A 111,931-nucleotide genomic window follows, 5' to 3' on the forward strand; every position below is an offset into this window, starting at 1 on the left:
TTTGTCTTTATTACGGATTTTTTTAGCTGGGCCTTCACGCCCTTGGGCGCCTTGTTAGTTTTCAAGAGAAGCAAATTTAATCTTTCTTCTACAAGATTACACTTTAATATAATGCCAATTATGCATGTAAGTTTTTATTTAATACTTTCTTTTTGCATATGTTTTGCATACTTTCTAAGGGAATTTCACCACGGCAATTCAGCCACCATAATTTTTGCATACAATTCAATATGGCGGATGGAAAGGCGAAAAGGTCTATTCTTGCAGCTTCCCAACATCCAAGCTCTCAAACATCACAAGCCGAAAGAAATTACTTTAGATTTCCCGTAGAAATTATGCGATGAACAATCCGGGGGTCAATGAGCCGACGATCGAACGCAATCGAATATCAATCGAATCTAAAAATTGCGGTAATATTCGATTGAGATTAGATTGCGTTCGACAATCGAATTTCAATCGGTCGATTGCGTTCGACAATCGAATTTCAATCGGTCGATTGCGTTCGATTTGGTTCGACTGGACCGATCGTCGATTCCGTTCGATTGAGATTGTCTGGGAATAATTTACCGTCAGCCGTCACCATAATTTTTGCATACAATTCAATATGGCGGACTATCTTAGAAATTTGTGAGGTGAGGTATTTTTGTTTTTTCTAAAGATTACGAGCTTGGATTCCCAGTCTAAGCCTACACCTAATAAACCCTTTAGGTGTTCCCCATAACTAACAAAATATCATGTTTCAAATGTTTCAATAATAATAAATTGTCACTGTTTTTTTTTAATGTTTGATGCGTCGCTCGTACTTTGTTTGACCTGTGCTGGCCTCAAGGCCTCAAGTGTTTTTAACTAAAAAATTGTTATTAAAGGATGTTCTGATCAGTGGTTTAAAATCTTTGAGTGGATAACCAGACATGACCAGACTAAACTGCTAAATATTCTAGTAATTTATTTTCTGTCAAGAACCTCTTTGTAAACATACGATCCTGGACACCGCCGTACATTCCAGACCCGATCAATCGAACTTGTCGAACCAATCGAACAATCGAACTAATCGAACTCCATCGAAAGATCAAAGTTTGATTAAAAAAATTAATCGAACCTAACCGAACACTCACAATTTTTGAAGCAATAGCAGTTCTATTAGTTTGGTCAGTAAAAAGTTCGATTAGTTCGATGATATTAAAATCCTCATATCTTCCCTCGCTTGCAAATACTTTGTCCTGCTGACACGCGATTGCCAATTTCGACAGTTCCAGGACTTAACAGCTTGATCTTGATGTTTATTGTACCCGGATATTTGTCTATCCGAAAAAAAAGTTTGTAGCCCCTCTGTTGCGATTTCTCGCGCGGCCGAGTGGCGGAATACTACGCCCGCCCCAACAAACCGCTCTTTCTGGCACTAAAAGGATACAGGAAAAGTCTGTAATCCGTTATCGGAAGTAATTTCCCGATTTACATTCCGAATTTGGCTTTGAAAAGAAGCTAATATACGGTGGCGGAGCAGCACAAACTTGTCGAACAAAATTGATTTATCGAACTGATCGAACCGAAACCTATTGATCGAACTTAATCGAACACTCACAATCTTTTAAAAAATCTTAGAGTTCGATTAATGTATTTAATCAAACTTTAATCGTTCGATGGAGTTCGATTAGTTCGGTTGTTCGATTGGTTCGACAAGTTCGATTGATCGGGTCTGGTACATTGCGCGGTGGAGTCCGGTGGGCGTCCAGTGGGTGTACGGTGGGTGGAGCCTAACCTATTTTTAACACCGTTCATGTCCCACCGTACACGAAAAATACCGCTGTACATTGTACGGTGGGAAGTGCGTACATCCATGCGTACATCCACCGGACAATCGTACGGTGGCAATTCCGTGTACGGTGGGATTCTGTACGGTGGTGTTGTACGGTGTTTTCAATCTAACCTAAAATACCACCGTACACCCACCGGACGCGCACCGGACTTCACCGCGCAATGTATGGCGGTGTCCAGGGTCGTGTAAACATTCAAACAACTTCCATTGAAATGATCTGCCGTACAGCTGTCAGCTTGGGAAATACTGTGTGTTTAAATTCAAGAAATGACTTGCAAGCCAGTGTGGAAACGATGCAAAGTCAACGTTGAATTGTTACTATTTGATTAAACCAGACGTCCGCGCTCGATAGGATCGATCATCGGAACGGCTCGATGACAGATCGATATGTGATCAATGGATTACTTAACGATCCAGATAGGAGATCGATGGAAGATTCAACCATTAAAAAGTCTTGAGTATCGATCCTTCGTTGATCCATTATCGAGCTAGTGTTTCAATCGAGTATACCGATTCGTCATCGATCATTAATCGATTCGTCATCGATTGTTAATCGATTTGTTATCGATCGTAAATCGAGTATGAGTCGATAGGGTCGATAAAATCGATAAAAGATCGATGATAGACTGTGAGGCTGGAACTTCGATTTTTGAGGATTACGATTTTACCAGCTTTTTAGCAATTTTTGCCTCGCTAACCCAAATCTCGTAACCTTTTTACCCTAAGGAAAGATCGTAATTAGAGTTTTTTAGCGTTCCGAAAAAAACGCATAGCAGAAATTTTTTCATCTTCACAGGATCCATTGTCAACAACAAAATACATCTTTTGGTCTATGGGTTTGTTTCTGACGTTTTTCCTTCAAAGAATATTGATCACTTTCCTTTCCTCCTTTTGCGCCCACGATAGAATGGTCCAAATACGGGGGTATTCCAAATGATAAACTATGTCGTTCTATAAGTGTTTATTTTCTGAGAGATACAAATAGTGTATTAAATATTGTTAACTTATTTATTTAAGTATTTTTGAGCGCAAATTTAGATATATGGTTAAATAAAAAACAAATGATAGCAGTTCTGTTTTTTCCTCAAACCCCCGGGAAAAGTTTTTTTGCCGACTGAGCTATTTTACAAATCTCGGAAAAGAATTCCCATAGTAATTCCGATACATAACCCGATTGGTTAATTTCAGAACGGCTTCAAGAAAGTCATAATGGCAGATAATTTTAAAAGTTTCTGAGGAAATGTGTGTAATTTATCGATGTTGATGGCTTGTTGATTCTTTAAAGAAAAAAAATAACAATCCTGGAATATCAAGGTTCCAGCTACACTGATAGATCGATAAATAATCGATAACTAATCATAAGCTTAAAAAAATCTTGAGTATCGATCCTCTATCAATCTCCTATCCGGATCGTTAAGTAATCCATCGATCACATATCGATCCGTCATCGAGCTGTTCCGATGATCGATCCTATCGAGCGGGACATCTGGATTAAAGTGAGGTGCACGCCAAAAGAAGTTCGGCTTGCAGAAAGGCGGGCGAAATTGCAGGGGGGTAAGCCCCTAGGACTAGGGTCTAGGACTGAGCCCTGGTGGGGGTTCAGGAATTGAATTGAATTGCTGGTATATATATACTTCTAAGAAAGAAATGTATACACAGTTAAATGAATCATGACCACGTTCATGACCATGAGCCATATTTTAGGAATTAATGAATTAAAAGCGCTTTATATGGTGCTCTCTCGAAAAGCTTTGACTTACGCCAATATCCTACTTTATATTCACTCCTTACGCCAATATTTTCGGCGTGTTGTTCACTAATTCCAGTCTGGCTCGCAAGTCATGGATGACGCATAATCCACAAACACAAAAGAAAGCAATAAAAGAACAACCATACCAATACCCTGGACAGTCCGTGGATTTCTTGTTTATATAAATATATACCCAGGGATTTTAACATTCATTTTGAAACTCAGTGCCCCGGACGCCCCAGTTCGCCCCAGTTCGCACATCGTACGTAAAGATAGAAAAATATGCGTTATTGCTGGCACTGTCTGATTTGCCGTATTGGCCCTGTGGCATGCCATACTGGCTGCACGGCGTACTCAAACGGTTGTGGTGTACATAGGTGATTGTGTGGTAAATTTGGATGGCTGCGCAACGTGGTACACAAGTCACATTAAGTTGGCGGGTTTCATGAGTTTTCTTGTGGGGTATATGAAGACTCCCCGGATGGGGAACATGAAGAAATAGAAGAAAAACTAAAAATTCACCCCCTAGAAAATATTTAGATTGTTGGACCTACCCCGGTGGGGTGGAGGTCCTATAAATTAACCCATGTTCGTTCGTTCGTTAGTTAGTGTGTTAGTTACCAGCTTTTCTCGAGATTGGCTCATTAGTTTTTTCTGATTTTTGGCACAAAGGTGCATGACCTTAAACCCTCGAATGTGACGGAGCCCGATTTTCGAAAAAAAAAATTTTGGGGTAAATTTGGGCCAAAAAACGGCTTAAAAACGGGTTTTTTGGACTTTGTGAAAAATTGGATCATTAATTTTTTCTGATTTTTAGCATGAAAGTAGGGTACAATTATAGTTAAAGGATGGCTCAAGCAGATTTTTTCAAAAAAATTTTTTTGGCTCAAAAATCGCATTTTTATCTATAAGAACCACTTTTAATAAGAATACATCAATGTTCTTAGCCATATTATTATTATTATTTTTATTAGTTTTTTACGATGAAAATGTCACGGTGGAGGGTAATGATTTGAGTTTTCTGTAAACACTTATTATTTTTTTGGCTGAAAAAACGAATCTTTATCTATAAGAATCATTATTTATGAGTCATAGATCAATATTATTAGCCAATTGTTTTTTTATTATTATTTTCTAACAGAAGAAAATGTCACGGTAGAGTGCGACGGTTTGAGTTTTCTGGAAACCTTATTTATTAAGCTGTGCATTTTTCTGATAGTTGTTTTTATAAAGAAAAGCGCTTAATAGCTTTTTTATTTCTTTTTCAAAAATCTTTTTCAATAGTGTTGATAGTTTCTCTCAATAGATATGCTTTCATTTTCTTTATTTTTTTGTATTTTGACCAGTTATGTCTTATGTGTTTCATTGTTTCAATGTTCACTGATTAGTTTGATAACTAGGTAGGTCCATAAAAGTATCGCTTGTTTTATTTTGTTCAATTGCAAACGCTCGTGAAAGCGCCAGATATTTATTATCCAATTTCTGGCAATATCGATTGTTTTATCTTGTCCAATCAAAAAATTGTTACGGAAACCACTTTTATTGCAGATTTCGATGTAAACATTGCATTACTTCTGTCAATGTGTATTATGTGTCAACATTTTATTGTTGGAATAGAAAAGAGAAAAGGTATAAGTCTAGCCTAGCCTCATTGTCAGCCATCAAAAACAAAACACACAGTATTTCCCAAGCTGTCTGTGCTACCATTTAAAAAATTAAAAAAACAACACCCATGGTATTATTTGGATTGAGCAGATTTAAAAAAAGCCTGTCCTCCCACAGAATGCCTGCAAACTCCCTAACAAGCACGGGTGAAAAAACTTTTATCTGTCAATTATTTTATCAAGCAAAGAGCACACCATTATGGCTTACAATAGTTCTGTGGATCCTCAGTTGATGGTATTCAATTATCATTACCTACCCCTTTATTTCCATGATTCTTCAACTTTTGCAAGAAAATGAAAAAATAGAAAAGTTGTATTTTTTACTGCTCTATTCACATACTGAATTTGAAAGATCTTCTATTGGCGTTTTTTGCAAACTTCAAAATACTGATTTCCGTCCGGCTTGCATGCAGCAGCTACGCTAGGTACAAAGTCCAAATATGTGTCTCCTGTAGATTTTTATGAAGAGTTAGAGCTATACTGTCCAGTGTTCGAAATAAGGTTTTTCCTTCTGATCGGTTATTTAAGTGCATCAGTCATGTTAAGTGTCACATAAGAAAGGATCCATTGAGGACTTTTTTTAAACATCTGTTTCCCGGGCACAGCCTTCCTGGAAAATTTAATCTGTTGGCCATAAGTTTTAAAAATCTTATTCCTAGAAATGAAGATCCGTTTCTCCTCAAAACCTAAATTTGTCATCTCAAAGTATCTTCCTTAGAAAATTTGGTCTGTTTCCACAATTTTCAGAATTAAAATTTTGATTTGTTCTCCCAAGCTTATAAGGAATAGGATATACACGTTTTTTTTTTTTTAAGAAACACACTTTTAAGAAACACGAGGCTCAGAATGCCTAAAAACTAAGAAAAATCTAAGAAACATGCTGAGGCTGAGAATGAGAAAATAACATTTTTAACACGGTTTTTTTAGAACCTTCCAATCTTTGCATGAAAAATAGGCTGATTATGTCAAAAAGTTTAGAAACATGTAAGAAACATTTAAGGCTCAAAAAACCGATTTCTTAAGAAACATTGAGGCTGCTTTGTAAAACTAGTTTCTTAAAAAAAAACAAACGTGTATATGTTTCCCTCTCCTAGAAATTTTCATCTGTTTCCCCAGGGGGGGGTCAGGATCTAGATACCAAACCCAGGGCTGGGGGGGGGGGTGGTGTCAATTATTTTTTTTCAAATTTCAAAAAGTCAAGTTGGTATCGATACCAAAATGAGGGGGTGGGTCCCCCTTTTTTTGAAAATAAGGGAATCTTTAAGTTGGTTTCTATACAAAAATGAGGGGGTGGGTCCTCTTTTTTTTATTTTTGCTGAATTTGAAATTGGTATCTGACTTAAAATGTTGTATAATGTAAGTAAAGTCTGTTCACGATAAGTGTACACTCAGGTGCACTCTTTTTTCTTTTACCTATAACATTTGAAGGAATTCTAGTGAGTGGAACAATTTGAAATTAAAGACTTTAAAAAAATTCTAAAAACAAAGAAAAAAATGAAGATCTTGTTATTCGCGAAAATTGAGTGTGATTATTTGCGTTCCTTGCCCTCGTGGGTCTCTTGGGTTACGTGGCTCATGCCCTCATGGGTTATGTGGGTCTCGTGCCCTCGTGGGTCTTGTGCGTCCAGAAAAAAATGTGGAACAATTTGAAATTAAAGACTTTAAAAAAATTCTAAAAACGAAGAAAAAAATGAAGATCTTGTTATTCGCGAAAATTGAGTGTGATTATTTGCGTTCCTTGCCCTCGTGGGTCTCTTGGGTTACGTGGCTCATGCCCTCGTGGGTTATGTGGGTCTCGTGGACCACCCACGTAATTTTTTTTTGGACCCACGTAATTTTTTTCTGGACCCACGAAATACCCATGGAATTTTTTTTTGGACCCACATAATTTTTTTTGGACCCACATAATTTTTTTTGGACCCACGAAGGCACGAGACCCACGGAGCACGAGACCCACATAACCCACGAGGGCACGAACCACGTAACCCCCGAGACCCTCAAGGGCACGAAAGGCATGCAAATAATCACACTTGGGAAAATTAGTCCACACGAAATAATTTGGAATTTTACAATCGCGAAAATAGAAGTTCGCAAAATGAAATAAATAAATCAAATTATTATATTACGAGTTCAACTCTTCATTTCAATTTTAAAAGCTTTTGAGTGACTTTGTCTGCCTTTGTTTAATTGAAAAACACAAAAATTAAAATAAAGAAGGCCATTTTCGCGAAATTTAATCCACACAAAAATTTTGAAGACCATTGATTCACCAAATTTAATCCATGCGAAATCTTTAAATTCTTGTCTCGCGAAAATTAGTACACGCAAAAATTTATCCACTTAAGGTAAGTGATTGACCCTAAGAAACAGCAGAAAACAGCGTTTTTAGACGTCAATCAGCTTACAACTTTGTTTGATATCTTTTGACTGAATGATTATTTTTGAGAATTTTTTTCATAGTGATGAGGTTCGATGATCAAGGATTCACCGCAGTGAAAATGATAGTTATAGCACTTTTCTACAAGATCCTCATTTTCATCTTCATTTTAGAATTTTTTTAAAGTCTAATATCTTTCCAATGATACCAAATTTTATTGAAGAATTGAAGAATTCCTTCAAAAATTATAGGTAAAAGAAAAAAGAGTGCACACTTATTATGAAAAGACTTTAGTATCCTATGCATATAAACTTCTTGCATTTTTACTGATTGCCAATTTAGGGGAGGAGGGGTGGGTCCCCCTTTTTCAGAAAAATCAGGATTTTCAAGTTCGTAGCGATACCAATTTATGGGGGTGGGTCCCCTCTTTTTCAGAAAATCAGGATTTTCATGTTGGTATCAATACCAATTTAGGGGGTGGGTACCCCCTTTTTTAGAAAATTGGGGTTTTCAAGTTGGTATTGATACCAATTAAGGGGTGGTGGTGTCTACTACTTTCAAATCTTGAAAAGTCAGGTTTTTGGGCCTTGGGTTGATATTCTGGACCCTGACCCCCCTGGTTTCCCTTGCTTTTTGTGATTGATATCTGTTTTCCTTCAGAAATTTCAATCTGTTTCTAATGGCAATGCAATAATCATCATTTTGGAAACAGATATCTGTTTCCCAATTTATTATGTCATCTTCTAGAAATAATGATCTGTTTCTCTCTGATGACGTCATCAGCTGGAGCGGGGAAACAGATAGTTTTAAGGAAAAGGTCTCTCCTAGAAAATCGGATCTGTTTCCCCATTTTTCAAAAAAAGCTCCCTCCTGGAAAAGGGAAACAAATATTCTGGGGAAATGGGCTCGTTGGCGGCTTCTGTACATACACTTACGAGCCATTTTCTGAGAAAAATAGGCAAAAATGACAAGGTCAGGAAGTGATATTTTGCTCAGAATAATGAAAAAAACATCCCCTGAACATTTTTTAGAAAAATTCCTTCCGGTTGCTGAGATATTGTCCATTGAAATTTCGATCTGGTCTGCAAAATGGAAGAGCTCCTTTGAAATGATTTTTAGCCCATTTTGAGCATAAAGAGGTCCCCATCTCTCCATTTCTTGGAAATATGGGATAAGCTCTACACAAAAGATCGGTGTCTGGAAGCGTTTTCGCCAAATTTCTGCCCTTTCTGAGATCAAATATCTTACTCAGGCCTCACTTCTACATGTACCAGTTAGGATTTTCTGATAAACAACTGAACTTACTTTCATTTCAACAAAAAAATTTCATGGGCCAACAATGTGTCATTTTTAAATTTTTTAAAGTACGAAATGTCCCACTTTCACGGCCCATAATGGCTGCTGCCCTCACTTTGACAAATTTTTTTCGGAAGAATTAGCTGCTATTACCCTTCCCCTTTCCATATCTGAAAAGAAATTCATGGGCCCTAGTCTCTTTGAGTCAGAATAAGCTATAAGATGAAAGTGATGTGATATCACTTTGCCTGGATCTCTCAGAAAATGGCTCTTAACATTTTAACATACACTGAAAATTTGTCGAAGAAGGTTACAAAGGAATAAGTTAAAGTAACAAAGAAATTAGAGAAGAAAGTCACGAAGGAATGAAATTCAAGTAACAAAGAAATTAGAGCAAAAAGTTACGAAGGATTAGAGCTCAAAGTAACAAAGCAGTTAGACAAGAATGTCACGAAGGAATAGAATTTGAAGTAACAAAGAAATTAGAGAAGAAAGTTACGAAGGAATAAGTAAAAGTAACAAATAAATTAGAGACAAAAGTCATGAAAGAATAGAGTTTGAAGTAACAAAGAAATTAGAGAAGAGAGTTACAGAGGAATAGAGTTCGAAGTAACAAAAAAGTTAAAGAAGCAAGTTACAAAGGAATAGGGGCTTTTAGGGGCGGTTCAGAACTAGGGGGGGGGCTTATCCTGTACCACTCCTTAACTTTTGATCTAGTCTTTTTGGATGAAATACATGATTCTTGTCATATAAGCTAACAGACAGTTTTGATGACGTCACTCATCATGCCCGAAAATTTCCTAATTGTTCTTCTAAATAGCTATTTAGTTTATAAATGCTTATTTCATCCTAAATAATCAATAAATTATCTAAACGATATAATTTGACATAAAAAATAAATTTGGATATAAATTGGAAATGTGTCAATTTTTATGACACTTTACTGTCATTTGGTCAAAAGTTTTAGGTGTGAAAAATTTTATGTTTTATTTTGAAGTTTAACAAAAGTTAGGACTTCACAGAAAATTTCATGTCAAAAGCTCTATTTCAGGAGTTATCAATATTTCCATAGTTTCACCACGGAACGGAAAAAGCCCCCCCCCCCTAGTTCGTATAGGGTTAAGTATGCACTTATTCTTCTTTTATTTGTGCCATTTTTAAAAGGCTAGAGGATCAAAGCTGGGTTATCTTGTAATGAATCTTTACCCTAAAAAAAGACCATCAGTAAACCAGTGAAAACGTTTTGTTTGATAAACATCTAGATCATTATTTTAAGTTTGTCCAGTAAGTGTGGTTTAGACATAAAAGAATAGACGGATTTATCTTTATTAATTGTCAAGATAAAAGGATTTTGTTGACTTAAAGTATTTATGAAATCTACACGTATACAGTTTAATATTAAGAAATCTTTTTATGGGAGAATTTCATGTCATTTCTGATTTATGGTTTATTGAAATTCGTTTACTTTAGAATTTGAATTTTAGATGAGCTCATTTTGTCTTGCTTTTGGAAAATATTTCAAAAAAACGGATCAGTTCTTTATCATGAAATCTTATTTAAAAGGAGATGAACCCAGATTTAATAAAGGTTGATTTACCTTGTAATGGCTACTGCTGGTTCTAATGATGCTGACTTTACTCAATGTTCTTTCCTTCAAAACAATATTGCCAATGTACCAGTGAAAAAGTCTTATGAGAATTGGAAGGATGAGCGTGTTCAGTATGGAATGTGCAGCCTTAACTCTACTGGAAGAATCAAAGTACACTATGTTACTGGAAAAAAGATTTACCTTCGTGAATTTAGGCTCCTTTACCTTCATCATTTGGCTATAAGGAAATTGCTGTATGATCCCTTTACAATGCGATGATTTGTTATTGCAAGTTGCCCAATGTATTTGACGAACCCACAACTATATTTGTACAAGAAAGTGATAAATTGCATTTGATGTTGCCAGACATTAATAACATGAATGTTTACATTAAGCACACTGAAAATCATGGTAAATTTCTTGTCATATCATCTCTTGTGAGGGTTGATTCAGACATTGACAGTGATTGGAGCAGCTCTGATAGTGATTCAGAACTCGAAAGTTTGATATTGGATTTAATCCAATACAACATAAAGAAATTTCAAACTACAGTCAAATTGCTGTGAGCAAGGATCTCCACGATTTTACTAGAAAATTTTTCTTGATTTCTATATAAGGTGTGTTTACTTGCTTAAAAACCATCCTGAAAATATGGGTGTATTTAAGTTTTTGGGCGAGCCTTTTTTTACATGCCCTATCAATAATACAGATTCAAGTGTTCACTATGTATTACAATTACACCATTCAATTTTTGTTGCAATTTATATGAACAAAACCGTCAAAGTCTTCAATGCCACATCAGATGGAAACATTGTTTTAAAAAGATTCAGACCTCCGGAATCCTTTGATTGGATTGTCACAGTACCATTCAGCTTATCGAAACATTTAAAAAAGTATCATCTTGTTGCCAAAGAAAACCTGACCAATAAATTCACGTTGATTGATCTAAAAACAGGCGATATAGTGCTCAGTTATCAGTCAACTACAGAAAACCATGGTACACTTTATCTTAACTGGAATATGCATGAAGCAGCATTAGTATGCTGAGTTTTTAGAGGTCAAAACCATTGGATTTCATGATATCAGTTTGAAACACTTTGCAAGGTTAACTTGTCTCCAGTCATTCAGTAAAGATCATTTGAATACTCAACTTTCAATGTCAATACAAGACTATCTAAGGAATTAAGGAATTAAAGGAATTTTATATTTTATTTTTAAGGAATTAAAAGAATTACCTCCAGTGGAATCTCCAGGTGAAGTGAGGCATTTCCACCACAGGCTTTTGAATATCAAGGAGATGCTGCAACAGACCTTGAAAATGAGAGTGAACTACACCACCAGATTTGTTTGAATATAAAGATGAAACTACACCAGAATTAGTTGAACCAGAGGAAGCTGAACCAGAACCACCAGAAGCTATTGATATCTAGAACAAACAGTGTAGTCACAAACAACATCGAATCTGCAGAAAAAGTAATTCCTTTGCAATCAAGTTGAGGACACGAAATGCAATCAGTTGCAACTTTTTTGTCCGTAGACAGTAATGAAGAATTTGAAAAAACTTGTCAATGAAGTGCTCAAGTGCTCTGTAGACTTGACAAAATTCTGACCAATTGAGTTATAAGATTATGTATAAAGGATGATATTATCAAATTTGCTAAATTTTATTCTCAGAAAATCTTATTTTTTTCCAATCCACCATTATTGTTTTGCTTGATATATTTCAACAGATATCTGTTTCCCAATTTATTATGTCATCTCCTAGAAATATTGATCTGTTTCTCTCTGATGACGTCATCAGCTGGAGTGGGGAAACAGATAGCTTTAAGGAAAAGGTCTTTCCTAGAAAATCGGATCTGTTTCCCCATTTTTCAAAAAACGCTCTCTCCTGAAAAAGGCAAACAGATATATTTCGGGGAAATGGGCTTGTTGGCTGCTTCTGAACCCTTCTGAGATCTTTTTCTCGCTTCGCTCGCATTAAATACGCCGTCCAGTTTTCGACTATTTGAGAAAATGTCATGCTAAAGAGGAGTGAAATGTAGAAATGACAATTCTTCAGGAAAAAGCGGGAAAGTCACAAAGAATAATGCAACTTTGTTTTTATCAGATTTAAAAAGATAAATAATAAGTCAATTCTAAATTGCTTTTTTTAAACCCTTGTCATAACTTTTCGCGTGTAAAATGACGTACACAGTTTTTAACAGTAAGAGATGGACTAATTTCTTCTCTTGCTTTTTATCGCCCTTTGAATTCTGTTATTGTTCGACAAACTTTAATTTTTATGTTTTGATTTACATTTGAAATGTTCTTTTCTATAAAAGAAACTTGTTTTGTTTTGAAAAGAATTCGAATGTCATTAATAACGATCGTTAACAGGTTAAATACCGGGTGACCCACGAAAAAGTTCAGACGTTTCTCGACGTCTTGAGGCCGAACAAATGTCCCAAAGTGCTTGGAGTTTAGATATTTAGAAAGTAGATATCCTGAATTTTGACTTTAAAAGCTCATAAGTAGAGAACAAGTTGGTCAAATTTAAAAAGTGATAGCTCAAATTTTAAGTTAGGTTATCTACTTTCTAAATATCAAAACTCCAAGCACTTTGGGACATTTGTTCGACCTCGAGATGTTGGGAAACGTCTGAACTTTTTCGTGGGTCACCCGGTACATTCGAAAACATTTCAAACAAAAGAAAAGAGAAAAACAGGATCGGGGAAAGCTGGGGAGAAATTAAAATTACTAAATGTAGATGGGCCTTAAATTTCAAAACAAAGGCTGAATAAAGTCTAAACCGAGGCTAGGCTCTATCCGATCTGTCAATCAAAACAAACTTATCGAGAACAAAACATTGCTTGCGAAATCGAAAGGCGCGAATCCAATAGAACAAATTTGTGGAGCAAGAGACTAAAAGTCATAATTTTAAAACACAAACAAAGCGAAAACGAAAGTGGTGACACACAGACACACAAAGCACCGCTATTAATATATAGATTGTTTTGATTTGTGAATTTTGATGCCGTTTATAGAATTTCACTTATAAATAGTTTAATTTTAAGAACATCAAGATTCTACAATTCTCGTTCTGTTTAAGTTATTAAGAATGACACATGAATTGAACATCAAGTCAAGATTTCAAGACCAACAACCATTATTTTGAAATTGACAGTTGAGTAGATTCAAGTAATAGAGCTTATAAAATATATCACGATATACCATTTGTTAATGATTTAAAAGTGCTTTCAGTTTGCTGCTCCGTTATTTCTTATTCATACACACTTGAGCGTTCTTCATTTTTATCAAAGATTTCCTTTTTAAAGAGTTGATTATTTACTTACCATCAGTTCCCTATTCTAGTTGTGATTTTGTATATAAGTATTTGACTATTTTGTTTATTAATGTTTTGTACTGAATCTTTAGTTTATGGTTAAAGTATGAATATTTTAAGATTTGTACATTTATCTCAGAAATTTCTGTCCTCAGAGAACTAATACCCTTTTTTTATATACTTTTTTTTAGGTTGACTTTCAATGAAATAGATTTTTAGGTAAATCGTTAGACCTTTTGTCAAAGCTCATATTATGTTAGAGTTCCTGAACTTATTGATCTCCAAGCAGATCTTTTGTACATTGCTATGTGTACAAGTATGTAAAGCATTCTGTTGCTCTGCAATAGGCTTTAACACCTTTCAGATGAGACCCAGTCTATGATTGTATGAAAAATTGCTTATATGCATTTGTTAACAGCTGTGGCATTAACCTTGGGAGATCCTTATTTAGAAAAAGGGTAGAGCAGTCAGGATCTTTTCAGAGAAAAGCACTTTCTGTACTTGAATTTCCAATAAAATTCCAATAAAATTCATTTAAAAAAAGTTTTCTCTAACATTTTATCCCATTAATTTTCTTTATATTTCCATTATTTTCTTTATTTTACAGGGGGGGGGGGCACGCAGTTACTACAAGACATGATGTGTAGTAAGTGCTTTTTCAACACTTTTTTTCAGGACCACCACCCTTTGCAGTTACTACACCTCGGTAGTAACTGTTTTCAGAAAAGATTTCCAGGTACCACCCCTGTTTTTGAGTGATATCATCAAAAACAGGCTCGAAATTACCCTAAATTGCGATTATTTTTCAACCTAAAGCCATTTTTGTGCTAGATTTTCTTTTAATTTACTTGGTTAACAGCTGTTGAGAACATTTTAATTATAATTAGGGAAAGCATAATTTCAAAGTTTGGTCTGAGAAAAATTTCAATTTTTTTTTCGTCCATATATAACAAAAATATTTTTTTTAACAAAGAATTTTTTCACAAAAAAATTCATTTTTTGTGAAAAATGTTGAAAGTTCTTTAAAAAGAATTAAAATATAAGCACTTACTACACCAAAAGTGCTAGTTTTAGTGTTTGGCACCACCCCCAAACAGCAGTTACTACACTGTGTAGTAACTGTTTTTATAACTTCTGAATACAGTACCACCACGGTAGTAAGTGTCATACTGTCTTGTAGTAACTGCGTGCCCCCCCCTGTTATTTTATGCACATTCAGCTGATGACTCGAATTACGAGATGATAAGAAATACCATATTAATTCTAGATCTGGTGTAAGAAAATGTTAATGTTTTTCTTGTTTCTACTTTATTTTCAGTTAATGAATAGAAAATGATTTTGATACAACTAGCAAATCGAATTTATGAGCATTTTACACAACTGGTGTCAAGACTTTGGGAAAATCGGAGAAATCCAAAGCTAACAATACCCATTGTGATTGCATTACTTTCCATATCTTATTCCACTGGAATATTAGAAGTGTTTTTATCATGGGTGTTATTCATTTTAGTGGTCATTTTCAGTATACTTTCTGGGTTGGCAGTTGTTTTATGTCGTGGGAACTACAGAGAACCACCTGCACCAGTAATAGAACCTAACCTGAAAAAGATAAACGAGTTGATGCAGAATCTTACAAAAAGTTACAATAAGCATTATTTTAAACAGCGTTTGGTTGTCTCTAAAGAACTTGATAAAACGTTACAAAGTGTCATTGATTTTATTGTTCGTGATTTTTGCTTGTCTTGGTTTCGAGATATCGGTAAAGATGAAACTGCTTTTGTGGAGATCATCAATAAAGAGATATGGATCGTTATTGAGAATCTCCTACACCGGTTGAATGATGTTGATAAAATGAATCTACTTTGTAATGACATGATACAGTTGTTATATGACCATTTTCACGTGTTAAGACTATCAAATGCAACGTTGTTTCCTGGACAAACTAGCCCATTTCTTCTGCATCCATGTCTGAAGGATAAGACATCAGAAATCAAATACTTAAGGACGTGTGCCGAAGCTTTACTCTTCACCTTACTACCAGAAAGTGATTCTAATTGCGCTATTGCTCGATACATTATCAGAGAAATCATTGCTGGGTCCATTTTCTTGGCAACTGCAGAATCGATCTGCGATCCAGACTACATTAACCAGACTTTAGTTTTGTATTTGGAAGATCGTGAGAAGATCACTGAGACAAGGAAACAGAAGTATGCGTACGCAGAGACGTATGAGGAGTTCATCAAGATGATCAATACTGCTACTGATATCGAAACATTAAAACAAATCAGGTAAGTTACAATGTTAAACGTTTTTCCGTCTCAACGAAGTATATATGAAGTATTTATTCATGTTCATTTTCTTTTCAGATATCATACAATAGCTGAGATTATGCAAGCCACAGTCATTCACAATACGAAAGACCAACAAACACAAGACGGTTCTAAGAAAAAAGAAAAAATGAGTAAGAAAGAAGCTCTGAGAGAAAGAAACCTCAAGCGCTATATCAACCAGTGCCGAGTTTCTAAGCTACAATGTGAGAAGCGTATACGCATGCTGGGTGGAATGGACTACAGGCGCTATGGACTGGGCCACGGCCAACCTCTCGGAGAAACAGGAGAAGGACAAAAGAAACCTTTGAAGCGTTCCAAGTCTTCAAAAGTGCTAGCGTTTGGTGATATCTTGGACAACAGCTTGGCCAGAAGTTATTTCATGATGTTCTTGGAGCGAACTAACAACAAAAATCTGTTGAGGTAACAGCATTGTTCAACAAAGATTTTCGGCCTACTTGTTATATTTTCATTAAAATCTGTTTATTTACTCGCGTGTACTTTGGAAATTGCGATGTGATGCAAGGCATTGAATTTTGTAGTATTTCTTATCCGATTGAATTAAATCGAACCTATCCTAATGCATAGACAAGAGGAGTAACACAGCATAGAAATAATCAATTACTTTTCAATGCTTAGGTAATCTTTCATTATTTCATCGTCTTTGTTATTAGTTTCTGGATAGGCGTCGAAAAATTGAGAATGATGGATCCAGTCGATTTGGTCAGTAATGCTTTGGATATTTTCCAAGAATATGTGACACCATCAGCTATTCATGTCATCAAGTTTGATACCCATCTTGTGCGGGGAATGGAAGAATTTATTTATGGTGAGTGCTTTCCATCAGTTTACTACGTTCACTATTATATGGTGATGATATCACGTAAACTAATGGTGAGATTTCTGATATGGGGTCTAAACCCTTGTACCCTCTAGGGTACTATACCTATTTGACTTGGCATGATAATATGATTGATAAAAAAAGTATTCTAGGATCTTTTTTCTAGCCTCTTTAAATCTAGTTATTCTCTGATTGATAACTCGATCAATTGTTTTCAGGGAAGAACGATGAACCGAAATGTTTTTACGATGCACAACAAATAGTGTACAACATTATGGAAAGTAAATTCTACGCAGACTTTGTGGTCAGTCACGATTACACACAATTTGTATGCCAGTCAGAATCGGCCATGGATGAAATCAGAGCTCATCTAACACAAGAAGATGAAGATCAACTTCCTTCCTTTGATTGGAGTGATGGTTTCAACTTTAAAGAAAGGGTATTTTGGATTGTTGATAGAATAAAATCATATTATAAAACGAATAGATCACCATGTCGGGTCTTTTTACGCCGACTCTTAATTTGTAACCACCCAATTTTGGGTTTTCACCAATTAATTCAAAATTTTACCCATTTTAAACCGGCCTTAATTCCGCCACAGGCTAAAAAATGAACGGTAATAAGGTTCGGCGTGAAAAGTCTCGATATGGTATTTGATGATAGTGGTCTTAGAATCCACTCACTAGGCTTATAAAACTTCTTTATGATTAGTGATGAAATTCGAAAGTTCAGTCGTAAACGTAAACCTAAAAGAGTTGGTACTTAAGAATAGAGAAGGCTTATTTTGAAGTTCTAGTCTTTAAGATTGGGGAAAGTCCACCTTTTCCCCAAAGTTGCTGACGAACAGAAGTTCTTAGGTTTTTGTTCAACTGAAGTCGTGAACTACTCCTGTATCATAGTAAAGCGTTTTTTTCTCTCTTGTGAATACATTATATACTTCCGCTTATTAAGTTATGTCCACTCTTTAATTATATGGTTAGAATTTCCACCATGAAAAACTCTTCATTTTTCTTCTTTTCTCTTTTAGAGGAATGCTGAGATTCTGAAAGCAGGTATTTGGCTTTTCATTTTTATTATAATTGTCATTATAATTCTGCTTTCCTGGTTCATGCATAGTAGCTGAATGTCCATATTAGATCAACCTCAAATACAGTCAAAAACTTGGACCACATTACAGCTTCAGTAAAAACAAGATAAAACTTAATCTGAAAATTGATTTTGCCTTGGATTTATGTGGAGTCAGATCATAAACTTCGCTTCTCAACAAAAGCATCGTCAGAGTGTGATACTGTAAATGTTGAACAAATTTCTAGAAAAATAAAAAATCAAATAGCGGAAATGCAGTCATCAAATACAGTCATCATACATAAGTAATAGCTATCAGACAGTTGCGAGTGCAATACAAGAAATATTTCACGAGTTCCGAGATTTTTTTGAACAATATTTTCTGAGCCTTTAGGCGAGAAAAATATATGTAAAAAAAATCGGAACGAGTAAAATATTTCTGTATTGTACACGAGCTTGTGTCTGATAACTAGTTTATCGGTGATGCACTTTTTGTGTTGAAAAAAGCGCAAGGCAGTTTTGTAGCAAAGTGACGTTAAGGCCGGTCTCCACTTGCGCGCGCTTCAATCGCACTTTTCGAGAAAAGCTTCCATGCTATTGGTCAAAAGAAAAATGAAGCAACTCCATTGGCGCGATCTGACGTAACGGTTGGAAGAAGTTGAAATGTGTTCAACTTTTTTTTCGTGCGCGCGCTACATTTTTATGACGTAATCTTTTTTCCAAGCAAAAAGGATTGAAGCCAAAAAGTGCGATTGCAGCGCACGCAAGTGGAGACCGGCCTTTAGATTGCTGCTACCGCTACAATGCAACAACATCTTTTCGTCAATTCATATTTTGTACATGTAAAATACAAGATATATTGTACTCTTTGTAACCAATCAGATTGCAGATATTTTTTGGATCGCCGATAAGCCATTTTATCATTTTCACTATATTGATCAACTAACCATCCTTCATAGCTATGCCAACTGAAATTGAAGAACGAAACGAATATGCTGCTCATTCGTTACAATCACTTGACAAAAATATATCCAATAAGGTTTGTAACGTACTTTCCTTGAGGGAAATTGTTTCGTTGATATTTTTCACATTTGTGCCACAAGTGCCATCAGATTCCTATTTGTTTCTTCAAAATGTGTCTAAAAGTGGCAAAAGTGCTTACATTTTTTGCCACCTAAATTTCCACTGATCGTTTGTGCCATTCGTGTAAGTGGCAAATTCTCAATCTCCACCAAGCAAAAAACGAATTTGATTTGTTTTGCGCAGTTTGTGTGAAAAGTGGTAAACAAAATGGCAGCTTTCGAATGCATAAATACACTCTTCTCGAGATGCATAAATTTATTGTTGTCCTCGTTTTCAAACAGATTTCATTGCTATAAAATTACATATTCACAATGATAATTGTGTTGCTTACACCTCATGAGACATTTTGAATTTCAAGTACTTTTGTTTTAGAGTTAATGTCTGCCTTTTGGGAATTTAAATTGGTTTAAATGTATAATTTCATAGCAATGAAATCTGTTTGAAAACGAGGACAACAATAAATTTATGCATCTCGAGAAGAGTGTATTTGATTTTAATTTTGCATTAATTATCCGTCGCTACGTAACTAGAGAATAAATTTATTCAAAGATGGCAGAAGGCATAATTTATGTTGTACCGATTGAAAATGTAATATAAAGACGTAGAATAAGGCTCTGTTGCCGTCGGAATTTTACCTAGAAGGAGCACTATTTCGGACCCGTATTAGAAGGAGCGTGGTCTCGTTTTTACACATTGCATGATGCAAGTTAGCTGAAGAAGCCACTTTTCACACTTTTTAAAAATGTTTTAACTTGATGGTGGTAGAAGTGGGAACGAGGGTAAAAATGGCAAAGGTGTAAACGAAACAATTACCCTACTTGATATTGTATCGTTTCAAATGTTTAACTTTAAATTCGAATAAAGGCATGAAAATTCTACCATAGTCTTCCATTACTGATTCGACCTTCAATATGATTCGTGCATGATACTGAAATTTCGATTCGTCGTTAAAGGTTTTGTTTTTGAATAAGAGTGATATCGTTTGCTTACTTAATACAATGTTAAAAAGCTTGTGAATTAAAAGTGATGTGTAAGCAAACGATATCACTCTTTTTTTTAACAAAACCTTTAATTCACAAGCTTTTTCACATTGGATTGACACGAATGTGGAGCAAGAATGGTCAGAAAGAGGAAAGGAAAAACATTTTTTCGTTTATATCGACATAATCTAACAGTAGGCAGGCACTATCTCGATATGAAATATGTGTCTGTATGAAACGGGAACACTTATGTAAAAATGAAATCTTTAACAAAACATTAACAAATGCTTTGGATTAAGATTGATCATGATAAATTTTCCCTTTTAGCTTCAAGCATTAGAATTAATCAAACGATCGTCTGCGAGCGTCGAGGTAAGCTCTTCTTGCATTCTTTTTGGTCTATAGTTCATTCAAATTTAGTAGAATGTTGTTCGAAATCTAAAAATCTTAATTCTTCTCAGCCTTTATTTTACGTGAATAAGGGGTTCTAATTAGGTCCGGTATGTTGAAAGATTACGGGATGGGGCATTTATTAGGCACATGATATAATGCGATATAATAAACGCAAACAAGCCATGAGTATGATTCGAATTTATAACTTTAAAGGTTTTTTTTTAAATAAGAGTGATATCGTTTGCTTACTCATCACTTTTAATTCACAAGCTTTTTCATGTTGGATTGACACGGATGTGGAGCAAGATTGGTCATAACAATAGGCAGACACTGAACTTTGTGTCTGATATAAAAACGGGAGCACTTTTATGTAAAAATAAAGCCTTTAACGATTACTATTTGTTTTTTGTTTGTTTTGCGCACAGGAGCAACAAGAATTAGAGAAAGAGCTTGAACAGTTAAACACTGAACGAAGACAATTGGAATTTCATATCGAACGAACAGGTTCATTTTATTACATCAGTCATCATTTTCAGAATATTTTTTTTACCTTTGCTAGTGTATCCATAGGTTTGATGAAAGCTCTTTTTAAACAGCTATTAACACTCCAAATTGTAATTATGAGCATCACGATATAAATTGATTAAGAAAGATCTTTAAAATCAGAATTTTAACAAGCATTAGTTAAAATTCTAGAGCTCTAACACGCACTCGATTATAAATGACTCTGATACTTTGCACTATTGAGTGCTTCCGACTGTGTGACTTGCTGACGGAAGATCTTTTTATCATATTTTAGATTTATGGTGTGAAATGTTGGGCCATTGGAAAGCATTGATTTCTACTTCTCAGGTACATTAGATAGAAGGATTATAGTACAAGAGTACCTCCGTAATTTGATTGAGACGGCCCTTAAGGAATCTTAAAACCCCCAAAAGCGAAATCACTTGAAATTGAATAGCCATTTTTCATGGTATACGTGAAACCTCCGCCATTAATTACGTAAATTAATATGAAAACCTCTATTTTTTAAGTATCATCCAGACAATGGTCAGCCTGTGTTCTTAATATGCGTTTCGTGTGACGAAGGAGCAGAGGCTACACGAACGGATCATCAAGGCTCGGCTGCCACCGGTTGGATTGTGGCACGGCAATTAGATGACTTTAAAACATTGCATGATAAACTGAAGCAGGTATATCCAGTAACTTGCGGGAGACGCGAATTTGTTTATAATAGTTTATTGGAATATCAAAAATTAGAATAATTGCATATTTTGTTACAATTGATAACTTGGTTTTTAACTAGAGCGTGTGGAACACTCACAGGAGAATAACTGGAGAATAAAGCTTATTTAAGAGGACATTCGATATAAAGAGTTTTGATTTGTGGAAATTAAAGTACTATATTGACAAAATAGATCTTTTACCGTTTCAGTGTTGTAGTTGGATGAGTAAAGAGTTACCAGTATCATCGAAAAAATGGTACAAAAAACATGAGTCTGAAAACCTGGAGTCGCTCAAAGGAAGCCTGCAAGAATACCTAACGGTAAGTCAGTCATCTAGCTTGTGTTTTTCTTCCCCTTCACGTACCCTTTTCGTACATCCTCATATTATGCCATGGCTGGTTCTGGTTAGTGCTATGTAGTTAAAAATTCATCATGAAGTCAAGACCAAATGATATTTCACATAACGCTTTATTTGGGGTGATACCAGACTTTTTAGTTTTACCCAAGTTTATCATTATAAAATTTTGATACTACCTTCATAGGCGGTTTTAAACCACGTCGAACTTATCACAGGAAGAGATTTGTAATTGTAATTTCCCGACGTACTTGCTCTATTATCTTAAATCCACCCAGTGACCTTTAAAAATGGAATTGTTGAATTTGGAAAATGTTGGAATTGAATGTTGCCTTAGAATCTGTTACAATTCATTTATTTATGTAGATTGTATTAAATGACGAAGATCTTTGCAGGAGTGACGAGGTGTATACATTCCTTATCCCAAGTCCTGATCATTTGAGGGAACAAAATGTTAAACAAGAGTAAGCAAAAGCATTTATTGTGTGATTGAGTATCTTCAACTTTAGAAGTACAATTAATCTAGTTTGTTAAGTATTTTCAACCGCTTACAACAGTAAGATGTCTAGTAATGAAGTTATAAGGGGGGAATCGGAGTTTGTTCAGATTCAATCAACATAAAATCCACCACTGTTCACCATTTTAACCTCACTGGCTGAACTGAGTATTTTTTATCACTCCTTGGCTAAAGTGAATTATAAAATCCATAACTAAGCTTAGATTTTAGACTGCCCCTATCATAACACTTGCGAACGCCCCCAAGCTCCAAAAAATGAGAAAATTTTAGAAAATAAAAAACACCCATAGTGGGCTGGCCCAAGGGTACTTCTAAGAATCCATTTAGTGAAAAACCTGTGCTCATATAATTTTTCAAAAAAGAAGAAAAAAATCCACAGATATTCAGCCATAGATCAAATGAGACTGGTGTTATCCAACTCCGACCATTTTCAAAGTCAGCCTGTCCTGAACTTCTTCTCCCGACAGACTTCCAGGAAGAAGTCTGCCTGTCTGTCTGTCTTTCACTTTACCCACCTCTGTCCCCTTTTGTTCTTCCGAAAGCCTCTACTTTGAGGCCCTCCTCAGTAATAACCGAGTACAAGAAAGAAAAAAAGGCATCCAAAATTGCTTTTTAAGCACGCTTTTTGCTGTGAGAGAGTATTATTGAACTTTTTCACTTTACCCACCTCTGTCCCCTTTTCTTCTTCCGAAAGCCTCTACTTTGAGGCCCTCCTCAGCAACAACCGAGTACAAGAAAGAAAAAAAGGCATCCAAAATTGCTTTTTAAACACGCTTTTTGCTGTGAGAGAGTATGTTTGAACTCTTTCACTTTACCCACCTCTGTCCCCTTTTCTACTTCCGAAAGCCTCTACTTTGAGGCCCTCCTCAGTAATAACCTAGTACAAGAAAGAAAAAAAGGCATCCTAAATTGCTTTTTAAGCACTCTTTTTGCTGTGAGAGAGTATGTTTGAACTCTTTCACTTTACCCACCTCTGTCCCCTTTTTTTCTTCAGAAAGCCTCTACTTTGAGGCCCTCCTCAGTAATAACCGAGTACAAGGAAGAAAAAAAGGCATCCAAAATCGCTTTTCAAGCACGCTTTTTGCTGTGAGAGAGTATGTTTGAACTCTTTCACTTTACCCACCTCTGTCCCCTTTTGTTCTTCCGAAAGCCTCTACTTTGAGGCCTTCCTCAGTAATAACCGAGTACAAGGAAGAAAAAAAGGCATCCAAAATTGCTTTTTAAGCACGCTTTTTGCTGTGAGAGAGTATGTTTGAACTCTTTCACTTTACCCACCTCTGTCCCCTTTTCTTCTTCCGAAGGCCTCTACTTTGAGGCCCTCCTCAGTAATAACCGAGTACAAGAAAGAAAAAAAGGCATCCAAAATTGCTTTTAAAGCACAATTTTTGCTGTGAGAGAGTATGTTTGAACTCTTTCACTTTACCCACCTCTGTCCCCTTTTCTTCTTCCGAAAGCCTCTACTTTGAGGCCCTCTTCAGTAATAACCGAGTACAAGGAAGAAAAAAAGGCATCCAAAATCGCTTTTCAAGCACGCTTTTTGCTGTGAGAGAGTATGTTTGAACTCTTTCACTTCACCCACCTCTGTCCCCTTTTGTTCTTCCGAAAGCCTCTACTTTGAGGCTTTCCTCAGTAATAGCCGAGTACAAGGAAGAAATAAGGCATCCAAAATTGCTTTTTAAACACGCTTTTTGCTGTAAGTGAGTATGTTTGAACTCTTTCACTTTACCCACCTCTGTTCCCCTTTTCTTCTTCCGAAAGCCTCTACTTTGAGGCCCTCCTCAGCAATAACCGAGTACAAGAAAGAAAAAAAGGCATCCAAAATTGCTTTTTAAGCACGCTTTTTGCTGTGAGAGAGAATGTTTGAACTCTTTCACTTTACCCACCTTTGTCCCCTTTTCTTCTTCCGAAAGCCTCTACTTTGAGGCCCTCCTCAGTAATAACCGAGTACAAGAAAGAAAAAAAGGCATCCAAAATTGCTTTTTAAGCACGCTTTTTGCTGTGAGAGAGTATGTTTGAACTCTTTCACTTTACCCACCTCTGTCCCCTTTTCTTCTTCCGAAAGCCTCTACTTTGAGGCCCTCCTCAGCAATAACCGAGTACAAGAAAGAAAAAAAGGCATCCAAAGTTGCTTTTTAAGCACGCTTTTTGCTGTGAGAGAGTATGTTTGAACTCTTTCACTTTACCCACCTCTGTCCCCTTTTCTTCTTCCGAAAGCCTCTACTTTGAGGCCCTCCTCAGTAATAACCGAGTACAAGAAAGAAAAAAAGGCATCCAAAATTGCTTTTTAAGCACGCTTTTTGCTGTGAGAGAGTATGTTTGAACTCTTTCACTTTACCCATCTCTGTCCCCTTTTCTTCTTCCGAAAGCCTCTACTTTGAGGCCCTCCTCAGCAATAACCGAGTACAAGAAAGAAAAAAAGGCATCCAAAATTGCTTTTTAAGCACGCTTTTTGCTGTGAGAGAGTATGTTTGAACTCTTTCACTTTACCCACCTCTGTCCCCTTTTCTTCTTCCGAAAGCCTCTACTTTGAGGCCCTCCTCAGCAATAACCGAGTACAAGAAAGAAAAAAAGGCATCCAAAATTGCTTTTTAAGCACGCTTTTTGCTGTGAGAGAGTATGTTTGAACTCTTTCACTTTACCCACCTCTGTCCCCTTTTCTTCTTCCGAAAGCCTCTACTTTGAGGCCCTCCTCAGCAATAACCGAGTACAAGAAAGAAAAAAAGGCATCCAAAATTGCTTTTTAAGCACGCTTTTTGCTGTGAGAGAGTATGTTTGAACTCTTTCACTTTACCCACCTCTGTCCCCTTTTCTTCTTCCGAAAGCCTCTACTTTGAGGCCCTCCTCAGCAATAACCGAGTACAAGAAAGAAAAAAAGGCATCCAAAATTGCTTTTTAAGCACGCTTTTTGCTGTGAGAGAGTATGTTTGAACTCTTTCACTTTACCCACCTCTGTCCCCTTTTCTTCTTCCGAAAGCCTCTACTTTGAGGCCCTCCTCAGCAATAACCGAGTACAAGAAAGAAAAAAAGGCATCCAAAATTGCTTTTTAAGCACGCTTTTTGCTGTGAGAGAGTATGTTTGAACTCTTTCACTTTACCCACCTCTGTCCCCTTTTCTTCTTCCGAAAGCCTCTACTTTGAGGCCCTCCTCAGCAATAACCGAGTACAAGAAAGAAAAAAAGGCATCCAAAATTGCTTTTTAAGCACGCTTTTTGCTGTGAGAGAGTATGTTTGAACTCTTTCACTTTACCCACCTCTGTCCCCTTTTCTTCTTCCGAAAGCCTCTACTTTGAGGCCCTCCTCAGTAATAACCGAGTACAAGAAAGAAAAAAAGGCATCCAAAATTGCTTTTTAAGCACAATTTTTGCTGTGAGAGAGTATGTTTGAACTCTTTCACTTTACCCACCTCTGTCCCCTTTTCTTCTTCCGAAAGCCTCTACTTTGAGGCCCTCCTCAGTATAACCGAGTACAAGAAAGAAAAAAAGGCATCCAAAATTGCTTTTTAAGCACGCTTTTTGCTGTGAGAGAGTATGTTTTTTGAAAGCTTTCACTTTACCCATTCTGTCCCCTTTTCTTCTTCCGAAAGCCTCTACTTTGAGGCCCTCCTCAGTAATAACCGAGTACAAGGAAGAAAAAAAGGCATCCAAAATTGCTTTTTAAGCACGCTTTTTGCTGTGAGAGAGTATGTTTGAACTCTTTCACTTTACCCACCTCTGTCCCCTTTTGTTCTTCCGAAAGCCTCTACTTTGAGGCCCTCCTCAGTAATAACCGAGTACAAGGAAGAAATAAGGCATCCAAAATTGCTTTTTAAGCACGCTTTTTGCTGTGAGAGAGTATGTTTGAACTTTTTCACTTCACCCACCTCTGTCCCCTTTTGTTCTTCCAAAAGCCTCTACTTTGAGGCTTTCCTCAGTAATAACCGAGTACAAGGAAGAAATAAGGCATCCAAAATTGCTTTTTAAACACGCTTTTTGCTGTAAGTGAATATGTTTGAACTCTTTCACTTTACCCACCTCTGTTCCCCTTTTCTTCTTCCGAAGGCCTCTACTTTGAGGCCCTCCTCAGTAATAACCGAGTACAAGAAAGAAAAAAAGGCATCCAAAATTGCTTTTTAAGCACGCTTTTTGCTGTGAGAGAGTATGTTTGAACTCTTTCACTTTACCCACCTCTGTCCCCTTTTCTTCTTCCGAAAGCCTCTACTTTGAGGCCCTCCTCAGCAATAACCGAGTACAAGAAAGAGAAAAAGGCATCCAAAATCGCTTTTTAAGCACGCTTTTTGCTGTGAGTGAGTATGATTGAACTCTTTCACTTTACCCACGTCTGTCCCCTTTTCTTCTTCCGAAGGCCTCTACTTTGAGGCCCTCCTCAGCAATAACCGAGTACAAGAAAGAAAAAAGGCATCCAAAATTGCTTTTTAAGCACGCTTTTTGCTGTGAGTGAGTATGTTTGAACTCTTTCACTTTACCCACCTCTGTCTCCTTTTCTTCTTCCGAAAGCCTCTACTTTGAGGCCCTCCTCAGTAATAACCGAGTACAAGGAAGAAAAAAAGGCATCCAAAATTGCTTTTTAAGCACGCTTTTTGCTGTGAGAGAGTATGTTTGAACTCTTTCACTTTACCCACCTCTGTCCCCTTTTCTTCTTCCGAAAGCCTCTACTTTGAGGCCCTCCTCAGTAATAACCGAGTACAAGAAAGAAAAAAAGGCATCCACAATTGCTTTTGAAGCACGTTTTTTGCTGTGAGAGAGTATGTTTGAACTCTTTCACTTTACTCACCTCTGTCCCCTTTTCTTCTTCCGAAAGCCTCTACTTTGAGGCCCTCCTCAGTAATAACCGAGTACAAGGAAGAAAAAAAGGCATCCAAAATTGCTTTTTAAGCACGCTTTTTGCTGTGAGAGAGTATGTTTGAACTCTTTCACTTTACCCACCTCTGTCCCCTTTTCTTCTTCCGAAAGCCTCTACTTTGAGGCCCTCCTCAGTAATAACCGAGTACAAGAAAGAAAAAAAGGCATCCAAAATTGCTATTGAAGTACGCTTTTTGCTGCGAGAGAGTACGTTTGAACTCTTTCACTTCACCCACCTCTGTCCCCTTTTTTTCTTCCGAAAGCCTCTACTTTGAGGCCCTCCTCAGTAATAACCGAGTACAAGAAAGAAAAAAAGGCATCCAAAATTGCTTTTTAAGCACGCTTTTTGCTGTGAGTGAGTATGTTTGAACTCTTTCACTTTACCCACCTCTGTCCCCTTTTCTTCTTCCGAAAGCCTCTACTTTGAGGCCCTCCTCAGTAATAACCGAGTACAAGAAAGAAAAAAAGGCATCCAAAATTGCTTTTTAAGCACGCTTTTTGCTGTGAGAGAGTATGTTTGAACTCTTTCACTTCCCCTCTGTCCCCTTTTCTTCTTCCGAAAGCCTCTACTTTGAGGCCCTCCTCAGTAATAACCGAGTACAAGAAAGAAAAAAGGCATCCATTAGACTCACCTGCTTCTATTTCTGCTCTTTAACTTTCTCAGAATATAATCGTAATTTCCACAAACGAGAAATCTTTTTTGCGTTTGTATGACCAGTTTTGATGTTTTACAATCTGAAACTAGTTTTTCTTTGTATAAGTTTTTAATAATATTTTTATTTTAATTTTTATTTGACGTCATTTCTTTCTGAATTCTTTTTATTGACGTCACTAGAAATGAATAAACATAACAAGTCTCAATTTCGTCTCTGTGTATACCAGGTTTTTTTTACGTTACTGATTGACCCTGGTGTTGGCTTATGAGAGGCTCTCTCTTACAATTCCTGCATTACCAAAAATAGACAAAGAGAACGACAAATTTCATAAAAAACGACAAAAAAGAACGACAAATTCCATATTTTTCAAGCAAAATTGTTTTTCTACAATATCATACTATCTGTTATCTTGTATTTTTTTGTAAAATGTTTGAAATTTCTTTCTTGAAATGAAAAGGTTTGCCAGAATGTTGTGCGAAATAGAGAGTGTTATAATGAATTATGCACATTAAAGTGAAGTCCAGGAAAGTATGAAAATACGTGTCCGTGTTACACTTTCGAAGTGAATGTGTTTTAAAATCTAAACATGAGATTCTTTAATGGAGAAAGAAAAACAATCTTTGATATTGATTTGAGGATAACACTCTTAAACATTGAGTTTCAAGCCCGAAGGGCTAGAGGTCAATCTCTTTGGTAGGATTTGAAGCCAACAAATCCTACCAAAGTTGCGCGGCCTTGAGCGACCCGCCTGGTTTTTACACAAATGACAGATTGAAACTAAAATTTACTGCTTAATTTCGAAAAATATATCACTCGAAAACAAAGGAATTGCTAGATTCAATCCGTCATCAAAAATACGGCGCATTTTTTAAGGCTTCAATTTTTCTTGCCTGAGAAAGGTTAGAGATTGACCTCTAGCCCTTCGGGCTTGAAACTCAATGCTCTTAAAGTCAGTAGACTCGGAGCCCTTTTTAGTGTGACGGATGTGTTTGTTTTCTGTTTCTTGGAATGCTTGTAAAACATTTCAACCTCTGTTCATTGTTTTTACATTCTGTCAATACTGTATCCATAGGTCTAAACACTTTTTCAAAAAATGTTTGCAAGCTGCAAAAAAAGATAAGAGACATATGACAGACTGAACACTTTATATCTCAAATTTCTCGTAGAAATTCTTTCGTCCTCTGCAAGTAAAAATTTTTATTCCAAAAGAAAAGGGGAGTTCCTTAAGGGGGGAGATCCAACTTTTGGGCTATATTAGGGGGTGGGATTTTTTAAAATTAAGATGGGACGTTTAAAGCTTCCAGTAGATAGCAATATTTTGGTCAAATTGTGTAGCATATCTCACATTGGTTTAAGAATGTTGTATTTGTTAACAATGAAAATGAAAATAGCAAAAAAATATTCTGCGGCGCCAACTACACCCAGGAACTTTTAGACTGGATTCGTTTATAATTGTTATGGGATTTAGTTTTACTAAAACTGTTCCCTCCATTACTTTTAGCTTTATTTCTACTATGTCTGAATTAGTCGTCTAGCTTGGTAGACTAAGGAACTATAGAAGTTTTGCTCTTTATGCGTATTTAAACGGGTGTTAAGCCGCGACTCATAACAGTGCCGTCTAATGATTTTTTTTTGGGGGGGGGTTCAGATCCTTCGCAAATAATGTATTTCACTGAAGATTGGTGGATTGGTGTCAACTCTCATTATAAAAAGTTTTCTTTAACTGTATGTTTTGAACTTGTTATTCAAGTTAAGTCTTTTTACAATAACCTAAGTAAATACAAGCAAATTGTCTCTCAAATACTCCTTCTTTAAATCAATTTCATTCTTCCAAAACAAATGTCTTATAAATATCTTGAGTACTAGGAAATCCCTGTTATAAAAATTAGGCTGTAAAAACGAATAACGGAAAAAAGCCTTGAAGATTGTAAAGAATAAAAATGTGAAAAATATAATATACTCACAAAATAGGAACGGTTGCACAAAACTTAGTATTTTAGACCCTCCGTGAAGCAAAGTTCTCATTTGCAATTTTATTTTCACTTTTCAAAAAATGTACGAAAACTATTTGACGTCACTTTTCTTATTCTATTTTACGTCATTAATCAAGAGAATATTGCTTTCCTCTACGTCATCCAACAGTAAATAAAATAATTCGGATGAGGTAAGTTAAAGTGACAATCTAAACCAGTTACAGTTTAGTTTCATTATAAGCCTACCTTATTAGACACGATAACTAATCAAATATTTAACGCGAGAAAAACGAGTGCGACAATTTATTAACGCGAAAGGCAGAGATTTTAAAAAATTACCTCGGCTCAAATTTTGTTAAACGGTTGTATTTAACGCGAGGATAAACGATTCGCGCTAATAACTTGAGTAGTTATATAAGTGTAATAAGGTATGACCATCGCCATCTAGGTGGTCGTTATTTGCGATGAGCCTTGACACGAATAAATATAGAAATAGAAATCACGCCCAACGATAGGGTAACCATGTGACTCTGGTTTGAACCTTCGTTCTTTTTTTACAGGAACCAATCAATGAAGAAGAACATACTTCCATCGATGCCATCCTTTAAAGGGTCAGTTCTTATTTATCATAAGTTGAATAGCACTAACGGTCTGTTCAATTCAGTCGGACTTGCCTGGTTAGCATAACTTTTTCTTGAGTCGGGTGATGGTATCTCTCTAAGACTGTTTCCCTTCTGTTTACCTTATTTTTGAACCACTCTTGTATTTGCCAAGGGGTGAAATTGTATTCGCCGTTATCAGGTATATCTGACATGTGAATTTTAACTGCATTTGCTGATGTCTCATATATCTGACATAAAATGAAGATTGCTCAAAAAAGTGATTTGTAAAGTCTGTCCAGGTATAATTGGCAGTGGAAACAAAAATGCTTGTAACTTTTGATAGTCAAATATAATTATGGAAATTTTTTTTGTTTGTTTTAGAGAATCAAAAGCGCTATATTTGAATGTATTTTTGGTTGAAAAATTCGCGATTTTTAGCGGTTAAATTTGCGATTGTAAAAATTGAGCTTTTTTTCTACTTATGCTATAACGTTCATTTTTACGTCAGTGGTAGTTCAACCTTAGGTTAAGACGTTTGTTAAATTTCAAGGCGAACAGAAAAGTCCTTCGGAAGATATGGGACCCGAAATACCCCTTGGTAGCACTTTTCTGTGAAATATCAAATCTCCAACTTATTACTAAAAACGGGGGTTATGTTATCTTTTTTGAACAGTGCAATTAAAAGTTGGAAAGTGTTTTAAGTGTTGGTGCATTGGTATTATTGGTATCATTGATTATTTCGAAACGAAGTGAAATCACAGTATAATTGTTTTTATTGAAAAGATAAGCATGAACTTATATTGCCTTTGTTATTTTTAAGTCATTAAAATAACTTTGCTACTTCACAAAACACTAAACACAGTTTGGCTATGAGGTCATTTAAAGAGATCGTAAAATGTGTTATGATCGAAAAACTGTTTTATCATATCACTACCCCCGTTTTTAGTAATAAGTTGGAGATTTGATATTTCACAGAAAGTGCCCAAGGGGTATTTCGGGTCTCATATCTTCCGAAGGACTTTTCTGTTCGCCTTGAAATTTAACAAACTTCTTAACCTAAGGTTGAACTACCACTGGTGTAAAAATGAACGTTATAGCATAAGTAGAAAAAAGCTCAATTTTTACAATCGCAAATTTTAACCGCTAAAAATCGCGAATTTTTCAACCAAAAATACATTCAAATATAGCGCTTTTAATTCTCTAAAACAAGCAAAAAAAATTCCATAATTATATTTGACTATCAAAAGTTACAGGCCTTCTTGTTTCCACTGGCAATTATATCTGGACAGACTTTAGTAAAGTTTTTCTTTCAAAATGATGGGTTATTTTAATTAAGCCGTTACGGTTATTTTCCCATCTTATTACATGGAATGACCAAATACTGGCAGAGATTTTTTTTGCCAAATAGAGTGAAAAAACGCATGTCAGGTATGTGTATCTGAAGATAGCACGAAAAGGATAAAACGAGTCAAATCACTGATTCCACTAAATAATTTTCAGCTTTATGAAACACTATTGTCCTAATGAGATTATATTTCGCACCCCTTGATTTAAATTGTCGTTCTCATTTTTCCCGTTGGTGACTGTAAATAATCACATTGATCAATGTAATTTTTTTGTTTATGACCAAGATTTTTTTGTTAACTATTTTATGTTCATTTTTTAGGATTTCCAAATCATTGCAAAACTTGCAACTTCCAGAAATGCCTTTCATTGACGCTGTAGAGGCTGACGAAATAGTATGAATGTTTTTTTTTTTCCAATCTTGTCCCGTAACAAGGATCCAGATTCTTTGCTTTACTTTTTTAATACTGTCCTATGTCCTTTAATACTTTTCCTACGTATTTGTAATTGACACTAGAGAATAGAACATTCACGAGGTGGAGTAGTCTTGCATCCAATAGATTTTACCCTCATACAGTGCTACAGCAGAGTCTCGATAACTCGAACACACACGGGAAACACAAAAACTTTCGAGCTAAGGAAATTTTGAGTTATGGAGTAAGGTTTATAAGGCATTATTAACTGAAGGGAACTTGTTCGAGTTGAGGAGATATTCGAGTAATAGAGGTTCGAGTTAAAGCGACTCAACTGTACTAATTATGCAGCTTTTTTTTTGCAGTAGTTGTTCATTTTTATTTTCTTTTTTGCTTTAGGATGCTAACATAGAAGAAACGTAAGCCGCCTTTTATTTTTTGAAAAATATTACCCATCTTACCCATTCATGTTTGAGTGTAGCGTGTCCGGGTAAAAACAGGACAGAAATTATCCAATAAAAATTTACCCTATTTATGGGGAAAAGAAGTATCAATATCATTTGGTATCAATTTTCAATTGTAAATCGTTGCGCTTTCTGTTGATTATTTCCATTCATCTTTGTTTCCATTTCTTTAGTACCCAAGACCGAAAAGATTCTATCGCTGAACCCATGTATCGATTGATTGGTGAAATTTTCGAGCTTAAAGGAGGTACTACTTTTTGCGAAAGAAAAGACTAGTTATAGGAAAAAATTTACTGCTCTTGTCTCATGATATTACACTACACTATGTAGTCCATCGCTGTCATCACATTGTGCAACTTATTGAGAGAAGGGGTGGATTTAATGGAATGGAGGGGGTGCAAAAACTATTCCCATACAAGGAATGCTGTTCAAGGATACATTCTCCGTCTAAAATTGAGATACACGAGATTTCCCATTTGGGTAGTGGAGATACTTAAAAGACATCTTCGAGAATGTGGTAATAATATAATGAGGGGAATTGGGTATTCAGTCAAGGTGCTTGCGGGGCGCTCATAGAAAGCGTCTACTGTTTCGAAAATGGACTTCAAAGCCTGCTGTAACTTAACCTTAAGAAATAGTAATACAGTATGTCCGGAAAATGGTGGGCGCAAACCTCACAAATAAACATCCTAATATTTATCACCATAGTGTTCAAGATTCTACGTAAAACATTGATCACTTTTGTACAAATCACTTTTGGTGGAACCATCAATAGGTAAATCTCAATCTTTCTTGTTGCTATTTAACCTTGTAGGATAATTTTACCTTTACTTACCGAAAAAATCTTTCAGCCTTCTGGTCATGGAAATTTGTCTAGCTGAGCCAGTTAAAAAGTGTATTGTTAAGAATGTGATCTAAGGAAACCCTGTCTCATTGACCCTGTAAGAATTCATGATATTCATGTTTTCAACGGAAATACCCCGATTTTAGCCAGTAGTGGCAAATTTAAACGAGACAAAAGTTGTATAAAGTCTTTCCGTAGAAAAACATTACGTCATGGATATCATGAATTGAAGGAGCTAAAAATAATGTAGTTGGTACTTTCCTTATTTCATTTTAGTAGGTGCGGATTTCAAACTTTATTAACATTTCAAAAATCCAGGAGAACGATTGTCCAAACTAGCTATACTTTTTACTCTTTTATTAGACATTTACGTGAATTTGTGAGCTGGTTAACGTCGGAACCTATGTTGATCTATTACATTGATAACTTCAAACATTCAATGTGGCCCAGAGGAAAATTAGCTCCTTATCCTCCTTCAAGGACTGATTTGGTAAGTAATAATTCCTCTCATTTGACTTGCCTTATAACCTTTGACTCTTTTTGTGATTTTTTTTTATGTTTACTAGTAATTGAAAATCTGCACAGAAATGTTATGCTTTTTTCACCTACAGGAAAAACTTCGAACGAGGGAACAAGCAAAAGAAAAAGTTATGAAGAATATTCCAGGTAAAACTGTCCTAAGATCTATCATCTTTATTTACCCAACTTTGCTTAAAGACTTCAAACAAACAATATGAGAAGACATTAATCGACCATTGGCCTGGTGAAGTAAATATTTCCTCTACATATTTATAAACAAGTCTTAACTTTTTCTTTAACAGACGTATTACAAAATTTGGTTGGAAAAAAGAATAGTCGCCTTGGATTCATGAAGGTAATTATTCTTCTTTGCCAAAAACATTTTTTTTTGCATGTACTTCATAACTCGTATCTATCGAAAGCAGAAATATCCTACCGTATTTTTTTTTCTTTCGTATTGTTTCTTTCTTTCCTTTTTTTTCCATTTCCTATTCCTTCCCTTTCTATCCTTTCTTTCTCATTTTCTCCCTCCCTTTCCGTATTCGTTTCCTTCGTATCCCTTCGTGTTCATTTCCTTCTTTTCCTTCCGCATTCTATCCCTTCTCTTTCTATCCTTTCTTTCTCGTTTTCTTCCTCCCCTTCCGTACTTTCTCCTGTTATCCCTTCGTGTTCATTTCCATCCTTTCCTTCCGCATTCCTTCCCTTCCCTTTCTATCTTTAATTCTTGTTTCCTTCCTCTTCTTCCGTTTTCATTTCCTTCCTGTTTATTTCCTTCCTTTCCTTCCGCATTCCTTCCCTTCCTATCTATCTTTAATTCTTGTTCCCTTCCTCTTCTTCCGTTTTCATTTCCTTCCTGTTTATTTCCTTCCTTTCCTTCTGCATTCCTTCCTTACCCTTTCTATTCTTCCTTTCCCTTTCTATTCTTTCTTTTCCTTTCCTTCTCGTTTCCCCACACTCCTTCTTTACTTCTTTCCTTAATGTCTTCCCTGTTCCCTTCCTCTCCTTGCGTTTTTTTTCCAACCCTTTCTGTTTCCTTGCTATCCTTTCGAATTCCCTACTTTCCCACTTGCTATATTCGTTTCTCTCTTATACTGTCATTTCCCTTCCCTTCTCTTTCCTTTCCTTCCTTTCTCTTTTTCCTCTTCCCTCTCGTTCGTTTCAAGTCTCCATCGGCCACTGACTTCATAAACCAGTCTCCAACAGCCACTGCCTTCATAGGCAAGTCTCCGTCGACCACTGACTTCATAAACCAGTCTCTATCGGCCACTGCCTTCATAGGCAAGTCTCCGTCGGCCACTGACTTCATAAACCAGTTTCCATCAGTTACCGACTTCATAGACCAGTCTCCATCGGCTACTGACTTCATAGACCAGTCTCCATCGGCTACCGACTTCATAAACCAGTCTCCATCGGCTACTGACTTCATAAACCAGTCTCCGTCAGCTACTGACTTCATAGACAAGTCTCCGTCAGCTACCGACCTCATAGATCAGTCTCCATCAGTTACCGATTTCATAAACCAGTCTCCATCGGCTACTGACTTCATTAACCAGTCTCCGTCAGCTACTGACTTCATAGACCAGTCTCCATCGGCTACCGACTTCATAAACCAGTCTCCATAGGCTACCGATTTCATAAACCAGTCTCAATCGGCTACCAACTTCATAAACTAGTCTCCGTCAGCTACTGACTTCATAGACCAGTCTCCGTCAGCTACTGACTTCATAAACCAGTCTCCGTCAGCTACTGACTTCATAGACCAGTCTCCATCGGCTACCGACTTCATAAACCAGTCTCCATAGGCTACCGATTTCATAAACCAGTCTCAATCGGCTACCAACTTCATAAACTAGTCTCCGTCAGCTACTGACTTCATAGACCAGTCTCCGTCAGCTACTGACTTCATAAACCAGTCTCCGTCAGCTACTGACTTCATAAACCAGTCTCCGTCAGCTACTGACTTCATAAACCAGTCTCCGTCAGCTACTGACTTCATAGACCAGTCTCCATCGGCTACCGACTTCATAAACCAGTCTCCATAGGCTACCGATTTCATAAACCAGTCTCAATCGGCTACCAACTTCATAAACTAGTCTCCGTCAGCTACTGACTTCATAGACCAGTCTCCGTCAGCTACTGACTTCATAAACCAGTCTCCGTCAGCTACTGACTTCATAAACCAGTCTCCGTCAGCCACTAACTTCATAAACCAGTCTCCGTCAGCTACCGATTTCATAAACCAGTCTCCATCGGCTACCGATTTCATAAACCAGTCTCCATCGGCTACCAACTTCATAAACTAGTCTCCGTCAGCTACCGACTTCATAAACCAGTCTCCATAGGCTACCGATTTCATAAACCAGTCTCCATCGGCTACCAACTTCATAAACTAGTCTCCGTCAGCTACTGACTTCATAGACCAGTCTCCGTCAGCTACTGACTTCATAAACCAGTCTCCGTCAGCTACTGACTTCATAGACCAGTCTCCATCGGCTACCGATTTCATAAACCAGTCTCCATCGGCTACCGATTTCATAAACCAGTCTCCATCGGCTACCGACTTCATAAACTAGTCTCCGTCAGCTACTGACTTCATAGACCAGTCTCCGTCAGCTAATGACTTAATAAACCAGTCTCCATCGGCTACCGACTTCATAAACCAGTCTCCGTCGGCCACTGACTTCATTAACCAGTCTCCATAGGCTGCAGACTTAATAGACAAGTCTCCGTCGGCTACCGACTTCATAGACCAGTTTCCATCAGCTGCTGACTTCATAGACCAGTCTCCATCAGTCACTGACTTCATAGACCAGTCTCCATCAGCTACTGACTTCATTAACCAGTCTCCATCAGCCACTGACTTCATAAACCAGTCTCCGTCAGCTACTGACTTCATAAACTAGTCTCCGTCAGCTACCGACCTCATAGACCAGTCTCTGTCGGACACCAACTTCATAGACCAGTCTCTGTCGGCCACCTACTTCATAGACCAGTCTCAGTCAGCTACCGACCTCATAGACCAGTTTCCATCAGCTGCTGACTTCATAGACCAGTCTCCATCAGTCACTGCCTTCATAGCCAAGTCTCCGTCGGCCACTGACTTCATAAACCAGTCTCCATCAGCCACTGACTTCATAGGCAAGTCTCCGTCGGCCACTGACTTCATAGACCAGTCTCCATCGGCTACCAACTTCATAAACCACTCTCCATCAGTTACCGACTTCATAGACCAGTCTCCATCGGCTACTGATTTCATAGACCAGTCTCCTTCAGTTACCGACTTCATAAACCAATCTCCGTCAGCTACTGACTTCATAGACCAGTCTCCGTCAGCTACTGACTTCATAAACCAGTCTCCATCGGCTACCGACTTCATAAACCACTCTCCATCAGTTACCGACTTCATAGACCAGTCTCCATCGGCTACCGACTTCATAAACCACTCTCCATCAGTTACCGACTTAATAAACCAGTCTCCATCGGCTACCAACTTCATAAACTAGTCTCCGTCAGCTACTGACTTCATAGACCAGTCTCCGTCAGCTACTGACTTCATAAACCATCTCCATTGGCTACCGACTTCATAAACCAATCTCCGTCAGCTACTGACTTCATAGACCAGTCTCCGTCAGCTACTGACTTCATAAACCAGTCTCCATCGGCTACCAACTTCATAAACTAGTCTCCGTCAGCTACTGACTTCATAGACCAGTCTCCGTCAGCTACTGACTTCATAAACCAGTCTCCATTGGCTACCGACTTCATAAACCAATCTCCGTCAGCTACTGACTTCATAGACCAGTCTCCGTCAGCTACTGACTTCATAAACCAGTCTCCATCGGCTACCAACTTCATAAACTAGTCTCCGTCAGCTACTGACTTCATAGACCAGTCTCCGTCAGCTACTGACTTCATAAACCAGTCTCCATCGGCTACCGACTTCATAAACCAGTCTCCGTCGGCCACTGACTTCATTAACCAGTCTCCATAGGCTGCAGACTTAATAGACAAGTCTCCGTCGGCTACCGACTTCATAGACCAGTTTCCATCAGCTGCTGACTTCATAGACCAGTCTCCATCAGTCACTGACTTCATAGACCAGTCTCCATCAGCTACTGACTTCATTAACCAGTTCTCCATCAGCCACTGACTTCATAAACCAGTCTCCGTCAGCTACTGACTTCATAAACTAGTCTCCGTCAGCTACCGACCTCATAGACCAGTCTCTGTCGGACACCAACTTCATAGACCAGTCTCTGTCGGCCACCTACTTCATAGACCAGTCTCAGTCAGCTACCGACCTCATAGACCAGTTTCCATCAGCTGCTGACTTCATAGACCAGTCTCCATCAGTCACTGCCTTCATAGGCAAGTCTCCGTCGGCCACTGACTTCATAAACCAGTCTCCATCAGCCACTGACTTCATAGGCAAGTCTCCGTCGGCCACTGACTTCATAGACCAGTCTCCATCGGCTACCAACTTAATAAACCACTCTCCATCAGTTACCGACTTCATAGACCAGTCTCCATCGGCTACTGATTTCATAGACCAGTCTCCTTCAGTACCGACTTCATAAACCAATCTCCGTCAGCTACTGACTTCATAGACCAGTCTCCGTCAGCTACTGACTTCATAAACCAGTCTCCATCGGCTACCGACTTCATAAACCACTCTCCATCAGTTACCGACTTCATAGACCAGTCTCCGTCGGCTACCGATTTCATAGACCAGTCTCCTTCAGTTACCGACTTCATAAACCAATCTCCGTCAGCTACTGACTTCATAGACCAGTCTCCGTCAGCTACTGACTTCATAAACCAGTCTCCATCGGCTACCGACTTCATAAACCACTCTCCATCAGTTACCGACTTCATAGACCAGTCTCCATCGGCTACCGATTTCATAGACCAGTCTCCATCGGCTACCAACTTCATAAACTAGTCTCCGTCAGCTACTGACTTCATAGACCAGTCTCCATCGGCTACTGACTTCATAAACCAGTCTCCATCGGCTACCGACTTCATAAACCAGTCTCCGTCGGCCACTGACTTCATTAACCAGTCTCCATAGGCTGCAGACTTAATAGACAAGTCTCCGTCGGCTACCGACTTCATAGACCAGTTTCCATCAGCTGCTGACTTCATAGACCAGTCTCCATCAGTCACTGACTTCATAGACCAGTCTCCATCAGCTACTGACTTCATTAACCAGTCTCCATCAGCCACTGACTTCATAGACCAGTCTCCATCAGCTACTGACTTCATTAACCAGTCTCCATCAGCTACCGACTTCATAAACCAGTCTCGTCAGCTACTGACTTCATAAACTAGTCTCCGTCAGCTACCGACCTCATAGACCAGTCTCTGTCGGACACCAACTTCATAGACCAGTCTCTGTCGGCCACCTACTTCATAGACCAGTCTCAGTCAGCTACCGACCTCATAGACCAGTTTCCATCAGCTGCTGACTTCATAGACCAGTCTCCATCAGTCACTGCCTTCATAGCCAAGTCTCCGTCTGCCACTGACTTCATAAACCAGTCTCCATCAGCCACTGACTTCATAGGCAAGTCTCCGTCGGCCACTGACTTCATAGACCAGTCTCCATCGGCTACCAACTTCATAAACCACTCTCCATCAGTTACCGACTTCATAGACCAGTCTCCGTCAGCTACTGATTTCATAGACCAGTCTCCGTCAGCTACTGACTTCATAAACCAGTCTCCATTGGCTACCGACTTCATAAACCAATCTCCGTCAGCTACTGACTTCATAGACCAGTCTCCGTCAGCTACTGACTTCATAAACAGTCTCCATCGGCTACCAACTTCATAACTAGTCTCCGTCAGCTACTGACTTCATAGACCAGTCTCCGTCAGCTACTGACTTCATAAACCAGTCTCCATTGGCTACCGACTTCATAACCAATCTCCGTCAGCTACTGACTTCATAGACCAGTCTCCGTCAGCTACTGACTTCATAAACCAGTCTCCATCGGCTACCAACTTCATAAACTAGTCTCCGTCAGCTACTGACTTCATAGACCAGTCTCCGTCAGCTACTGACTTCATAAACCAGTCTCCATCGGCTACCGACTTCATAAACCAGTCTCCGTCGGCCACTGACTTCATTAACCAGTCTCCATAGGCTGCAGACTTAATAGACAAGTCCCGTCGGCTACCGACTTCATAGACCAGTTTCCATCAGCTGCTGACTTCATAGACCAGTCTCCATCAGTCACTGACTTCATAGACCAGTCTCCATCAGCTACTGACTTCATTTACCAGTCTCCATCAGCCACTGACTTCATAAACCAGTCTCCGTCAGCTACTGACTTCATAAACTAGTCTCCGTCAGCTACCGACCTCATAGACCAGTCTCTGTCGGACACCAACTTCATAGACCAGTCTCTGTCGGCCACCTACTTCATAGACCAGTCTCAGTCAGCTACCGACCTCATAGACCAGTTTCCATCAGCTGCTGACTTCATAGACCAGTCTCCATCAGTCACTGCCTTCATAGGCAAGTCTCCATCGGCCACTGACTTCATAAACCAGTCTCCATCAGCCACTGACTTCATAGGCAAGTCTCCGTCGGCCACTGACTTCATAGACCAGTCTCCATCGGCTACCAACTTCATAAACCACTCTCCATCAGTTACCGACTTCATAGACCAGTCTCCATCGGCTACTGATTTCATAGACCAGTCTCCTTCAGTTACCGACTTCATAAACCAATCTCCGTCAGCTACTGACTTCATAGACCAGTCTCCGTCAGCTACTGACTTCATAAACCAGTCTCCATTGGCTACCGACTTCATAAACCACTCTCCATCAGTTACCGACTTCATAGACCAGTCTCCATCGGCTACTGACTTCATAGACCAGTCTCCGTCAGCTACTGACTTCATAAACCAGTCTCCGTCAGCTGCTGACTTCATAGACCAGTCTCAGTCAGCTACCGACCTCATAGAACAGTTTCCATCAGCTGCTGACTTCATAGACCAGTCTCCATCAGTCACTGACTTCATAGACCAGTCTCCATCAGCTACTGACTTCATTAACCAGTCTCCATCAGCCACTGACATCATAAACCAGTCTCCATCAGCTACTGACTTCATAAACTAGTCTTCGTCAGCTACCGACTTCATAACCAGTCTCCATCAGCTACTGACTTCATAGACCAGTCTCCGTCAGCTACTGACTTCATAGACAAGTCTCCGTCGGCTACCGACTTCATAGACCAGCCTCCATCAGCCGCTATCCTCGTAGACCAGTCTCCATCAGTCACTGACTTCATAGACCAGTCTCCATCGGCCACTGACTTCATAGACCAGTCTCCATCGGCTACCGATTTCATAGACCAGGCTCCATCAGCAACTGACTTCATTAACCAGTCTCCATCAGCCACTGACTTCATAAACCAGTCTCCATCAGCTACTGACTTCACAGACCAGTCTCCGTCAGCTACTGACTTCATAAACCAGTCTCCATCAGCCACTGACTTCATAAACTAGTCTCCATCAGCTACCGACTTTATAGACCAGTCTCCGTCAGCTACCGACTTCATAACCAGTCTCTGTTGGCCACCTACTTCATAGACCAGTCTCAGTCAGCTACCGACCTCATAGACCAGTCTCCATCAGCCACTGACTTTCTTAGACCAGTCTTCGTCAGCTACTGACTTCATAAACCAGTCTCCGTTGGCCACTGACTTCCTAGACCAGTTTCCATCAGCTACCGACTTCATAGACCAGTCTCCATCGGCTACCGACTTCATAAACCAGTCTCCATCAGTTACCGACTTCATAGACCAGTCTCCTTCAGTTACCGACTTCATAGACCAGTCTTTATCGGTTACCGACTTCATAGACCAGTCTCCATCAGCCACTGACTTCATTAACCAGTCTCCATCGGCTACTGACTTCATAGACCAGTCTCCGTCAGCTACTGACTTCATAGACCAGTCTTCATCGGCTACTAACTTCATAGACCAGTCTCCACCGGCTACTGACTTAATAGACCAGTCTCCATCAGTTACCGACCTCATAGACCAGTCTTCTTCAGTTACCGACTTCATAGACCAGTCTCCATCGGCCACTGACTTCATAGACCAGTCTTTATCAGCTACCAACTTCCATCCTACCATATCCCTTTGTGTTCATATCCCTTTTTTCCCCTTTCTTTCAAGTTTCCTTTCTCCCTTTCCGTTTTGTTTCCTTTGTATTCCTTCATGTTCATTTCCTTGCTTTCCTTCCGCATTCCTTCCCTCCCTTTTCTATCTTTATTTCTTGTTTCCTTCCTATTCTTCCGTTTTCATTTTCTTCCTGTTTATTTCCTTCCTTTCCTTCCTCATTCCCTACTTTCCCTTTATATCCTTTCTTTTCCTTTCCTTCTCGTTTCCCCACACTCCTTCTTTACTTCTTTCCTTAATGTCTTCCCTGTTCCCTTCCTCTCCTTGCGTTTTTTTCTCCTACCCTTTCTGTTTCCTTGCTATCCTTTCGAATTCCCTACTTTCCCACTTGCTGTATTCGTTTCTGTCTTATACTGTCATTTCCCTTCCCTTCCTTCCTCTTTTTCCTCTTCCCTCTCGTTCGTTTCCAGTCTCCATCAGCCACTGACTTCATAAACCAGTCTCCATCAGCTACCGACTTCATAGACTAGTCTCCATCGACTACCGACTTCATAGACCAGTGTCCATCAGCCGCTGACTTCATAGACTAGTCTCCATCAGCTACTGACTTCATAAACCAGTCTCCATCGGCCACTGACTTCATAGACCAGTCTCCATCGGCTACCGATTTCATAGACCAGTCTCCATCGGCTACCGATTTCATAGACCAATCTCCATCAGCCGCTGACTTCATAAACCAGTCTCCATCAGCCACTGACTTCATTAACCAGTCTCCATCAGCCACTGACTTCATAAACCAGTCCCCATCAGCTACCGACCTCATAGACCAGTCTCTGTCAGCTATTGACTTCATAGACCAGTCTCCATCGGCTATCGACTTCATAGACCAGTCTTGATCGGCCACCGACTTCATAGACCAGTCTCCATCGGCTACTGATTTCATTGAGCAGTTTCCATCAGTTACCGACCTCATAGACCAGTCTCTGTCAGCTATTGACTTCATAGACCAGTCTCCATCGGCTACTGACTTCATAGACCAGTCTCCATCAGCCACTGACTTCATAGACCAGTCTCCATCGGCTTCTGACTTAATAGACCAGTCTCCTTCCGTTACCGACTTCATAGACCAGTCTCCATCGGCTACTGATTTCATAGACCAGTCTCCATCAGTCACTGACTTTATAGACCAGTCTCCATCATCTACCAACTTCCATCCTACCATACCCCGTTGTGTTCATATCCCTTTTTTCCCCTTTCTTTCACGTTTCCTTTCTCCCTTTCCGTATTCGTTTCCTTCGTATTCCTTCATGTTCATTTCCTTACTTTCCTTCCGCATTCCTCCCCTTCCCTTACTATCTTTATATTTCGTTTCCTCCCTCCCCTTCCGTTTTCATTTCCTTCCTGTTTATTTCCTTCCTTTCCTTCTGCATTCTTTCATTTCCCTTTCCATTCCTTCTTTTCCTTTCCTTCACGTTTCCCCACACTCCTTCTTTACTTCTTTCCTGGATATTTTCCCTGTTCCCTTCCTATCTATGCGTTTTTTTCTCCTACCCTTTCGAGCTACCGACTTCATAGACCAGTCTTCATCGGCTACCGATTTCATAGACCAGTCTCCATTAGTTACCGACCTCATAGACCAGTCTCCGTCGGCTACATAGTTCATAGGCAAGTCTCCGTCGGTTACAGTTTCATAGACCAGTCTCCATCGGCCACTGACTTAATTGACCAGTCTCCATCAGTTACCGACTTTATAGACCAGTCTCTATCAGCTACTGACTTCATAGACCAGTCTCGATCAGCTACCGACTTCATAGACCAGTCTCCATCGGCCACTGACTTCATAGACCAGTCTCCATCGGCCACTGACTTCATAGACCAGTCTCCATCAGCTACCGACTTCATAGACCAGTCTCTATCAGCTACCGACTTCATAGACCAGTCTCCTTCAGTTAGCGACTTCATAGACCAGTCTCCATCAGCCACTGACTTTCTTAGACCAGTCTCCGTCAGCTACTGACTTCATAAACCAGTCTCCGTCGGCCACTGACTTCCTAGACCAGTTTCCATCAGCTACCGACTTCATAGACCAGTCTCCATCGGCTACCGACTTCATAAACCAGTCTCCATCAGTTACCGACTTCATAGACCAGTCTCCTTCAGTTACCGACTTCATAGACCAGTCTTTATCGGTTACCGACTTCATAGACCAGTCTCCATCAGCTACTGACTTCATAAACCAGTCTTCATCAGCTACTGACTTCATAGACCAGTCTCCACCGGCTACTGACTTCATAGACCAGTCTCCATCAGCTACTGACTTAATAAACCACTCTCCATCAGCTACCGACTTCATAGACCAGTCTCCGTCAGCTACTGACTTCATAAACCAGTCTTCATCGGCTACTGACTTCATAGACCAGTCTCCATCAGTTACCGACCTCATAGACCAGTCTTCTTCAGTTACCGACTTCATAGACCAGTCTCCACCGGCTACTGACTTCATAGACCAGTCTCCATCAGTTACCGACCTCATAGACCAGTCTTCTTCAGTTACCGACTTCATAGACCAGTCTCCATCGGCCACTGACTTCATAGACCAGTCTTTATCAGCTACCAACTTCCATCCTACCATATCCCTTTGTGTTCATATCCCTTTTTTCCCCTTTCTTTCAAGTTTCCTTTCTCCCTTTCCGTTTTGTTTCCTTTGTATTCCTTCATGTTCATTTCCTTGCTTTCCTTCCGCATTCCTTCCCTTCCTTTTCTATCTTTATTTCTTGTTTCCTTCCTATTCTTCCGTTTTCATTTTCTTCCTGTTTATTTCCTTCCTTTCCTTCCTCATTCCCTACTTTCCCTTTATATCCTTTCTTTTCCTTTCCTTCTCGTTTCCCCACACTCCTTCTTTACTTCTTTCCTTAATGTCTTCCCTGTTCCCTTCCTCTCCTTGCGTTTTTTTCTCCTACCCTTTCTGTTTCCTTGCTATCCTTTCGAATTCCCTACTTTCCCACTTGCTGTATTCGTTTCTGTCTTATACTGTCATTTCCCTTCCCTTCCTTCCTCTTTTTACTCTTCCCTCTCGTTCGTTTCCAGTCTCCATCAGCCACTGACTTCATAAACCAGTCTCCATCAGCTACCGACTTCATAGACTAGTCTCCATCGACTACCGACTTCATAGACCAGTGTCCACCAGCCGCTGACTTCATAGACTAGTCTCCATCAGCTACTGACTTCATAAACCAGTCTCCATCGGCCACTGACTTCATAGACCAGTCTCCATCGGCTACCGATTTCATAGACCAGTCTCCATCGGCTACCGATTTCATAGACCAATCTCCATCAGCCGCTGACTTCATAAACCAGTCTCCATCAGCCACTGACTTCATTAACCAGTCTCCATCAGCCACTGACTTCATAAACCAGTCCCCATCAGCTACCGACCTCATAGACCAGTCTCTGTCAGCTATTGACTTCATAGACCAGTCTCCATCGGCTATCGACTTCATAGACCAGTCTTGATCGGCCACCGACTTCATAGACCAGTCTCCATCGGCTACTGATTTCATTGAGCAGTTTCCATCAGTTACCGACCTCATAGACCAGTCTCTGTCAGCTATTGACTTCATAGACCAGTCTCCATCGGCTACTGACTTCATAGACCAGTCTCCATCAGCCACTGACTTCATAGACCAGTCTCCATCGGCTTCTGACTTAATAGACCAGTCTCCTTCGGTTACCGACTTCATAGACCAGTCTCCATCGGCTACTGATTTCATAGACCAGTCTCCATCAGTCACTGACTTTATAGACCAGTCTCCATCATCTACCAACTTCCATCCTACCATACCCCGTTGTGTTCACATCCCTTTTTTCCCCTTTCTTTCACGTTTCCTTTCTCCCTTTCCGTATTCGTTTCCTTCGTATTCCTTCATGTTCATTTCCTTACTTTCCTTCCGCATTCCTCCCCTTCCCTTACTATCTTTATATTTCGTTTCCTCCCTCCCCTTCCGTTTTCATTTCCTCCTGTTTATTTCCTTCCTTTCCTTCTGCATTCCTTCATTTCCCTTTCCATTCCTTCTTTTCCTTTCCTTCACGATTCCCCACACTCCTTCTTTACTTCTTTCCTGGATATTTTCCCTGTTCCCTTCCTATCTATGCGTTTTTTTCTCCTACCCTTTCGAGCTACCGACTTCATAGACCAGTCTTCATCGGCTACCGATTTCATAGACCAGTCTCCATTAGTTACCGACCTCATAGACCAGTCTCCGTCGGCTACATAGTTCATAGGCAAGTCTCCGTCGGTTACAGTTTCATAGACCAGTCTCCATCGGCCACTGACTTAATTGACCAGTCTCCATCAGTTACCGACTTTATAGACCAGTCTCCATCGGCCACTGACTTCATAGACCAGTCTCCATCGGCCACTGACTTCATAGACCAGTCTCGATCAGCTACCGACTTCATAGACCAGTCTCCATCGGTTACCGACTTCATAGACCAGTCTCCATCAGTTACCGACTTCATAGACCAGTGTCCATCAGCTACCGACTTCATAGACCAGTCTCCATCGGCCACTGACTTAATAGACCAGTTTCCATCAGCTACTGACTTTATAGACCAGTCTCCATCGGCTACTGACTTCATAGACCAGTCTCCATCAGCTACCGACCTCATAGACCAGTCTTCTTCAGTTACCGACTTCATAGACCAGTCTCCATCGGCCACTGACTTCATAGACCAGTCTTTATCAGCTACCAACTTCATAGACCAGTCTCCATCGGCTACTGACTTCATAGACCAGTCTCCATCAGTTACCGACCTCATAGACCAGTCTTCTTCAGTTACCGACTTCATAGACCAGTCTCCATCGGCCACTGACTTCATAGACCAGTCTTTATCAGCTACCAACTTCCATCCTACCATATCCCTTTGTGTTCATATCCCTTTTTTCCCCTTTCTTTCAAGTTTCCTTTCTCCCTTTCCGTTTTGTTTCCTTTGTATTCCTTCATGTTCATTTCCTTGCTTTCCTTCCGCATTCCTTCCCTTCCCTTTCTATCTTTATTTCTTGTTTCCTTCCTATCTTCTTTTTTTCATTTTCTTCCTGTTTATTTCCTTCCTTTCCTTCCTCATTCCCTACTTTCCCTTTATATCCTTTCTTTTCCTTTCCTTCTCGTTTCCCCACGCTCCTTCTTTACTTCTTTCCTTAATGTCTTCCCTGTTCCCTTCCTCTCCTTGCGTTTTTTTCTCCTACCCTTTCTGTTTCCTTGCTATCCTTTCGAATTCCCTACTTTCCCACTTGCTGTATTCGTTTCTGTCTTATACTGTCATTTCCCTTCCCTTCCTTCCTCTTTTTCCTCTTCCCTCTCGCTCGTTTCCAGTCTCCATCAGCCACTGACTTCATAAACCAGTCTCCATCAGCTACCGACTTCATAGACCAGTCTCCATCGGCTACCGACTTCATAGACAAGTCTCCATCAGCCGCTGACTTCATAGACCAGTCTCCATCATTCACTGACTTCATAGACCAGTCTCCATCGGCCACTGACTTCATAGACCAGTCTCCATCGGCTACCGATTTTATAGAGCAGTCTCCATCAGCCGCTGACTTCATAAACCAGTCTCCATCAGCCACTGACTTCATTAACCAGTCTCCATCAGCCACTGACTTCATAAACCAGTCCCCATCAGCTACCGACCTCATAGACCAGTCTCTGTCAGCTATTGACTTCATAGACCAGTTTCCATCGGCTACCGACTTCATAGACCAGTCTTGATCGGCCACCGACTTCATAGACCAGTCTCCATCGGCTACTGACTTCATAGAGCAGTCTCCATCAGTTACCGACCATATAGACCAGTCTCTGTCAGCTATTGACTTCATAGACCAGTCTCCATCGGCTACTGACTTCATAGACCAGTCTCCATCAGCCACTGACTTCATAGACCAGTATCCATCGGCTTCTGACTTCATAGACCAGTCTCCTTCAGTTACCGACTTCATAGACCAGTCTCCATCGGCTACTGGTTTCATAGACCAGTCTCCATCAGTCACTGACTTTATAGACCAGTTTCCATCATCTACCAACTTCCATCCTACCATACCCCGTTGTGTTCATATCCCTTTTTTCCCCTTTCTTTCACGTTTCCTTTCCCCCTTTCCGTATTCGTTTCCTTCGTATTCCTTCATGTTCATTTCCTTACTTTCTTTCTGCATTCCTTCCCTTCCTTTCTATCCTTTCTTTTCATTTCCTTCCCGTTTCCCCACACTCCTTCTTTACTTCTTTCCTTAATGTCTTCTCTGTTCCCTTCCTCTCTATGCGTTTTTTTCTCCTACCCTTTCGAGCTACTACCATTCCCTTATACCTTTCGTAATTGTTTCCTTTGCATCTCCTTCCGTTTTCATTGCCTTCCTTTCCTTCCCTTTCCTTTCTATTTTTTCTTTCTCGTTTCCTTCCTCCACTTCTGTATTTGTTTCCTTCGTAATCTTTTGTTTCAATTTCCCTTCCCTTCCTATTCTTTCCTAGGCTGCATGCATCCCCAAATTAGTTTTGATATATCAAAACTTATCAGAGGGGATGTGTGCAGCCTAATCCTTTCCTTCTTCTCTTTAAACTCTCCATATCCGTAATCCTTTCCTTAATCCCATCCCTGTTCCTTTTCTATCCTTGCGTTTTTTCTCCTTCCCTTTCATTGTGTCTCCATCCTATCTCTTCATATTCACTTCTTCCTCGTTTCCTGTATTCCTTTTGTTTTTGTATTTTAATTTTCCTTTCCTACCTTTCGTATAGGTTTATTTCCTTTCTTTTCCTTTTCCCCTCTTTTCCCCCTCCATTCTTGCCCTTTCCTCTGTATTTTCATTTTCATTTTCCCTCCCTTCCTATCCTTTACCTTCTTGTTTCTTTACTCTTTTTCCGTACTCATTTTCTGGACTTCCTCCCTCTTCCTTTCTCCTCTTTGCCTTTATTCTCTTTCCCTTTCTTTCCGTTTCTGTTTCCGTTTCTTTCCTATACTTCCCTAGTTGTCTACCTGTTCTACTGTTTCCCTTTTTTTCATTCTCATTCCCTTGTGCCCAATGATTTATGAGTGCATAGGTTATTTAAAGTTTATTGAATAAAGAGACTTCCATTCAATAACTTACCCTTTCTATTCTTATTACTCTTAAAGGAAAGCCCTTTTAAATCAATACCTTTTTCACACTTTTGTAATTGCATGTTTCAAGCTTCTCGCATATTCTTTTCTCCTAGTCTTTGATCGAACTTCCAAATTCATTTGAATCATACGTTCTCAGCGGCATTTTCATTTTTGTGTCCTCAGTGTCCTCGTCTTGTTGTTTCTTTTAAATCAGTTTTTTTTTTAATCAGTTAAATATTGTCTCTTTTTAAATCAGGTAATAGTATTTGACGTCAAAATTCAATATTGGTTACGTCACTTTTTTAAGAACTTTCAAAAAACCAAAATGGAAGTTACTTCTTTTTTAGAAAGAATTTTTTTATGAGTTTTGAAATTGTCAATCTTTTTCAAGGGATTCATGCTCTGTTACGATTTTCTTATAATCTACCGTAGACTAGTAAACTAGTCGGTTATTACTTATAACCTTATAATAAAACTGTCAATCAAATGATGTAAGCACTAATTAAATATTCAGCGCGCTTGAGAGAAAAGGAAAATAACCGACTAGAAGCTACTTCCGAGGCCTTTTTTTCTTCACCTAAATCGTAAGGATAGACATACCGATTTCTGTATGTCTCATCCGTGCGGGATTGCATTTATTTTTTTTTCTGTTTATTTCGTTTTTAGAAATGCTTATTTATTTATATGTTCCCATGTTAATGTTACTATGAAATATCATTTAGTCAAAAAAGTTGAATGGATTCTCAAAAACCTAAAAAAGGTTGTAAAATTAAACAACGTTTTTTGAGGGAAGAAGCTTCTAGTCGTTGAAATTCAGAAAAGACACGCAACCTCACCTCTTCGATTCTTTTTATCTGGAGCTTGAATTTTTTGTATATGGGTCTGTTTTCAACGACTAGTTTACTAGTCTAAATCTACCGTCCTTTCTCAAAGTCAGACAAGTAAATACTTTAATAAGATAAATTTTTGCGGGGATTAAATTTCGCGGATTTTACGGATTTGGGTGGCATCAGCGAAGTTAGGTCCGATCGAGAGTTTTTAAAGTGCCCTTCAACGAGATTAAATTCCCGGTAAAAACTTTTTCCGACCCGCGATCTATTTTCATCGTTTTTCGAAATTCGAATTTATCGTTTGCGATATGTAATACATACTTCATCTCCATTCCAAAATCACGACTCTTAAAAAAGTTTTTGTTCATTTTTCCTGGAAAATGTTTATTTCAATGTTTCTGCCCTTTTCCAAAAAAAATTCATTTCTGAAAATTTTGCGGATGTGGTTAACTGCGAAATTCAATCCCCGAAAAAATTCATCCCAATGAAAAATATACCCACGCAAAACTTTGGGCATGTTTTGATTTCCTGAGGCAGAACAAATGCCCTAAAGTGCCTAGGATCTTAATTTAGAAAACAGATATTCTCTCCTAACTTAAAATTTGAGGTATTTTTTAACACCCCTGTGTCACAGACCCGGTGTAACCCTCGTTTCACTGGGAAATTCGGCCGAAATTTTGTCCTAGGTGCCAAGGGTATTGTAGGGGATTGTAGGGTAGCCTACAATCTCAGCCCCATTTAAATTCAATGGAAAAATTGCACTCCAAAACCATCCCCACTGGTCTTTTTGACTTTAGAACAATAAAATCTCTATCTCCATTTCATCCCAGCTGTGCTGCGACACAGGGGGTGTTTGTTTCTTTTTACATATTTTTTACACTTTCCAAAATGTGAATTTTGACTCCAAAAGCTTACGATGATAAAATTACTGTAGTACAGTAGTCAAATCTTATAGTTTTATAGTTAGTTACAAATCTACAAGCACTTTAGAACATTTTTTCGATTTCAAAGCACGTTCTTACCTTTTCCTGTTTTATCCCTAATTTGTTACTGTAAAGGTAAACCTTCCACTAATTATAATCCAAATTATTAAAAATAATGTTAAAATATTGCTTAGTGTTCTCTTAAGCGTTGTTAGATTTAAGCAAGTATGCTTTTAAAATTGAGACATGACCTCTACAAGCAAATAAAAGAAAAAGTCCTGAAAGATTTTGAGGAAATTCAGGAAGGGAGAAAAATTAGAATAGCGCAAGCTTTATCAATAGTTTTGTCGCTTTCCCAACTATTCTTTCTAGTGCGAACAGACTACAATACCCCTGTAATTTTTAATGCTAATAATATCAATGATTCAAAGTAGTTTTCCTCTCGTTTTAGTATGGCCTGAAACAAACTTTTTTGTCATTTTTCCCGAATTCTTTTCCTACTGGAAAATACAAATGTATTTAAAGATACTTACGATTAGTGCCAACATCTCCTGCGTCTAACTGTGTATTCTAAGGTCGTAGCCAAGTTTGATTTTTCTTCTCAAAAAAGTTTTTTGACATTTCCAAAAATTATATTTGACGTCAATATTTTTTTTAATATTTCGAAAATTTTGAAATGACGTCAATTTCGCTCACTTTATTCTTAGTAGAAATGTTACACTTGGCAATACGTTGATATGGAAAAGAAATTAATTTGAGCTTGAATTGCTTTGAGGTTGTAACCCTAACATTAGAAGTTCAAAGATTTATGACTCTGTACCAGAGTGTGTCTCCACTTTATCGCTTCGTAGTAGTACACTCTGTCTGTTTGATAAAATATTCCCGTACGGAGACCTATGCGATTAAGTATGATTTATAAATAGCAACACTTCTCTCATCGTCTCCCCTCTCTCAACAAACTCAATTGCAGCGGTCGGTTTGAAAAATATCAAATGAGAAAAGACAATGACAACAGGCCCTCTACAGTAATGAATTACAGACAAGCTATTTACCAGCTCTTCTTTATCTCCTTTTCTTTTCAGATATTTGACGGTATTCAAGATATTCGAACAAACAAACATCTCTTCTATGTAAGTTGATTCCTGTCTATAAGAACTTCTGTTTTCTACATTTTTCGGACTCCCTTAACATTAAATGGAATTCGGTTCTGTCAGCAAGAGGGTAAGTTTTTTTCATTTTCCATCCTTCATTCTATTGGAAATTATCTTGATGTGATGATTATCGCCACTGTGGGTTTTATAAACACTAGATGAACGGTCTCGGACGTTCTTTTGATAATTTGGAAGTTGTATACTCGAATCAAATTGGACCATGTATTGCACGGACATCTAAAAAAAGCTTAAAACTATTAAAACTTATTAACCATCATATTTTCTCACTTACAGATTTTCTTGGAGCTACTGATCATTACAATCTGTCCTGAAGTTCGTTCACCTGAAGTCGTGCGTAGTTTACATGAGAAGATCGGACGTAAAGAGCCAGAAGGTGAAAGCGAAATGTTTAGTCCAACCATCATGGATGCTGACGAAGCCTTAGAGATGTCTCACCTGGCGTTCACACCGAATCCTTCCTCAGATATGAGACAACCGGAGTTTGCGAACGATGGAGGAACAATGCAATTCCGTTATGCTTCACATGGCATCTTCGATTTATAATATTTTCGGATAACCGTGTTTATTTTTTGACTGTCTTTTGAAAATCTTTAGTCTAGAGGATAGGACTGTGATTTGCCACAAAGTTAGTTATATTCGTGAATAACAAGTTTCGAAGATCGCTTTCTACATTACATCAGACACGCGTTATCCTAAACGGAGATTTATTTCAAAATCTACTAGCTTTTTGTGGACAAAGTCCTCGAGGCTGAAATAATATTTCTTTGCTAAAATTTTCCTTGATGGTAATACAGCTACGATTCTTTTTTGAATAGTTTTTGATATTTTTTATTTGAAACACGCATCAAAATAATCTTTTTTTATAATTTTGTAAATATTTTGAATCGGAATTACTGACAATATTATTGAAATATATATATTTTCTTTCTATTGAACAAAGTCAAAAAAACCGATTTGCATTACCTCCATTTTCAATACTTAAAACTCTATCCTTTATTAGGCCGTTGTGTCAATCAGCTAAGTTCGTAAATTTATGGGTTCATTGCCTGTCAGGGTTTTGAAAAATTGTATTTTTGATATCTATTTGGGTCTCAAAATTTTAAAGTTTTAAGGCCAAAAAACATTTTCCCAAAAATATCCCAAAATCCTTGTTTTTCTCACTCTTACACCCCTGCAGTTGACTTTCACTTATTGAACTTTGGGAAGCCTGAAAAACGTACCCCTTAGAGCTTAGAGCCACACCTACGGAAGAGTACGGTACCTAATCTTGAGTGCCTGCCCCCTGGAGGCAAAATGCTATAATAATGAACCGAATCACGTTTCAAAAAAAGCGGTGAGACGATTACAGTGGACTAGGCTGATACATGATACCAATCTTTCGACTGTTTCTATAGCTCGCAATTTGACTTCTGCTCCATGTACGGATAACTAACCTCAGCCGTACCCGTCCCGTTCCCAAGTATCTCATCATTATCGCAACCGGACAAGTGAAGGTACGTCAGTGAAACAGTGAAACATATGAACAGAGACCCGGGGGGGGGGGTACTAACCTTGTCGACCGACGGGGGGTGCTCCCTGAGGTTCGAAAAATGGACCCTAGGTGGGAATCGAAATTTGCAAAAAAAGTGACCCTGAATTAGTCTGAATCGCAGACCTCTACAAAACCCCATGTAGTATAAGGAGCACGAATCCGTTAGTGGATGCCAGCAGCCTAACCCTGAATGGGACTGAAATTCCAAAATGTCCTCAAATTTTCAACTTTTTCCCCAAATTTTCCAAAAATAGGCACCCTACGAGGGGCTGATTTTTCTATTTTGGTGCTTTTGCGACCCTACCTGGGACTCGTGGAGGTTAAAAAAGGTACACTAACCAGCGGAGCATCCCCGTAACCCATCTTACCCTAGTACACCCCCCCTCCCCCGGGAACAGAGACAGCAAGGGGAGGATATCCGAAATTTCTAACAGGAGGAAAACTTCTTCAATCTTTTTTTTCGACGACGTGTCTTTTAGTCGTGGAAGTTGTCATCAAAAATGACGGCTTTTTCGCAAATGAGAGGGATTCATTGAGCTTCGTGGTCACTCTTACCTAAAAATTCCCTCAATAAATATTTGTTCCGCTTTAATCAATGTTTGACCACTGCTCGCTCTCATCATCTTCCATTGAATTTGTAGATGGTAGCTGATGGAACTGCTTGCTCGAGATGTGATGGTCTCGTATCACTGAGACCTCAAAAAATAAAGGATTTATGCATAATATTGAACAAAATGAGCAAAGATACGAACGAGGGAAATAACAATACAACCAATGGACATAAAGGAGAAGAATCTGATGAAAAACAAGTACAACCAACATCATGGACAGAACTTGAAATTGTCGGTAGCACACGAAATCTAAGTCCAACTTTATGGACTTTCACGCACCTCACTGCCTTGTATCTTCGTGACAATGGGATTTCTAGAATACCTCCAGAAGTTTCACGACTGAAGGGCCTCACTAAGCTTGATTTATCAAAGAACAAGATCAGAAGTTTACCTACTGAAATTGGTGACATGATTGAACTCAATGATTTGAATTTATCATACAACGCTCTGCGAGTATTACCAAATGAAATTGGACGTTTATTCAAGTTGAAAAGCTTAGGGCTGCAAGGAAATCCTCTTCCCTCAGAAATAATGAATCTAGGTTTAGATAATTTGTTGATGTATTTGCTTGGGAATTATACTGGTAAGCTAGCTAGGTCTTTTTTTGTGATCTCAAATAGAGGCAATCAATTAATTATCCCCTTCATTTTAACTGTCCCGTTATTACCGGTTGGCAAACAATATCATCCACCAGGATGCTTTGTCTCTTATGTTCCCCCTATTTTCTACTTTCCTATCTTCTATCCTGCTGATTTTCTGACTTTCTCAAGTGTTCTATAACTGTTTTCTAAGTATTTTTTCTGAAATTTGCCTGTACCGGTGGTCTCCGACCCCGGATCAAACCACCAAATACAAGCAACCTTGGTTTACAAACCCAATGCCGCTTGCGCCAACAAGACACGACGAAGATCCATCAATCACAAATATACTTATAGCGTGTAATTTGCAGACCTTAATTAAAAAAGCTCCCAACCCTACCAGTGCCCCTACAAGGATCCCTACAGTACAGGATCCTAAGGTAAGTCTCAGGGTACGAAGTGCCCCTAAGAAGGCCTTCAACCTTATTTTGTGACTCTCGAGCTCCATCCCTAACCCTAACTGATGATAACCGAACCACCGTCTAGGTCCGCAGATTGAAAAACTTCACTTGCATTCTGCCTGGTGGATGATATCGTCTGCCAACCGTTATTACCCAAGATTACTATATATAAAAATAAAAAGAAGGGGACATCCCTAAAAATGGTGTTATTTTTATAAATTTGGATTTACATGGAGACGATTTTGTAGATAAAATGGCTGGCAAACCATATTATACTCCAGGATGCAAGTCACAGATTGTTGATGTATGAGAAATGTGTCTTTTTGAAAGGAAAACTTTTTAAACGAAGTAATCAATACTGAAAAAACTAATTGGCAATGCTTCCCACAAAGATTACAAAATCAAAACAACTTTTTGCATGCAAGGAATTTTTTAGTATGCCTATTTGTCGTGAACCAAAAATGATAAAAAGAACCCAGTTTCCTTTTGTTTGATGTGACCACCATACCGCCAACAACTCTGCCTTGCCGTCTCGCCGATCAAAATGAAAATAGGTAGTCCTGTGTGTGTGTGGCTTCTTAGCGCCTAGAGCGTGTGCTTACAATGAATAATAAGGACAGGGAAACCAGTTCCTAAGCTAGTCTGAGAAAACCTCTTAGTTGTATGCTTGACTCCCAAGGCTGTAAGTAAGTGCGCAATTACACAGTTAAAATTTACGCAAACGCCCGTGTGCAATCTGGTGCAACTGCACGCTTATGATCCCGCCCGGGTTGAGATTGCTTGAGCAGATTATAGAGGGTTCAGATTTTTCAAAATTGGGCGAATACATGGTCAAACAGGCAAAAGTTTCCAACATGATCATTTTCTACAATAAATTTTGAGTAAGATGTCCAAGGCTTTCCAATTTCAACGAAGCGATCAGAAGCAAAAAAAGGTTTTTTAAATGATAAGACTACAATCAACGCCAAAATATTTGGAACAAAAGGGGAATTCCCTCAAAACTTCAAAAACCGCAAGTGATTTGTGTTTTGAAGTACAGTTTGGAAGTAGAGTTTTAACTCTGACAGCTACCTTAAGGGCAGAAATATTCGCGAGAAGAAATTTTCGCGGAATTTAATTTCGCGAATCAGAGCTTCAAAATGGCAAATTTCGCGGAATTTAATTTCGCGAATGGGCCGATTTCAAAAGTTTCACGGAATTTAATTTCGCGGTTGAGGGAATTATTTGTCTACGAAAAGCCCTATTTTGCCCTAAAAAGACCAATTTTAGGGGTGATTTTTTTAATTGTGAGAATATTTGTGTTTCGCGGAATTTAATTTCGCGGTTTAGCCATTTTGGTGTGTTTCGCGGAATTTAATTTCGCGAATTATGCCCAAATTCGCGAAATTAAATTCCGCGAAAATTTCTTCCGCGAAAATTTCTTCTCGCGAAAATTTCTTCCCTTAAGGTAGGTAAAATCCATGTGTTTCCATTTCAAGAAATTTTGCGCAAGTCATCGATGACTCAAGAAATCAACATTATAAACCAATAAAAGATCAAAGAGAAAAGCCTTAAGTGGGAAAAAATGAGGTTTGCCAATCTTGGGGATTTCCCAAGCTCAAGATTAAGTTGCCAGGTTTCATCATAAGTTTTCCTGTGGTATATATATATGAAGACTCCCCGGATTGGCGAACATGAACGAATAGGAGAAAAACTAAAAACTCACACCTGGAAAAAATTTACATTGTTCTATTTTGTTCAATCACAAACGCTCATGAAAGCGCCAAATATTTTACTATCCAATCACGGCGATATCAATTGTTTTATTTTGTCCAATCAAAAAATTGTTGTACGATTGTTTAAAAAGAAGTATCCAATCAAATGAGGGTAAAAGGGCTTTCATCCAATCAGAACAGAAAGGATTCTTTGAAAAAATAATCTGTTCTGATTGGATGAAAGCCCTTTTACCTTAATTTGATTGCATCAAATTCCTGCTTTCGTTTAAAAACTAAATTCATCCCTTAGAATCAACGATTGAAACAAATAAAGTTAATTGACTACTCATTATCCAAGGTGCCGAAAAGCCATTAGCGCAAAAAAGTAGGGTCAGTCATTAACCTTCATCATACATGGCAATCTCATTGGTTGAAATTTAAAAAAGACTTTCAGATGGAGCGAATTACGGAAACAACTAAGAAGAAGGGACCACTTTTGTTTTTATTGCAGATTTCGATATAAAAATTGCATGGGGAATACTTCTGTCAATGTGTATTATGTGTCAAATATGTATATAAGCATTGTATTGTTGGAATAGAAAAGAGAGAAGAGGTAAGTCTAGTCTAGCCAAATTGTCAGCTGTCAGAGGGCGTAAAAATAATGTGAGAGCTTATTCGTATCAAAAGCAAAACACACAGATTTTACCAAGACTTAAGACTTAAGACCTTAGGATCTCAGGATCTCAAAGCTCAAAAATGTTCCAATAAGCCTGAGTTCCGCCCGCATACCTTAGAATATGTCCTGTATTTTCGAGAAAACTCAGAAATTCGTAGAACTCTTGGAAAAAAATATAGAAATGCTACTAAAAATATGTTTCCACAAGCACAAACTCACTTCCTCGTTTTTTCTCTTTGCTCTGTAACGGCCCGTCCAATTGCGTGCGTATTCGATACATCGGATATGCGTTGGACAGAGATGTCGAAGCGAAGAAAGCAAAAAGATTGACCAGCTTTGATCATGTATTGTTTTAGCCATTCCTATGTCATTTCAGGCCCAAAAAAAAAATTTCTAACACCCCCGTGGGGGGGAGCTTAAAGCATCCCCCAAACCCCCAGCTCAATTTTTCTCGCTCGTTCCGCTCGCTCGTACCGCATTTTCATTCTCATAAGTTGGCAACTATGTGTAATTTTAAGGATGGACACAAGTATTTTGCATGTGTTTCATGTGTTTTGTTTAAAATTCCTACGTCATTTCAGACTGTTTTTTTAATTGAATATTGAAAGAATTTTGAAATGTTTACTGAACTTCTAGTTTGATAAATGAACTTGTTTGTTTGAGTACCGTGAACTTGGGTAACTTGCATCAGTGGATGCATCAAATGCCTGACCAATCAAGGCAGCAAAATTTCAAAACAAATGGAGCAGTGCAAGAACTGCGAGTTTCTCACCGACATAATTGCAGGTAAATAAAACAGCATGGTTGGACAATAAAAAATCATGCAAGATCATAAATTTTAAGATGGCAGGAATTCAGATGTTTCTCGATGGCTGCTGGATGTAATCTCAAATTTAATAATGATATTAAACACACTTATGTATGACATCGCTTTTATGATTAGGAGATACACATTTTACAACCTGCAAATTTTGTAAATCAGGTTTATTTTGATTTAACTTTGTATTTTGATAATAACAAACTAGGTCATTTATTTGAGGACTATGCATGTTAGCCTCCACTGATGCAAGTTACAGGATCTCACGGTAATACATAGCGTCAGCCTGGGTTTAGTACAATTCCCAACTGTATAAACAAAGGAAAAACTTGAATTACAAATTTGTATCCACAAACATTCTGATACAAAAACATAGATTTTTGTTTAGTGTTTTTTTCTTAATATTTTCTATTTCTATGCGGGATTGCTGTCTTTCAGGGGCTCCTTTTCTTTTATTTTCCTAGGGGCTTTTGCCAAAACTATGATTTTAAATGATTTCCTGAGGACTAATTTTCAAGAACATGGCCAAAAATTGCAAATATTGTTAAAATCAATTCACACAAAATTTAAAATCCACTTAAGGTAGTGATTCATTCATTCATTCATTTATTTTCAGTTTGTCCACGTCCACCAAACAGAGAATGGCTACCTGTTACGCAAAATACGACAAAGAACGGTTTGTTCAAATGACTTGTCCTTGAAAAAGATTTTTATAAGAAATTTTTCTATTGCTATCTTATTTCTTACCCATCAATAGTTGCTTGATTAAAATGAAATTCATTCATGATCCAAAATAATAGTGTTATGTCCTCTAGCATTTAGTAAGTAAACACACAGAAAAGATCTTTTCCCTAGGGTAATTCGACCCAGCATTAATCCATTAGTCCATAAATCATATCATACAACTCTGTACAACTCCCTTTTTAGGAAGCTTCACGGTCATGTCATATAATGTCTTATGTGAGAAATACACTACAAGGCAATTGTATGGCTACTGCCCTCAGTGGGCATTGGCATGGGATTACAGAAAGAGTGCGATCTTAAAAGAAATCTTGCAATTCAATGCTGATGTATTGAGTTTACAGGTATGTAGTTTACATAAAGTTTGGCTGAGAAACTACTTTTCTTTTCGTAGTATGATGAAATTCTCAACTTCAGTTGAGCTAGAATCTGAGAATGTCTGTGTGTATGTCTCAAAACTTTGGGGCAGCCTGGAGACTTCAAAAATTATCAGATTTGGCTGAAATTGGGCACACTTGTTCCTTCAGTGAATATAAAGTTATTCAAATTATTTAAAATTTTCAAATTAACCCCCAGTTGTTTTTTTTTCAAAAATTTTGATTTTTGGGTCGTGGAGACAAGTTTTAAAACTAGTTTGTTTTGCTACAATCGGGTTTTTGAATAATCTGAAGCTACTGAAGTTAAGCCCACCCAGAGCATTGTGCACGTTCGTTATTTTGTATGGATGGGTGAATATTGAGAAACTGATTCCATACACGGTTTTTTTTTTAAGCTACTAGTTTTACCAAGCAGCCTCAATGTTTCTTAAGAAATTGGCTATTTGAGCCTTAAATGTTTCTTACATGTTTCTAAACTTTTTGACATAATCAGCCTTATGGAAGGCTGGATTGGAAGGTTCTTAAAAAAAACGAATTAAAAAATGTTATTTTCTCATTCTCAGCCTCGGCATGTTTCTTAGATGTTTGTTAGTTTTTAGGCATTCTGAGTTTTTAGGCATTCTTGTTTCTTAAAAGTGTGTTTCTTAAAATAAAAAAAACGTGTATTCAGAGAGAAAACCTGTTCAATTAAATTGTATACACATCGATTAATTACTTTCCAAAAGTTTTCACTTATGTTTTTTCCTTTAGGAAATTGGAACAGAAGTATTTTGGAATTTCTTCCTGCCAGAATTAAAAAAGAACGGCTATGAAGGGATCTTCAATCCCAAGTCTCGAGCGAAAACCATGTCTGAAGAAGATCGTCGATATGTTGATGGATGTGCTATTTTCTGGAACTCTGCTAAGTAAAAGGACTTTTCAGTCAGGGCACATAAATCAAATCAATATTGAAGTCATGTTATGTGAATTGTATTCTTACATTTTAACAAGGATTTCTCATGAATAATTTCTCTGTTTTGAAAGTTTTTTCTATTTAATTTGAAAAAGAATTTGTGTACCTTGCAGCTCTACTGCAACACTCTAGTTTCTTTGAATGTATAGAATTTTTCTGAATTTATTTGTGTTGTATTCTTCCTTAGATTCACATTGTTGAAAGAACATCTTGTTGAGTTCAACCAGCTAGCAGCTGCGAATTGTGAAAATGCAGATGATATGTTAAACCGGGTGATGCAAAGAGATAACATTTGTATGATGGCTTTATTGGAGACAACAGAACCAGTAGCAGAGCTGAATAACAGCAAAGGGAAGCTAGTTGTCACCAATGCCCACATCCATTGGGATCCAGAATTTAAGGATGTAAAAGTTATTCAATCCGTCATGTTGATGAGAGAGCTCAAGAACTTCCTGGAAGAATCTAACGGAGGTATAACTAAAGTCCTTCCTAGATTAGTTATCCATAAATGTTCATACGATTATAACTTATGAATTTCAACAGGGTATTTTTGGATGAATTAAATCTGTTTGCAGTGAAATTAAAAATTATCCTAAATAGAAGACCGTTTTAACTGATACTGAGAAAAAGAAATTCTATTCTATTCTATAATGGTGACATTTCAACTTGACCAATATTTTAAATGTCTTAATATTTAAGTCTTCAATCTTTAATAAATCCTTCTCTTTTCTTCAGGAAAAGCGGGCTTGAAAACACCATTTGTCATTTGCGCTGACATGAATTCCTTGGTGGACTCTGGCGCCATCGAATATGTTGAAAAAGGGAAAATCCCAATCAATCATCCAGATTTCAAGACCATGAAATATGGGGGTTTCCTCTCAAAGCACACAGATAAGGAGAAGAAAAATGGGGAGATGGTGACGCACCCTTTCAAGTTGAGTAGAGTTGCAAAAGAGAATGAACTGCCATTCACTAATTATACATATGACTTTGAAGGAGTGTTAGATTATATCTTCTATACTAAAGATGAGTTGACAATCCTAGGTGAACTTGGTCCTGTCAACTTGGAATATCTGAAGAAAAATAAAGTCATTGGGTTTCCACATCCTCATTTCCCGTCAGATCATATTTGTTTGGTTGTCGAGTTTGATTTCAAATTGCCTTCCAGGTAGTTTGGACTCTCTTCAACCATCAATTATCTAAAACGGTGAATTGTTATGTGAATTTTTTTAACGTGGAATACTTCTTCCAGATTTTACATCTTGTCGGATTTGAGCACATTTCTTCCAACCTACATTTCCCACAACCCTGCATTTTTCTTTATGGATGACATGGCTGGCAAAACTGAGATCAAATTGTACTGGTTGCATCAAATTTTTCTTTTGCTTGACTCGTGGAAATCGGTTTTAACAATTATTTGTGAATTTCATCCCCTGCCCCCATTATTATATATGATGTTTAGTTGTTTTTGCTTTGTTTAAAAACATATACAACAAATTTTTTCATTCCTAAATATATGAAAGATGTTAGGAAATTAAGATAAGTGCCAAAAATGTAAAATTTATTCAAGTTTCTTATAAATGTGGTTATTATATATTATTTTTTAGATTTTTTTGTCACATTTTTATTGATTCAAAACTAAATGATATTTTCCTAGCATTATTAGATTCTAGATCTTCGTTGAACGAATAACCACGTTCACTAATCTCATAAAAAAAGAAACTGTGATACTTTTTTTCTCTCAAACTACCTAGTGAACTACCTACCTAGTAAATTAGTTCTTTTTTGGTACAAAACTTTCTCACTGATATCATTATTGATAAATTTTTAAAAACACCTTTTTATTGATTTTGAATTTTCCATTCTGTTATCAAGGGACCTTCGTTAAAATTAGAAATGAAGCAACATTTAGGAAGAAATTTATTTTCTGGATAGAATTATGGTAAAAAGCCAATAATATGCATAATTTTGATTTTACCATCTTGTTAATAATTATAACTACTGTAATAGTAATAGATCTTTTAAGAAATCCTGTTTAGATTTTTAGAAAGTGACTATTTTTTCTTGTACAAAGTATAATAATATGGTGTGTAGGGATGTTAAGCATATTGTATCTATTAAAAAGAACATTTTTTAAGCTTTTTCCAAACAAACCCAAAGTTTTCACAGATTGTTCTGCTGATGAGATTTTCATTTGTCAATACTTTGACGACGTAAAGAGTTTTAAGTTCATATGAATTACAAAGTCTGGAAGATTTCGCACGAAAAGGTAAGGTAGCATTTTTATGGCATGTGAAAAGATAATGAGTGGAAAAATATTTTGTCATTAGAAGAAGTTTGAGATTGAGAACTGTACACTTTTTTATATAAATTGTGGAAAAACTCACTTTTAAGCATTTCAAATCTTGACTATTCACCTTTTGTCAAAATACGACTGGATAAGAAAAGATAATTCCAAACACCTGTGAATAAGATTGGCTTTTATTATGTAAAATACTACTGCAAAGATTTTTTTTATCAAACTCTAATGTTTTTGGTCATTTATAATATTTTTTGTGCACATGTGTATTAAAGCGAAACCATAATTGTATTTGTGTAATATTGAACACCTATCACGCAAGAAGCAATCTATTTTATTGACATTATAGTCAATGTACTGATAATACCACAGATCGTAATTTACTTTAACTAAGGATTTTTTAAAGGTAATCTAAAATAATGTTTGTCATTTCTTGAGATTTTTGTTGTGGTTTTTTTTTTTGGCGTGAGATCTAGAACTTTGAATTATGCGATTTTTTTAAAACGAGATCTTCTAAAGGATGAAAACCCAGGTTTTTCTTAAATTTACTTTACATTTTATTTTAAAACTAATTCTTATTTATGTATAGCAAGTTAGAAGCAGTAGTCGTCAATTTTCACCTTAGCCTAGCACTTTTATTTGTTGACAACCTTTTTAATCAATCTTATCAATGACGTTCAGAACGAAATGTCATTTTGAAATGAATAAGTAAATAATAGTGATCATTGAACTACCTTTGTTTGTGGAAATTGATATAAAAATAACTTCGAACCATCAGAACTAGTAACTCAAAGAGTCGAGAGCACTAGGTGAAATTGACAAACTGCTATGATTTTATCCCAGCTTTTTTTAAAAAAAATAAAGAGACAGGTTGATGTATTTGTTTACTTCTGGTCATTGCAGAAGATGATATGAAAACAGTTGAAAAAGAAAACCACATAAAGATTTTAAACTTAAAATTCTTTTATTCTATCATATTGTAGTTCTTTATTTCTCTTTCCCTGACCATTCTTTCCGATTTATTTTCGATTCTTTTTTTACACCTGGAAACGTTTATTTATTTTTTGATTACGAATGACCCAATTTTACCAACTTTTTTTGTGTCTCTTATCGTACATTGCCAGACGTTACAAATTTTCGAAGCTCAAATCAGTGGATTCTCATTTTCCATTAAACCCTGTTTTCAGTAGTCGAATAATTATTATGATGTTCTTATTTTAGAAATCATGTAGAAAAAAACAATCTTAAACTGAAAAATAAAAACATTATATTAACTAATGGAACAAAGAAATGGGCAAGATATTACAAAGAAAAACATACATTTTTTTCCAATGGGAAAGTATTTTATGTATGAAAACAAAAGAAGAACTGGAACCAACATGAAATTTGAAGTCATGGAACAGTTCTTGGTAATCGAAGGTTGATTAAAATCCGGGTATGATCATTTTCAGATTCAAGCACAGAGGGGTTTTTACCTAATCATTAAGGTCATAAATCCTACTATGACAATCTCCCTTTTTGATACTTTTCGCCAAAATTGCATACCTCTCATCTTAGATACTTTGGCCTTAATTTTTTTAATTTTGGCTTAGATTTTTAGTAAAGCACATTTATTCCTCTTTTTGAGAATTCGAAAAAATCCAGAACTTGTTTCTAAATATTTTCCATGCGCTATGAAATAGTTCTTTTTTCTACATTCACTTCTTCCCTTTGAAGTTTTTTGACGCTCTTAAAACACCCCTATGTTGATTTAGCTTTCGCCAAGATAAGTTCTCTAATTGACTAGGTGACAAATCTAGGTGGTTACCTCTCAGTTCCTTTCTGTTATTTTCTACACCATTGGTCGAAAAATTTTTCATTGAACTTTGGGCTATAAAAACCACCTTTTTACGTAAACAAAATCGATACTTATTTCAAAATTCCCAACCAATGTCTACTTCCATTTTCATTAGGGGATTTAAGCTTTATTTGTGAAAATTTCTCCCTGTACACGTTTGTATTGTGTAACAGAGATGAAAAGGAACTTGTTACTGATACACATCTTGTCGGTTTGTGTTTTCTAACTTTCCCAATTATCTAACTTTCAGGAAAGGAAGTCAGCATGCCAATCGGAATGGAACTATTTGATGATTGCTTAGTTGCATAATCTATCATATGACCTCAAGAAAAACCATACGAAACCATGGTATGCTGTTTTTACTGCGTCATGTTTTTCTTTTTCGCACTCTACATTTCAAAAGGGTCTAGAAACAATCAGTTGAATATCGGTCCCTACCGTGTAACCAGTTCCACTAAAATTCTACTTTTTTATGACCCCCTACTAACTTGTGTTTTCTTAATTAGGAGTCTGTTGTATATCCGAAAAAAAATCTTTAGTCAAATTAATGTTTCTTTTATTAATAAGGCTTTTTTCTAATGATCGAAAACAAATTAATTAAGAAAAATACCTTTATAAAGAGTGTGGAATTTCACATCCAGTCATTTTAAAAATTCAGAATAACTGTCTCTGATGGTAGCATGTGACCCTTTTATAGCTGTTACCCAGTTAAGATTGATTAGTCAGTAGTTGATGAATGGAGGGGCTGTTAATGGAAGATCGCCTGTATTCGTTCATAGCGTTTTGGATTTCTCATCTTCTTGTTTACAGCCTTAAAATAAAGTGGAGAATTCTCAAGATTTTAGTCTTTCTCATGTTGGGAGTCATGAAATCACGGTTAGAGCTTTTCCGGTGGGAAGAATTTCGGAATAAATTTCCGCAAAGGACGATTTTTTGGGTGATTTTCCGTTGGGTTGGGAATCTAGTTTCTGGTTCTTGCCTGTATTCAGTAAATTCATTTAGAAATCATGATTCATGACAAACAACATTTTAAATTTTGGCGGAAAGCAATTGACTCTCTCTAATTCGATCTTCCAGGACACCAAAAGTTTTCTTCGAGTTACAGAAAAATTCGAATTACAGAAAGTTGACTGTATAATCGTATACAGTATGTCCGGAAAGCGGAACAGATTTTACATGAATAAAAAACCTCATCAAATTTAGATGACCTTTTAGGAACTACGTTTCTTTTATAAGAACATCCAAAAATTTTGAAGCCTTCGGATGTTCTTAACATGTTTTTATTTTCGCCATTTTTTGAGTATTTTTGTCTATTTTTGTCTATTTTTCTAAGAAATCGGTTGTTTTAGAGTCCGCAAAGCCTTAAAATGTTCTTAACTGTATCGCCTTGGGAAGCGAATCTGTTGATTGAACAAAAAAAATTCCATTGTATTTCAAATATTCTAAAGTCCAGTAAAATAATAACGCGTATATTTGAGGCTCAGATTATATTAACAATTTATTTTTAACTTAAGGATATAATTAATGAACCTTTCTTTAATTGCTGCGCATCAAGTCTTAGATAATTCACGACTGGGAACCCAGAATCTTGTGTATGGTAGTTGAATATCCTACCTTTGTGTCTCTCGGCAGCGTCGAACGGTTTGTCATAATCATTAGTTCTTATAAGATAAGATTAAAGAATATATTCTTGGAGTGACCTAGATGCTTTTGGCAACCACGCAAAATAGAAATATAGTTATCATCAATTTACTTTTCCAGGTATAGAATAAGATATTAAGTTTACTTAAAATTAAGATTTTTGGGCATTTAAATGGTAAGAAAAGGGCAAAACAAAAAAAAACCCATTAATTTAGTTTTTCGTGGTTCGTTAGGCAGGAACTTAAACTTTCAAAACAAACCCCACAAGAGAACGTCAATAAAATCATAACTACGCACGCGATCACACAAAGACTATATAAAAAGGGCGAAATTCTTCCTTTCTGAAGAATTATTTAAGTAGAGAAAATATCATCAAACCAAATTGTGATTATTACGTACATTAACAGTTGACTTTCTCTAATTCGATCTTCATGGGACCAAAGATTTTCTTTAAATTAGAGAAAGATTCGAATAACAGAGAGTAATTTAAACCACTTTCCAGCTTTTAGGAGACCAATATATTATTAGTTCAAATTAGAGAAAGATTCGAATTGTAGTGAGTTGACTGAACCATTCTTTTTCAGAATAGTTGGACAACCTTTTATTCTTATTGAACAAATGAAATGGTGAAGGATAATATCCTTTGGTTTGTCCTGGCGATAATTTTGTTGAGGACAATTGGATTTGTTGATGCTATCTTCTTCCCACCTGGTAAGGTTTGATTCCCTTTGAGATGAACCAATGATATCTGATAAATTATGCTTGGCACTTGTTTAAAAACTAGCTTTCCTTTGTTTAGTTTTGTCTGTTATTCTATTTTCATAGCCAACTTTCAAGAATGTAAGAATTTCTGTCCGTCCGTCCATGAAAAACTTTTGGACAGGCTGGAGACTTCAATTATGGTCAGATTTAACTGATTTTGTACTTGAGATCTTTCAGTAAACCTCTCTTGGTTGTTTCTTTTTTTTTAATTTTTCTTTTTGGGGATATAAGACGATGATGAAATCCCGTCCTTTAAAATACCCGGTAATTGTTTTGAGTCACGGAAAATACCTTATTACACTCATACAACTACTCAAGTATTTAACGCGGGTAAAAAGAGTGCGACAATTTATTAACTGTTAAAAGAATATCATTATTTACGTATATCCAAGTTTTCCTTAATATTATACTTCCTTACAGCTACTTGATTCAAATAAACGCCCCTCCTAGAGAGAGGTGTATAATCGAAGGGGCCGTTTAAAAAAGGGGGCGTTTATTCGAAGTGATACGGTACCTCATTATACACCTGACATATCAGCAATTTCCGAGCAGGGCATCTTGTGATTCCTGTATTGTATTGTTTAATCTACAGGCACATGCTTCTTAGCTGGGCGACAGATTCAAAAACACCAATCGGTAAACATTTCTCATTGTACTGAATGTTTTTGTAAAGGCGATCGCTCAATTGAATGCAAAACACGCCATCTAAATGGATCTTTGGAGACTCTTTGTACAAATTGTATGGATATGCCAAGTCCTTCGTGTTCTTTTTGCCAACAAGATATTCCGAAAAACAAAAGTTTCCCCGTAGATGTTGGTGCTGGCGACTGCATCTCTTGTAATTGCTCATCAGATGGTATCAACTGCCAGTATTTCAATCAGTTCTTATGCACAGGTGATTTATCATGTGGATTGGAGCTTGTAACGTACTCTTCCTGTCACATTTGTCTCGACCCCTTGGATGGCTCTCGTAAACAGAATGGCGAGTTCTGGAAAACAGCAGATGGAATTGATTGCTCTTGTCTGGACGGCAATAATCAATGTTTCAAACCAGTAGAAGTGGAAGACATGTTTCTCATCATTGAATGTAGACAATGTACACCGTGGAAATATCAACAAACGTTTCACCAACCGAAAGGTATGTTTTGTTTACAATGTAGTGAATACAGTTCTGGAAATACCCAACTTCTCCTTGAATTAACGCTATCATTATCTAAGACTTGCCATTTTGTGCCAACACCTATTATATGTGTGCATTGACCTCAGTTTGATATGAATCTTACCGCTTTTATTCGCAAATTCTGGGGTTCCTCTTTTTAATGGAAATTATTCTGATTACCTTATCGGCCCTTTTTACACCGGCCCTTATTGGCGTTATTTTTGGACTCGTGGTGCAATAAAGGCCGGCGTAAAAGAAGAGGCCGGCGTAAGAAGGGCCGATAAGATATAAACAAGATTCCGCATAAAATATGTCATTCTATCATATTTCAGATTGTTCTTTCAACGAAAATGTCATGACGCATAACAGTGTCAGTCATCTGCAAATCTACAACGTTCATCATTGTTTCGATTGTGCTTGTTACATGGGCAACTATCTGTGCGTTACGGAAGGCTCTTACAAATTCGGCAAAATACCAATCTTTTTCAAACATGGGTGTCACAATGAAATGAAATGCAATGAACTTCTTTTGAACGAGAATGTCCGAAATTGTAAGTCTTTCATAATACCGTCGTTTTTTAATAAGTTTGCTATTTCCGCACTAAGATTCCTTTGCCTTTTTACTAGTGGAAAAAGACCAGAAATGAGCTTCGGGAAGTAAGTCAGTTTCGCGAGTAAAGACAAGATTTTCCGTACTATTAGAAACAAACCCTTTCCAATCTCATGCCGGTTATCCCGGGAAAAATAGCGGAAAGATACCGGAAAAGTGACAAGAGTGTTAGTGCAGAAATGGGAAACTTATAAAAAGCGACGGTATCATTAGTTCAAGTTACGAAGAAATTCGAATTATAGAAAGCATTTTAAGAAGGTATATCGAAGTTATTTCGAATTACAGAGAGATTATAATAATAGTTCGAAGATATTGTCCTTATGTATTACAATGAAGTGAATATAGTCACTCTCGTGTTGTCTTCTGACCAGCCACCAGAACCGTTGGAAAACCAACGGATCCGGTGAGACTCGAACTCACAACCATGCCATTCGCGGGCATTTGCTCTACCATATCATAATATCAGTGGAAAATCTCCCACAGTCAATCTCCCGGTCTTCTAAGCCACTACCCTTCAGATTTTTTTCAAGCAACAGCTTTACAGCCTACAGGAGGCGTCTCTTGTGGAAAGGGGTTAAATTATTTTTATATTTTTATTGATATCATTCGCAATTTTTCTGTTAGATTGTGCTGGAAATCCATTAGAATCACAATGCAAAGGAAATTATGAGTGGAATACCCCTGGATGCAAGTTGATATGTAATGAAACTTTAGTGAATCCGAATCATGTAGTCATTGATCAATGGTGTGATTTATTGAAAATCTCAAAATCATGTGAAGCTTGTCCAAGTAAGAATTTTTGGAGTATATTTCTTTATTCCGAAATATTGAAAATGATTGTCATCAGTATCAGATTCGCTGGTTCAACACCTCCATTAAATATCCATACATGAGGGTGAACAAACCTAATTATAAGTCAAAAAGAAATCCTTGTGTGGATAGCCCCTGAAAAAGGGGGAAATTTGCAAAAAAAATCTTCGCATGCCTTAAAGTGAAGGTAGACGAACCAAAATCAGTCTTTTACCCCATGAAATTTTAGAATGACTTTTTACCCATTATAGAAAAATGAAAAAAAACTCCTTTAGAACCCCTGGAAATGCTCGTCCACTCCCCTGTATGGGTATAAAATGAAATGGCCCATTTGAACGCGAATTTTTAACAGAATTATTTAATTTTTACCTTATCAAGCCTATGATTTTGCTCGTACGCGAGAAGGTAGGGTATTTTTTTTCTTTCTGAAGCTTAGACGAAGGGGATAATTCAGTCTTCAAGGTTGGTACTTTTAGTGAGATATGTTCACTTTTTATTTAACCAATGGCATCTTTTGAGATCGCCCAATTCTTTCTGTCATGTACCGGTAGGTCTATAATTAGGTGCACTGCGACCCATGCCGCCCTGTTTTTTGACCCCGCCCGTACAAAGTCGAGATTGGCATTTCTTTTCTTAGTAGGGGTTTGTACACGCATTTGAAATCAAAAAAAATATTTGAAAGATTTGAAGTTACAGAGTGATGGCATTTGATGGCATTTGATGGGTTAAAACAGAAAGTACTTTAAAAATATAGTTCATGTTTTGTGTTTTCTGACCATTTATTTTAAAAGTGAGCGAAGACGAATTTGTGGCGAAGTTTGGACATTTGGTCATCATGTGTAATGCAACTGGTCAATATATTTGGAAGGATCAAATTTGCGATGGGAAAGAAGATTGTGTCAACAGTGAGGACGAAACGAACTGCAAAGAGTGTAAGTACCCTTTGGATATCTTTTAGAAATTTTGAATATTCGCTATGAACAGCAATTCCAAGGAGATAATTTTTGAACTAACCGTTCAGCCTTCTGGTTTTCTGTCAAGAGTTAAGACACCCTCCTAGACTGTTTGTCTAACGCCCCTCCCCTTATATTTTCATCAAAATCTTTAGAAACTACCTTTGAATTTCCCTTGAAACTTAGGGATCACATTAAAAAATTTCCAGATTATTGCAGATACGATCAAGATAGATTTGGATACATATGGCCCACCACACAAGTAAACACCCAAAAGAATATTTCTTGTAAAGATGCCGTGATTACTTTGAAAGATAATTTTACAAAGATTGAAGGGCTAACAGGTATTCTCTTCTTTCAATTTGGGTGGGGTTTATAGACTTCCAGGCCATATTCTGAGCCCTCTTGGACCGTTCTCGAACTTTTGAATCCTAAGATTCCAAGGTCCTAATTTTCAAGTCTCATGTTAAAACTCTACCCTTCTAACCTAAGTTGGGGCGCTTCCAAATCGATTATGGCTACCTATTAGATTTCGTGGGAATTTCCATTTTTCTCAAATATTCTGGCCGGTATTGTACGATGTTGTTGTTTTCGTTTACTTTAGGGAACTTTACAAGAAAATGCGAATTGAATGTGAATGGAGCATCAATGGAACGGACAGAGTGCGCATGCTCGTCTTTGATGCCATTACCAAAACTTACTTTCAGGGTTTGTTTTTGTTATCAGTGTGTTTTAACGAATTAAGTATTTATTTCGATGGATTTCATTTCACGAGGAAGTTTAAAAATTACTATCTTTTGTCAATAACACTACAATCATGGTCGAAATCTATTGAGAATTCAGCTTATTTCCGCGTTTTTTTAAATTTGGAGTTCGGGCGAGAAAGCCGATTTTGGGCCATCTCTCAAATTTAATCGGATATTTTAATTTGGCTCAGGTATGAGCCTTATTGGACCATTTTTGAACTTTTGGATCCTCAAGTCTTAAGTTAAAACTCAGAATTAACAAATTGTCTATTAAGTTTAAATTTAATTTTGAGATTTATCTCTGGGTTTGCTTTGTTTTTGATAGGTTGGCTAATGAAAAATTATTGAGTGAGTTCTAGATTTTAAGCCAGCGAATTGTAATTATTTTCGTGACTTGGTCCGGAGAAATCACCGTTCGCCGGGCCTAATTACGACCCCTGCCTTTAAAGATATACCGGCCTGTCTATAAACTGAAAGAATTTGGAAATTAAACCGATCGATAACCACTCAAAGAATTCGGGAAAATAGTCGGAATTTTATTTTTCAAGTAATGATATCAATACTCCCCAATAGAGATTTTCCATTCTATAATTCACATTTTGATTTTCTCCTGATATATAAATTGTTTGTAGGATATCAACTCCACCTACCAATCCGTTCTTCAAGACGTGGAAGTAGTTTACCAACATGTGTTATCGTCACCAACCAATGAATGGCATTATCAGCAAATGTACCGTCTGATGAATATCACTTTAAAGAAATTGATTCTGGACAGCTTGAATGGTGGACACAACGAAAAATGGAAGAATAAGACGGCCCCGATAATTGTGTTGATTATGGAGGTAGGATGAAATGTGATCACCATAATAAGTAGCGTGGAAACCAATTTAATGCTGAATCCTATATTTTTTATGACTTCGTTTGGCGATTGATTCATCTTAAATGTTTTGATCGCCGGGGCTTAGGTAACTTTGCGCTTGTATTATTATGTGTCTGGAGAATGCAGTTATTTTACGCGTTATACAATGATGACCTCTTAGTGCGTCAAAAGCGAGAAAATATTTTTGAGAGTTGAATAGATGGCGTAAACTACACAATTAAAAATATGTGTGTATATATGACCATTGAATTTTAAGCCAAAGGCTAGAGGTGAATCTTCAATCTTTCCCAGGCAAGGGAAAATAATGAAAAAAATTTACAACGGATTTTGGATGGCAGATGGAATGTAGCACTTTCTTTGTTTTCGAGTTTTACATTTTTTCGATGTCTGGCGGTAATCGTTACTTCCAGTCCAGTCTTAAAATGCATCGCTTGTTTTCATTTAGACTTGTAGTGCAATCCGAAAGAAATATTCGTTTTGTCCATACGAGAATGAAGAAGAAATCGATGCTATGGATCACATAGCTCACCATATACTCAACTTCGATATTTTCAGAAGGTAGGTTTTCACCAGATTCTTGAATTTCACACGAAGACTGAATTTACCGCTACCCTGGTGATCCGCTCTAATAATTTGGTCGCTAGGCTACAGGGGACTTTTTTCTGAGTTTGCGGGGACTGGTGCTACCATTTCTATTTCTATATTTTTGTGCGTTTGATTCTCGAATTTAATTAACATAGAATAAAAAAAGCTCCTAGACAAGCTCCTGGTTTTAAATACTTGTATTTATTTATTTCAGCTTTAGAATTCAGTTCAACCCTTTTGTGACATCTCTAGTCAAAGCCCTTGGTGCAGAATTCTTCTTCGAGAAAAGATTGGTAAGAAAGTCAACATTTCATAAATTATTGACTGGTTAGCCCATCACTCATTACCGAGAACGATTTCAGAAATACTCCTAAGAAATGGACAAAAATCTTCAAATAACGTACTGTAAGGGTCTTTTCGCCTAAATTTACTCAAATTGTATTTTCTAAAAAGCGATGCATTGTGGGATTGTTTCGGGGGCATTACAATAGAACTCTCTTAGGAATTCCTCGAAGGAATTCTTTTGATACACCCCCGAAAAAATCCCACAATGCATCGCTGTTTTAGAAAAATCAAAAACTCCGCTGGTACGGTAGTTTTCAGATCGAGTGCATCCCCGGATTTTAACCTGACTGCGAGAACGCTTTTAATTTCTTGACGTTCTAGTCCTTAATGAAGAACGAAGATTTCGACCAACGGAGAAAAAATTCATTAAGTATTTACGGTGTCGGCAATCATAACGGAAGTGATATTACACTTGGTAACTCGGGTATGAAAGACAATTTGGTGAGTAAATTAATTAGAAACAGTATTTGATAATTTGAATAAGAAAATCAATATTTCAATTTCAAAATGTTTTTTAAATGAGCGCTAAAGTTGTTTGTTCTGAAAATAACGCATGGCTCATTCGACTATTAGGCTATTCGGTCACCGCCAACTTCGCGAATGTGTAACTTAGGTTGGGTAATCTGATCTAGACGGTAGGTTACTTTGAGCTGAAAGTAGGTGTGGCGCTCCACCTCAACATTCGATCTCCCAGGTCTAGCGGAAGTAGAAAAAGGGATAGACTCCCTCACTCCTCACTCTCAGCTCCGCCGACGGCTACAAGATGAATATATTACTTACCTTAATTTTGATTGGTTTGTTTCAGAGTCGTCGGCAAAATAATCAATTATTGGCTATTATTTTTTTTTCGAGCCTTGACTAGTAATTCTATTTCAGCCGGCAAAGATAAGACATCTGGATGAAATCAGCTGGAGTTGGCTGGTGATTAGCTTATCTTAATTTAGCAAAGGACCATGCTGAAAGGCTGTTAAATGTAACACAGTTTTTTAAACTGAATTACTGCATTCCAATGTTATATTATAGTGATTCATATTTTACAGAACACTGTGGGCCAATCAAATCACGAAAGAAAGACAGATCTGGACATGTTGGAAGAAGTCATTTCCGCCATCAACATCGCAGCGTTGGTACTGGGACTAATCATTTTTCGAATTATCAGGTAACTGGATGTGTAAATGAAAGTTTTGTGAACAGTGCAGGTTTTTTTCGACCGCTGGTGTGCTGCGAAAATGTCGTGGTAAAAAACATTCTCAACTTCAATTAAACTAGAATCTGCCAATGTCAGTGCGTTCCAAGTCTTTTGGGATAGCCTTGAAGACTTCAAAAATTAAAGAAAATTTCTGCTAAAAAAAATTGTACCGGCATCTTTTAGCCTCGCCTAAATGTCATTCTTTTTTTATAATAAATTTAATTTTTTTAGGAAAAACACATTAAAGATTTTCATCCACCAAAATTTAATGCTATCATTTTTACTGAAAGCCATCACTTACAAGATTCCACTTTGGTTTGTCGAAGATTTAGAGACGAAGTCAAATGTAAGTGGTGTAGGCCTTCCCAAATGAGAACTTATCAGGCGAGAAGAGTTTTGGGAAAGTGATCAAAATCTTGTTTTAAGTGGATTAATTTTTCAACTACGAAAAGGCTTTTCCGGTCTATTTTAGCAGGGCTCTGACAGAATTAATTCATTTCCGATGATTTTACTTCAAATTTATTTCCCGGGTAAGGTTCAATAAAAGTTTAAGAAAAATTTGGAATCAAACCACTTTTTTTGTTCACTGATCTCAGTGTGGTTAAAGATGTGAGCCAATTTAAAGAGAGCGTAAAAATGACGGTGATACAATGTCTTGGTATCTGTAAAGAATCCCTTTCATTTCAGGCTGGTTGTTTTGCAGTATCGATTTTGTCGTACTTTTTCACTTTGTCAACATTTTCATGGATGATGGTTGAAGGAATCAATATCATCATCATTGTTGTTTTTGTTTTCAAAGGAAATCGAAATTACCACAAACAATATCTAGCCATCGGTTATGGTAAATTTCATACTTTATTGAGCACTTGGAAAATGAAGTGTATGGTATGTGTGGGTGTAAAGAGGAGATTTTAATGGCAAAATAATCATGTATAATCATGTAACAATACTCGAGTGTAGGCTACTTTAAGCGCGAATTTTATTATATTGACCTTTCTTGCAGTTTCTTTGAATTCTATTTTCAGGATTTCCAATTGTGATGACCGGAACCTTTGTTGCAATTTTTCACCAACAATTCAAGGATGCTATAAAGTAAGTTTGTTAATTTAACTTTGGTATAGGAATCTTGTTAATATTTATTAACTTTTTGATAGAATTAACCCTCGAATAAGTGGCCATTTAACTATTCTCAAATCTTGTTTTGTAGGTGTACAATTTTGGATGGAGTATATCAGTGGCTTTTAAGAGGACCAATGACTTTCATTCTGGTGGTATGTTGGGTATTTTTTCATCCTTTTTTGGTCAGAGTAGCTCCTTCTTTCTGGTCATTTTCCCATCCCTGCCCCTCCTTGATGGCTCGAGACTTTAGTTTAGTAGTCAAGAAAGTCCTGAATCTAAATTCCAAAAAAAAAACAAGGAAGGAAGGGTAGCATTCACCAAGAGAATCTTTTATTTTTAGATGCTTAAGTTATATTTAAAGCAAAGCTCCCCCCAGGTGGTCAAGATTTTTAGCGATTTTCGTGGTCGTGATGGCGCGATCGATAATATCATTAATATCACATTTCTCTATTAGGAAGAATTTCTGCCATCCGGAATGTGGCTTTTAGAACGGGTATTTTGAAAACCCTTTTTCCTTCTTTTATTTAGATCAATTTAGTCTTTTTCATTCTCATCCTTGCCAAGATCCGTAAATCAGCCGTCAAAAGAAAATCCATGGTATCAAGATCAACGAGTGCTGAAAACAAGTAGGTCATGTAATGGATGTCCGAAAAAAGAATTCTTTTTCTTATACTTTGCTAACATCAAGCAAACAGCTCAAGTGGGTTAGGAATCGCCAGATATTCCAAGGTATTTCAACTATGTTTACAGAAAAAGTTGGCAATCTGAGCTCTATATTTAAGATTTTTCTTAACAAATTACCTTATCGGGGAAAAAAATGTCGGAGTTTTATTTAGTCGGGGTTTTTTTTCGTCGGAGAAAAATTTCGTCACCTAGAGGCATTTTCGTCACTTTCCCTCGACCAAAATTTCAAATTCGCCACTTTTCTCCGACGAAATTTACAATTTAGTCAATTTCAACCAACTAAATTGTCCAAATGAAATGGTTTCCTTCACTAGCTCGAAAAAAGATCTTGTAATTCGACGTTTAAAACACTAAGTTCGGTTATTAAAGGTGTAAAAAATTTAGATTTTAATTTTGGTTGGGGTTCAAAAAATTGGGTAAAAGTTTTGGTCGGGGATAAAAAAATCGGGTAAAAGTTTTGGTCGGGTGAGAAAATATCAGGGAAAAAATTCGTGGGGGGGAAATTTCGTCACCCCTTCAAAATTTTAATCACTTTCCCCCGATATTTTTTTCCCCGATAAAGTATTCGCGCATCTTGCAATTTCTGGGATATTTTCTGAGTGTTTTTGACGATTAAAGTGAGTTTATTCTGCGCGAAAATAAAAGGCGCGCGAAAATTAATGGAATTAAGGTAATCGGTATTAATCAGGAGAATAAAATGGCATAAGAAGTAATAAAAGCTTTTGTTTAGCTACAGTTTTTAAAAAATTCTTTTAGATCTAGCCCGAAGACGTTTTTGGTGTTAGTGCCATTACTCGGGATACCATTTATATTGGCACCCTTCGTTGAATACAACATTTATATCGCTTACACTTTCGTCATCATGAACGGACTTACGGTATGTGAAAATTTGTCTTTCTCGACTATTTCTAACTTTGTCTTAAAATCTAAGTTTTTTAAAAGTGAATCTATGTGTGGAATTCTTTCGTTGAATTGATTAAAAATCAATAATAAATCAGAGGCCATTTTTTAAAATTTTAACAATCAATTACTTTCTCGTTTCAGGGTGTTTACATTTTTGTCGGTCACGTCATTTTGGACGAATCAATCACAAAAGATTTACGAAAACGATATTTTGAACCAGCCAAAGGAAAGTTTTTTGGTGTCTCTTGTTTATGCTTTGACAAGAGAACGAAAGAGAATTCATCTAACAAACCAAACACAGCTGAATCTTCTTCAGAAAATAAATGTCAAGATTCAGAAGTTAATAAACGTGAAGGCAACCATGCAAACACCGAAAAATGACATGATGAAGGAAATAAAGACTAATTAGACACTGAGCTGTTATACTTCGTATCACACTATTCTATGTCACTGGTATACGTTGCCTAGGACAGCGATGAGTTGTTCTCGCTTCGAGCAATAATTTCTTCCAAATCGAGCAAATTTTATGAAAGACTCGAGGATGTGTTTGAAAATTGACTCATCTGAATCGTCAAAATTACAGTGGCTTGACTCAACGACTTATATATTTAGAAGTCGTTGCTGGACTTTAGCCTTGTGATAGACCTTTGGTAATCTTATAAAAATAATGTACAATAATCGAGGCCTAAAACTTTACTTTTTCTTATAAAATGACATATAGAAAATGTTGACCCATTTTTCTCGGTGCAAAATTTGTACTCTTAGGTGCCAAATAAACGGGGGGGTTCGAATAAACGGGGGGGTTGGAAAAATTTTTCAAATAAAATAAACGGGGGGGGGCCTAATTACCGGGGGGGTTGGAAAATGGACTTTTAAAAACCCTAAAAAGGGTCAAAATAGACCAAATTTAGGCTTTATAGAGTAAAACAAGAAACTTTCCTTTTGGGAGCTGGGAATTTTTTCAAAAATTTATAAACGGGGGGGTCCTAATAACGTCCGGGGGGGTTGGAAAAAAACCAAAAACTAACAAGCGGGGGGGGCCGTTTATTTGGCACCTAAGAGTAAATAGGATAATATATCGAAATGTGAGTAAAAACACGTGGAAAAAATTTTGACGAAATAAATTTAATATTTATTAATGGTATATTTTCAGGTGAAAATTAATCTTTTTTCACAATCCTGGTACATATTGTTTGATCCAAGGCATGTACTTATTGACTGGAGCGTAAGCTGTATAGTATTTACAATAAGTGTGAACATAACTAGCCACACCCTCCAATCTCCATTGACCGCTTGGAAGTTGACAAACTAATGGACCACCAGAGTCACCTTGACATGCATTTGGTTGTTGCTTACCTGAAAAGGAAAAATAACACTCTAAGAAACACCCTGTTTGTGTAATCCAAATGGAGAATGGTCTGTTTGAAATTGGTGAGATTACAAATCCCATTATTTAAAAACTTCTCCAAAATCAAGTCAGGATACTCAAAGTTACAGTCTTTTTCCCAGTGAGTTTTACAATCGGGTTAAAATCTCCCCGGGACGATCTCAAGTCAGATGTTCCATTGAACGAAAGATATCTGAAAAACACTTTTAAAAGTTTGAGTCGGTCTTCAATGTTTGACAAAAGTTAAGACTAAATATATCTCCTACCCTCAGATGTTTTGGTGAATCCGTTACCAACACAGACAACTTCTTTGTTGTTATGGCAACCTTGATGTGGTGTACCAACCACTGGGAGGATGGTCTGTTGAAGTTTTGATGCGGTATTGGAGCTTGGGAATTTGGTAATGCCCCATCCTATAGTAAAAGAAAAATATTGGAAGCTTTTTTTTCTCAAAATTGTTTGCTGTATCAGTGACTTCTGAGTGTACACCTGTTGTCTGTAACGAGGAAATGAACGGGGCCCGGGACTAGTTTATCATTTTAGAGGGAAATTCTTAACTAAACCAGTAGTTTATTTATGAAAATGCCTGTATAAGACCACCAGCTAACAGATTGACGTACCTAGATGTCTAATTTTTATATAAAACCATTTAAAAGTTCAAAACATTTTTGGGTTTTAATTAAGCCTAAAATTAGTTTTTTAAATAGTTTTTTCTTTTCAATATCTTTTTGAGCTCGCATAGCCTTAATGTTCTAAGGATATTCTCAGATTCTCGGCCTCGAAGCTTTAGGTGCACCATTACCTGCAACCACACATTTCAAATCTTTTGGTGGATAACTTCCTTCATTGGGGAGACAGGGTGTCACAACACGATCATTGAACATTGCTGGTGTCTCCAGCTCCAGAAGAGCGATATCTGCCATCATCACACGTGTATCATAATCCTTGTGTATGATGAAACGTTTCACTTTGATTGTTTGTTGTTTAGGTTCCGATTTGGTGATATCGTGAGCTCCCAGTGTCACGGTAAACGCGTCCATAGCATTTGGCATGTTCTTCAGTGGTTGAACACAATGACTGGCTGCTAGAACCTGAAATATAAAGTTTTCTAAAATCTTAAGGGGCTATTCTATTGCTGGACCAATCACTCCTTAAATAATAGAAATTAAAGAGTTCGCTGTGTAGCTAAGCCTTATACATGGATTGTTAATGGGGCAGCTTGTATTGAACGAAGATTTCAATGAAAGATCACACTTATTGTCAACTTCGGCATTTCCAAGGGATTCAGACGACTCACCCATTTTGGTGTCAAAATGGTAGCTCCACAGAAATGTTTTCCTTGAAGTTGGAGAGAGGCGATCCATGGCCAAGCTCCTTCTTTCGCTTCGACACCGTTGACAATTCGACTTTGTGAAACTTTGGAGATACCGCACTTCTCGTTACAAAGATTACATGTTTCAGCGCATTTCTGTTTACCCTCCGCTTTGTAGCACATATCCTTCTGAGTAAACTTCTTCTTTCTCCAGCATGTCAAATCCCAACTTTCATTTTCACATTTGTCAGCTCCATCTGATACATTCAAGGAAGAAAAAGTTCAACCAAAGTGAATACTAGGATAAAACATTTTAATTCTAGCTTTTGCACATTTTGTCCTCACAGTATTATTGGGGGGGGGTCCATTATGTATTCTAATGAGGTAGAGTAAAAAGCAAAGCCTTAGTAATCCAATAAGTAACTCAAATTTCCGGGTCAGGGCTTTAAATTTCTGAAAAATTTACTTTGACCATCCCTGGTATTAAACCATATTTATGCTTATTGGGTCGAGGGCTATCCTTTGCCATGCTTAGATTATATAAAAGCTTTTACTTTACGAGATAGTGAAAAAAATTGACAAATTTCAGGGCTCAAGCCTTACCAACGTAGTATTAAAGACTCACATGAAAGTGCAATGAAAGCTGCCAGCAATCCACAGATGATATATAACCTTCCCATCTTCGTTCTGTAGTGAAATAAACGGAAAATTGAAGAAAACAGTAATTATACAATTTGATGAAACATTTTTCAAAAGGTTTGTTCAGGCTCCCTCAATTTGAACAGATTGTCAAAATTTTCGATTGTTGGTTTTTCTGTTCAAAACATTTACAAGTGAGGTGTTGTTAATATGCTGTCTCTGTTTGCATTTGAAAGAGGTGTATTTTTAAGAGTAACTTGCGCGTGACCTACGAGCCAATCGAAGAAATCAAAACTCACATTAATTAAAATTCAGGTGTTTTAAAATGCTACTTACCTATCATAACAGTGAGCGGGCAGTGAACCAATAAAGCAACCAAGTAGCAATAATCTATCCTTTTTATGAGACAACTGCTAAAAATGAACTTGAGATGGATGTGAGGAATAATCATTTTCTAAAATGCAGAAGATAAATCCATTATGGGATCCATTATAATGATTTTAATCGATCTTATACACGTTATAAACGCACTTTTAAGAAACATGAGGCTCAGAATGCCTAAAAACTAAGAAATCTAAGAAACATGCTGAGGCTGAGAATGAGAAAATAACATTTTTTAATTCGGTTTTTTAAGAACCTTTCAATCCAGCCTTTCATGAGGCTGATTATGTCAAAAAGTTTAGAAACATGTAAGAAACATTTAAGGCTCAAAAGGCCGATTTCTTAAGAAACATTGAGACTGCTTGGTAAAACTAGTTTCTTAAAAAAAAAAAACGTGTAATCGTATAGGGTTCAAAATATCTATTAAAGTACTTTTAGAGGCTAAAAAACAAACTTTCAAGCTTAGATTCTTACTAATCCTGTACAGATCCACTACAAAGGCGTCCCCTGTGAACGTTCGACACAAATGTTTGAGAGGTTTATTCAAAATAAAGATTACGTAATGCACACATTTACGCTGCGATAACAATATTTGAGTGAGTCTGCCTACTATCATGCTATCATAAAAAAAGTCTGTCTCAATATAATTTGCAGCGGAGAAAAAAAGGCTGTAACCTTTGATATAATTCGAATTAGATAGCGGTTTTCTGATCGTTAATAAAGATAATCCGGAGTAGAGTATTATCTGAAAAAAATAAAAAAAATAAAAAAAGAAGATGAAAAATGAAGAAGAAGAAAATCAACTTCTCGTAGAAATGTAGAATAATGCTATTATCAAGTTCTTTGCTATGATCTTCATTTTTTTATATCAGAAATTCTTTATTCTTACAAGAAAGTTTTAAAAGAGAACTTAGAATGTCATAAATGCGAAAACATTTCAACAAATATTATTCAGTCAGTCAAAAAATACAGCTTAAAAGTTTGCCCTGGTTGATTTAAAAGAGGGCTCTTTTTTGATGGTTTTACTAGTCAATCAGTAATAAATTGAGGGTTTCCAGGTTACTTTTCAATAAACACAAAACTGCTACCTTTTTCGAATTCTATTAAATGTTATAGCTTTTATTGTCCCCGTTGCAAATTATATTGAGACAGACTTATAACAGATAAAAAAATCGTTCCCTGGTAGGAGGAGGTGTTTAGTCAGAAAAGATTGATTGGTCCTTCAAATTTTCATTTAAAGTAGTCTTTGATTATAGTCAATTTATCATAATTATTCCTGGATATTTCATTATGTCAAATATTTACAAAATTTGTTTACGAATAGAAAATGCAAAATTAAAAATCGTTTGTCACCCCTCGCTCAGTCCATCTGAAGGTTTGAACAAAAGTTGGTGAAACAAAAATTTGAATTTCTTAAAAAGTTTGCTTATTTTTTTTCTCAAATTTTCACTCCTTTCAATCCATCAAACGGTTCTGGGAGGTAACGACGAAACAACAGTAACAAAAATAAATGTAAAAAACGCACATACCGTATTACTTAACGCCCCGGGCGTTTATCAATTTTCTTTGAGAGGGGCGTTTATTCGAGGGGCGTTTAAAAGACGGGGGCGTTTATCAAATAATTTATTACCGAGGTCAATTTAAAAGTGTGAATGGTAACCATATTTTGTTTGCTCGTTATTATTTGAGTACAAATATATCAGTACATATTTAGGGCTATGGAAACGTGTCAAAATCATTTTGAATACTAAAAGGATACAATTATTATCGTATATCTAAGTTTCCCTTCATATCGTACTGCCTTACAACTACCTGTTTAAAAACAACTCCCTTCCTAAAGGGAAGACGTTTATTCGAAGGGGCGTTCATTTGAGGGGGTATTCTTTAATAGTTTTTCCTTAAAAAAGGGGCGTTTATTCGAAGTAATACGGTAAAAGAAAAAAACACAAGAAACTTCCTTATCACTGACCTGAAAAAAAACTAAAAGACTTTTACTTTACAAGTAAGAGAGAATTTAACCCCTTTTAAATACATGCGAACTTACACACTAAACCATACTTCGTGTCAAATGAATTCACCAAGGTTGATTGACTGCAATTATTCATTCTTCAAGATGCACCTTGAGCAGAAAATGTTTTCTTCCAAGCTTTGAATAAAAAGAACTCCATAGTAACCAAAATAAACAAGGTTTTTTTTAATCACCAACGTTTGAAAGGAGCATTAAGAAATCAAAAGGTGGAACCAAGAAAAAGATATACCGGACTCGTTTCGTTAAGCGGTAATCAACCTTTCTTCGTCACTTTCATCGTCATCACTGTCAATCATTTCTGCTTCCGAACGCGTCCGGAATATGCTGAATGAGTTGTACAAAAATGCCATGTAGTAAACCTACATAAAAAATAAAGTAAAATTAATGAAGGAATCAGAGACAACCCTATGATGTACTAACAAGCGGACATAAAAAACTACTCATCGTAATGAGTGAACATTAAAATGAAGATTAAAATAAAGTGTCTTTATGGAAATTAATACCAACACTACTTCGAGTAAAACAAAAGAGCTACTCTCAAAATATTTCGGCTTACCAAGAGTAGGAACCAGATTGACCAATGATAAAAAGCACCGAAAAACCAGGCTTTGTAGAACAACGTGTTCAGAAGCAATGCCAAACTGCTCATTGTACAATTGCCTGTATGTGAGAAGGAAATATCAATTGAAGTTTAGCTGACTATCTTGAATCGAGGGGTCCCCTCAAAGTGCATCACACCTTTCGTCTTCCAAAGGATTATACGTGTCAAAGTTCAGAATGGAGGTTTGCTTTAGGGCACTACATTTAAGGGCGTGATATCTGGAAAAAAGGGAAATTCCCTTCCTCTTATAGTCGCAAACGATTTGGAAGCGCTCTAACTTAGCTTGAGTTTTAATTCTTGAGTTCTAACGCTAGACTTAACACTTAAGTCCTTAGGATCTGAGGATTCAAAAGTTCAAGAATGCTCCAATAAGGTTCAGAACATAGGCTGAAAGTCTTTAAACCCCTACCAAATTGTAGTATTCGATTACATTTAACAAATAGCCCATAAGCAACTTTCTCACCCGAACTTCAAAGTTGGAAAAACGTGGAAATAAACAAAATTCTCAAAATATTTCGACGCAGATTGCAGATTCGTATCTATCTTAGTATTATTCTTAGTAGCTGGGCGAGTTGAAGAGTTGGGCCAAATAAATAAATGACAGTTCAGGTATCATTTAAAGACTATCTGTTATAAGCGTACACTCTTTTTATGCTAACATTTGAAAACCACCCGCAAAGGAGTCTAATCTAGCGTTGTCATGGTTTCCATACGGTAGCAAAAAAAGAAGCTTTAATGAGGCTCTTCCAGAATACACCGTACACAGTGTGGTGAAAGATATATTAGAAAATTTTGAAAAACCGCCGTGTCCAGAGGTAAATTCTAGTTTAATGACAATGTTTTACCTTTCGGAGCATCAGTGGTGCATTTTTTGACATCAGTGGAGATGGTACCATTGGTGGAGGTTGTGTGGTGTTGGTACATCTGGTTACCATATTGAACATATTGTGGTGTGATGTTGAAGAGGACGATGGTGACACCGAGCACCATAAACATCATGATGAAAACCATGAAGAGTAAAGCTTGTGGCATCGTACGCCCTGTACGGATCTTAAACAACTGAAGAGGGAAAATGGTGAAAAATATTTAGTGTGACATTCCTTTTCATACCTAAAAGTAAACAGTTTAAAGTAATTTATTCTTTCTCATTAGTGCGGCCAGGTGACGCATCTCCAATATAATGATCAAACATTCGCATAAAATTATGTAAATAACGGTATTAGAATTAGGAAAAAGGGACAGTTAACACGCCCACATACTCAACATACTCAACCTACTCAACTCTGATTTCGTTGAAAGCAGCTCCCACCTTCGAAAAAAAAAATCCCCGATTTGAGGGAAAGCTTTACAGAAAGTATTCATCCTTACTCTGATACAGCAACACCAGATACCCATTCTTTTCAATCCGTTCATTGATGCAAAGATGAAGAATAACGCCATCCCAGAGAACAACACGTAATCCAATGGAAATACCTTTTCGATAGAAAAAAAGATAATTTAGCAATTTGTAACTGTATTCCAGAAGCAGCCAACGAGCCCATTTCCCCGAGAAATCTGTTTCCTTTTTCTTTTTTTGAAAAATGGGGAAACAGATCCGATTTTCTAGGAAAGACCTTTTCCTTAAAACTATCCCTGTTTCCCCGCTCTAGCTGATGACATCATCAGAGAGGAACAGATCAATATTTCTAGAAGATTACATAATAAATTGGGAAACATATATCTGTTTCCAAAAAGATGATATTGCATCTTGGAAACAGATTGAACTCTCTGAGGGAAAACAAATATCAATCACAACAAGCTAGATGCTGAATGGACCTACCTGATGATGAAAGTTAGATAGCAATGCGAGGAGAAAAATGAAAAAAAATCAGTCAGAAAATATAGCGTTTAGCGAAAATGCATAACGCAATAAATTCATCATTGATTGTTGATGGGGGGACAGGGAAGGGTTGTAGGGAAAAAAATATATAGAAAGTTCTGGTCTCAAAAATCAGTTTTATTGACAATTGAATGGATGGTGAGCATTGTTATCAATAATGTTTTTGTGTAAAAACCATAGAAATGAATATAAGGAAAAAATCCAATGAAAATTTGCAAACACGGCGATTTCCGGCATTTTCAACCGGAAAAAATTTGTTCTCAAAAATCGAACTCGGCCATAATACGCATCTTTGAGCAAAAAATCAGAAAAAAGCAATGGTAAAATCTTGAGAAAATGCCAAAAAACCAGTTTTCCGGCATATTTCCGGCATTTTCGACCGGAAAAAAATGTTTTTTGAAAATCGGGCTTCGCCACATTTTAGGTATTGTCATTTTGCATCATTGTGCAAAAAAATCAAAGTAATGACAGTATTTTGCACAAAGTCCAAAAAACCCTATTTTTAGGCAGTTTTTGGCCCAAATTTGCCCAAATATATTGTTTTTCGAAAATCGGGCTCCGTCACATTTTAGGCATTGCTATTATGCATCATTGTGCAAAAAAATCAGAAAAAAATAATGAGTCAACATTGAGAAAAGCTATATTTTCTTATTTGGTTAAAGGGAATTTCCCCAAAATACGAAAATCCGTTTTTTAAGGCGAATAAGAATTTTCCGGGAAAAACCACTTCAGCCATTCTTTAAAGAATCTTGCCCTCCATCTTTGTACAAAAAATCAGAAAAAAGTAATGACAGGATTTTGCACAAAGTCCAAAAAACCCTATTTTTAGGCAGTTTTTGGCCCAAATTTGCCCAAATATATTTTTTTTCGAAAATCGGGCTCCGTCACATTTTGGGCATTACCATTTTGCATCATTGTGCCAAAAATCAGGAAAAACTAATGAGCCAATCTCGAGAAAAGTTGGTAACGAACTAACGGACGAACGGACGAACAGAGGTTAATTTATAGGACCTCCACCGGGGTAGGTCCAAAAAGCAAAGGAAAGAGATTTCCAGGAGAGGGAAACAGATATCCTATTAAATATCCTTATAAACATTATAAGCTTGGGAGAACAGATCAAAATTTTAATTCTGAAAATTTTGGAAACAGACCAAATTTTCTAGAGAAGATACTTTGAGATTTAAAATTTAGGTTTTGAGGAGAAGCAGATCTTCATTTCTAGGAACAAGATTTTTGAATCTTTTGGCCAACAGATCAAATTTTCCAGGAAGGCTATGCCTGGGGAACAGATGTTTAAAAAAAAGGTCCTCGCTGGATGCTTTCGGTATTCTAGCGCTCTCCAATGACTGAATTCCAAAAAACAATTCTTCACTTTTCCATTTTTCTTATTGCAGATTAATTTAATGTTTGTGTGAGATGGTGTTAATAAAATACTAATTAATACCAACTTATTGACGCCAAGAATATTGAAAGAAATCATTATATACCTTAGAAGCATACACCATAATGATATTAACAGGGTTTTGTAGTTTGGGGACTGGGAGCGAGTACCCTTGCTTGTAACCCAACGAGTTCAATTCTTTGTCGACACTGGAAAAGGAAAGATCATAAAAGAAATAAAACACGTTTTTTTCGATTGTTCAATGCGACTCGGGTGAGTGAAAATAGTTCTAGTTGTTCTCATATCTTTAATACATCCAAAAATATGTAGAGAGACAAGACATCGTACAGGGAATCTTAACAACAACTCAGAATCTGAATGGAACTTTGAAAGTAAATCAAGAAAGCACTCTTATGGTAGATTTCTCACTCCACAAGGTAAATAAAGACACTAAAGTGATTAACATACTTAGTGATGGTCAACGAAACCATCATCAACAATGAAATTGCCAAGAATGCAAAACCAAACACAACTTCGAATGGTTTCAAAATACGTTGAGCTTTACCAAGACAGTTGTTCTTCACGCGGCTTTTCTTACGGTCAATACGGTGCTGTATCCGTTCGTCTTGCTCTAAACGCCGTAACTCGTTGCGTTCGTAGCGCGATAGGTTTCGACCGGAGTTACTTTTCGTGCGAAGAGCATTCAATTTGTCAGCGTCTCGTTCTTTCTTCGTGACACGTCTTGGATTGGATTCCTTCAGGAAAGAAAACACGGGAAATGTTTACAACAGAAAATAATTTACCTGAAGGAAAGAGATTTTTGCGGGAATTCAATTTGGGGGATGGCCGAAATAGTTTTTTTCAGATGAAATTCAATTTAGCGAATGAAGGATATTTCTGGCAAAAAAAAACGCTATTAAAGAAGAAAAAACCTGTTATAAGGCCTGAACTATCAAAAATATTAATTAACCTCCTAAATACTTTAGCTTTGAATGTTCACTTAGTAAAACAAGTGGAAACTTACAGTTTCTTCGTATTTTCGGCAACATCGAATCATTCCCAATGGTAATGCTGACATACCATAACCCTATTAAAAATAATAGATGAGAAGATGGTAATTAAGATGTATAATGAATGACTTATCAATCCAGCTTATAGTCGAGACTCGCCAGCTGAAAACGTTTCCATAGACATAAACTTTCTCAGTTTTTAAACTACAAGGATAGACAGGTGTTCGAATGATAGGGGGTTGCTTCATAAACATACCGTGTAAAGAATGAGGGTGAACATCCCAAACATGGACATCACACCAACCATGATTGACATTGCTTGATCGGCATCTGTTAGCAGAAGATTTATAAGGGATAAAGTGCAAGTAAGGATGAATATCTTCGTAGCAAGTTATTATTATCAGCTGTATCCAAACATCGACTCATTCTTGGCGTCCTAACTAAAATAAAGATACTTAAAACGCATCCAGTTAAAATTATACTTATCATTTTTGTAAACAATGACGCAATGGTTTACTCACGTGTGTATTGATGGAGTTGGTCTTTCAGAAAATCGATTTTGTCATCTATGCCAGTGATATTCTGTGATGAAGGTGTTTTCAATGGTACGAAAGCACTGGTGAAGAAAAACGAGAATTTTTATGATAACTACTCTAAGGTCCCGAATAATAGGGGGGTCCGATTTTTGCAAAATGAACGGGAGAGTCTGAATAAAGGGGGGGGGGTGCCTGAAAATATTTAGGTAAATATAGGCTAAAATCAGGCTATTTAGAGCAAAATAAGGGTCCTTCTCTTTGACAGCTGAAAATATTCTTAAAAATTAATAAACGGGGGGGGGGGTCCTAATAAGAACGGGGGGGGGTCCGAAAATTTTTGGTGGGGACGTCTATTCGGGACCTTAGAGTAATTAATTATTTTAATAATGACGAATGAAAATGAAACTTTAGATTATTAACATAGTGAAAATGTTGTGAGCCGAATCGCGTCCGTAAAACACAAGTTCTCTGAAAGCAGTTGATACTGTTTATTACTGGAAAGATACCACGTTGAGCGCATTAAGAATATCAGCAAAATTGAAGCTTACCCAGTCATCAAGATGACAAAAGCAATGATCAAGAAGACAACAGTGTATTTCAACGAGGTGCAACATTTCTAAAAAATGAAAAATATTAAGTTATCGTGGTTCTAAAGGAAAGTCGCCTGTTTGTAAAAATCGTACTGCTCGTGAAGATAGTCCCGATCTGAGACCCGTTTAATTTCCTGCTATAACCACATTGAAACTATTATAGTGAGATGAACGCAAAAACATTTCAAAAATCATTGATGTAAATGAGTGATGTTTCCAATAGAAATGTTCGACCGATAAAACGACCGTAGTGCAATGTTAGAGGATCTGGCTACGGTGTGCAAGGTTGTGGGTTCAATCCCCGGACGGTTCAAACCAAAGACTTTATACAAAAATCCTCAGCATGATGCACAAAAATTAGAGAACGGTCAAGAGTAAGTGGAGCAATCCAGGGAGAAAGAAAAGCGCCCTGTCATACATTCGGGTCAATAGCTATCGAAAGAGGAGCCTTCGGGTCGCCTACAACTGCAGTTGAAGACTTACTTGCTTAGGTTAAGCGTGCAAGGTTCAATAAATCATGACGATTTCGCAAACAAGATAAATTTTGTATCAGATTAAAGATTACCTGAGGGTTTGAAAACCACTGTTTACTTTCGCGGGCAGAAACTTTCACGATTTTTGTCTTTTTCGCGAAAGTTTCTGTGAAGTAAGAAATTACACGAGAAATTCGCGAAAGTTTTTTCCGCGAAAATAACACTTTTTTTTACTCAGTCTTCAGTTTTTGTGCATTTTTATCGCTTTTTTGCCTGCAAAATGAATTAACATTATAAAATTCGCGAAAGCTATATCCGCTGAATTCGTACCAAAAGAAAAATTCACGAAAGTTAAATTCGCGAAATTTTGCGATTTTGCAATCTCGTAAAAGTTTCTGCCCTTTAAAGTATAGAGCCATTAGAAAATACGGTTTCGATCTAATAGAAATGAAAACACAAAAGTTATACTTGTTTAGTAGATAATTCGTCTTCTTCGGGGTCTTCAAAGAAGAAGTACATGAATGGCAACACCAAGAACACAAACAATCCAACCAAACCGTACAACGCTGAAAAAAAGAAGAAGTTAACTTGCTTACGAAACTTTTCGCACAGAAGTCCAATGATTCGATTGGATTTGTTGAAACTGTTTTTGGCATAACATTTGATTAATTTTAGTTTAGTGTAGTCAAACTAAATTCCGCTATCGTCATACTTCTTTAAGAACAGTCCTTATTCATTTAACAAGAAAATTTGGTCAAAAAAGGAGAAGTGGGTGGGCAGTAGGTTTATCAATTGACGGTATGCGCGGCGAAAAAATTGGCTTTTAGAATTGCACCCTTACAGTGCAGCAAAAAATCGGTGAAATTCATAACTTTACAGTGCGTTTTTCTCAAATTTTCAACTCTTTTAGAGCAAAAAAAAATTGAAAAAAATCTTGGATTTGATTTGCCAAAATTTCCACCCTTACAGTTCATTAATTATCAAAAAAATCCATCCTTAAAACCTGAAGAGCATGCCCTTAACCTTACCCTTCCTTGCCTATTCCTAGCCCCAGATTATCATTTCTATCATTTATAATTCTGAAAAACAGTGTATAGTGGAGTGTGATTGACTCGAAAGACCTGTTTCAATGAACATCAAGGCCACTTTAGGAATCAGGCCTTCAGATAAACGAATAGAAAGTGAAATCTTCCGTTACAAGGATAGTGAACGCAGGAATTATACGCAGAATTCACAGCTGATAATGGCGGCAGACGAAAGAAAATTTGCGAAGAAACAACCACTAGCTGTAAGCTCACTATGGCAGCGAAGCCAGTTTAAAATATTCCTTCGGCTTGGAGCTTATTTCTTAGATATATACTTGACGGTTCCCGTCGTCGCAGACTCCGGTTTTGCTGCGCATCAAAAGCGCTTAGGATGATAAAAATGGTATAGTTGATGGTCTCTAATTCTCCCTTTAAGGGGAATTAGCATTAGTTTCTTCAGGAGGTTTGGAGCAGAGCTTATCAAACAGTAAAACATCAAAATTGAGAGTGGCAACTGTATCATCAGTGTATGAAAATCGAAAGTAACAATAAAAAATTTGAGGCGCCTTAAAAGAACTAAAAACAAAAACTTTGCTTTCAAGAACAGTCATAAGCGCAACTTACGGAGCTTATCTGCACTTCCTGCGCGGAAAACCTCCGTTTCTATCTACGGTGACATCAAAAACTCATTTTAAGTAACCATCTTTTAGAAACGTGTCACGCTTTTTTAAATTTGGAAATTTGCAACGACGTCCATGATATTTTGAATAATTGACATCAGAATTATTTTCGTTAGAAAGTGATTGTTTTTTTGTTTTTTTTTTTAATGGGACTTTTTGCAATAATATTAATAATAATTAAATATTAAATCAAAACGTTACAATATATAAATTGCTTAAAATATGTAGAGCTAGGAAATAGAATTTGAAGTTAAAATATAAAAATTGAAATCACGACACAAACAAAAAACAAATATAGTGTAAACTGAATCAGAATCCTGTCGAAATAGCACAACCTAAGGTTTGGTTTTAGTGTTCGTGTACCACGAATACATGTTACGACTGATCTCGTTAGCGCAAACGAAATTTTTGTTCGAATCTAGACTAGTAAACTAGTCGGTTATTACTTATAACCTTATAATAAAACTGTCAATCAAATAATGTAAACACTAATTAAATATTCAGCGCGCGTGAGAGAAAAGGAAAATAACCGACTAGAAGCTACTTCCAACGCCTTTTTTTCTTCACCTACAATCGTAAGGAGAGACATACAGATTTCTGTATGTCTGACCCGTGCGGGATTGCATTTATTTTTCTTTCTGTTTATTGCGGTTTTAGAAATGCTCATTTATTTATATGTTCCCATGTTCAATGTTACTATGAAATATCATTTAGTCAAAAAAGTTGGATGGATTCTCAAAAACCTAAAAAAAGTTGTAAAATTAAACAACGTTTTTTGAGGGAAGTAGCTTCTAGTCGTTGAAATTCAGAAAAGAGACGCAACTTCACCCCTTCGATTCTTTTTATTTGGAGCTTGATTTTTTGTATATGGGTCTGTTTTCAACGACTAGTTTACTAGTCTAGTTCGAATCCAATTTTTAGTTTTTTTCCCGTTCATTTGACACTAAAGCGCTTTTGAGACTATATCAGAGCATAGGCGTTGAATACCTTTACATCAAAAAAGTCATTGTAGGGGCTTCTTCGGTTCGGACGTCAAATCTCTTTTTGGACGGGAGTTTTATCGGGAGACAGTGCTAATTTTCTCTCTCAATTATGGATGAAAAATAAAATTTTAAACATATAAATGATTAAAACCACAACTAATTACGCACTGCCTTTTCGAAATGAGATTTTAGACTCGAGACTATACGAAATTATGCTTTCATACTCAAATGAACCCCCTGACAAACCATTCGAAATCGCAGCTGGCCTACCATTTTAGCGTGACAGACACAAAATATGAAATTCTTTTAGTATATAGGCTAACAAAATCATGAAACTATAATATCATAGTTACCATAAATCTTCAAATATTTGCTAAATAATTATTCAATGGACAATAGTTAAATGAAGAGGCGTGGCAACTACAGTACTTCCTCTTAGGTACCATTCTTAATATATAATGAATAAATTAAAAATATAAAAATAAATATTGAAACAGAATGTATTGAAACAAAATGAATTTTAGCAATTGCTTCATGGATACCACTTGGACAATGAAGAAATAACCATGGAGTTAGAAAAGTATTTAATTCAAATGATTGAAACAAAACTCATTCAAAAGGACAAAACCTAGAATAGAAACCAACCAATGCATAAAATATTTCATCTAGCCACCACGAAAAATAAAGTTGACTCGATTTCTCAAAAAGAAAATCAAAACAGAATACAGTTAAATTTTTATGGAGTAGATCAAAAACAAAATACGAACTATCGGTAAGGAAAGGATGCCATCCAAACAAAAAACCCTCATCTATCAGTTCGTTCTTTGTGTCAATTTAACAATTGCTCACAATATTCTCAGAATTGACGATACTCGGATAGCGAAATTTGTATTGAGACACGAAGATAAAGTTCATGTGACACCACATTACAAAGAATTGAACATTGAAGAGGAAGCAGCATGTGTGGACAGATGTGTGACAGAAACACAATGTAAATCAGTCAATTTCTACAAGAATGATACGGATGCAGAGGAAAGCAAATGTCAACTGGTTGCTGAAGATATTGATGATTTAAATGAATATATGGATCGAGTTGGATGGAGACACCTTGATACAGGTATATTAATACATTGTTCTTAACATTTCTTTTTGTATCATGGAATGTCAGATTTATCAAGTTTTTAAAGTCCGTCTCAAAATCTTAATTTTTCATCTTTATTTTCTAACCTTTAAAAAAAAAATTTTATCTTATAAACATTCATCCACTTCCGATTATTTTTTCAACAAGCACAAAACCGCTATCTTATTCGAAATCTATCAAAAGTATGAAAATGTTTCCGTCGAATCTAGATTCTTAAGGCTTAGATGATGATAAATGAGAGAGTTGGGTAATAAATTTCAAGTTGGAATGAAAAATAATGGGTAACAAGTACGGACTGCTAATAGCACAAGAAATCTCTGTCTTTTGATATAACATTACTGGTTCTTTTTACCAGGTAAAACTTCAATAACCCGTTTGAAGCATCCCAATGGTTATTGTTGGGTACCCGAAGTATCAAGTCCTTGTGATTTTTCTGTAAGCAATGTCGAGTTACAACCATTATCAAGTTCAAAATGTCAAGACATCTCCGCTTATTTTGACTTTGATCGAAGCTGGTCAGGTGAGAAGTTTATTATGATAATTTGAAGTTGAATTTTTCTAAAATCCTTTCGATTTTCACTCAATAAAAAAAACGAACTAGGCCATTCATCATCATAAAAAATGTTTCTACCGATTGACAAAGATTGACTCTCAATGGACAATGACAATACGCAAAATGGGTAACGCATCTCAACTGGTTGGATTTCCGTCTACAAACGGAAAGTTACAACACTGGTGTCACTCAAACAATAATTAAATTGAATGAATGAATGAATGAATTATTGAAATTTATGAAATTTTTCTTATGGAGAAAACTTGGTCTAATTTGTGAAAATCTTTGTCACCAGCTCCTTGATGTTGACCAGAAAAAAATTTCGTCTTAGAAAACTTCATCAATTGCGTCATTTTCCCTGACTAAGTTTTCTCTTTAAGGTAACACGAAATTTCATGTTATCATCAACAACGGAGGAAAGTGAATAAAAAGTTTTTTAAATATATTTCCAGGCACAATCATTCACGTCTGCAGTGGAAAGATGCTTTGTCCGGCATCCACAGCAGCCTCTGGAAACCCTATCACGCTTGTTGATGTCCATGATTGCACATTCAGTGATCAGTATTTGGATGGACGCAAAAAATTCCGCAGAAATCCATGTAAGTCATATAGATATCAACTGGCTTTTAGTAAAGTGTGACGTAGACTTTTGAAATTCAACTTCATGATATGCAACATTAAAATGTCTTCTGAAACTACGTCAGGGACCAAGCTCTGGGTCCGTGATGTAATGTCAGAGGATATTTTAGTGCTGTATATCATGAACAGTATCGAAAAACCCTTTTCCTTGAGTATTATTTGTTATGATTAAGGCATGCCTCGATGATGGTTAAAAATTATTTTATATCGGGACAACAGCGCAATAACCTACAATCATGGTCGAAATATATTAAGATTTTAGTGTATTTTAACGTTTTTCAGAATTTAAAGTTCGGGCGAGAATTGCTATTTTAGCACTTCCACTTTCTTTCATTGAATATTTCGATAATAGAGGGGTTTGGTGGCTTCTAGGCTATATTCCAAGCCTTATTCGAGCAAATTTGAGCTTTTAAATCCTGAAATCCTAGCTCCAAAGTCTTTAAGTCTCATGTTAAAACACAAAGTTAAAACTCTACTTTCCAACTGTAGTTTAAGGCGCTTAAAAATCATTTGTGGTATTTAAAATTTCGCCGGGAACTCCCCTTTGTCTCAAATATTTTGTCTATGATTGTAGGTACCTCTTTTCCTTTAAAGTATGCAGCGAATGTGACGATTTGAGAACACTTTTTAGTCCATTCTTGCAAAACCTCTTCGCGCAACCTTGCGTGGGATTTTAACTATTAGAGAAATTACTATACAATGCTTTTTAATTTCATACCACCAGTTCCCACAGACCCTCTTACGGAACCAGTGATACGAATCTACCTCGGCTTAAAATAATATACTTTTAATTGTCACTTTTCAATCCAGATGGATTTTTGGAATTTGCGCCAAATCTGTGTGTTGCACCATCTGGTAATGCTGTCAGTACTGCTTATGACATGACACTAACAAGCACTTGTACATCCACTGCTGCTCGGTTGACCTACGACTTCGGTAAATAGTTACAGTCAGCTAGTTTCAAGGCTTTTATTGTGATTTCTATTGGTTCTAAAGTAGATTTGAATTGAAATTTTGCTAGCCAAGGTTGTTATTAACTTTATCCAGTCTTTTCAATGTTTAAAACGGAATTGAAAACACTCTTCTCCAATAGCAGTGCATCCTTCGTTTTAAAATAAGTTAAGGTTTTTTTTCAATTCTCATTTATGTTAAAATTGGAAATGAAAATTAAAACGAATAAAAGCACTGTACAAATTAGTACATTTTTTTTTAAACTTAATAGTTAAATTAGGACTTTGGGGTCTCTTGTGCACACACACTTTAATAAAAAAAACACTTCGGATGCTATGGGGGTATTCAATTTTCAAAAACCAAGAGACAGGTGGACACACAAAGAATACTTTTGTTTGATTTTAGTTAAAGGTCCAATCAAGGTCTCCATCTTCCTATCAATGGGTTCAAGAACATTCGAAAATTTTGAGGCAGCAATCAGATCAAGGCAGAACAGTCCAAGTTCTATCATTTATATGGATGTTTTTATGCAGCGTACCAAGACATGGGACTATCACGGTATGCGAATGGAAAGCGTTTTACAAGCACCTGCTACCGGCGAGTACAGATTCAATTTAATAGCAAACCAATACTCAAAGTTGTATTTTGGTCGTGATGAAAGTGAAGGCAGCAAAGAATATTGTGCTGGTTCGCACGGTAATGGCGGTATTAATTCGTAAGTTGTCCATTTCTAAGACAATCCGTCACGGGACATGAAAAGAAAATCATTTCTAACTTTATACAAATATACTACACAAAGTGATTTGAATTAATATTCCTTTAATATTAATCCGTGTAATTATTAGATTTAAAATGAGATAATCTTTAAATGATTCAGCCAATCAGAAAATCTAATTTTCGATATTTCGAATGGCTTTAGTTGGTGGTACGCTTTCTAAAACCCTTTTGTAAACACCTCCACAAAACAAATAAATTTGATGCACTTTTTGACATCACACATTATCATTTGTTTCAGAGCATACAGTTGCACACGATATTTGACCAAGGGAGGAAAATATTACATGGAGTTGCTGACTTTTGACACAACCGGAGACGATTGGCAGTATGTGCAAATGGTCATTCCCGGACATGACGAGGGCCGCAACCTTGGATACGAATATTTAGAATTGCCAGCTAATTACTAACTATGGGATCAAATAATATATGGACTTTTGAATTTGAGTGAACCAATTTTTGTGTTTTTGAGGCTTTTCTAAAACCCCTCCTAGGAAAAAAGGAGGTAAAAGAAATTCTTAATTTTCCCAAGAAAAACTTATATTGAAATAGGTGTGGCGATGCAAAAAGAAAAAAGAAAGACAATTTTCTGACGGGGGACAAAATTTCTCTCATTCTTGTCCGACATTTTTTCAATTTTTTTTTCATTTTTTTTCATGAATCACAGAAAGGATTTGCACTTATTTGCACTTACTTTCAATTTTGTATAAATTTTCAACTTTATATATGATTAAAACTTTTAGTAAAAATTTATTGCATACTTGTAAAAATCAAATCAAATCAAATTGTATTATATGTCAATAAAGTATAGACGAAGGCATCTCACATACAAAGGAGCCAAAGCTACTTATTTCTTAATTAATTAGGCTTCTGCTCATCCTCAAATAAAAAGTATATCTGCACAAACGAACGAGACTAAATTCAGAAGAGGCGACGTGTTTTCTATACGAACGCTATTATATTGAAAGCCTACCTAGCCTCCTTTCGTGTCCAATATCTTTCGACTGAATTGTTTTTTTCGAGAAAAAAATTTCACAGCTGACATGAGCAAAGATTGAAGTTTCTCAGGTCTAATTATGTAGGTTATAGCATTGCTTGATAAAAGCTGATTTTTTTCTTTTTCTTTTATCATCTTCGTGTTTGAAAATTTTAGAAAAATTTTATACGCATAATATTCCACTCTGGATTGCCTTTCCAAAAAGTATATAATCGCTATCTAATTCGAAATCTATCAAAAGAAATACGCAATTGAAAATTTACTGCCAGCTAATTTGAAATGTACTTTAATGACATTTTAATATATTAACGAAATTAACCTTTTTATTAAAGGTGTAGTAGTGTAGTGGTTATCAACCTTGATTCCTGTCTGGGAGGTCAGTGTTCGATTCTTCGGCACTATGATTCACTTGGTAAGTGAATTTACCTTCACCCGGGTCGACCCATGCCTTGTGAGGGGAACTGGTATGTGGCAGTATGTTAGGCATTGCATGTGGTATGGTGACGATACTCACACCTGCAAAGATGTATGTCCTCCCGTGTAGTTCGAGTATCGTCGTCTATACACCAATAACTCGCGAGCGCAGGGTTAGCAGTGTCTGGTAAGCGTGGTAATTTCCCTATCTTAGGGTAGGTATCTATCCAGGCATAGGGCCCATTCCGAATGATTCGGAGGGTTCACTTCTCACTTCTCTTCTTCTTATTAAAACTACACTCAAACTTTTGTTATCAATTCTGATAGAAACTGAAAAAGTTCCCAAATTGAAATTCTACAGATAGAACAACGATAACTTACTGTAATAGGCATAGGTAACAGTAGATTCAATTGAATTTCGAGTGGAATTGTCATTGACCCAATCCTAAGGTAGGTACAAGAGTGGAAGAAATGTCTTTATTCATTTTTGAAAGGCAGTGTAACAAGTTTAGAAGATCTTTGTTCAGAAAGATAAAACAAATAAAAACCCCAAAAAATTTGTCAATTTTTCCCAATAAGCTATAAGCGCTGCTCTGATGACAAAAAAAATCTTTAAAAATATCTCATTTAAAGTTCTGAAGAGTCACTGCCTGTAGAAATCAGACAATATCTGCAAACTGAGAAAAGGAATTCTTTAAAATTGGCTGATTTTGTTCCAATTTATGAAGTGAGCATCCTGAGAATATATTAATGTCTAACTGGAAGTGGTTCAGATTTTATGCCCGTTTGAAATTGAAATTGAAAGTCTTCTCAAACTAAATAGGAATTTTGACCTCAAATCGTGCTTGAATGATAACAGAAACAATATTTTCAACTTAATAATCTGAAAATTTGTACAACTTTTAACAGAAAAATATAAAAATCATAATAGACATAACCCTTTGGCTAAAAAACAAGGCTCAAAACCAGGCTTCTAAACCGCACGACAAAGTTTGAGCCATTTTCTACGGCAATAATCTCAAAAAAATTAAACAAGCTCTCAGATTTTTCCTGATTCTTACAGACAATGGACCTTATAAGGAAATTAATATGGTGTAAAGTAATGAATGTAGTCAGTAATCACGAATGATTATAATGAGAAAAATTATAATTACCTTAAACGACCCATCAGGATTCTTCATGTAGGACACAAGGAAAACATCAACTGGGACCAGAGCAATGGTTAACAAGGTGATGAAGAGACCAATGATCGATCCCAGGGTGGAGGCCACTTTCGATGAATCGTGGTGTTGAAAAAGACGTATGTAAACCCATGAGAAAATAAACGTCAACTGGAAAAAGAACAAAACAAATCTGTGTGAGATTATCTGTAATTGTCCTAAATATTCATGATATGCACCACTGGAGTCTTCGGAGAACTTTTAAAATTTTCCACCCAATACGTCACTTAAACAATAGAAAAAGTGACGTATTGGGTGGAAAATTTTTGAGGATTCTTGGTAGGGAATCTCCAATGGTGCATATCTATATATTAATAGCGGTAGTCTGTATGTCGTTTTGTCGTCTTTCTTTCTTTCTTTCTGTCTGTGCTACTTTCGTTTTCGCACGCAATGTTTTTGTTCTTTCAAAAGATGACTTTTATTTTGCTCTTGCTCCACAAATTTGTTTAACGATATTCGCGCCGTTTTATAAAGACTTTGTTTTGATTGATAGGTTGATAGATTTTTTCTTTCTTTTTTTTTGTTTTATGTTTTCGAATGTAATTCAGGTAATTAACGACCTTATTTGATTTTAGACATTCGAATTCTTTTCAAAACAAAAGAAATCTTTTAAACAGAATCTGTTAAAGAAAAGAACAAATATAAAATAAAACACAATACAAGAATCACATAACAAGTTTGTTAGAACAACAGCAACATTCAAAATACATTCAAAAGGCGGTAAAAACTAGAATTCTTTCTTCGTAAAAAGGGACCTTTAAACATGTATGTCGATAATTATTTTGCTGCAAATCTAAGTCATTGTTGAATTTGAAAAGTTATTGAAGTTATGACGAAGTTATTTTATAGAAAGCAACATAAAATTGCGCTATCTATCACGCTTTTTTGTCTGCGTGTCCTAGCTGCCTTCCGGGGGGGGGGGCTATGGTTGCGAGCTGACTTTCGGCCCTGCCCCTCGGACCCTTAGCAGAATAAAGAGGAGAAGAAACAAGGGAAATTGTGTGAATTTTAATTCACTTTTTGGAACTAATTTGACCAAATTTCTATCTTTCTGGGGGCAAAAAGTTGAAATTTTCCTATTTTTCTAATTCTTAGTGGGACTGAAGTTTGATTTTCCGATTTTTCAAAATGCCATGTTTCAAAAAAGACACCCTTAAGTGCAGAGCCGTCTCGGACGTCGCTAGTCGCTGGTATGGTGTAATTTGGGAATGACGCCCTTTCTGTTTTCTGATCATTTTTGCCACAAAAATCTTTTTCAAAATATGGTTAAAAGATACGTCACCCGGGAGGGATAGAGTCAAACTTTGAAGAGAATTCTTCCCTGTAATTTTGATTTCATCGTGTTTAAGTCACCTTCCCAACATCTCAAAGGACTTTAAATGCGTTCAGCAGACAGCTAAACCGGCGTGCGACGCCGGGTACCGGCTAGTAATGAATATTATGGGTACGGGTTGATCAGGGTCGAAAGACTTCAATGACTTCGAATGTTTGAAACCAGTCCTCTTTAATGCAGTTTTTAGCACTAGGACCAATTGGTCGATAGTGTATACTACTAAGGGTTTATAAAATTTAAAAGCTCTATTATAGAACTTCATAGATTGTACCACAAGCAATTCGATATCAGACGAACTGGGTTCAATTATCGCCTGAAGTGTATATAATTATACGTCTTATTATGATGATAATTTTACTTGAATTCGATTATATCAGCAAAATGGGGTAAAAACTTTAGTAGGAGAATTGCTTACCACCAAGACAACAGTGAAAGGGATCCACCCACCAGCCAACACAGCATGTGGTATCTCCATATTCTATCAAATGATTTTATTCCTGTTATTTCTTTTTTTACCTTGAAAAATGAAAAAGAGAATAGATAAATATTTTGGAATCTTAACGAAGATTAAAGACAACATATTCATAAAGTAACTTTAGAACGCCATGTAATGGACTCAACTCAAAAATACTTTATCGTAAAATGTAAACATAAGCCTTTCTTTTTATGATAAAATTTCAGATCTATTTAGTACTGTAATTTTTAAATGTTACAAAATATATGCATATAAAATGCACAAAACAAGAAGGATAATATGAAAAAAAAAAGTTAACAAAATTCTACTTACAAAATGCCAAACAAAAATATAAAACATAAATTACAGTGAAATAAAGATAAAAAATTAGAAAATTTGTAAATGAGAGGATCAAGGCCGTCACAAGAAGCTCATGTTCAAAAAAATTATAAAAACATTTTTAAGAATTAAAATGAAAACTGAAAATTTAGACAAACCAACGTTTTGCAAAGTTTTCAAGGAGTCGAAAATATATAGGTAGTTCATTACATTACAATTAACAAAATAATATATTTAGTTCAGTAAAAGGCATGAAAATTACTACAGGGGAGAAAGTTAATCTTCATCAGTATCACTGTCATTGAAATATCCAGGCATTACTCTTTCATAATCTAAGTCTTTTCCTTCCCCAAACTCCCATACCATGTATTGTGACGCGTTGACTTCTTTATATCGTTTAGCTTCTCCTTCTTCAACTATCATGAAATCCTCTGAAAAGATCATCCTATATTTCCACATTGCTTCACCTTGCCATTTCGTTGGCGTCCAATCAATAATACCAGTGAAAGTTCTTGTTTTGGAATCGTAATGGTGTTGGTCAAAATATTTCTTAGGACCTGGTCTTGAACCATCTTCTAGATCAGGCCACATATCACACTCCGGACTTTCATAGGAAATATAGGGATTCGAAAGTGTTCCAAAATGGTATGAAGCCAACCCTAGTGTATGAGCTTGAACATAAATACCGTCAATGATATTTGTGATATGAGGAATTGAAAATAGTTCTTCATCATTTTCTCCATCTTCCAGAGTAATGTCAGATGCTTTGGAATCTTGTCGACAATAAGGACATTTCACTTTGAATGGATGATTGATAATCTTTTTGATACATGATTTGCAGAAATTGTGAGAGCATTTCAAAGTACATTTATTTGAAATATGATCCAAGCATATAGGGCATTCATTTTTTGTGTCTGTCATTTTGCAGCATTGTCAACTAACAACAATTTTTGTTCCTTAAAATTATTTAAGTTTGTTTCTTCCTAAATATGCATACAAAATTTTTGAATAATAAAAGAAAAGACTAGATATAGAAATGAAACACAGAAAAAAATAGATACCATTTTGCCAACAATCACTTTGACATCGCTAAAAAATATAGAGGAAGCTAGTGAAGAATTTCGTTTTTGATATTTTTTATTGTAGTGTTTTATATATTGTATCTTAAAATTTATAGAAAAGTAATTGATATAAAAAGTTTGATGTTCATATAATAATTTAGAAAATTAAAGTTAATTTACAAAATCAAAAAGTTTCTATTGATAGATAAATAATGCTTTTTTACAATAGTGAAAGTTTTTTTACAAAAATACCCAAATATTGTATTTTCCCTGTTCATTGTTTAATCTTCATTGGCATCATCAGAATCAAAATCTGCTGATAAAACTCTTTCATAAACTAGATCCTCACCAAAGATATTCAATTCACCATCAGGTGGCCCGTTGACTTCTTTAAAACCCTGCACATTTCCACTTTCAATAGTGAGAAAATCCTCTGAAAAGATCATTGTGTATTTCCACAATGCTTCACCGTAGAATTTTGTTGGTGTCCAATCAATATTGCCAGTGAAGGTTCTAGATTCTTGATCATAATGATGGTGCTCAAAATATTTCTTCTGACAGGGTCTAGAGCCATCATCTAGCTCCCACTCGTCACTTTCAGGGCTCTCATATGATATATAAGGGTTTGACAGAGTTCCAAAGTGGTAGGATGCTAAACCAATGGTATCACATTGTATGTAAACGCTACCAAGTATGTTTGTTAGTTTGACATTAAACAATATTGAAGCATCTTCACCACTTTCAAGTATAATATCTGATGATTCAGAATCTTGCTGACAATAGGGACATTTAACCTGATTAGGATGGTTGATAACCTTTTTGATACACGCCCTACAAAAATTGTGAGAGCATTTCAAAGTGCATTTGTTTTTAATAGGTCCCTTGCATAAACAACATTCCTTTTTCTTATCCGTCATTTTGGAACTGAAAGAAATATGAATAAAAAGTCAAAACCTATAAAACAATTGAAATAGATCACATTTTTCCCAGATCTAACCTGTTGTATATAATCTTTAAGAAAAAGATTACTAAAAAGTTTTTTAGCACCAGCGCAAATGATTAAAAATGGAATTGCACATATATATATATTTTTATTTATCAAAAAAAAATTTGTAACAAGTATATTTTATCAAGTTTTTTTTATAAAAAGTTTCACGTAGTCATAGGATGCAAATAAAAATTAAAAACATACTCTTATCTACAAAAAAAATTGAAAGAATTGAAAGAATTCTATGACGTGTGTCCATCCATTAAAAAAATCTAAAAATAATTTAAGCTACCCCCTCCCCCCAGCGGGTTGTGTGAAAGCATGAATGGACTTTTTTGGTTGCGTGAATGTATGAAAATCCACTTTTTGATTGAGTGAATGCTTGAATCTGCACTATTTTGAATGCAAATTTTCTCTTTTCCCGCTGATTATGCGTAAATTTCAAGATTTCAAACGTTTCCCTGATTTTCCCGAGAAACTTTATTATTTTCAGAAAAATTGGGTATTTGTGTGAAACTCAAGAAAAGTTTGCGAGAATACACAAATTCCCAAATAAATTTCCGTGATAGTGTGAATTAAAGGTCCACTTGAGGGGCCTCATTTAAGATTAAAAATATATTGAATTCTTACAAATAAACCAAAAGAAATTATAATTAATAAATATTTTACACATAATAGAGTTAAAAGATAATAAGACTCTGACGAATTAGCACCAGGCTAAAGCAAGCAAAATGATTTAATAAACCCCTGTCACCCTCTGCAGCTATCTAACTCGTAGAAAATGACTTTTTCAAAGAGAAAATTAATTGTAAACTTGTTGCACTTAAACATTGTAGATAAATGCTATTCATCACCATTATAAAGAATCAATTTTCGAAGGGTTCTCCTATGAGGGAACTTTGCAAAAAATGACTCACAAACTTCAACAATCACAATATTATAAAGGCAAAATTACCAATAATGAAAAGTTAAAATAATATAATGTTTGCAATTTATTCTTCATCCTCCTCAAGATATCCTGGCTTCAATCTCTTATATTTCAATGAAACACCAAACAAACTTTCCCCTTGTTCTGCACCATTGATCTCGCTGAAATGTTTGACATTTCCAGATTCAATTTTCCAGAAATCCTCTGAAAATTCCATGGTGTATTTCCACAACACATCACCTTGCCAATAAGTTGGTGACCAATCAATATTTCCTGTAAATGTTCTTGTTTGAGGGTCATAATGATGTTGCACAAAATACTTTTTTGGAGCTGGTCTGGAGCCATCCTCCAAATTTGGCCACTCATCACAATGGGGACTTTCATAGGAAATGTATGGGGTCGAAAGATTTCCAAAATGATAGGATGCTAATCCAATGGTACCACCTTGAACATAAACTCCATCAGCTATGGTTGTTAAGGTTGGAAGTGCAAAGAGTGACTCACCACTTTCTCCATTTTCAAGAGTGATTTCAGAACCCTCTGAGTCTTGTCGACAGTATGGACATTTCACTTTTGAAGAATGATTAATTATTCTTTTGATACACAACTCACAAAAACTATGAGAACATTTTAGGGTACATTTACTATCAATGGGACTTAAACAGATTGCACATTCATTCTTTTGGTCAACCATTTTATCATTAAGATTTTGTCAAAACTAAAATAAATAAAATTAGAAAATTGTTAGTGTGAAGATAAAAATATGAAATCCCAAGAAAGCCAAGTATGAGAATTAGTTTGGGTCATCTGTGAAAACTTTAGTAAATCTGATAGAAATAAAAAAATGTGGGATCGCTTAGATTTTTTACTGGTTGATAGTTCTGAACCTATAAGAGCGCCACTCCAATGTCGCCCTGTTTATTCAGCCTGTCCTGGCCTGTCCAAATAACAAAGTCGAGATTTGCATTTTTTTCTAGTTCGGGTACATGTAAAAGATCACCTCGACAGGACATACTCCAAGAAAACGAAGCAGATGAAATTTTGTAAAAATTATCTCTTTGATATGATAGTCATTAAAAACCTTAGGAACTAAAATTAACAAGTTGGCGAGAAGTCAAGTTCAAAATAAAATGGTTCGTATAACAAATATGAATATAACAATTGAAGTAATTGATACTTCAAAGATAAAACTCAGAAACAACTACTTGAGATATTGTTTGATGTAGGATTGGATATCAAACTTTCTTTTACAACCATCATAGTTCATGTATCGCACTTTACCAAAAATGGGACGTTCTCTCCAACCTTGATCATGCAAACCTGTGATACTCCACAAGATTCCATTGTAGCCTCTCGGATCACGGCCATCTAATCCATAAGTATCGTTCAGTCGCACAGCAAATTCAATTGCTTGCTCAGGAGATTGTGTCCATTCTAAGACTTTCTTTGCCCAGTACATTCTCATAAAACCGTGCATTTTTCCTTCCTTCACTAACTGCTTTTGAGCTGCATTCCAAAGTTGATCATGTGTTGCACCATTTTCAAACTTCTCATATGAATAAGTGTGAGGTCGTTTGTCATTCCTGTGATCCTCTAAAGTTTTCTTTCCAAAAGCTGGACCACCATTTAAGTTGTCATAATCTTTGTTGTAAAAAGCAAAGTTCTCAGAAAGTTCACCTCTCACTACTAGCTCCTCAATGAATCCATCAGATGAACCTTTGCTTTTTCGTGCAGCATATGCAGCTCTTTGTTTACTCAAATGACCATGTCTAAACCAAGGAGACAGGTTAGAAGTGGCATCCTTTGAAGGATCATTCCTCAGTTTGTCATAAATAGCAAGAGAGCTCAAGAATTCCTCAAGAGCTTCCCTACCAGCATTAGTACCAGGAGTGAATCTCAAATGTATTTCATTTGATTGCTTCCACCTTTCTTCAAGCATTTCTATGGCATTAAACTCTTTACCATAACCCTTCAAATCTTGAGTGTTTGAAGAAGTGGGAGGAATATCAGTAAGGTACTGATCAAGTTTTTTGTTTATCTTAGACCTTATGGTCCTAGCTGCATACTCTTGTTTATCTGATGTTTCCCATACTGGAATGACATTGTAGCTGTCCACCTCCCAAAGTGGTAATTTTTGCTTGTTACACATATCAATAACAGGTTTGAGATCAAATTCCCTTAAGGTGTGCATATCAGCCACTATGCCTGATGGATCAATTTCAACAAAATAATCATTTAATGATTTGATATCAGGTACTGTATCAAATGGAATTTTAAGCTTTTTCAAACCATTCTGTACATCTTCCAAACCTTTAGCATAGAACCAAGCTAAACGATAAGTGGGATGGCTTTCCTCCACTACGTGAACAACTCTGACTGGACGAGCTTCTTCTTGGCATCGTAAAAGGCTCCAGTTATCATCTACACGTACATCTCTTCTCATCAAATATACCATGGGACCTTGACCTTTTAACTCTTTTTGTGAGCCTCTTAGCCTGCATCTGGCAGCTGCTACTCCAATATTTGTCTTCTTCATGGTCCTTGAAAATTTGCTTTGATACTTGTAAAAATCAGTTTAAATCAAGATATTATTAGAATAATATGAAAGATCATGTGTGTATGTACATGGTGTGCTAGTCAACGATGATAATGAATCAATCTTGATTGAGAAATTATGTTCTTATCTAAATAACCATCCCTTTTACTTCAAATAATAAATTGATTATACTTGCCATGATGTCAAATAAAGAAAAGCTTGCAGGGTGTCTACGGATTTTTTTCAGGATTTTCAAGGTTTTCAAGGTTTTTTTGGTCATTTTTAAGTGGTTTTTCAAGGTTTTTTGGCAAAAACTTTGGCACTTTTCAAGATTTTTTGATACTCAGTTGACATGGCATTTTACAGGAATTTAGTTTTTTTTCAGAGTGGTAGGTGAAAGAAAAATAATTTTGTTTTTTACAAAAATCAATTTCCAAAAGAGTTGTTTTAAGGAATCCTCGAAATTTTATTGATGAACAGCCATTATTCCAAGACGCCCTGAAGCGATTTGAAAATTGGGGAGCAGTCGATTTCTTAGGGCTCATGCAAACGGAAAATTAGTGACAAAAACTCAGCTAATGATAAAAGAATATGTTGCATTCGTTGCGACAGAATCGCAACAGAAACAGGTGAATATGCAATTCTCTAAATGTTTTAAAGGTTTAGCGCCGCAGGCGGGTTTTTTACTTATTCTTACTTTTTGAATGACTGGATAGTGCTTTTCAAGGTTTTTAACGATTTTCAAGGTTTTCAAGGTTTTTTCCAGAAAATTGATAGTTTTCAAGGTTTTCAAGGTTGGGTGGTTCATTTTCAAGGTTTTCAAGGTCCCGTAGACACCCTGAGTTATGATAGATGTTTTGGCGAACACAACAGTCTTTTGAATAACTAATTACTTCACAGCAGTTACCTAGAGACAAGATAACTTATATCACATTTTAATTGGCTGAGGGAAATTAATGTGGTGGAGTAATTGGGCCAATCCAGAAAGTTTTCGTTATATACCCCCGTCGGACGACGCACATACATTTTAAAAATTTGCGAAAAGTGACCCTGAATGGCACGGAACTAAAAAACTCCAGGATTATACTCAAAATTTTCTATTTTTTTCCCAAAATCTCCCAAAAAGGTACCCTAAAACACAAGTGTTTCAACCGGTATTCCAACGAAGCCATATTTTGGTTTGTACAGAAATTTCCCCCGATCAAATCAAAACAACAAAATGTTCAATCTCACTAAAGCAAAACATTGCCGCCACAGCGTTTCCCTGGATAAAACATGGTTTCAGCCCACTTTTTAGGTGCCCCCATTGAAGCATGGTGCCCCCAACGAGTTAGGTCCCCTTGAGAAATTGCTTTGAGTTCTTACCCCCATTCAGCTGATAATTTTTTGAATTGACACTTTTTGTTCTTTGTATACCAGAAGATTGTAATCAGTTATGAGTGTGAGTGTTAAACGGTTAAACAGAGCCAAAAACACAAATAGCTATCATGTTTGCTTACTCTTATCCTGAGGTTTTAGCTTCTCTATGCTAGCACGAGAAGCGCACTCGCATGAGAAAAGCTTTGTTTTTATGCTATAAAGATGGCGGCTATAAATAAAAACAATCACATTTGAAAAATATAGCAAAAGATGACGTAGACTATGCTATAGTCTAACACGAGTTTCATCTAAGAGGAACAAACGTGAAGACGGGAATTTTTTTGGGGGTAGCTGTTGTCTTAAACACAAACTCTATCTGCCGCGAAACATATTACGTTTTATAATATACAAACTATGTTATATCATAATATATTATAAGGACGATATAGCATCGTCTAAAGATGACGTGATGGGAAACAAAAGAAACAAGAGAATCGGATGGGAAACTGGGTGCTGGGGTAAAAAAACTGTAATTTGAAAATTTTGAAATATTCAATTTGGAAAATACAACCAGCCCCCAGAGCCTCCATCAAGACAGCTAGGTACCCTTAATGAATAGGTAACCCCAAAGAATTGCAAAACATTAGCCCCCCTCTACTAACCTGGCCTAGGTGCCCTTCAGATTTCTGGGGGGCTGAAACCATGATAAAAATTCTGGTCACGTGACCATCCATAATTTTAGACCAATGAAAACGCTTCATTTCCCTGGTTTAAAGTTGTGTCCACACTAACACGCGGGAACTAGCTAGAAAAAGAGAGAAAAAAACGGGGGTCAAATTAAATTTTTCTCCCTTCTTGCGGCAAACGAAAGACTTTAAGAGCCCATTTATTTAAGAAAGGGGTGTTATACCAGGTGCGCCACAAAAAAGTTTCTCTCTTTGAAACTGATTTTTTCGAAATCTAAGAATTAAGAAACAACAATTCCTATTCCATCAGAAAGAAGAAAGATGAACTTAAATTTTGATGGGTCATTTATTAAATTCGATTCATTGGATCAAAAGTTATGCTCAATTGAATAAAAAAGTTACTTTCAGAAAGTGCCCGAAAACGTTAAAAATCGACCTATCAAATTAAACAGAAGCATAATAACATGAGGCGAACCCGAAAAAAATTTTTGTTTCCGGTCCACCGGCCGGGTGAAAATTTATTTCGTCGTCACCCGGCCGCATTTTTTTTTTCGTACATCATCGTTAGGGTTCGGGTTATTTTGTTTGTTTGGAAAACTTTCGTGAATTAGTCTTTGAGGCGTGTGATTTTATCGCACGTGATATTTTATATTCTACTGTAAAATGCACGCCTAGAAATCACTTGGAATGAAGGTTTTATCCTGATCATTGTTATAGAAATGAAATTTTATTCATCTCAAACTAAACCCTGCATTGTTTTTTGTTAATTCTTGCTTGCAACTCAACTTTTAAGATGTTTTTTTTATATACAACTTGGTTTTTATAGAAGAATCATGCTGATTTGTGAGTAAAATAAATAGAAACATTCACAAAGTGGGGACTTTTCAGTAAGTAAACAGCTTTGTTTTTATAAAAGGAATCATGCTGACTTGTGAGTAAAATAAAAAGAAACATTCACAAAGTGAGGATTTAAAAAATTGGGGAAATGTTTCTCTCACTCTACTTTTTTCTCAAAAAAGTTCACTTCGTAATCACAGTTTGGAGCCTTGGCAATTGAAGATAAATATTCAAAATGAAAGAGAGTGCCAGTTCTGAGAGATATTGTAACACAATAGACCTTTTTTCAAAGAGGCCACCCTGTTGAATAATTATGTAGTCCAGCAGAAAAACAATGATAAAACCATGCATAATTATTAAAATATACATGATACAGTAATTATGCATGGCTCTATCATTGTTTTTATGGCTGGACTACATAATTATTCAACAGGACGTCCTCTTTGAAAAAAGGTCTATTGAAAATATAAACGATGAAAATTAAGTATTTGAATAATCGCACGCCTAGACCACTGTAAATCAAAATCTAGGCGTGCGATGATCACACGTGAATTTTTCTTATGCCAAAGCCTGTAGCGGTGTCAAGTTACTACAGATTTAAGGTAAAGAAAGACCATCATTTTAACTTCTACGAGTGCTTTAAAAAATCGAGTTTTGGGATCGAAATTTAGAAAAAAAAAAATTTTTGCGGCCGGCAAGGTGAGTGTTTTTTTTGTCACCCGGTGGACCGGAAACAAAAATATTTTTAGGGTTCGCCTGATGCATCAGTATTTTCGTTTCAGTCATTAAAAATGATAATTAGCTGTCTAATTGACCGTTTGTTATATAAAGGAGGATTGAATTTCAATAAAAGGCAGAAGATTCGTCGAAAAAAGCCAAAAAAGCTGGTAAAATTTATAAAAATACATCAAATATGGGTTTCGAGGTACATTCAGCCTTACATAGACTTTATCCAGTCTAGAACCAAAAATCTGTGGAAAATTTACCGCTAAATTTCGAAAAAAGGGAAAGTGGGATTTGAGCCTCTAACTTTTGACAGCGACCTTCTTTTGGCAAAATATTTTCAGGGTGGTATAATATCATGAATAGATTGAACATACTAAAATTTGAGGGGGTTTTGTGTTCGACACAGAACTTAAGAAAAGCTCAAAAAACCAACTTCCCCTAAGCTAAGGGAACGCAAGCAAAAACGGGTTTGTTTACCTCCAGAGACCAAACAGTGGAGAGCATCAAAATAATGCGCGCGCATTAGTTTTACGAATTACGGGAAAGGTGTATTGCTAGATTAGATTCAATCTGTCTTTAAAAATACGGCACATTTTTTAGGGCTTCACTTTTTCTAGCCTGAGAAAGGTTAGAGATTCTACTCTAGCCCTTCGGGCTTTAAACTCAATGCTTGCAACCATCTTACCCAAAATCTCTGTGCAGCTGCAAACAGCAACAATTGCCAGTAACGTAATGCTGAACAGTTGGAAGATATAATAATACAAAAAAATCTGAATTTTTCTCACTTCTTCGCCGCAACTTTGCTACCATTTATGTTTTATATTTCCGTAATTACGTAATATCGAATTTCACTGAAGATTACGTCATACTACCTCGCTATTGTTTACTTTTGTCGTTGCCGGACACTTAGTCTACATGTCTCGGCCTCGGCCCAGTCTTCTATTCGGCGTCAATAATGGTACGCTAGTCACCTTAGCGCTTAAAGAAGATTTTTTTAACTTGTACATTTTATAGGTACTTACTTCAGTATACTTACTTCAGTTTGATTTGATGATATTCATCTGTCCAGCTCGTTGAGCCCAACACGTATTATTTGATCGAAAAGAGCATTTGATTCAGCCAATCTTGTTTGTCGCTTCGTAGTGTGGGGTTCGTCGGGTATAGAGCACAGATATTTTTTATCGACAGTTACATCAAAATGCCTCGAAAATGTTGATATGAAAATTGCGTAATCAGAGAACGTATGTCTCGCTCATTATAAAAAGGCCGAGACAAACTTTCAATAATTGGATTGTAACATCGAGTTAAGTCTCTTTTGTTAAGTCACCAGGGGGTAAATAAAACAGACCTTGATACATTTATCATTCGTTTTCAACTTGACCATTTGTTTAAAACTCAGCGTCCAAAATATTTGGGGTAGGTAAAATATGTACAAAGAAATTCATACTTTTCCAACTTGGCAAATCTTTAAAAAAGAAGCGAACAATAAAATATAATTACCCTTTCCAAATAAACCTCTTCGGTGGCGAGCGTAGTCTACTCTGACGTAATTGTAAAATTTATGTGATGGGAGTTTGACATCATAGTAATGTGATGTTGTTGGGGGAGTTATGAAGTCTCTGAATTTGATTGCATTTATTCAGGTTGTTTTTTGACTTCTAATGGTACTTTTCTAACGAGTTGATTACTCTGT

The 111,931-nt window shown here is 36.7% G+C and overlaps 7 protein-coding genes across 9 annotated transcripts; 4 read left to right on the forward strand and 3 right to left on the reverse strand.

The window, feature by feature from the left end:
• The first annotated feature begins 15,126 nt into the window (after nt 1–15,126).
• Nucleotides 15,127–53,061, forward strand: LOC136808227 (sorting nexin-25-like). The gene is made up of 22 exons (XM_067064762.1): nt 15,127–16,101; nt 16,180–16,563; nt 16,815–16,969; nt 17,200–17,420; nt 18,009–18,033; nt 19,006–19,085; nt 20,437–20,481; nt 20,928–21,006; nt 21,302–21,354; nt 21,537–21,695; nt 21,938–22,048; nt 22,450–22,547; nt 30,628–30,678; nt 32,336–32,408; nt 32,826–32,845; nt 33,064–33,137; nt 33,599–33,665; nt 34,098–34,224; nt 34,346–34,400; nt 34,556–34,608; nt 52,347–52,394; nt 52,710–53,061. The coding sequence occupies exons 1-22, from the start codon at nt 15,146–15,148 to the stop codon at nt 52,977–52,979; spliced, it is 3,204 nt and encodes a 1,067-aa protein (XP_066920863.1). The 5' UTR covers nt 15,127–15,145; the 3' UTR covers nt 52,980–53,061.
• A 1,519-nt stretch (nt 53,062–54,580) lies between these two features.
• Nucleotides 54,581–62,141, forward strand: LOC136808228 (CCR4-NOT transcription complex subunit 6-like). Its single transcript, XM_067064763.1, has 6 exons — nt 54,581–55,161; nt 59,421–59,480; nt 59,732–59,889; nt 60,673–60,827; nt 61,062–61,345; nt 61,610–62,141. The coding sequence occupies exons 1-6, from the start codon at nt 54,609–54,611 to the stop codon at nt 62,044–62,046; spliced, it is 1,647 nt and encodes a 548-aa protein (XP_066920864.1). The 5' UTR covers nt 54,581–54,608; the 3' UTR covers nt 62,047–62,141.
• A 2,251-nt stretch (nt 62,142–64,392) lies between these two features.
• Nucleotides 64,393–77,953, forward strand: LOC136808238 (uncharacterized). 2 transcript variants are annotated; one of them, XM_067064774.1, is made up of 21 exons: nt 64,393–64,608; nt 65,261–65,358; nt 67,236–67,362; nt 68,006–68,551; nt 68,905–69,123; nt 69,807–69,971; nt 70,784–70,924; nt 71,155–71,289; nt 71,550–71,653; nt 72,324–72,533; nt 73,017–73,129; nt 73,371–73,449; nt 73,823–73,942; nt 74,542–74,660; nt 74,922–75,036; nt 75,378–75,531; nt 75,716–75,782; nt 75,898–75,961; nt 76,338–76,435; nt 77,250–77,370; nt 77,538–77,953. In XM_067064774.1, the coding sequence occupies exons 3-21, from the start codon at nt 67,275–67,277 to the stop codon at nt 77,775–77,777; spliced, it is 2,898 nt and encodes a 965-aa protein (XP_066920875.1). In that variant the 5' UTR covers nt 64,393–64,608; nt 65,261–65,358; nt 67,236–67,274; the 3' UTR covers nt 77,778–77,953. The 2 variants fall into 2 exon arrangements, with proteins under 2 accessions (XP_066920875.1, XP_066920876.1); XM_067064775.1 differs by lacking the exons at nt 64,393–64,608; nt 65,261–65,358 and having other exon boundaries at nt 67,283–67,362; nt 68,006–68,049; nt 68,309–68,551.
• Nucleotides 77,954–78,520: 567 nt separating this feature from the next.
• On the reverse strand, nt 78,521–80,800 carry LOC136808229 (chymotrypsinogen B-like). The gene is made up of 5 exons (XM_067064764.1): nt 80,721–80,800; nt 80,081–80,352; nt 79,586–79,874; nt 79,050–79,196; nt 78,521–78,752 (listed from the first exon to the last, which is right to left on the reverse strand). The coding sequence occupies exons 1-5, from the start codon at nt 80,773–80,775 to the stop codon at nt 78,568–78,570; spliced, it is 948 nt and encodes a 315-aa protein (XP_066920865.1). The 5' UTR covers nt 80,776–80,800; the 3' UTR covers nt 78,521–78,567.
• Nucleotides 80,801–82,336: 1,536 nt separating this feature from the next.
• Nucleotides 82,337–101,595, reverse strand: LOC136808240 (probable lysosomal cobalamin transporter). Its single transcript, XM_067064777.1, has 14 exons — nt 100,740–101,595; nt 98,926–99,102; nt 98,153–98,216; nt 90,083–90,180; nt 89,100–89,167; nt 88,537–88,631; nt 88,272–88,345; nt 88,030–88,092; nt 87,474–87,760; nt 87,112–87,214; nt 85,114–85,218; nt 84,591–84,804; nt 83,701–83,804; nt 82,337–83,503 (listed from the first exon to the last, which is right to left on the reverse strand). The coding sequence occupies exons 1-14, from the start codon at nt 100,797–100,799 to the stop codon at nt 83,387–83,389; spliced, it is 1,629 nt and encodes a 542-aa protein (XP_066920878.1). The 5' UTR covers nt 100,800–101,595; the 3' UTR covers nt 82,337–83,386.
• On the forward strand, nt 93,002–96,837 carry LOC136808242 (uncharacterized). Of its 2 annotated transcripts, none has more exons than XM_067064780.1 (6): nt 93,002–93,419; nt 93,799–93,963; nt 94,449–94,595; nt 95,446–95,571; nt 95,992–96,301; nt 96,602–96,837. In XM_067064780.1, exons 1-6 carry the CDS (start codon nt 93,086–93,088, stop codon nt 96,768–96,770), a joined length of 1,251 nt encoding a protein of 416 aa, XP_066920881.1. In that variant the 5' UTR covers nt 93,002–93,085; the 3' UTR covers nt 96,771–96,837. The 2 variants fall into 2 exon arrangements, with proteins under 2 accessions (XP_066920881.1, XP_066920882.1); XM_067064781.1 differs by having other exon boundaries at nt 95,992–96,282; nt 96,602–96,706.
• Nucleotides 101,596–105,133: 3,538 nt separating the features above from the next.
• On the reverse strand, nt 105,134–107,045 carry LOC136808241 (deoxyribodipyrimidine photo-lyase-like). The gene has a single exon (XM_067064779.1). It carries the CDS (start codon nt 106,628–106,630, stop codon nt 105,296–105,298), a length of 1,335 nt encoding a protein of 444 aa, XP_066920880.1. The 5' UTR covers nt 106,631–107,045; the 3' UTR covers nt 105,134–105,295.
• Nucleotides 107,046–111,931: the final 4,886 nt, after the last annotated feature.

The sequence above is a fragment of the Clytia hemisphaerica genome, unplaced genomic scaffold (genome assembly GCF_902728285.1).
Source record: "Clytia hemisphaerica strain Z4C2 unplaced genomic scaffold, Clytia hemisphaerica genome assembly, whole genome shotgun sequence".
NCBI classification, from domain to species: domain Eukaryota; kingdom Metazoa; phylum Cnidaria; class Hydrozoa; order Leptothecata; family Clytiidae; genus Clytia; species Clytia hemisphaerica.

Bases quoted from the DNA above. Each gene is read 5' to 3' on its own strand.
- LOC136808227 (XM_067064762.1), top strand. From the start codon at position 15,146: ATGATTTTGATACAACTAGCAAATCGAATTTATGAGCATTTTACACAA. The intron at 16,970-17,199 runs GTGAGTGCTTTC...AATTGTTTTCAG, and splicing joins AATGGAAGAATTTATTTATG to GGAAGAACGATGAACCGAAA. The intron at 18,034-19,005 runs GTATTTGGCTTT...CATCCTTCATAG, and splicing joins TGCTGAGATTCTGAAAGCAG to CTATGCCAACTGAAATTGAA.
- LOC136808228 (XM_067064763.1), top strand. From the start codon at position 54,609: ATGGTAGCTGATGGAACTGCTTGCTCGAGATGTGATGGTCTCGTATCA. The intron at 55,162-59,420 runs GTAAGCTAGCTA...ATTTATTTTCAG, and splicing joins TTTGCTTGGGAATTATACTG to TTTGTCCACGTCCACCAAAC. The intron at 61,346-61,609 runs GTATAACTAAAG...TCTTTTCTTCAG, and splicing joins CCTGGAAGAATCTAACGGAG to GAAAAGCGGGCTTGAAAACA.
- LOC136808238 (XM_067064774.1), top strand. From the start codon at position 67,275: ATGGTGAAGGATAATATCCTTTGGTTTGTCCTGGCGATAATTTTGTTG. The intron at 69,972-70,783 runs GTAAGAATTTTT...TTATTTTAAAAG, and splicing joins ATCATGTGAAGCTTGTCCAA to TGAGCGAAGACGAATTTGTG. The intron at 75,783-75,897 runs GTAAGTTTGTTA...CTTGTTTTGTAG, and splicing joins CAATTCAAGGATGCTATAAA to GTGTACAATTTTGGATGGAG.
- LOC136808229 (XM_067064764.1), bottom strand. From the start codon at position 80,775: ATGGGAAGGTTATATATCATCTGTGGATTGCTGGCAGCTTTCATTGCA. The intron at 80,353-80,720 runs GTGAGTCTTTAA...TGAATGTATCAG, and splicing joins AGCTTTCATTGCACTTTCAT to ATGGAGCTGACAAATGTGAA. The intron at 79,197-79,585 runs GTAATGGTGCAC...CTTTTACTATAG, and splicing joins TTTGAAATGTGTGGTTGCAG to GATGGGGCATTACCAAATTC.
- LOC136808242 (XM_067064780.1), top strand. From the start codon at position 93,086: ATGCCATCCAAACAAAAAACCCTCATCTATCAGTTCGTTCTTTGTGTC. The intron at 93,420-93,798 runs GTATATTAATAC...TCTTTTTACCAG, and splicing joins ATGGAGACACCTTGATACAG to GTAAAACTTCAATAACCCGT. The intron at 96,302-96,601 runs GTAAGTTGTCCA...CATTTGTTTCAG, and splicing joins GGTAATGGCGGTATTAATTC to AGCATACAGTTGCACACGAT.
- LOC136808240 (XM_067064777.1), bottom strand. From the start codon at position 100,799: ATGGAGATACCACATGCTGTGTTGGCTGGTGGGTGGATCCCTTTCACT. The intron at 88,632-89,099 runs GTAAGCTTCAAT...TTTCTTCACCAG, and splicing joins TTTGTCATCTTGATGACTGG to TGCTTTCGTACCATTGAAAA. The intron at 87,215-87,473 runs GTATGTTAATCA...TTCCTTTTCCAG, and splicing joins GTTTCGTTGACCATCACTAA to TGTCGACAAAGAATTGAACT.
- LOC136808241 (XM_067064779.1), bottom strand. From the start codon at position 106,630: ATGAAGAAGACAAATATTGGAGTAGCAGCTGCCAGATGCAGGCTAAGA.